The sequence below is a fragment of the Gopherus evgoodei genome, chromosome 6, assembly GCF_007399415.2.
Source record: "Gopherus evgoodei ecotype Sinaloan lineage chromosome 6, rGopEvg1_v1.p, whole genome shotgun sequence".
Lineage (NCBI taxonomy): Eukaryota > Metazoa > Chordata > Testudines > Testudinidae > Gopherus > Gopherus evgoodei.
In genome coordinates this window covers 38,869,436-38,984,187 of record NC_044327.1, presented here as the reverse complement: position 1 = coordinate 38,984,187, position 114,752 = coordinate 38,869,436, and the positions used below count along the sequence as shown (strand labels likewise).

Below are 114,752 nucleotides of genomic sequence, written 5' to 3'. Positions count from 1 at the left end.
TTGTTTTAACCCTGTTATCATTTTGCTGAACATCCAATAATAAAGGCATGACAGCTAGTAAACAGAGGCAGTTGGGAAAGACTGTTCTCTCCTAGACCTAATTCTCTCATTCCTTCAAACTTCACATCCTTTTAAATAGCACACCAAGGGCCATATTTTCATATGTGGCCTCTAATTCTCTTCAGGAATATATCTATTTTAAACTAAAGAAGTATAAATATATACTGCAGTTTTCTTGCCCATAAGCTGTACTTATTTTTCCTAGTTAAATCTTGTCCTTACATCCCCTGTTGGCTTTTTTCCACCTTTAACACTCTCCTTAAATCCTCTCCCACTCCTCTCTTCTCCTTTTGCCAAGAACTTGCTGATTTGTTCAGGAGAAAATTGATACAACCTAGATTCCACACCATTTACATCAAGTCAGACACACAAGGTGGATTCCGTGAAGGGACTTAGGCATTGCAACACTGCAGAGAGATGGGTATCTAAGAGTGTGATCCACAAAAGCCAGTGCACACTAGGTGTGGAGCCCCCTAAGCTAGCAAACGGGAGATGCCCATGTGCTAAGACCCCCTTCACCTCCCTTTAGAATCATAGAATATCAGGATTGGAAGGGACCTCAGGATAAGCGCCTCAAAGTTAAGTGCCTAAGTCCAGACTGCAGGGAGGTACCTAGTTCTGCTAGCAATCAATGAACAGGAACCCCTTTCCTGGCTTAGCTGTCTATGTAGTTTCTTTTAGGAATGAGTTAAGCACCTTACTTCAAATAAATGACTGGAGGAGGAGGAGGAGGAGGAGGAACTCACCGTATAACTTTTAGATCTGGCCCCCTGGGCTAGTTAGGTGGCTAAACTCCTGTCTCTCCCATTGACATGTTTCAGTGCCTACCGGGTTAGGCGGGAGTTTCGTGATCACAGTGGAGGATTAAGGTGCCTCTGTAGCTTTGTGAATCAAGCCTTATGGCTTAATCCAGCAAAGCATGTAAACATGTGCTTCACTGTAAAGAATGGGTAGTTCCACTGATTTCAATGAGACTATATATGTGTTTAAAGTAAAGCACATACTAACATATTTTGCTGAAATTGCCTATGCACACCTATGCTAGCCTATGACCATGTATGTTTTTATTAGTTACCCTTTTCTTCTCTCTCTCTCTCTCCTGCTACTGTTTGTTAAACTCACTGATTACATCTTGTCTTAAACTAGATTGTAAACTCTTTGAAGCATGGTGTGATGGTTTGAGAATCTAGCTGTACAATTTATGAATTCTTTGTAAGATTGTGAACTTCCTTTGTATCTTTACCAAGCTGAAAACTCCCTTTTGAATGTGTGGGCTAGTTACCCTCTCCGTGATCTCCTTGCTTCCATGCTGGACTGAAATTCCAAGGTGTAGTGATACAGAGCTGACAAGATCCTTTTGTTAAGTACTGTCAACACCTGCATAGGCCTTATCTGGGGAGAATGAAAAAGAGTAATTGCATCCTAGGGGTAATCAGCTTTCTCCATCCTCCCTCACCAGGGGATTAAGGGCAAACATTCTTCAAGCAGGACAAAGAGACAGGGACCAAAGCAAGAAGATATAAAAGGACTCCAAAGCGGAAGACTCAGAGAACCACACAGGAAGTTTATTTGGGAGAGGGGTGGGGGATGGACCTGCCAAGGTACAGGAGGTGAGCTGGAGGGAGGAAAGCCCCATGTTTCAAAACCCAAGCCAAACACTGTGAATAATAATAAAATAAAAGACTAATAAACAGGCAATTTAAAGTTAACACTAGTGAATGAATACTTAGCTATTACTTATATTCTGATAGCATGTCATCAAGCATGGGTGAAAAATACATCAGTCTGACAACTAAATCCACAGGAGAAAGCACTGGGAGAAAATATATGTTGGAGAGAAGTACAGCAGAAATCCTTGTATTTTTTCCTTTTATATTTGCTGATTAAAAAAAAACCAAACATCTGGCTCAGAGTGAAAATACATGTGCATTGGTGCTTTTGCCAGCAGAGGTCACAACAACACAACACATTACAGTAGTCATAACATAGAAGCTATGATATTAAAAATTAAAACCAGTGTGATTTGTTTACTTGAAACCTGGCCATTTAAAAATAATTTATGTTCAATACCTTGTCTTTGTTTTATGAGGGGTTATTTAAATAATGTTTTTGTTAACCAGAACAAATAATTAATTAACAGAAACGTGAGGGTTTTGTTGACAGTGTTCAGTGTAATACCAGCACACTAATACTGTTGTTCTGTGGCTATATAAAAAGAAACTGAGGAATAAGGAACTGAAAAGGTCATGTGACAAATCTAATGACTAGAACTGGGCAAATTCTACAGCAATTTCCTGCTAACATTTGTTTGAATTTTGAATGAAATTATTTCAGATGTGTTCACCAGGGAATGAGTTTACTGGCTGTAGGGAACCGCGGAAGATTGTGTTACGGCCTAGGTAGGGTATTTCAGCTTTCTCGGCGGCCGGTCACTGTAGGACACAGCACGCCAGTTATAACCAGCTTTTAACTGGATAGAACTGCTTTGTATGGCCTCTGGCCAAGGGGCGGACACGGCCTTTGGAAAGTCCCTATTTACTTATGTATGAGTTGTTTTCTGGTTTTGTATATATAGCTGCATGGTTCTGGTCCCGCCTTTGGACTCCATACAAGGCCGAGCTTCGGTGCGTGGGGTTCCCCGCCTCCATGACAGCAACACCAGGAGTGCCCATTGCGGGTGTGTCACTTTACCTTCATTAAAGCCAATAACTCACAGTGTGTGTGGGCCTCGTTCTTGCAGAGCACCCTGGGTAGGACTATAGCCTCCCAAGAACCTTACACTGGCCTCAATGTTTCATAAATTCACAGGGGTCAGACCAACCATTAGGTCATCTAGTCTGACCTGTGAAACACAGGCCATTGACTTTCATCTAGTTACTCCTATACTGATCCCAGTAATGTGTAATGTTAATAAAAACAGCAAACCTTAATCAAATATTGGCAAATATTCACAGAAAGCAAACTTTCAAACTCATAAACATGAGCTTTTTCACTCACAACCTGATTCTAAGAGTTACACTCATACAGTCAGGGAAGACGCCACTTGACCAATGTCCAAACTAACCAATCAGTTCAGCCTGAATTTTACATTTTGCCTGATCAGTACTCATCTCCAACCAGCTACAGACTAAGAATCATTCCCAGAAACGATATCAGTTTCCGGTAACAAATAAACAAACTAAGCCGCTTTCAGAAAATTCACAACCAGAAAAAGATGAAATTCATCGTTTAGGCTCATCCTTATGACTTATGCACCAAGTTCTACAAAGAACACAGCAGTGTTCTAGTTCCAGTTAAGTGTTCCCAGTGGCCCAAACAAATACCACCCAAGGAGATTGATTAAAATGAAGGTTGAAACTTCTATTACATATGATGTAACAAAGCTAGGAGAAGAACAGTCAGGTGGCTCCCCCCTCAAACTACCCAGCAAGACAAGTCCAGTCCAGTTTCCAAACAAACCATCCACCATCAAGGCAATGAAATCCTAAAGAGGAAGTAGCTGCCAGCCCCTTCCTATGAAATCTATCCAGGGATCAGAACCAAGACCCCGCAGATTCCACCTTACCCTTCCCTCATGCAAGGGATAAGTATTGAAATGTGAAATGCCTCTTTTTGCAGTTGAACATTGAAGCCCTTGCCTTGTCATGCAATACACAGCAAGGGTCCCGCTATATGCCACCCAAACAGGGACTGCCAGGCAATTCTGATTCCCTGCTAACTCAGGAAATCTATACTAGACACCTGCCAAAGAGTTGCAAAACACAAACATCCCTCCCATCCCCTCTAGCCAAACTTCCTGTGTGCTGTAAGGAAGACTAATAACCCCCCACAGCTAGCTGTCATTCTGCAATGTGGAAAAGGTCCTTCTTAGCCCCTTGAAAGGGCATTGGCTGAAATCCAGAGCAGAGTGGGAAATCTGGCTGTAAGAAACAGGAAAAACAAAAACAAACCCCAGAGAAGGGTGGATGGGACAAAGAAAGCAGGTATGAATGGCAGCCCAGACCCAGCAGGAGGAATATAGGTTGCCTGATTGTTAACAGATGAAGTAGTGAACTCTGAGATATTAAGATAACTGTTTTATTATTATTGTCTCCATTTTAGTATTTACATGGGGCTGTAATTTTAGTATTTTATGACAGGCCAGAGATATATCGCAAAATCCCATCACCCTGTTTTTTACATCTCTGCCTAAGCAGTGGCCATTTCTACCATGTTTACAGTACAGGCTAACATTTTTGAAGCAATCCTCCATTGTTTGAAGGTATCTTTGCATTTTTGTTCCTCGTTCCAAGGCCCCTACATAGCCTTCCTGTTGGTATCCTCAGTGCATGGCCCAAGATGCAGTGCACACACTTCTCCCTTCCCCACATCTGCCCCACCCGAGGGGTACAGCTCAATGAGAGATGGAATGTAAGGTGGGCCGGGCCAGTGCAACCATTTAGGCGAACTAGGCAGTTGCCTAGGGCGCCGAGATTTGGGGGCGCCAAAAAGTGCCCCCCAATTTTTTTTTTAAATGGTTGACCGGCCGCTGCTGCTGGGACATAGAGGGAGTCTGAGCTGCCGGCGGCAGCCAACAGCCCAGGATGTCACCCGGGTTAGCGCGCCGCCGCGGCAGCCCGGAGCCCAGGGGTTCCCTGGGTCAGTGCGCCGCTGCGGCAGCCGGCAGCCCAGGGTTTCCCTGGGCCAGGGGATCCCCTAGGCTGCCAGCTGCCGCGGCGGCATGCTGACCCGGGGGATCCCCTGGGCTCTATCCCATTTAAGTTTGTATATTACTTGGCAATTATTGTTATGAATATTATTACTTATGTATTCTGTGTCCAAAAATGTTCTAGGATCTCTGCAGACAAATAAAAGAGACTCACTAGCCCAAAGAGCCTGTGATCTAAATTAAAAATGACACCAAGTGATAGTGATAAACAATGGGAGCAAAATAAGGAAATGGGAAGAGGAGGATACAAAAATCAGGCGACATAGTTACTTGTTAAGTTCACATCATGTTCTGCAAAATCTGTACAGTTTTTTATATTCCCTTTCCTGTTTGTATCTAAATTCTTCCCACATTTTCTAAACTTGAAGTGATTTTCTGTTTCATTACTAAACAGACTCCTTACAAACAATCCATACACCCTTGTGTGTTGTTTTAAACTATTGCATGTGTTAAAACCTACTAAGCCCCCACTTCTTAGCTTAAGAGCTCGTTTACACATATTTCCTATCTTACTTCACCACCAACCACCCTTAGCCCATATCCCCAACCCAGGTGACTGTAAGCCTCTCATCATCTGATATCTCCACATCTCTTCCATCCCCAGCAATCATGTCCTTATTTCAGTAAGTAAGCACTTTCATTGCCCAGAAATGAGAAGTTTACAAAAGTTACTCTTGTTATCAGAGGCCTTGATCCACCTTCATAGAATCATAGAATATCAGGGTTGGAAGGGACCTCAGGAAGTCATCTAGTCCAACCCCCGCTCAAAGCAGGACCAATCCCCAGACCTTGAAGTCAGTGGAAAAATTCCCACTGATTTCAATGGGTTTTAGATCAGGCCCAGAGGCTCCAAGAGTCACTTCTTCCTCTTCCTCCACAGAAGCCCTTCAACATCATATTGCCTCCTGTTCCAGCATTCAGCTCAGGCTCTCTGTTAAATAATAAAGAACTTCTGGGGCTATTACCTCAGAAAAGCAGAAAGTTTGTTACTCCTGTTTTATTGTCCCATTTGAAATAATTCTTTAAAATGTAGGTTTCTCTTGTGTAAGGTAACAAGTGACTCAGGATCACCATCTAGCCACAACATGCATGATGCTGAGAAATAAGTAGGTGTGGTGGTTGTTTGCTGACAGATAAAGTCCTGATTTGATATGAAATACTGGAACAGACATGAACTATTAATATCTCTAGAGCTCCCAGGCCTCTCCCATTGATGGCCTCCTCTTTCAATCAAGCAAATGGGATTTGCATGTGAATTCTTTCAATGTAACATTTAAGGATTAGCTGGACAGCTCAGAGCACCTTGGAGTTGTACCTTCTGTGAACTTTAAACTTTTATCATTCTTTCTAGCAGAGCAGCACAATAGTGAGATCCTAGGTTGTTTTAGCCAGATATTTTCTTTACTAACTTGGAAGGTTGCTCTCCTATTATTTTGTCAGATGCTTGAATTGCACCTATTTCAAGTGAGGTAAAGTAGAACAAGGCAAAATATCTTAACAGATACCTCCTGCATAAGTGATTGCAGGATAGGGGTCTATTTCTTTAAAACAAACCTAGACCACAATGCCTCTGAGAAACTTGACAACCCCTAATATGGAACAACTTTTTGATCCTATCCAGAGCAGTTGCTGTTACACCAGTAGGATAAGATCTGCCTACATCTGTGCTTTTGTTTAGTGTAATGGTTGCAACATAAACCTAACAAGGCTTGAATACTCAGGCTTAAGCTTGAAAGTCATCTTGATCTCTTAATCAATATTTACGTCAAACAGTCGATGAAATTCAAATAGTTAATTATAGTAAGTGACATGCATTCTCTGTCCTTTACTTTTAATAGTAAACAAGAAAAAGGACTGATAGGAATAAAATTTCATTTTTTTTCGTTTACAGTTGATGCAGCCTCATGGCAGATTAAAAAAAAAAAAAGGTCTGGGGCACAATTTCATGACCGTATATTGTGTATAATGTATGTGATTTTTTTTGGGGGGGGGAGGGGTGCAAGATGGAAGTTTTGCCTAGGGCGTAAAATATCCTTGCACCGGCCCTGAAGGTGGGGGGTCACATATCCAGAAATGTGAGTTTGGGGACAGGGGAGGGAAAGGGGAAAATTGCATATGATGATTTCCTGTTAATTGGCGTAGCGTGGCTCTGCGCTGTGCTCTAAAACAGTGGTCCTCAACCAAGGGTCCGGGGTCCCCTGGGGGACTGTGAGCAGGTTTCAGGGGGTGCTCCAAGCATGGCTAGACTCACTGGGGTCAGGACAGAAAGCCAAAGCCCTGAGCCCCGCCACCCAGGGCTGAAGCCAAAGCCTGAGCAATGTAACTTCGTAGGCCCCCTGTGGCACAGAGCCCCAGGCAATTGTCATGCTTGCTACCCCCTAATGTAGGCCCTGGCTTTTATATGCAGAAGAACAGATGTGACACAGATGGGTGGGGATGGGGGGCTCAGATAGAAAAAGGTTGAGAACTCTTGCTCTAAAGCATCATAAACTTGCCCCCAGTTTAGATAAGTGGATTAAATATATTTGTATTTTATATAGGGAAAGTCCTCCCCTGCCTCCAAAAGTAATGATATCCCCATTTCCAATGCATGGCATTTCCCTCCTGAGCTGACAAACCACACAAGTTAAAGTAATGCCACACAATCCCCTGCTGGAAGGCTAAGATCTCCTTTTATATAAATCCTTCTGCAAATATTCCTCTAGTCTACTGATCTGTCTCTAACTATTGCTGCATTTTTGTTGAGCAATGTATTTCTATTGAATTATGTCAAAGTCGAGAATATATAGAGTAAATGGTAAATAAAATCAGCTTGTCCTGGATTTGGAATCAAATTTCAGCTGGATAAGTCATTGCTCTGCTGATTTCCCCTTTGAAAGCCTCATTGCTATGTAGTGCTGTGTGCCCTGAACATTGTGTCTCATGCAACCTGGCCACAGTATTAGCTTCATTTTAGTGGCAGATGAATTGATCTCTTGTGTAATGAAGGTATTTCTCCTGTACTGACAGCCAGAGAAAGACATATGCAAAATGTGAATGTGTCTTTAAAATTCAGTTTAATCTTATCTGGCACCACACACTAGAAAATGCTGTTCTCATATGGCTATTGCAGGATGCCACTTTAAGGCAGTTAAGAGTGGTTAGGTGCCTTATCTGGGTGCATTTCCATAATTTAACATGTCAGGATTTCTTTTAAATTTAACCTTAATTCTGAATTTCCCAAATTTGTTTTGAAGATTACTACAACATCCCTGTAATCTCTCTCCTCGCTACCCCAGTTTACTGATATATATGCTCAATTTGTACTTTCATTTAATGTAGGTTTTCTCTGGGATTATAGAGAGACAATTTATAAATCTTGAGGCCTTGAGCTTTTGGATGAAGGTGGTTGATACATGTGAAGTATTATTATAGATTGGATAGGTGAATCTTGTGATTTAGTGACACATCTGAACTATGCCACCACTAACAATGCAGGTTAAGCGAGCGAGCGAGAGAGAGAATGTGTGTGAGTTTGCATGTGTAAAAAGACCACCATTGGCCTCTGTTTTTGCCCCTTTACACAATCTATTGATGTGTAAATCTTCTCTGCTGCATCTTCTACCTTCTGGAACAGCTTTTGTGCATCTTTCTGCCTTATCAATTCCCCACTGAATTTGAAAGCTTATCTGAAAACATATCTTCTCCCTTGCCAGTAGGGAGTCTTGATTTCTTTCAACCACTCCTGTTTATTATTTTTTACTTTACAACTTTATTATTTAAGCCAGTAAAACAGTTAAAATATTAACAAGATTTCTTTCTCCCTGTGTATCTTATCCACATGAGAAATCCAGTTGACTTCAGCCAGTTATTTGCATGCAGAAGGTGAGCAGGATTTGGCCCTCGTTCTGGCCATTTTATGCATGTGCACATTCTCTCTCTCATGGGGTGATGGCCTTAATGCATTGGTTTTTCAGCAGCAAGTGATTTCACAACTGCTGTGATGAGTAAAATTTAAACAGATATTTTCTGTTTAATCATGTAATGGCTTATTTATACAATGAGAATTTTAGTTTTAAATATTTAACTTGTTTCTGGATTCACTCAGCTCTTGTGCCCTTTGTTCTGCCCTCACATTTGTTATACATTTCCCTGGTTGGATGCTATTATTAAAAGTCTCACCTTCAAAATAATTTATTTTACACAACATTCAAAAAGAAAGGTTTGTTTTAAAGATGACCAGTTGGTTTGTTTAACAAAAAGAGAACTAATTGTAATCTTGTTGGTTCACATTTCAACTTATTCCAAGCCTTTCAGATGAAATATGCTTCTTAAAATGTAAAACAACAACATTCCAGAGTCAACGAAGCAACAGAACTCGGTGGACAGTTCATTCTTCTGCCTAGAGCTTAGCCAGATTCAAAGGGGATTGGATATTCATATGATATGAATATCCAGAATTATTACAGTTTAATTCTAACAAACAGTTTGGGAAGGGAAGAAAACATCATGTGTCAGGGCTTAAACCAATTCTAATTATTAAGGATTAAGATGAGATCTTCTTATAGAGCAGATTACCACACATCTACCTATGATAGAGTTTGTTGCAGCTTCCTCTGGAGCATCTGGATCTGGCAACTTTTGGAGACAGATGGACCATGGGTTGGTTTCAGTATGGTACTTCCCATGTTCCTATATCAGCCCAACTCATGTGCCTAGTCAGGAATGGTGCCCAATTCAATACTCACTGATGTCACTGGCAGTATTTCCATTGATTTCTCTTGGTGTAGAATGGGGCATTTGCTGAAATGGCTGCTTTAAACAACTTTGGGAACTTCTAGCATTCAACACAGTACACTGCCTGAGAGCATTCTTAATGATCTGTAATAGTTTTTATGCAAGTGTTCCAATGCAAAAAGAGTAATTTAAATTTCTGGGTCAAATCCAGTCACCCAGCTCTCCTTCCAAGCAGCTGATCTGGATGCTAGGGAAGTGGAAAGGGGAAGGAAAGACAATTTGAGGTTGCAGTAAATGTCATGGCCTTAATAGGTACCCTGAGGTGGGAGGCGAAGGGTAGATCTGTCCCCCCCTCACCATTTGTCCATCATTACAAACACTTCCTTTTTTCCAGAGCCACATTATCAGGATAAATTACACATCATCCCATTCTGTTTTGATAAATAGATTCCACTGTATCAATAACATACCATATAATAGGATAGGATTATTGATACATAAATTATGTATATATGGGTCACAGGCAATCGGTACTTATTCTACATTTCATCTATGTGCACCCTTTACAAGATAGTACAACAAATACATTAATTAAAAATAAAAACCTTTCAGCTAAAGAAGGGAATATCTTAAAAAAAGAGTCACCTCAGACATCTGTGGTGCTACATGAACTAATAGTACTATCCCTAGCCACAAAGTAACCACCTGGAAACCACAATAGAGGGATCAATGCCCAGTCATTCCAGGATTGGTATTTAACAAGGCATGGGGAAGTGACAGATAAAACATCAAGGGTTAAAAAGGGTTCTACTTGATTAGTTATAGTGAGTACAGCATCCATGCAACAGAAAGCAACATCATGCAATTATTGAGACAGGAGCATATGATCAGACATGATCAGTCTTACATCAGTGTGAGATGTAGCTTACACTTATCTATACCACTGTTACTGAACCTGTTACCCAAACTTTCCTGTGTTTTACTGTGCACCTGGGATCAGAAAAACCTTAGTCTGAACATATGTATGACTAGTGTGAAGTTAACAGGAGCTACTGAGTGATCAGTAATTTTGAATTTCAGGTGTTTTATTTAAGTGTCAGAATATAGATTTAGGAGCTTAAATTTAAGCTTTTGTAAAAATCATGTGTTAATCTGTAGTGCAGAGACAAAATCGCTCACCTGTCTCTCACTAAAACTCCTGCCAAAAGGGAAATGATAGAGTGATATGATAGAGAATATAAAATATTAGTGTATTAGAACTGAACAAGTAATTTGCAGCGAGTAATTTGCTCTATGAATTTAGAACCCTTCTCTTCATGAGGAATGTCTGCAAACTGATCATGATTTCCTTTAATTTATTCATCATTCAAATGTATTCATTAAATTATTTTTATGCTGTGGATTAAACATGTTGTGCATGTCTGGTACCCAATACTGAAAAGCTGGGCTCTGTTGGTTAGTAATGATTGGTTGCACAAGACAACTAGCATTGTTTCTGTTCCCTTGTTTCTATTCCCTGATTTGATGACCCGGTGCACTTGAAGAAGCTAGTGAGGCCTCCAAGGGGAGGCAGACATTCAGGGAAAAGTATCAGATAAACAGGATTAACGATTCCTTTCTGTGCCAATCAGGCCATCCCTGAGGCATCATTCTTAGAAAAATCAGATTAGCATAAGTATTGTCTGGGTGCAGTGTTCAAATCTAGTTTTCTAGCTTCAGTCAGTAATTCCATGTACCTGCACAGTCCTAGCTGTAAAGGACACAGTCAGATCTTTGCCTGACTCAGATGACTGTCTCCATTCCATGAAATCCTGTCCAGTTCCCCTTGACGCAACCAATCTCATAAATTGGACCACACCCAGTGTGACTACTCTCATGCTTGAGTTTACCTTGCCTGGTTAAAGTACTCAAGTGCATGACCTTAACATACACTTCCATGCCTTTTATTGTGAGGAAAACTGATCTTTCACAGAAAAAGAAAAAGGGGATGTGACTGTGGCTCCATAGGATTCATTTTTCAGTCTTATTGAATATTTGTAGGCAATTATTGTGGAATTCTCTAAACTCTACAATTTATCAAGTCTCCCTCTATGGTAGTTTCTCAGAAATCCATTTCTTATTTTGATTTATATATACAATGGCTCAAATTCTGTTGTTAATGTGGAGTAATTCCATTGATTTCAATGAGATAATGAACCTTATGCTTAAAGGTTTAAGGTAGTTTCTAACTATTAGGCATACTTTGCATGGTAAGTTATTCCACATCTGCCTCCTATGGAGTTCTTGAACCTTCCTCTGAAACATCTGTACGAGCCACTCTCAGAGACAGATACTGAACTAAATGGACCATGGATCTGATCCAGTCTGGTACTTCATAGACTTTAAGGTCAGAAGAGACAATCATGATCATCTAGTCTGACTTCCTGCACATTGCAGGCCACAGAACCTCACCCACCCACCCACCCACTCCTATAATAAACCCCTAACTTCTGGCTGAGTTACTGAAGTCCTCAAATCATAATTTGAAGACTTCAAGTTACAGAGAATTCATCATTTGCACTAGTTTAAACCTGCAAATGACCCATGATGCAGAGGAAGATGAAAAATCCCCAGGGTCTCTGCCAATCTGCCCAGTGGGAAAATTCCTTCTTGACCTTATATACGGCAGTCGACCCTGAGCATGTGGGCAAGACCCACCAGCCAGACACCTGGGAAAGAATACTCTGTAGTAACTCAGAGCCCTTCCCATCTAGAGTCCCATCACCCACCCTCAGAGATATTTGCTGCTTGCAGTTGTGGATCAGCAACATGCCATTGTAGGAAGTTTCATCATACCATCCCCTCCATAAATGTATCAAGCTCAGACCTGAAGCTAGTTAGGTTTTTTGCCTCCACTTCTCCCCTTGGAAGGCTATTTCAGACCTTCATTCCTCTGATAGTTAAAAATCTCTCTCTAATGTCAGCCTAACTTGTTGATGGCCAGTTTATATCCCTTTGTTCTTGTCTCCTATGTTTAACGGAGACACTCCAATTTACACTGGTGCAAATGAGAAGAATTTGGCTCAAAGCTTTGTTTACTCAGTCCCATCCAACTATATTCCATCTATCTATGCAACTTGTCCTTTGGACCTGCTCAAATTTCTGATTTCCCTCTATATGGATTCAAAATATTTGTTCATTTCACTTCCCATTATGTCTACAAACAAGCAACGCTGCAGATGAAAATTTTGGTTGAAGTCTCTCCTCTATATATTAAATTGTTAAATCACTTTGTGAGATCTTACATACACATCTTGAAAGTACAAGTCTAGAAAAAGTAATGTATTTTCTTTCCATTCTGACTCTGAGGTCACATGAGAACCCCGGAGTGATGTCAGAAATGGCAAAAAATCATTACTATGTTGGATAATGGAGGGTTATTAATAATTTTCCCTCTTGATGCCAGATGACTGTAGTGCTATTAACTCAGATATTAGATTGGGCTTGTGCATTTATCTTTGAAAAAAATAATCAATACATGGATCTGAACCTATGTTCAAGTGAAAAAAGGTCACTAGCTCAATAAATTTTCATGCTCATTCATCTGACTTAGAAATCCAATCAAACAGGTATTTTAGCTATGCTATCTAGTGGCACTTAGAGCTAAGAAAAGTTAGATCTCAAGCCCATTTTCTGTCAGGAGTAGTCTATATTTAATCCTCCTCTTCCTCACATGCCCCATAAGAATCTAAGGATGTTTATCAATTGATAAGATTTCTTTGTGGATCAAGAGAGGCAAATTTTGATAAATAAAACCCCTATTAAATAACTTCTTTTCACCACTCCACTTTTCCTGATTGAAAATAAGAGGAAAATAATCCAATTATTTCTCCTATTTGTTTCTAAAAGCTTTAAGTTAGCTGGTTAAGAATGTTCCATCTAAGTTTTTTCAGTGGAAAATGTAGTTTCTGAAAAGTCAAAATTTTCTGCAGGAAAATTTCATATTGAAACAAATTAATTCAGTTCAGCATTAATCTGTGTCTGAGCTACTGTAGTGCCTCATGGGAGTTTTAGTTTGAGAGACTCATGCCCCCCGTTCTCCTCTGTGGACAGTGCCCTGTCTGGACTACTTCTTCCATGATGCACTGCAGTCTCTCCTGTGGTAGAAATTCCATGGTGCTTCATTGAAGTCACATGGCCAGTATGCATCATGGGAGATGTAGTCCAGTCAGGGAGCCCCCAAGCTGGAACCAAGCCAGAACAAAATGTTTTAATTCAAAAATGTCTAAATGTTTCATTTTGATTGAAAACATCAAAATTAAAAAAAAAGATTTTCCAAAAAAATCTTGATTCAGAACTTTCTGTTCAATGAAAAATTTCAATATTTCAAATGAATCCCAATTTGAGATGAAAATAAATTCTAGAATATCAGAAATTCTGATATTTTACCAGCTCTATTATAAGTACATTATTTGCTTTTATACAATTTGGAGAAGCCTGAGTGCAGGATGATCTCCAAATAATGAGTGCAATCTTAGGACATGAACAGAGGTCAGGGCTATTTTTAAGTGCATCATTAATCTTGATTTTCTTTTTTTGCAGTTGTGGACTGATATATTTTATGAACTGAATATTTATATTAGATTCAAAGTTTTTGGAACTTACCTAAAGGGATTACATTTGCTTTGTTGTTGTAGCCATGTTGGTCCCAGGATATAAAAGAGACAAGATGGATGAGGTAACAGCTTTTATTGGACCATCTTCTGTTGGTGAAAGAGACAAGCTTTCAAGCTACACAGAACTCTTCTTCAGGTGACCTTGGGCAAATCATTTCACCTCTTTGTGCTTGTGTTTCCCCACAACCTCATTTTTTGCATCTCTTATCTATTTAGACTGTAAACTCTTCAGGTCACAGACTGTCTCTTACTACTTCATTGTAAAGTATTTCACATAATGGGGCCCTGATCTTGGTTGAGGCCTCAAGTGCTAAAAATAAACAATAGAGAGGTATTGGTTTCACTACTAGACCTCAATCTTGCAATGAGCTGTGAACATAGACCCCCTTCCTCATACTCAGCCTCATTAACTACACTGGATCTCTGGGCAAGTGCAAGGACTGGATCCACCTGCATGGACCTCACAGCAGGATTGTGATGTAACAGGTCTTAATACAAATTTAGATTTCCAGCATCAGCTGCTTTATTATAACTAGTGATTTATTATTGATCAATTATACAGCTCCTCAGAGTGTGACGCAGCTTTGCAGATGCATAGGACAATGGATAGATCCTTGCCCCAGAGAGCTTACAAGCTATGGGTTTGATCTTTCAAAGAGATCCTCATGAATGGACCCCGATTTCCCACACAGGGTCTCACTAGAGCCAAGGGGACTGTGAATTGAATCTGGGTCTGAATGTGCAGATCTTTTGCAGGACTGGGCAAACACTGAGAAAAAGGAATGAAAAAGAAGTGGGAAGGGATGCAGAATGAGCCCTTTCCCCCTTTTTCTGGTAGCATTTTATGGCCACTGTGACAAATAATTGGAGCAAGGAACAATGAGTCACCTTTGTAGTGGGCCCTGCTCCTTCTTAAATGGGCCGGTCACCCAGTGACAAGCTGGGAGAGATAGAGATGCAGCAAACAGCAGCCAGTTATATCATGTCTGTGTTAAAGCTGCAGTTGTGTCTCTCTGCCAGTTTTAAAGCAACCACTGCTGGGAAAATTTACACATTGTCTTACACGTTCTTTTGGTTAAATGCATGAGCACTCTTCAGTCTTTGAAAAAAATGCGGTAATGTTGGATTTTATGGGGAGTGTGGTGGAAAGCAGCAAGAGAATTTGCTCCCTACCTTAATCTCTCTAAGCCAATTTGGGGTCTGAGTTGCTCTCTTGGAACTTGAAATTGGCATTTGGGCTGAGGTCTGTGAAAGAGAAAACAGCCTGCATGCTGTTTGTGACATCTCTGTTCCAAAAACAAGCTGCACTGAGAACATCGCTGATATAATCTGAAGTGGGAAGCAACCTTGCAAGGCCCTGACATCTGATATCATTTGGCAAGGGGAGTTCTTATCAATTAGGGAGTCATCAAGGAAGTTGCCCAGTTTCAACAGTTTGTTTCAAAATATGTAATGCTTAGCTAAAATCACCAGATTATTCTGAGTGGCTGGACACTTCTTTTGATCAATGTGCATCAAGCATTCAGTCATAACTGTCAAGGAGTTTATTATTTAGTCATAATAATAATAGCCTATATTGAATAAACGCGGTGCATCAGGAAGCAATACATTCAAATATTTACTCTTGTTCAGTCTTATCGTAATGGTGGCTGTTTGTGTGTCCTGTCTATGAGTGATGTTTGTTTCTGATGAAACATGAAAGAGAGCACGCAACACATTCAAACCCATTTCTGGTAGGTAAGTCTCACTGAAATCAACTCCATACCAACATGTCCAAGGGGTTTGTCTCCTCTGGTTTGCCTGTTTCCAAAGCTCTCTCTTTGGAAAGTTTTGCTACTTTAGTAGTGTTCTGTCCTCTACCCCCAAAACCCCTGTTGTATTTTGGCTCGCACTTCTCTTAAACCTCCCTGTTCGCTATATGAGCTCTGGTAATAATGTGCAAAAGCAGCTGTGGTCTCTTCTGCTTTCTAGGACAGTTTATTATACTGTGGGTGAATCATCATTGTCACTGCCCTTTGAGGACTGTTTCATTAGCTGGAATATCAACAATCAACCCATTCTATTCCCAGGTCTGTTTATTGGACCTGTACGCCTGTCCAATATTTCATACACCAAGTGATTTATGTCTTTCCTACAAGACTGTGTAACACTTTGACTGAATCCATTTGTGTTGGGCTTCCAGCTCTTTAATTTTTTGTTTCCAGAGCAGTTTTTTCGTCAAGTCCCAGTTTCTCTCTCTGCCAGGGAAAGAAAGGCTATAATTCAGCCTCTGAAAATGTTCTTTAGGGCCTCCCACTAAGTTCCCAGAGAACTATCATTCCCAATTTTCAGAGAGCCTGCTTTCACTCTGACAGTGACTTTAAAGTGGGCTTTTCCTTAAAAGGAATGATTTTAAATGTCAGGTTTCAGTAAATGGGTATTAGGCAGCCTTCAAGCCAGCAGACCTGGCATATGCCTTGAATGAAAAGAGGGGACATTGCAACAATCATGCAGGTCCAACTGGTGGATTTTTCAGGGGGAACCTCTCCTAGAATGGATACTAGGGACTGCTGATAAGCAAATTTTGTGGCTTCATCTTTCACAGCATTAAATTCAAGCTTCTCATCCTCCCCTGAAAAATCCTATATAATCTCACCCTAATCCTTAGCTCTGTTCTCATTTGGTCTTGTTTCTTACATTCCTGCAATTTCTCTCACCTTCTTTTTCTCCCATGTGGCTTTTATGCAGCCCTCTAAACCTGGATCAGTTTCCCCTTCCATCCCCTTTTTAGCTGCCAAGTTCTTGTGTTTCAAATCTCTCCATAAACTCTGCTTCATCAGGGAATTATCTTTTTAGCCATACCCAGCAACCCCTGCACCCTCAGTGTTTGGTGTGGTTTTTCCCCCCCTCTTGCCGTGTATCTTAGAATCTGAACCTCCCACAGCTTGGGTGCTAGGTAACCAGGGGATTCTAACAGCTACATTTATTTGGCCCTAATTGGCTTGCCTCTCTTGCCATGTTATACTGCCACAGGTGTGGTCAGCAGCAGCCAGGCTAGATCCTCCTCATTATAAAAAAAGAGGGGGCAGCTGGCAAGGTGTTCTCTGGCAGGGCTGCAGGGTCTCTCTCTCCCACTTGGTCTGAAATAATCAGAATTTGGTGATGTTCCAGGCATACTACAAAAGATAGCTATTTGAGAGGGCTGAGGGTATGCTTCCTATAATGAAAGAGGAGTGGAAAGGAGCTTTGAAGGTAGCTGGCTGGCTACATTCTTGTTTACATGATTACCTGAATGTTGCTGCAACTGAATTGCATTAATAATGGTGTAACATGGCAGGGCTTCTTGCCAGCCCAAGCATACACTGCCATGCCCAGTCTCCTTTAACAATGTTTATTGTCCAGACATAAGCAAATAAAAACATTCCCTTAACTCACCAACTGTCTGAAGTGTTCACAGATGTCACACCCAGGGTCTCTGGTGATCCTGCTTTGAGTCTCACAACTTCCCAGTAGCAGCTAGCTCTGCTACCTTCCTAGCTCCAGTGACCCACCCTAGGTATTAACTCCACATCTCTGTGATTTCTACTTCCCAGGCACAGCCTGTCCCACTTACTCCGCCCTTTCCTGCCCTCTGACAGGTCTCTATAGCCCCAGGGGTAGCCCTTCCCCCTTAAATTAGCTCAGTTGGGCTACCAGCTGTGACAGGAGCAATGTCTGGTCTACTCAGAGAGACTAGCTGTTCTGTGACAGTTCAATGGGTGTCTTTTCATTATTTAAATCTAATATATAAAATAAATTTGGCAGGGGCTTCAGGAGCAATCAGTTTTCAGCTTTGAAAACAGGCAGCTAGACCACCTCTCCTATGAACCTTACTCTAAAATGGTGGACACAACTTCATAAACCTGCTAAATAACAGATGCCAGTGAGAGGCCTGATCAGCCATTGCCCTTCTCCTGTTGTATACCATTGACTTGAGTGGCCTTGCCCTGGCAAAAACCAAGAATAACACAGTAGTGAAGAAGGGCCAGAAAGAAAGGGTTTCTTTAATTGCCTCCGCTATACTTGTAAGCATAAGACCTCATTTATGCATGCACAAACTAAGTAAATACAAGCCATTATATTTGTTTGAACATGCCATTGACAAAGGTGCATGTGGATGGATGGAGTCCTTAATATTGTGGCATAGTTAAGGAGACCCTTTGAACATTTCATTGAAAGTGCTATGCCCTCATGTAGCCCCCAATTCCCCCCACCACTCCCAGGCTCCTGAGGACAGACAGGTTGTAACCACTGCAGTTCTGCTGCATGGGTGGGGAGGGACAGAATACCAGGAGTTGACTCAGGAGATGTGCCCCTTATGTGCTCACAGAGCGAAGCCTTGCCCAGGGCTTCTAGTCTGACTGCAGTTAGGATCTCTTTAGAGGCAGGGTGGGTTGTGGCTGCAGGATCTACTGCTCTGAACATCCTCCAGTTTAAACCCCTCTCTCTGCTGTGGAGAGTGCAGGTACAAGGGCCAGGGAAGTTGTAGTAATGTCACAAAGTGGCTCTGCTCCTGCTCTGTACTCTGGAGAGGACTCCTCCAGTACCCAGCTGAGTTACTCAAACTGCATATTGGGGCAGGATTTGGACCTTTATGGATAAGACCTTCCATATATTCTAAAACTCTTCTGAGTTGAATGTTTTTGTCAGACAATTAGACCTGACGAACCTTATGTTACCTGGGCTACAGTATCTTGGTTTGCCTCATTCAGACATATCTCAAATACTTTGGACAAACACAAACATGTTTAGTCTTTTTAGTCTTACTTAATTGCCAAAAGGTGTATTTCTTTACATTGGCAGTCCTTGAGAACAACTTCAGCACGGTATCAGATTAACCCAGTATTAGACATGGCTCCACTGGAAAATGTTGTGTATTCCTCTTTGGCTGAATGGCAGAGTTTGTCTTTACATAAACACACACACTCATCTGACCCAAGATATTTGCAAAGACAGGAGCATAAAGCCTGTGTGAGATGCCAGCTAGCTGTGTATGTCCAATTTTCAAATGATATTTAGTGATTGAAAGAGGGCAGTTTTCGTCTGCAAAATTGGAAACATGTTCAGATTTCTTTTGTGTTAGAAAATGCCAAACCACAAAACCAGATTCAAAATACTGCATAAAGCTCTAACATAATTTTTAAAAACTGAAGGCCAGGAGAGAAGCATGCATATATCTGAGGGCAGATTTCAGCCTCTCCAATAGCCATCTGTTTCTATGCATTCTTTTCTTTTTCTCTTTCTAGTGTGAAATTTCAGAAAGGTGGTCACCGATGGCTTCATTTTGATCCAGTGGGCCTTTTGCCACTGACTTCAGTGGGAGCAAAGAACCATAGCTTTATAAAATCTCACCTCTAGACTCCACTTTGCCTTGTATCTTGCCAAGTCTTTAATTCTTTTTAGTATATATGTTTCCACTGACTATTTTTTCTACATTTTATTCATCTTTATATGTTTTGCTTCATTTCCCCTTCCTGAACCCCTCCTTCCTTCTTTCTTTCTTTCAAGGTTTTCTTTTCTGATTTGGCCTCTATTTTACCATCACTGTTTTCTCTCTTGCTTTTTCCCCCCCTGTACAATCTCCCTCCACCACTATCACCTTGCATTTCTATTACTGTTGATTCCCTCTCTACTTTTCTCTCTGCTCAATTTCTTCTACAGCCCCTTAGTCTTCTGCTGATGGGAGCTGGAATATGGATCCTGCTTATTCTCCAAATGTGGGTGGTGATGAGACTGTTCCGGAGCATGAGTGAGTTGATTTGGGGGTATCATCTTCCAGAAAAGGATAATATAGAATCCTGTGTAGAGATAGGTCTGGTCACCAAGACAGGATCCTGATCTTTTCTTCCTCATAGTCCAGGGGAGTTTGTTAGTATCTGGTGAAGGGGCCAGATGTGAAGTTCCAGTCTGGGTTTTGGTTGCACTGACAAATGTATCACAAGCTATGTCTAACCTGTAACGTAAGCCCAAGTCAAGTTAGCAGACTCTGGGTTCTATAACGCAGGGCTTCAGTGTCTACACTCATCTGTAACCCCAGGTTAGGAACTGGTGAACCCTGGGTCCCAACCTGGGCTCCAGAATCTACATTGCATTATGCAGGCCTGAGTCCAACCACCCATTTCTCAGATGTCCTAGTGCCTTCCCAAAATATGGCTGCTCTAGCCCTTTGTTTATGGTGCAGTGTGGGAAAACTTGACAGTCCACCAAACTTGACTGTGTAAAGGACAAAGAAAATTGACCTGTGGGATACTTTTGGCAGACTCTCAGAGCAAGAGTCCAGTAGCGCTGAGTCTACAGTGCAAAGCAATAGGGCTCAAACCCACGGTCTTGGCTTGACTCAAGCTCAGACCATCCACACCATTGGAATCCTGGTCTGAGCCCTGGGTTAGCATGATTTGTGTGTAGACAGAAGGGGAGTTACACCCCTAATAAATAAAATCCTCTTCCATTCTGTACTGTGCAACAGCCTCTGTATTGTACATATTTTCTGTTTTCTAATGTACCATATCCTGGCTAATGGACAGACTACACTTGTAGGGCTGTCAATGGGGAGGGAGAGCCAGTGCAACTGCTCTGGGTCTTGACTTCAGCAGGGTTTAGGACCACTAAGCATCTCTGATAGTGGGTCTGTGCTGTTGCAGCACTCTCTGTGCCTCACGTGCAACTCTAGGTTTAGCTAGTGGCTGCTGATGTTGCTGCAGGCAGCCTGCAGTGGGAGGGTGTGGGCAGAGGTGCTGTATGATAATATCAACAAACGGTGCCTCCACCACATAGTACGAGGAGCCCTATTGCGTGAGAGTAAAAATAGGGGCGAGAGAGGATGAGAGAAGGAGATGAAGAACAACAAGAGGGATCAGGAAGAAGAGGAGGGGAAAATAATGGAGAAATGAGGTTACAGAGAACAGTTGGAGAAAAACATTGAGGGTGTGTGTGTGTGTACACAAAGTGGAGAAGAGAAACAGGACAGAGAGAGAGAATGCAGGTGTACCACCCCAAAGGAACCCTGCTTCTACTTCTTGTCTGTCTTTCTAGGGGTTATACCATGTTCATGACTGCAGTCCTTATTTGGAGCAGCTAGCCCCTCCCACTGCATTGCCACACTCTATCTTTAGCATGGCAGCTCAATTAGAGCTAGTTTGAGTATGTCACCTTATGTTGCAATTTACACCTCCACTTCTAAGTGTAGACATACCCTAAATGCTGGACTCCGATTATCCTGGTCTCTGTACACCTATGTATTTGTTACAGTTTTCTTCTATAAGCAACATTGTCAAAGAATTAGGCAGTTTAGCTTTCCTAGAGCCAACTTAATATACTTATAATGACTTAAGCACATTTAGTTGAGAGTACTGCCTATTCTGTAGCATCCAAAGTGTACTGTACAGTGCTCAGTGAAAACTATTGCCATTTGAAAGGTCAGTAAAAGAAACAATATTAGATTTGAAGGTAGATTTTAATAAGGTTTACATCCAGATTACATGTGTGGAGTACTTAACATGATGAACAGATTCAGCATTCTTAGAAATGAATCCAGAACAAATCTATGATTTTCCAAAGCGACAGAGAAGAGTATTGATTTGATAGTAATTTGTAAGTGCTTTTGCTAAGGTCCTGAAATGTAAAGCCAGCTTGCCATCTAATATTTAGAATAGCACATTAAATCAAACTGCACTAGCTGTACGTATTGGAAAAAAAGACATTTTCATAGCACTACAGATATCTCCCACTGAAAAAATAGTCCTTTCTCAGTTAATTACATGTAAAGCTTCTACATTAATCTTGATCATGTTAATGTAAGCAAATTCCTTGTTTGCAAGTTAATGAATAATTTGGGATGTAAAAATTTTCACAACACAATTAACCTTTGCAGATTTGCTTAGCATTTTGAAGATGCTAAATTCCGTCCTGAAGCAACATTATGAATTCTTCTGTGGAATTTTGATTGTGACAGTCTTAACTTCTATATATTCGTGAATGCCATATTCTCCCCTAGATAAACGAGAAACAACAATAGCACTCGCTGCAATGCTGATCATATTAGTGGTGTCTCAGAATGGATCTGTTATAGTACAGTGCAATTGGCCACATTTTCTTGGCCTCCTTGGAAGTTTTCAGTATAGCTAGGCTTCTGCTGGATGCTATTTTCAACACAAAAGCAATTGCTTCCCAGGAAAAAATGTGTCAAAGGACTTCCACTTTGGTATGAAACAATGTTACTAAATAAATTTAGCACATCAATAAACTGCATTTCTGAGCCCCAAATCAGAAACTTGTCACAACATATACCCACATGCTTACAGAGTTACCTGGCAGGGCCTTCCTCAGCTGTCTGAATTTTCCTAAGATTCTTATTCTTGGGTTAATGAAACACATAATTAAACCATTATGGGAACTTTTAGTCAGTGAAGAAATTGTATATAACATTATGTTTAAATATTGTTCAGGCTTTGACATAAACCAACAGAAGTCAGGAAACAAAGTTAAATCAGCCTGACCCTTAACCTATCATGGTGGCCCTTTACATTTCACATTGTGAAATCAGGATGGCCTGTATATGCTTTAATTTTGAGTTTTCTAGATGTTTTACATTTTATGCCACACTGTCTAGATTTAATTGATTGTTTGTACAGCATATTAAGCTAGGCCTTGCTACAATCTAATTATATCTTGGCTCCTATAATCATACTATTAAGTAAGCATATGAGAAAAGCTGAGATTTATCAACTATCAGGACCCTACACTGAGAAATCCTTTATTGAGATTACTTTCACAAGGCATCTTGGCCATTCATAGCATTCATTTATTTACTTTAACAGCAAAATTGTATAACCTTCACTGTAATGGTTACCAACTAAGTTTTCTTTTAGCTTTAGTTCTAGATATAGCCTGATACATTCACTTTTTTGTTCTCTGTGTTATTTATCACACATTTGCTTGTTTGTGTGTCTTCTCCTTGAAAATGGTTTTGCCAAATGTTGTGTATAGAAATATAACATAAAATTGTATTCCTTTCCATATGACTTTTCTCCATAAATTCTCATTCTCTCTCTCTCTCTCTCTCTCTCGTTTGGTTTACTTATGACTCTGATTCCTACGTTAGACACCCTAGCCAATGGAAATGTTGCCTCCTGATTATCCTTTTATGTCTCTCTATTAATTTTCATGATGAACTCCTACACAACATGAGGGAGGAGATTTTCAAAGGCACTAATGGGAATTAGGTGCTCAACTTCCTTAAAAACCCTTACTATAGAGAATACCAGTGTTTACATTATTTTTGTACAATTTCCAGTAGTGAAATCTTTCTCTAATAACTATATGTATCTCCTGATTTCTGGAAGGGAAAAAAAGAGTGGTTTCTAAAGACAGTGGTTCAGAAATGGCTGCCTCAGGTATTTGACACATACCAAATTTAAAACAGTCTTTAAGCAATAGCTTAAATCACCATTTGTCCACTTTGGGTGGGATTTTCAAAAGGACCTAGCTTTGGCCTAGCTGTTCCATTCAAAATTAATGAGAGTTTTGCCAAAAGAAGCAGATTGACACCAATACTGAGTGCTTTTGAAAAATCCTACTCATTATCTCCAGAACGAGAGCATTAACTCACATGCAGTACACCTGTACATATGTTGTTATCAAATTAATTCTGTTATTGAATGCAGTATCTATCATGAGACTTAATGAAAGGGGAAATATTTATTGTTTTGGCTTTACCCTTCAATTAACAAATTAATACAGATGGAACATTGATGCTGTGGTATATTGGTGTTCTTTAGAAACTTGCAAATGGCTGCTCTCAATGTATGTTCTGAAAATCAGAAGGCATAATGCTATTTAATGCCACAGGCTTACATGATATCAGGTGTTTCATGATATTATTCATTACATGACTCATCACATCTGCTAATATTACAAGTAGGGATGAGTGAGCTGGCTCAGATAAACCAACAAGAGATCCAAAAGGAATATGAACCAAACTTCAGAGATTCAAAAGAGTTTGGTTTGCTTTTCATTTGTATGTACCTCTCCACTTTGTGGTTTGGGTCAAAAACAGAGGTAGAAGGACTGAAAGACTGTGAAACGTTATTTCTGTGGCTACTTTTGAGTAAAGTGGAACTGGGAAGCAATTTAAAAATGTTGCCACAAGCCTGCAAACCTGGAAATGTTCATTTAAACTAAAATGAACTTCCAAAACTTTTGAAATGTGTGCCTCACTAGTTACAATATGCAGGATGGGTTGAATTTTCAAAAACTGAGCACCCAAAGTGGAATCCACAAATTATACATGAGCATTCAGGTAACTGTATGAAAGCATTCCTGTGTGCACACAAAATGGAAAACTGCACCCACAAATACTAATATTGCATGTACATGTGAGCCCTTATAGCTCACCACAAGTGCCCATTCTTTGAGACACTGGCTACAGTGTCAATAATTTAATTACTGACATTTATGAAATGATTTGCCTGATGCTATACGTAATAACAGGAAAGCTCTGAACTATATGACACTACAGATCCTAGGTAAAGCATTCTAGTGAGAAATGGTAAAAGTGGTCCCCCAAAGTTGAGTTTTGGAATTCCTGTGAATGTCACGCAGCTAAACCCTGGTGTACAGATCTGAAGCATTACTTACATTTCTCGTCCATTTCCTGACATTTTAAATCCTCCAAAAGGACAGTGAGCAGACACTGCACTATAGCAGTTAACCCTGAAAAAGAAAGATTTTACACATCATGGGCCACATTCTCAGCTGTGAACATCAGTATAGTGCCTTTGATTTCAGTAGAGCTATAGTGATTTCTATCAGCTGAAGATCTTAAATATATTTACCAGGTATGTCGTTCATAGTTCAGTGAAACAGTAATACTTGCACTTACAGTAGTAGACGTTGGATTTGTACTACAAATTTAGGGTCTTCAAGGGATAATGATGATTTTATATTTGTAACTGACAACTATAACAAATCTCCCTCCTATTGAAAATCTGTGAAGTTCTGGCACCATTTTTCAGAGCCCAAGGAACAGTCAGGTTTATTCTCAGAAACAAAATCTAGGGTCATTTCACTGTTCACTCAGGATATTCTGTTAGATTCTGCATGACAGCTATATAATTTGCTGTTGAGGACAAGAAGCCTCAGTAGAAGTGTAATTACCTATGGCAAAAATTGTTAATAGGGTTGAAAACTAGCAGAATTAATAGTGTGGGCAGAGGCAGCCTTCTACTGGTTCAATTGATTAGTTGACTCAGTTCTCCAGGATTTTCAGCTGAGAGATTCTTCATTTCTACTTCGTTTAATTCCCTTCTCTTTCACTGCCAGGTCCCACTGACTTCAACACTGGCAAGTGAGGATTAGGAAGAAAACAGAGATTTCAACAGAGAACAACATTTATTTGAGACAAAAAATATTTTTTTTAAATTAGTCTCTTTAAATGTTTTTCGTTATTGACTACTGGGATGCTTCACATTGGTTCTCTCTCTAAAGGGTTTATACAATTTTAAATAATCTAAAGAAAAATACTTACTCTTGAATCAAAACCCTACAATTACATTTGCAAGAAGGTGCATTTGTTTGGGTTACCAGTAACCATACATTAGTCAAAAAAAATACAAATCTAATTGGACAGGGGACTGGTGCTAATTGTATGGTGTTTAAGATCTAACACAAAATAAGGCCAAGCTTTGGGTCCTTGAAAAATCTGTCTACCCCTTTCACTATCATGTGCCACTTTACTTGTGCATCAGGGCCACTCTCAGTGTGGAGAACTGCATTATTTGAGTCTCTCTCTCCATTCAGCTCATCCCCAGGGTGCCACTCCACCAAGGTTGATGTCTGAAGCATTTTACGTGAATGGGCTTTTTAAGGTAATGTGGGAAACTGAGTTTTATGAACTGAGTTTATATTGTGCTATCACACTATTGTGTATGGAGAGTTCATCTAGTCACCTGGACTTTCTAACTGGCAGATTCATGAGAAATACTACATAATAGCAAATGAAGTACTGGAGGGCAAGGGGATGGAATCTGCCTCCCTAGAGATCAGAAAGATTTAGAAGAAAAACATATAGTAAGTCACTCAATAAAGTGTTGTTGAAATGGCCTCCTATTTCAGCATAGGCTACTTATAAATATTATCAATGAGGGATAATTAAATCATTGTTACATACCATACTGTTCCAGCCTGAAGAGCAGTTGCAAATGTCAATGCTTTATCAAGGTCTTTGGTAAAAACTGCTGCTGCTAACCCATAATGAGTATTGTTTGCCCTCTTGATAACTTCATCTACAGTTTTAAACTTCATGATTTGCTGCACTGGTCCAAAAATCTATTTCAGATCCAAAAATAAATAACAGTGGTTAAAATCTGTGGAAACATCAGCATGGTTTACTGTTTGACATAATTTATTTCAAAAGTATTTATTTCTGTCAGATGAGTCTTATTCCTATGTTATTAATCAAATCAAGAAAATAGACTTTAGGGCATGATAACTAAATGTTCAGTACTATCCTAAGTGTAAGTGAAGTTAGAATAATATGGAGTCTACAATTAATTAAAGTAAGATGACTGTAAACAAGAAAATAATTAAAGAGAAACAGAAGATCATTTAATACCTAACATGAAGTTACAAGATGTTACCAGATCTGTTCAGCGTTCCAGTGATTTCTTAAATTACTTATTTTTTTGTCAACTCCATTTTTTAAATTGAAAAAGACATTCAACTTTTCCTCTCATAAACCTTGTATTAGAGTTTTATCTCCGCAAGTGCCTGTGCAACTAAACAGGCAAGCCAAGTAAAATAATTAATTATATTCTCCTTCTGGGTGTTACCTATTACACTGGAAAATATTTCATTAGACTCAGCTCTTCTTCTGTTATTGGGCAATTCATTTAGCTCTGTGTTCTCAGCCAGAAATTGCAGTGCTGCACCATTCAGTACTTCTGTAACTAGGGATAGGAGAATAGTACCACATAGGCTCAGTCTTGCTCCCACTGAAATTAATGGGAGATTTGTGCATAACTTTACTAGAAGCAGCATCTAGTCCTAATTTTGCAACTAAGGCTATATGAATTGGTTTGGATAAAAGAAGCAGCCACCTGAACATCCCCCCCCCCAAATTAAAATTGAAAGTCAACCTCTGAGGTTCAAAATTGTAAATTAAACTTCAACATTTTAAAATTGTCTCTGCCCATCCTGGTTTCGTCTAGATCAGTGCAGATAACAGAGAGGCTATTCTTGCGGGAGTGATGCCCTAACGGAAACCAGTAAAACTGGTGAGGAAGTATATTTTTGTGAAACTTCCCACCTGACTTCTAGACAAAACAAACAAACAAAGTTACCAAAACAGCTTTCAAATCTATTTGACTGAGAGGTGATTTTTAAACCACTCTCTTGTTGCTCCTGGCCCCTCAGGATTCATTCTAGAGGCACCAGGGCTTTTTTATTCCCTTTAAGTTAATCTGTTGACAGCCAGTTTTTGAACCCATGGAGGAGCAGCTACTTAACAGAATAGTTCCACGGAAGTCAGTGGGATTACTGCAGCAAATAGCTGCTCCTCAAGGTGTTCACAAGCTGTCCCTGAAAGATTTGTTTTCTCTGTTATGTGTTACCCTAGCTCTGGCAGTATAGGGTGATGCAACTAACAATTCCGACCACTGTACCTGTTGTCTCATATAGACTCTAACTGGAACCTTTTTTAGCCAGGCAGATTATTCTCCTTTTCCAGCACATTTCATTGAGTTGACTAAGTTAACATAAGTAACTAAGAGAAAGATTCTAAACTGAACCAACCTAGAATGAAAAGATTTATTGTGAAAAATTTTATCTACCAAATTGACCTTTTAAATGGATATTTTGTACAGACATTTAAGCAGAGAACTGAATGTGAAAGTACAGACTGTCATGAATTTATTTACCTCTTCTTTGGCGATGCGCATATCATCTGTAACATTAGAGAAAACCGTGGGCTGGATGAAGTAACCTTTGTCTCCCCATGGACCTCCTCCACATTCCAGTTTGGCTCCTTCTTTTTTCCCACTCTCAATTAGGTCAAGGATTTTATGAAACTGCTGCTTATTAATCTAAATGAAAATATATTGCAGGAGGGATAAAAGTAGCATGTACTGATAGCAATCCCTTCCCAACTCATTAATCGCTCCTTAACAATGCTGTAGCTTCATTAAATCTTACATGTTGAAATGAAACAGCTGGCAAGCCCTATAATTTTTTTTTTGTCTTTAATATCTCAAAACTTTACAGGCTTTTTCCATATACCGGTATATGTGCCGAGTACTTAACATGATGAACAAATTCAGCATTCTTAGACATGTATCCAGAACATATACCGGTATATCAGTGATTAGAAATATAAGCACAGTACAAATGGTTAAATGTTCTAAATGAGCTGATATTCTAGTTGCATAAAAAAATTAAGATTCCTCTATAAAATACATTATTTGCAGACTTCTTTCTGTACTCTGAAATCTGTGGTATTACTATTGGCCCATGCAAGTGGGCATCACTGAGATTGATCCTGCAGTCCTAATACAGGGCCTGATCTAGCAGCCACTGACGTCTGCGAGATTGTTTGGGATCAAGCCTTCCCAAGAACTGCTGGATTGGTCACACTCTTCTACTAACACTAGTAGAAGGGGAAAACACAGCAGAATTTGAATTCCATACTATTTCATTTTGTTCTATCACTGGAAGTTGCTGGAATACATTACTGTTGGCATTGAGCTTGAATGGCAGTTTATCTTGTTACACCAAACTCAAAAAACAAATGCAAGCAACGCCAAGCATATATCAGCTTGGCAGGTCCATCAGAACGAGATGTGGAAGGAGCAGGTATTTACAATGGGAATGCAACTGAGACAAGCCATTCCCAACAAAAGGGCAAAGTTGATAGAAAATAGAGTTGTACCATGTTAGAAAGTTATTATTGTAGCAGCAGAATAAACACACTATTGTTCAAAATTTCCCTAAAGACAGGAATGGACAAGTAACTCTGTATAAGTTTCAAAATATAAGACTAACAACACAACTTGTTTCTTATAGGTTGAGAACCTTCCTATCTTGTCCATTTTCTCTGAGATTTTTTTTCTGTGTGTTTTTGAGGTTCAGCCCTACATGAAGACAATGAGAGACTACTCCCATGAGTACAGTTACCCCTATCCATTAGTGTGGATAGGGTCCTTACTCTGGACAGCACAACACTCAAGGTGAAATCCTGGTCCCAATGAAGTTAGTGGCAAAAATCCCATTGATTAAGTTCAGTTAGGCACACTATGTTTACTTTTGCCCAGCATTTATCAGCATTCTTATTGAGCAGTTTTGTCCATTATTATATCATTTGCTGGGGAGGGAGGCGGAAAGAGTTCTATCTTCTTGCTTAAGTTGACACACACACTACTTTAGAGAGACAAGGTGAAAATTAAACTCTTGCTACAGAATTTGACTTCAAGCCAAATCTCATTGTAATACTCACATGATTTCTCCAGTTCTTAAACTTGTCAACTGCTCAAACCATTGTTTACAGTTGTCAGGGTTGTGTTTTAAAAACTTACTGGTAGAGTTTCTAAGTAAACTCTTACTTAGTTGAGTAATAAGTAAACCCTTTAGCTAACAAAGTATACACAGAAAGCTTTATCTGGGAAGCAGTTTTTCTTCTTTTTTCATTCTTTGCGGTCTGGTATCACCATGGATGTTTTGCACCTCATCCCTTTTCCACACAGTAGAGAAGGGGACCTGAGAGTTGACTAAGCAAACAGAAGGACAAAGCAGGAAGCCAAACACTTTAGCTTAATCAGCTCTAGTATTATCACACTCATTCCCATAAAACAGTATTTTTAAAAGGCTTTGGAGAACCCTGGGTCATTTCAGTCTATTTTGTAAGGTTCCAACCTACCCAATGGTTCAGCAAAAGCTACAAGAAAAGCTGGAAGATATTTATGAGGATTGAAGTCTAACAGTTTTCCCACCTTGGCCACCCACTACACTTTTAAGCAATTGCCTTATTGTACACAATAGAGGTTACTGTTATCCTCATGGGCAAAATATCTTTGATATGTGCAACATCATGAAGAATAGAAAATATTGAATTGAAATAGCTGGCAGTTGTGTCCACTTTCCAAATTAACTCTTTGGTACTTCAGTTATAATGTAAACTAGATTGTAAGCTGTTCAGGACAGACTCTGTTTCATACTATTTGTTTGGACAGCACCCAGCACAATGGAGCCTTAATCTGATGGAGACCTCTGGGCCCTATTGTAATACCCAAATAAAAATAAGTGATGATAATGTGTGAGTCAATGTGCATGTATGAATGAATATGTGATGATATAGTGTGCTCCCATGAATACCACTGTGCAGGACCTCTCAAAATAACATTAAGTGTCACAATAGAAATAAAAGTGTCATGATCAGGTCCTTCCAGTGTAAGAGACAGGTTTCACTGAGAAGCTGGGAAGCTCCGCTTCCCCATAGAATAAAGCTCTCATGCTTAGCTTTACATGGCTGTTTAATAACACTCTTGGAAATGATAAGACTTTTGTATACAGTATCTCAGATAGCAATCTTGCCAATCCTGGGAATTGGGCTAAAGATGGAACATTTCTCTAGCAGGTCAATTAAAAAAAATAAAATAAAATGAACCTGTGTATCCTACATGTTAGAGTTCGGCTGGAGACACCGATTGTCTACATTCTGATTGGGTCCTTTTAATGACATCACACCTGTACACAAATCTCCAGTGGAGTACACTGGGACCAAGATTTTCCAAACTGGGCCCCTCATACACCAAAATAAGTGGCCTATATGGGAGCTGCTGGGGTGCTCAGAACTTCTCAAAGTTAGGCCTCTTAGGGTATCTAAAAATGGACTTACAAACCTTAAAGCACCCCACACTTTGCAAAGTCTTGGTCCTGGTACCTCAATAATGTAAAGAATAAAACACACACATCCCATGCTCATTATATTTAATGGATATCGGGGACGAGAAACAAGAAAAATAAAAGCAGCATGAGAGGATGAAGAGAGGAAGCTGGAGTAGGAGGGAAATGGGCAGAACTAAAAGTGAGAATTTTAACCTACCATCACCCCCAAAATGCACAGCTACTCTTTCAACTCTAGGGTCTGGCCCACCTGTCACTTTTAACTCACTTTCCAATACAAAAAATGTCACTATTTCAATTGGAGCTCTTGATGAGTTGAAAGAAGCAGCTGCGTCACAAACTGCTGTTGCCTTTTGGACTGCGAAGAGGTCTAAAATAGTTCAAGGAACTTACAGAAAAAAGGGAAGGGCTTGAACTAATTACTAAACAATACCGTTGTTACTGTTTTGAATGTATGTAACTGTTGTTCACCATGTTCAGCTGAATCCAGTCCATCCCTTTTTCAGTTCAGTTTTGGAAAACAGTGTAAGCAATAGTATAGTGTACTGATTCTGGGGATAAAAACTCTGCTGGCCTGGGAGGAAGATAAGGGGTGCTGGTGAGCTAAGAATGTAAATGAGGGCAAGAAAGGGATATGGTGGGAGTGGGAAGAAAAGGGTTTTTTATCTTCCCTTTAAACCTCTTCAGAAATGTACCTTTCGGCAGTTTGACCAGTCCTTTAGATTGTCGTAGGTTTGTTTTCCTCTTTCATATCAAGCAGGAGTACTTCATTTTAAACTCAGTACAGCAACAATAACATGACGGTGGCTTCATGTTAGCTCAGTATTAATCACACACTAGACTAAGAAACACACACACACACCTTAATTCTCTGAAGTTCATTGTTATGAACACCACATTCCTTGGCCTTGGTGTTTATTCAGCCCAGGATATGGTTATTACTTCACTAACAGGACACACCTTTCAAACTCCCCAGTTAGGATGGTTTTGGATGTATTTATCCATCTTTTGTGATGTCTTTGATTATTCCAAGTGTCAGTACAGTTGCCAGGAAGAGGAACATTTTATAACTATTAATTTTGGGGAATTTTCTTTGCTCAGCTCTAGCTCTAAGAAGATACTTTTATTCTATAAATAACCTAAAAAGAATCCTTATCAGTTGCATAATGTTGTATTTTAAAATATGCTTAATTGGATATTTATGTAACAGGTTAAGGTTCTGCAGAGCAAAATGGGTCACCAACAAATTGTGATACAATGTGTTTAAAATTTGCAATATTTTGGAGAGCAGAACTGGAAGCACAAGAGTCTTGGAGGAGTGGGAAAAAATCAGTAACTTTGATTTCTGCACAGCTGTTCACTTATAATACAGTGGTAGTACTTGAATATATTATTGTTAGAGGTCTCTGATTAGTATATATAAGTAATAATAATTTGAACTTCTACAATGGCCTTCATCTGAGTTTTCTCAGAGCACTTTAGGGGGTGGGTAGGTATTATAGTATTATCCCTAATCTATAGAAGAGGGAACTGAGGCAAGGAGGTGAAGTATGTTGCCCAAGAACTTTTAGTTAAAGATAGTAAGGCATAAAATGCTGGTCTCCTGGTATGTAATCCTCTCCAGGACTCTAATAAGTGATGTTGCACCCCATAATGCTTTATGGAAATATGCTTATGGATGTAAATAAAACATAACTGGAATATGAATTATGCTACATATGCCAAGTAACATATCTCTCCAAAGGTTATGATCTACTGAATATATTCATCCTATTTGTATGCATGTATCATTTTTGTATTCAAAGTTATGAATATTGGCTGTGTACTTGCTTGATTTTCAGTAGCCTTAGTAAGGTATTTGGTCAACTTCTTTAGAAAGGAATTTGCAAGTTAAGTGCCCAATCAAGAAACACTTAATGGACAATAGATGTTGTAAGACTCCAATCCACATAAAAAGTCTACCTGGGGACTTTCAAGGTAGCATGTAAGCAATGGCTGCCACCTGTAAAGTTCTGAGTCATGCACGGACATGTGACTTGCCCATGTGACTCCAAAATGCCACCTTGCAGCTGGATTCTGCATAGGAGAGAGGAAGGGGTCTCCATCCATCTCCATCTCTATTTAAGCCCCTGGGAGACCCTTCCATTTTGTCTTCAGCTGGATCAAGAGAGAGAGAGCCTCTCCATCCCCAAAGGATACCTGAAAGAAACTGGAACAAAGGACAGTAACCACAGGGGTGTGACTGATTGCTGGACCCAGACTAGAAAGAGGCTAGTCTGAAGAAGAAACTTATTGGAACATCTTTGAGGGTATGATTTCATCGGTAATTACTTTCTTACTGTATTAGGTTTAGACTTGTGTGTTTTATTTTATTTTGTTTGGTAATTTACTTAGTTCTGTCTGTTGTTATTTGGAACAACTTAAATCCTATTTTTTGTATTTAATAAAATCACTTTTTACTTATTAATTAACCCAGAGTGTGTATTAATACCTGGGGGTGGGTTGGATATCTCTCTATCAGTGTTATAGAGGGTGAACAATTTATGAGTTTACCCTGCATATGCTTTATAGAGGGTAAAACAGATTTGTTTGGGGTTTGGACCCTATTGGGAGTTGGGTATCTGAGTGCTGGAGACAGGAGCACTTCTTAAGCTGTTTTCAGTTAAGCCTGCAGCTTGTGGAAGACGTTGTTCAGACCTGGGTCTTGGTTTGTAGCAGGCTAGCATGTCTGGCTCAAACTAGGCAGAGCACTGAAGTCCCAAGCTGCCAAGGAAAATGGGCTTAGAGGTAATCTCAGCACATCGGTTGGCAGTCTCAAGGAGGTTTCTGTGATCCAACCCATCACAGTAATTAACAATAGAATATATTTTACAGTGTGGTGCCTGTCACAGAGGCCCACTCACTCCAGGAACCACAGCCTCCTCTTTATGACTCAGTCCTCCAGTCAGGTCACTATGAGTGTTTCCCCTTCCGGGGCAGGGTGGAAGGGTGAAACAAAGACTTTCCAGAAGAAATTGTCCCAGGCAGTCCACTGGCCTCTGCCACATCCACAATGGCTGGTAGGGGAAACTGGGCTCACTCTCTACTCCGGGTTCCAGCGCAGGGCCCATCTAAACAGCAGCCAAGGTCTACACTCCTGTTCTTTGCTGCTTTTCCTCTAAGCCTTCTTCTATCTTCCTGGCTTCCCCCCTCTTTGGGTTTCCAGCCTCCCAACACTCCTCCCAGGGAATAACTGTGGATTATCCTCTATAGTCCTAACATACCTCTATTCTCCCAAGGAGTGACTGCAGCCTACTTCCCTACAGCCTTCTTCTGTTGCCAACTACCCGGCTTTATACAGGTCCCTCCTGTTCCTATCCAGTTGAGCATCACAGCTGATTAATCACTCCCTGCTCCCTGGCTGCCCTTCCAGGTGCTGCCTATAGGTTACTTGGGCCTAATATACCTTCTCAGGGCCAGTGTGGGGAGTACACCCTATCCCAGTACTTCTTCGCCATTGCATTACAAGACCATAAAATGTCAGATAAGTATAACCTACCTGGGGACCTTGATTTACACCACAAGACAGAGGATCACCAAGGGTAATTTTCTTAGCTCGCTCAACGCTCCTACGGACAAATTCTTCATAAATAGGTTCTTCCACAAAAATCCTAGAGCCTGCTATGCAGCATTGACCCTGATGGTAGAACAGACCAACGTGCGCAAGTTCCACAGCATTGTCCACTGCAATGGAATGAATATTTAATCAAGTCTCATTTCTTTACCATCTCTACATATACTGGTTTTGAATGCTCAGAACATGTGGAAAAGCTGCCTTGTCTCCTTTTGTCATGCCACCTCATTTGTAAAACTTTCCATTATGTGGTCTTTTAAGGCACAGATGATCACCTGCTTACATGTATCCAACACTACTATTCAAAAGACAGCTAAATACGATATACTTAGATAAGTGCACCTTTGAGTACATGGTATAGAATTTTCATTCCACATTTTCTCATGATGCTGGGTCAACAGTGCCAAAAGGAGCATTCATTTGTGGTAGCTGAAATGATCAGCTTTCAGATATCCATCTGCCTGAATTAGCAGCACTCTTGCCATTGGTCCAGAATCTCATGGATTCATGTCCCACAACAGAAGTTAGTTTTGTACCCATAGCTGATACTACCACACAGTACTAAAGGCTGACACATTGACAAAAGTTCTGTCCTTCCATGAATGTCAGACCAAGGTCCTTTTTTCCAATTTTTATGTGAAAATTAAGTTAAAGGTCCTGAGGCATGACTAGAAAAGAATGAAAGATCCCACACGGGTACTAGACAAATGCAAAATGTGGTATGCATAGAAAAGAAATAAAACAAAAGTGATTTGGATACATTATCTAAGACCAAGAAGCAAAACAGTAAGGTAGCTATAACAGGAAAAAAGATAAATAGAACTACTAACAATCTGCATCTGCGAATATGATATTAGGACTTTTCCCTCCAAGTTCCAATGTAACCCTCTTCAGATTACTCTTTCCAGCAGCTTCTTTGATCAGTTTGCCAACCTAAAATGTAGCACAAAAGAGAATTTCATCTAAACATTTTCATAACAAAACCCATAAACTTAAAAGTGTTGTTCCATCCCTAGCTCTCAATTTCCCAAAAAAGTGAAGGTTGGGTTAGTAACTGTCCAATACGAGAATCATTAAAAAAATATTTTGGGGGGATCAGATGGTGGGAGGGGTCCCTGAGTTTCACGCCCCCAGGAATTCCCCCATCCTCAAAGCAGAGATAAGCCCAGCTCCCACTAATGCATCTGTGAATAGTTATTCACGTGGACACGGCACCTCCCTCACCAATCATGTGCCTGTCTTGGAGCAGCACTGAGCACTAACATCACCCCTACCTCTGTAACACAGGCATTCTGAGGTAGGGGGCAGGAAAAGCTGCAGCCACAGGGCACCAGGGCTTTGATCTCCCACTTTCTCCCATTCAAGCACCCTTCCTCTACTCCAGGCAGAGGGAAAGACTTTTGAAGCACCATATGTGGGAGGGAAGCCATGGATAGGATAACGAGCCTTGTGGATAAGGGAGAAGCGGTGGATGTGATATACCTAGACTTTAGTAAGGCATTTGATACGGTCTCGCATGATATTCTTATAGATAAACTAGGAAAGTACAATTTAGATGGGGCTACTATAAGGTGGGTGCATAACTGGCTGGATAACCGTACTCAGAGAGTAGTTGTTAATGGCTCCCAATCCTGCTGGAAAGGTATAACAAGTGGGGTTCCACAGGGGTCTGTTTTGGGACCGGTTCTGTTCAATATCTTCATCAACGATTTAGATGTTGGCATAGAAAGTACGCTTATTAAGTTTGCGGATGATACCAAACTGGGAGGGATTGCAACTGCTTTGGAGGACAGGGTCAAAATTCAAAATGATCTGGACAAATTGGAGAAATGGTCTGAGGTAAACAGGATGAAGTTCAATAAAGATAAATGCAAAGTGCTCCACCTAGGAAGGAACAATCAGTTTCACACATACAGAATGGGAAGAGACTGTCTAGGAAGGAGTATGGCAGAAAGAGATCTAGGGGTCATAGTGGACCACAAGCTTAATATGAGTCAACAGTGTGATACTGTTACAAAAAAAGCAAACGTGATTCTGGGATGCATTAACAGGTGTGTTGTAAACAAGACACGAGAAGTCATTCTTCCGCTTTACTGTGCGCTGGTTAGGCCTCAACTGGAGTATTGTGTCCAGTTCTGGGGACCGCATTTCAAGAAAGATGTGGAGAAATTGGAGAGGGTCCAGAGAAGAGCAACAAGAATGATTAAATGTCTTGAGAACATGACCTATGAAGGAAGGCTGAAGGAATTGGGTTTGTTTAGTTTGGAAAAGAGAAGACTGAGAGGGGACATGATAGCAGTTTTCAGGTATCTAAAAGGGTGTCATCAGGAGGAGGGAGAAAACTTATTCACCTTAGCCTCCAATGATAGAACAAGAAGCAATGGGCTTAAACTGCAGCAAGGGAGATTTAGGTTGGACATTAGGAAAAAGTTCCTAACTGTCAGGGTAGTTAAAGACTGGAATAGATTGCCTAGGGAAGTTGTGGAATCTCCATCTCTGGAGATATTTAAGAGTAGGTTAGATAAATGTCTATTAGGGATGGTCTAGACAGTATTTGGTCCTGCCATGAGGGCAGGGGACTGGACTCGATGACCTCTCGAGGTCCCTTCCAGTCCTAGAGTCTATGAGTCTATGAGAGGAGAGCTCTGTCTGCACAGGCCATCCTTCCCTCATCCAACTTCTACCTCTTCAGCAGGATGAGGTAAGGAGGACTAGAGGGGACTAGAGAATATGGGAAGGGCAGAAACAGCCCATGGCACCATTCTGTTTCCCCTCCACCTGTTGTATTATTAAGGGGACTCCCTTGCATATTGGACTGGAGAAGGTAGGGTGGCGATGCCAGTTTCAGTGTGAGGGATAGAGTGGGTAGAGTCCGGTTGGCTTTTGTTGCAGCTGGATAATTTGGGGGGATTGATAGTGCCTAGATCTTCCTGCTTCCAGGAACAGCTGCTCTTTCTTGCTGATAAGTTACTCTGTGAGGGAAGGAATTGTCATTGATTCCTGGCCTGGCCTCTCATAACTGCAGGGTTTGGGGGTTTCCTCCTCTCCACCTGCACCAGCCAGCTGTAAGAAGCTCTGGAGAAGCTCCACCTGCTGCAAACTAGCAGCTAATGGGAAGAGTTATGTTCCCAACCCCTTACTGATCTCCATTAGGAAGCTCTGTGGGCGTTCTTCTCAGACCTAGAGATTCCTGGAAGGAAAAGCAGCTATTGCAGTCAGTGGATATGGACCCTTGTCATATAACAGGCGTGTTAACCTTTGGATGCTACACCCATGATAGAGAAGTATATTCAGTCTCTTACTCACACTTCTGTGTGGCACACTGTTATAACATTGGCGTTCTTAAGCCTCCCACAGAAAACACATACAGTATAATTAAATAATGTCCTTACTGGGCAACTATTAGCTCAGACCCTTGCTTTTTTGTAAAGTGAAGAGTGGGGAAATTATCTGCAACTCCTCTTTAAATAATGAATGGAAACATTATCAAATGCACTTTTCTTCTCAAAGAAAATTTCCTTTGATATATGAGTTATTGATGCCATCATTCATGTCATGGTAAAGGCCTAAGCAGGGGCAGGCAACCTATGGCACGCATGCCGAAGGCGGCACTTGAGCTGATTTCCAGTGGTACTCACACTGCCCAGGTCCTGACCACCAGTTTGGGGGGCTCTGCATTTTAATTTAATTTTAAATTAAGCTTCTTAAACATTTTAAAAACCTTATTTACTTTACATTACAACAATAGTTTAGTTATATATTATAGACTTATAGAAAGAGACCTTCTAAAAACGTTAAAATGTATTACTGGCACACGAAACCTTAAATTAGAGTGAATAAATGAAGATTCGGCACACCACTTCTGAAAGGTTGCCAACCCCTGGCCTATGGTATTAGTGATCATCTACACTAGTGGTTCTCAAACTTTTGTACTGGTGACCACTTTCACAAAGCAAGCCTCTGTGTGCCACCCCCCTATAAATTAAAAACATTTTTTTTATATTTAACACTACATGCTGGAGGTGAAGCAGGGTTTGGGGTAGAGGCTGACAGCTCATGACCCCCCATGTAATAACTTCACAACCCTCTGAGGAGTCATGACCCCCAGTTTGAGAACCCCTGATTTAAGCAGAGGCCCATCCTGTAAAGACTTATGCATAAGTTTGACTTTACACATGTGAACAGTCCAATTGACTGTAATAGGATCACTTATGTGCATACATATGCATAAATCTTTGCAAGAGTTGGGCCTAGATTTCAGGTGGTTTTCCCTATCAAAATGTCATTGTTGAAATTAAATAGTAGAAAGTTCCATTTGTTGCATTTTCAAATTTATAAGACAGCCTCACCCCCCAAAAAAGATATGAGAATAATATTTTTTAAAAGAAGCCTTAAAATAGTACTGCTAAGTTAGAACTAATTGTATCTCATTGGATTCCTTTGTCTGAAGAGGCCTTCCTACAGTACAAACATTGTTTAGATATGTTTGAAGTTTTCAGTAACTAACAAATCATTACACAGACTTTATTTAACAAAACAGCAGCCAAAAAAGAAAAAAAGTTAAAATAATTACATAAAGCAAACTAGACACTAAATCATTACAGAGAATCAGAAGAGCCGAGCGTTCCAGTTTATAGTTACTTGCATTCAGAATAATACCTGTGTAGAGCCTGTGAAAGCCACTTTATCTATGTCCATGTGGTGAGAAATTGCTGCTCCAGCCGTCGGTCCAAAACCTGGCACAATATTCACTACCCCCGGTGGAAATCCAGCCTAAATGGTATAAACCACCAGAACTATGAGTTAATGATAAAGAATGGACGAGCACTTCTGTTACTCTGATTAAATTGTTTCTGTTCTACAGCTCCCCAGTAATTTTTCCCCAACCACCCAATAAGTCATTCCCACCCCAACTCAAATATTTTTCTATTTGACAGTTCTGTCTTTTTTGCTTTTCTTGCAGACTAGGTATCTTGCTCCAATCCACTGCAGACATTCTTTTGGAAAAGCAGACTCATTTTCTGTCAGTATTTCAGTGTTTTTGTCAAATGGTGAAACAGCATTAATTCAATATGCCCCTCCCCAAGTCAGAAAATGTTTAATGACATGAAGATTGGTTAATATCTTTTTCAGGTTCATTAAGGCAATTCCATTCATTTGATTGCTAATGTAGAGTGAGATTCTGCTCTGGAAAGTGACTGTAAAAATGTAATTGAGGTGTACCACACGGAATGGCTTCCTTCTTTCCATTAGCACAACCTGAGCTGTATGTCTTTGGCGGTAGATGGCTAGCAAGGAACTTTCCAATACAAAGTGGGTGGATCTGGCTTGTGAGGAGCCATGTCCTGTGTACCTAGGAAATGTGCTGTTTAGCCTCCCTTTAAAAGCTTCTGTTCAGTGCTGTTCTCCTTCCTGGTATACAAATTTTGGCTTGACTCAAACCCATTGTCTCTCAGTGACTCCAGATGAAATTTGCTCAGTTTACAAACAGAATATGTCTCTCTCTCCTCCCTCCCACCCCAACTGCCCCCCCCAGCAAACTCCCACTAGGGTCTGAAAATCAAGTTGGGTTCCTTTCCTGCCCTTGAATCCTCACTGCTAACTTAGACCCAACTGAGGTGCAAGGTAAGTATAGTTAAGGTGGGCCTCAATTTCATAGAATGGGTCTGCAGGGCTGGCAGTTAGCAGAAGATTGTTTTACTTTACATGAATCAAATGTGGCATGGAATCACTGAAGGTAATAAACCTGGATCCCTTGGTTTGTCACTTTAACAGAGTCCCTTTTTAGAGTAGAACTGGGACTTTGAAATAAGAAGCCTTTGAGGCACTTAATAGTGCAATCTAACTCTCAGACAGACATGTTTAATTAAGAATACCACATAACTGAGACTCATAAACATATGGTATATATTTTTTAAAAGTTTTTTCATATTCCCTAACATAATAGTACCCTGACCCTAGTTAGCTTCTAGGCCCTACTACAATATACATGTTAAATTATAATATGAAATATAATATAATAAAATAACATATATAATATAAGCAGGGTTTTTTTATCATTTTTTTTAAACTCGGTCTTTTAAAGTGCTCATTAAAGGTTCCAGATTGACGTCAGTGGCAACCGAAGTTCTCTGTTTAGCCACAGAATGGGTCTGCAATAATGAAATCTTCTCCATGCTTCCTTAGCTATGTTTCATCCCTAACCTAAAAGGACCACCGTTGAGCGGGGGCGGGGGGTATGACAGTGTAGGGTTTATAAATCTATTCTGTCACTGGTCTCCATAATGAGACTGCCAATGAGGGCATCAGTTAGTGCCAGCTGTGACTATGTTGTATTCTGAGGTGAACACTTATCCATGAAGACATGAATTAGGATCACCAATTGGTTTCACATAAAGCAGCTATAAGAGTAACAACTTTTTGCCACTACTGCTAGGCTCAGATTTCAATAGGTGATTCAGATGCAAAAGCAGAGCTGCAATGAATTTTGGGTCACAAATTTGGACTCAGAAACAATTTGACAACTTTGATAAGAATTTGCACATTTTAATGCCCTATAACCTATCTAGGAGCATCCATCAAAAATATTCAATCCGGATATGTTCAAACTTTAGATATAACTGAGCTTTCAACAGGTGAAATTTGGATAAAGAAAACAGAAACAAAATGAAAAATGATAAAACTTTAATTTTTTAAAATGAAAAAAGTAATTCTACTCCTTTCTACATAAAAGTGCCATAGTATTATATCAGTTATACTCTGTTGAACAACCACACTGAGATTTTGAATACAGTTGACTCCTTATTGCAGGAATGTTAATCTTACATTTAGAGAGAGATGGCACTTCATCAAGGTCAGGATAGAACTAAGTTAATTTCTCTTTTATATTGCTTTTCAATGGAGCCATCATCTTTATTTTTGCTGTTTAAAATGAACAGATGGAATACTCTGAGCAGTAAAAGCAATTCCCCCAAATTGTATTTTCTAGTAAAGTTTTCCTATGTGACTCATTATGAGCAGCATTTGGCCCTTTTGTGATTCAATTCCACTTCAACATATTTTTGTGTTTGTCCTAAATGTACTATGGACTGTATTTGTGATGAATCATTGTTATGAGGCAGAACACTACAAAATGCTGAGTCAGGGCTGCTAGTACTTGGGGAAGTTACTGACCTAGTGATTATTGACCATGGTGGCAGTAATCGCATCTAGATAAAGTTTTTAGTTTGTTTTATTGACCCTAACGAGAGGCATTTCACCACCCTTCTCTGCTTGGTGACACCCAGTAACATTACTTTGAAACCAATGGAATGTTAAGGACTACTGTACCTGGGAATTCAGAAGCACAGGAGGTGTATTATACTTGGACATATTGTACATGAAGATTGGCAGCAGTCAAGCATTTTAATGTTATCCTCATTAATCATAAACCCAGCTGAACAAAATATGTGTACCGTAAAATCACCCATACTAACAGATTTGTTACTAGGATAAACTTGATGATAAACTAATCACCACTCATTTCCAAACGCTTCTTGTTTGCTTTGAATTTTGAAAGGTATGATGCTGTTATAACACAGTCATTTGCCAAGAAATTTAGTTTACTAGATTGCTAATGTGATGGGATTTCTTTTTCAATAGGCTAGATTGTAAAATATGTAAGCTTTTTACCCTTCAATTGCTTCAGTGGTTTGCAGTAAATTCCATAGTACAAGGCTAGATATGCTATTGCTCTTTTGGCACAGTGCAAACCAGTTCTTACTACTGTGCTGGCCTCTTTGAAAAGTGTAGTAGTCTGCTGTGGCAAACGTACCTCTTTAATTAAAGATCCCATGTAAATAGCAGTCAGTGGAGTTTCTTCTGCTGGTTTGACGACCACTGTGTTTCCACAACAAAGGGCAGGAGCAATCTTCCAGACAAACATAACCAAAGGGAAGTTCCACTAAAAGACAGACGAGAAGATGTATCCTATTTCTAATACAACATTGTATTGCATTTGCTTTCCCTTCAACAGAAGCATGAACTGTCACATAGGCTGTGCAAACCCCCCTAATTTGGGTTTATGTGATTTCAGTGCACTCAAACTGGCAGTTGGAGATCAGATGAGGCTGAAAATACCTAATGCAACTCAAGCAAAGCATAACAAAAGTTGCTAGTTTAGTGATGAAACTGGTGAATCTTGCCATCACCTTCTCTCTCTAATTCCTCACCTGAATTGGCCTACTAAAGTGGATGGGGTTGTAACTTGCAACCTCTCACCTCCACATGGCTTTGGTGAGTGGCTGATTGGTTCTCTCATTCTCAGGAGTCTTCAAGGAGCAGCTGGTTGGCTTGCTCTCCTTGCTGTGCATCTCCGGAGAGTCAACTGATTGGTTTATTGTCTCACAATCAACACGAAATAGCTTCAGTATCATTAACAGTCTGTCTCTCCACCCCACAACTTGCTGAAGCTGGTGTTTGAAAAGGTTTACTTTCTACTAGCATTGGTATGTACTGATATCATAGGGAATGAACATCATGGGGTACATAAAGAGTCATTAAATCATCCACACAGCACTGGAGAAACATCTCCTGGTCATGCTGCTGCAGACGATGTAGCTGGGGCAAGGTGGGCCAACTGTCTGTTCTTTTGAAAATACTTCATGCAGGCAGGAGGCAGTGAGTCTCTCTGCCTGCAGCCAGGGACAGAGGAGGGTACAATGTGCCAACTGACCATCTCTGAAGATCTGTGAGAGGTGAAGTGGCCAGTGAATACACTAAAAGGTACAACTTACTATAAGAGATAATGCAGATTGTTTTGTTTACGCCTTGTCTGCTTGTATCCATCTGTTATTTCTTGTCTCATACTTAGATTGGAAGCTCTTTGAGGGCAGGGACTGTCTTTTTGTTCTGTGTTTGTACAATACCTAGCCCAATGGGTCCTTGTCCATGACTAAGACTCCTAGGGAAATAATTTATTTCACCTTCTAAACTGTACATATTTTAAACAGTGCTATACTTTGTGATGGGTTTACCCTTCATGTGCCAAACACCTTCTGATTTTAGCACAGCTTCTCTCAGGATCAGGTCCAGAAAGAGTCTGGCCTGAGAAGGAAGGTTCTGATGGTTAAAGATCCATTCATTCATTTGTGTAGAGATAATTTTGAAAGCAACTCCTTTTAAATAAAAAACTCACAGGAATAATTTGGCCACACACACCAATGGGTTCATGTCTCGTAAATGTGAAAAAGTTTCCATCTAAATAAGAGGGGAAAAAAAGAGTACTGTCAGACAAAAACTTTTGTGAGAAACAGCTCGAGTATAAAGGAGATAAACTTAGTTACCAAACACAGCTACATACTCTTGTACTTATAAATGATATTTTCAAAATCTTAAGTATGCCACAAAAAATACATCTGGATTCAATCTGGACCTTCCCTACATGCCTCAGTGAAGCAGGCCCATTCAGCATTTTTAATTCCTTCTCCCCTCCCCCTGCTTTTTTTTGAAAGTGTTTTTTAAAAAAAGCTACTCACAATCCTAGGTACTTATCAGACATTTTTTAATATTAAATTTTAGCTGACATGAAATCCATTAAGTATAAAATCCCTTTGGTTTCAAATAAACATGTGCTCCAGTAAGCCTAGTATAGAGGTCTGTGTGATGCAAAAATCTCTGAAGTTTGAAATATTTGTCACTCTAGTTTTTCCTAATTCCTCCTTCATTACAAATCTTTCTTAGAGAGAAAGCAGGGCAGTCAAATTCCTTAGAGTTGATCAATGGAAGGGACAACAGAATGGGCTTTGAGCTAAATAAAGTGAATTTCTTCCCTTCCCTTCTTCCAGTCAGACTCTTCCTCATCCACCCTCAAAGAATGGAATCAAAGAATAGTAGGGAACCTCACTTTCTTCTGGCCCGGGTTTTAGTCTTTATTGAGCCAAAGTCCCTTCTTAACATCTGGTTTCCAATATTGTTACACTGTTATGTGTAACCTCTACCACTAATATTGCCCAATTAAAAAAAAAACCTCTTCATATTTACTTTCACATGTAGAACTTAATAGTTCTCTAGTAAATAATTAATATTGTTTTGTTGAATAAATACCAAAAATGTAAATAAGTAAGTTATGTTAACTGTGCCAAATGTGTAAAAAGAGGCATCTGATAAGGCTTAACCAACCCATATTAATGTTTGTCTGAAATCTTTCCCAAGGCAAGATATTTTTCCACATTACAGAATTTTTAGCAGTTCAAAGGCACACCACACTCATCAGTTCTGGCTTGAAAAGTCTCTCTCAGAACTACTCACCCATTGGAATGGTACGACCTTGAACTTTATCAGCCCAGCCTGCACAGTAGCGTACACTTCTAATGCAGGCTCCTAAATCCATTAAGTAGGCAGTGGAAAAAAGTTTTCCACCATCAATGGCTTCCATTGTCTAGAAGAAAACATATCAGCCATGTATTAATAGTGGCAGTTACTTTTTATATCTATCACTTGTTATTGGCTACCCAAATTATAGATTTGCAACTCTGGTATATTTACTTTCTAGAAGGCAAATCACTTTCTGAAGGAAGCAGAGCCACTGAAAAATCAATTTGGAAACTTGCAAACGAGACATTTCCCTAGGGCTTTACCCTCAGTGATTTATGCAGATAATTTGATAATGGTGCATTTTAAATGATGCAGGTTCTGGGGAAAAAAACACATTTCTGTTAGCTGAGTAAGTGAAGCTGCTCTACTTTAGACTGAGTATTCTACTGGTATGTATAAAAAGAGCTACAATCAGAAGCTCCTGGCTCAGATGATACGAATGGATCCATAAATACTGAGCCAGTGGGCGTTCTCAGTCTGCACACTCTGCACCAGCTTATTCAGAGCTGGTTAACCCTTCTCAATGATGTTCAAGGAATGCAGAGACTCCCGGCAATGGCAACATCACTCAGGTGTCATTGCACTAGGATACTGTGGTTCTTCAATATTGTGGGAGACCTTCCATGGACCCTCAATGAAAGAGTGAATAATCTGCAAATAATATGAGCGGGGTTCCATTGTGGAGGGCTCCCAGGGCAGAATGGCATCCAAAACCAAACCAAAGTCTCCCAGTCTGTGTATGAGAGGCCTGTACACATGAGGAGCCTTTGATGGAGGGCATTTCAGTATGGGAAGATTAACACCTCCTAAACAACGGATTGTCTTTTATTGGGTAGCTACATAGTGGTAAATGAATGAACAAAATCCTCTAACTTGGTTTCCACGCTCAAGCCCTCCCTCCACTCCTGGCAAATAGCCATCCAAAACATTAACTCTCAGAGTCACAAGTTAGTGATTCCAAATCTGTAATTTCCCCCTTGATCATGGATGCCCACTTCTGTCAGTACTCCAGCCCAAGAGGTAATATTAAAAAAATCCCATGTTCCACCAGGTTTTGATTTCATTTCACTAAAACTTTTCAGAATAGCAAAAATGTTGTTATAGAAAAAATAGACAGTTAAAATGAGTGTTGGAAAGTAGGTTAACATAAATTAAGAATGGACCTGAACATTTGTCCATAGCTTAAAATAAATCAGAACTGAACTTTTAAAATATTGTTGATTTGTATTTTTCATATTCATCCAGCTGTACACTTACTGCTTTTTGAGATTTCTCACCTAACTGGACCCAGAATGTACAAGCAATCTCACAGAAACACGTATGGCTAGTAAGGCAGATTCCCAGGCTGAGATACAGATCATGGAGCTTTGAGTTAAACCTCTAAAGGTTGGGATGTTTCACTAAGCAATCAAAGGTGTACATGTTCATCCAGAACTAAGCTGAAGATTAAGCAAACTACTCAGAAACCTTTTGGAGACTGAAATATTGTTAGAACACTTTTTCTCATATCCTCCTATGAACAAGGATACCAGGGGTCTTAAATTGAGGCTCTTGTGAGGATCATCAGTAAGAGAAGCACCTAGTATTTCCTGCTCCTAGTTAGGCCAGAAATACCAAAAAATTCCTATGTACTGTATCGGAGTTTCAGCATTTATGCTTTTGGTCCTGGCCAGATGTGCAAACTCATGCAAAAAAATAAAATTAAAAATGAATTGAACTAAAAACGAAACAAACCAAAAAAACCTTTGGATTCACCTTAAGTTTTGATCAATGGTGTTTGCAGGGGTGTTCTAAGTTTATCCAACTTGGTTCAGCTTTGGGTAGGGAAAAATCTCAGAAACTATTGTTGATGAGGTCTGGAAGGTTCTGCATTCAATAATAATGATGCAGAAAAGGCAGACTTGTTCAATAAATATTTTTGTTTTATATTTGTGTATGTAGGGGGAGAACAGATCATGTAGGCATATCATATGATGCTGACATTCTTTCCATTTCACTAGTATCTCAGGAGGATGTTAAACAGGAGCTACTAAAGTTGTACATTTTTAAATCAGCAAGTGCAGATAACTTGCATCCGAAAGTTTTAAAAGAGCTGGCTGATCTTGCTCGACTGTTAATGATGATTTTCAGCAAGTCTTGGAACACTGGAAGTTCCAGAAAATTGGTAGAAAGTGAATGTACCAACATTTAAAAAAGGTAAACAAGACCTGGTAATTATAGACCTGTCAATGTGACATCAATCCCAGGCAATGTAATGGAGTGTCCGACAGAGGACTTCAATAATAAAAAATAATTAATGCCAATCAATATGGATTTATGGAAAATAAATCCTGTCAAACTGACTTGATTTTTTTATGAGATTATAAATTTGGTTTATAAAGGTAATAGTGTTGATGTAATAGACATCTTTTGTAAGGCATTTGACATGGTACCACACAACATTTTGATTAAAAAACTTGACTATAAAATTAACACGGCACATATTAAAGAGATTAAAAGGTGCTAACTGATAGGTCGCAGAATATAATTGTAAATAGGGAATCATCATCAAACAGACATGTTTCTAGTGTAGTACTGCAGGGATTGGTTCTTGGCCCTACATTATTTTGCATTTTTATCAATGTTTATGAAGAAACATAAAATCATAATTAAGTTTGCTGATGACACAAAAATTGGGGGAGCAGTAAATAATGAAGAGGATAGGTCACAGATACAGAGTGACCTGGATGGCTTGGTAAATTGGGATCAAGCAAACAATCTGTGTTTTTAATATGGATAAATATAAATGTATACATCCTAGAACAAAGAATGTAGGCTATGCCTACGGGATGGGGGAAACTCTACCTAGGGTAACAGTGACTCTGAACAAGTTTTGAGAGTCATGGTTTATAATCAGCTCGATATGAGCTGACAGTGCAACACTGTGACCAAAAGGGCTAATGCATAAACGGGAATTCTGAGTAGGAGTATAGAGGTTATTTTGCTTATGTATTTGGGATTGGTGCAATTTCTCTTGGACTACTGTGTCCAGCTCCGGTGTCCACCGTTCAAGAAGTATGTTGATAAATTGGAGAGGGTTCAAAGAAGATCCATAAGAATAAATAAATGATTAAAAATCATGCCTTACAGTGATAGACTCAAGGAGCTCGATTTATTTAGCTTAACAAAGAGAATGTTAAGGGATGACTAGATCACAGTGTTTAAGTACCTACAAGGAAAACAAATATTTAGTAATGGTCTCCTCAGTCTAGCAGAGGAAAGTATAACATGATCCAATGGCTGGAACTTGAAGCTAGACAAATTCAGATAGGAAATAAGGTGTAAATGTTCAGTGTGGGCAATTAGCCATTAGAATAATTTACTAAGGGTCATGGTGAATTCTCCATCATTGATAACTTTTAAATCAAAATCGGATTATTTTTTTAAAAAAGATATGCTCTCGGAATTACTTTTCAGAAGTTCTATAGTTTTTGTTAAACAGAAGGTCAGCCCAGAGGTCTTGGAATCTATGTATTTATGAACACTTCCTATCTAAAGTGAAAGAGGGATCCAATATCATGGGGAAGGTGTGGGAAATAAAAACAAATTAAGGAAAACAGAGATGTAAAAGAGGTTTTGGTAGGGGAGGGAAGGAGTAATTAGATATTATAGGATCGGCAAGTAAGAAAAAAACAAATCTGACTGCTTCAGCTGTCTTGTAGAAGTAGCTTATTTTCCTTCTCTCTTCAAAGAATCATAGAACTGGAAGGGACTTCAAGAGGTGACCTAGTCCAGTCCCCTGGACTGAAGGCAGGACTAAGTATTATCTAGACCATCTCTGACAGGTGTTTGTCCAACCTGTTCTTAAAAAACCCCAATGATGGAGATTCCTCGCTAGGCAATTTATTCCAGTGCTTAACCAAACTGACAGGAAGTTTTTCCTTATGTCCAACCTAGACCACCCTTGATGCAATTTAAGCCCATTGCTTCTTGTTCTACCCTCAGAGGTTAAGAACAACGTTTTTTTCTTCCTCCTCCTTGTAACAACCTTTTATGTACTTGAAAACTGTTATCATGTCCCCTCTGAGTCTTCTCTTCACCAGACTAAACAAACCTAATTTTTTCAATCTTTCCTCACAGGGCATGTTTTCTAGATCTTTAATCATTTTTGTTGCTCTTTTCTGAACTTTTTCCAATTTGTCCACATCTTTCCTGAAATGTGGCTCCCAGAACTGGACACAATACTCCAGTTGAGGCCTAACCAGCACAGAGTAGAGCAGAAGAATTACTTCTTGTGTCTTGCCTACAACACTCCTGCAAATACATCCCAGAATGATGTTTGCTTTTTTTGCAACAGTGTTACACTGTTGACTCTTACACCTCTATAGGCTGTCCTGTATGGCAAAGATACAAATATCAGTATATGTCATCATTAACATTTGTATATAAAATCCAAATCAAAAGTAAGACTCTTTTAAAATGGGTAAACCACTAGTTCTAATAGTGGAAGGCTCAAAATGTAGCTGCCTCAGTGTTTCCCAAGACGTGTGACAGCTAGTTCTTCTGTTAGGTCTGACAGGACTAATTCAGAGTGGGCACTTTGTTGAAGAAAAGTATATGTTCAGATCTGATTTTTGAAAAAGAAACTACCCAAGACACTAGCAGTTGTCAACTCTCAAGTGTGAGCAAGTGACCACAATCCCTATAAATCTTCATTTTTGGGTTTAAAAGCCTTTCGGAATGTAGGCAAGTGTCATTTAAGAAGACTCTATAGCCAGAAAGAAAGGGAAGGGCAAATGGATATTTCTTTGCAGATATTTATGTATTTTTGTAGGCTAAGTATGCTGGTTCTGTTACATTAAATTGTTGGTGCCATCTGCAGCTGCTGGCTGTATAGTTTGAATGCTGTGGTTAAATTACTCTGGGTGATGTGGCTGAATCATTGTGTCGTCTTGGATGTTAGCTACACTGGATGCTGTGACTAAATTTCTGGCACCTTTGGCAGCAAAACACTGTCCCGGTTCAGGATTTTGTGAACAATTACAATATCTGCTGGTTATTTTTTATGTAGCTAACTACTATAAGACCCTATCTCTAACACTGCTTGCAACAGCAAAGTGAATGTCTCATTGACAACAACAAAACTGGGCTATAGAAAAAGGTGTAGGTAAATATTTTGGACTGGGTACACAGCTATTTGCAGTACTGATGTAAAGTTTTAAAATGCATTAATGCAAGCTGTCAGCCATCTGATTGTTAAAATGGTCCTGTAAGGAGCACTCTGCTAAATATTCAGAGTTAGTGGTCCTCTATTTGCTCACCTTCTCACTGTCAACAGCAAATATTTTGCTGACTTTGATCTTTGATTCAAAATTTGTTGGATACACAGGAGAGGGAGTAGGAGGAAGTGGCAGCGATGAAAACGATGCGTTAATGAAATCCAAAATTCCTTTCATCTTTAAATAGTATCTACTGTAATTCTCGAAGAGTGGAGCTTCGCTTTTAGGACCTGATTTAGCAATTTTGAGCATGTGCTTAAATACCATTGAAGTTACACTGATGTTAGTGGGAAATGAGTATGACTTAAAGCTGAGCATGTGCTTAAGTGCTTTGCTGAATGAGGGTACAAAAGTGCAGGTCATTTAAACATGCCAATTAGCAGTACAAAACAAACCAGTCAGAGACTTGGCTGAAAACAAGCACTGACATCGCCTGATTTTCAGAAGGGCTGAGCCCCAACTTCTCCCACATATTCTGAGTCCTTTGAAAATCATGGCATCAGTACAAGACCACCCTTTTCCTTCTCTCTGTAAATGCTTTATACTTACAGCTAAGAGTAGACGATCTCTTTCAATTAAGTCAGCTAGTTTATTTAAGAGCCTTCCCCGTTCTGAAGCATCCATTGTACGCCATGGTGACCCAAGCTGAAAAGCTTCTCTTGCTGCTTTAACAGCTTTGTCTATGTCCTCCTGTGTGTGAAGAATATGGAGACTTATTTGATTGATATTTGATTCTGTCATATAATCCTGTTTTTTTTCTATTTGTACAGCACCTAAAGTGTGCTAGACATTTTGCAGAATAAATACAAGAAATCAACCTTGCTGCAAGCAGCTTACAGTCTAATTAGAAGAGAACAATTATTTTACATCTCTTTTTTTCAAACATGCTCACTATCACTTGAAAACTTTCCCAGTTATATGAAGGAAACAGCTGAAGTCTCAAAGCCCATACATATGAGTACATTAAGGAACTCCACTTTTAAGTCTAGATTTTCAAAAATGTACCCCCCATTTTAGCACCCACAGTTATTTGCAGTTATATTTCAATGTCCAGGTAATTGCCACAAATCAGGCATCCAAACATCTAATGTAGCCTAACGTCTGGACATAACCGCCCCCACAAGGCTTGGGTAAGGCCAGATTCAAAATATGTCTCTTAAAATATTTCCTATGATGACCACAGCTGTATTCTTTGGAAAGCAAATCATCTTTGTTTTTTTAATTGTAAGTGTAGGACCTAAGTACTCTAAATCATGGAAGTGTCTGATTAATTGACCAGGTTATAATTGTCAACCCTAAGCACTCCACAATGCTGGCACTGTCTTTACATTAAGCATGTTAACTTGTCAGCCTATGGCAGTTTTTATAATACTGTTTATTATTAATCTTTTGGCTTTCACAACGATGGAGCAATGTATATTTCACTGTGTGGGATTGTATTTTCATGGAGGGTGATCTAGGATGCAAAAGAAGCAATTAAAGGCCTACTTAGAAATGATTTGTATTTGGGAGTTTGTCGTACTTCACACATCCTGCTGCTTCTTTTCCAAGTAAAATAAAAATGGAGATTCAGTTCAGCCATTTGGTTTTTTTTTGAAAGTGTATTTCTAGAAAAAGTAGGAATCTATCTGTAGCACAATTTTTTGTGCAATTTGCATGTTCAATTTAAGCAGCAACTTCTGAAAATTTGTCCCATGCTGTAATTTGCCGATTCTCCTCTCACACTGGTGTAAATCAGGAGTAACTCCACTGAATTCAGCACTATGGTAAAATTGTTGTGAAAGGAGAATCAGGCCCAATATTTTAAATCAATATTGATAACTGAAATTGAATTATCTTTGTATGACTTAATGAGGGACAAATCATGTCATGGAGAGCACAGAAAGCAAAATAACCAGTGCAGACTTGCTATGCAGGCAGGGTCTTCCTACAGTGGGTACTTACCATCAAAGCACAGACAGCTCCCCAGTGGCTCTCTGTGTCCAAGTCAGCATGAGGTTTGAGGGCAGGATGAAGGAAAGGAGTGTGTGGAGCAAATGGATTCATGACCATGTAGCTCTGCTGACCAATCCCAGCTACATGGGAAGGCACGGTAGCTGTGGGGAATATTGAGGCTACAATAAAGCTAAGAGGTAGTTTCACTAATATTTTGTAGCCTGATGGAGATGGAGAGGATTCCTTCCCCAAGGTACCAGTGGAGCTACCACATGCATAGCCCATGTATTTGATCCCAAATTGAACATTTATACTTTATCTGTCACAGATGAAAAAACTATATACGCTGTATGATGGAATGTAATCCACATACTGATTTAGATGTAATGTTTTCCTACAAGTGTAAAAATATCAAAGGTACACAATGTCTCTACAGTATTATGCCCCATCCCTTCACTCAGCATGAATAGCAGGGGAAATGCATAGCAGAATGAGGGAACATCCACCCCACAAGCCCATGGAGTGGCCTTGCAATCTCAGCTCAATGGCTGAAGTAGCCCCCATGTACCCTTAATGTGGCCTTGCTTTGAGAGATAGGATTGAATGGTCTGCACAGTGGCAGAACCTCTTCCTCACTCCCACAAATTCACGACCCATCTTATCCACACATAAGCCAATAGTGAGTTATGGGTGCTCAGCACCTCTGACAATTAGGTCACTTATTTAAGTGCTTAGTTTAAGGCACCTAAGGGTGAAAATCTTGGAATGTGCAGATATGGTTGTAAAAAATGCAAATATGTTCAAGACATTTTCCATCATACTTGTTGAAATTTCAGAATTCTTCCATGCACTCTATCAGATATTAATGACCCAAAACAACTGTATAAAATAATAATTAATGCCATTTAATTTTATGGTGCCTATCAGCCTAAGGATAATAGATACTGTCATAAACAGATAAGTAAGAGTTAATAGTGCTTCATATCTCTTTGCCTGGAAAGGGTTAACAAGAACAGTGAGCCTGGCTGTCACCTGATCAGAGGACCAATCAGGGGACAGGATACTTTCAAATCTTGAGGGACGGTAGTTTTGTGTGTGCTGTTAGTTTTTTGGTTGTTGTTCACTCTGGGGGCTCAGAGGGATCAGACGTGCAAGCAGGTTTCTCTCCAATCTCTCCAATACAGGCTCTTATAAGTTCAGAATAGTGAGTACTAGGTAGATAAAGCGAGTTAGGCTTATGGTTGTTTTCTTTATTTGCAAATGTGTATTTGGCTGGAAGGAGTTCAAATTGGTATTTTGCTGAAAAGATTTTTAATTTGTACTTGTATACTTAGGCTGGGAGGGTATTCCCAGTGTCTATAGCTGAAAGACCCTGTACCTATTCCATTTTTTAAAATTTAAAAAGATAATTTTTACTGTTTTTTCTTTCTTTAATTAAAAGCTTTTCTTGTTTAAAAACCTGATTGTTTTTTTATTCTGGTGAGATCCCAGGGGACTGGGTCTGGATCCACCAGGGAATTGGTGGGGAGAAAGGAGGGAAGGGGGAGAGAAAGGTTAATTTCTCTCTGTGTTAGGATTACTTTCTCTCTCAGGGAGAGTCTGGGAGGGGAAGAGGGAAGGAGGGCGAAAGATGCATTTTTCTCTCTGTTTAAGATTCAAGGAGTCTGAATCACAGTGATCTTCCAGGGTAACCCAGGGAGGGGAATCCTGGGAGAGGCAACGGTGAGGGAAAAGGTTTTCTTTCCTTGTGTTAAGATCCAGAGGGTCTGGGTCTTGGGGTTCCCCGGGCAAGGTTTTGGGGGACCAGAGTGTATCAGGCACTGGAATTCCTGGTTGATGGCAGCGCTACAGGTCCTAAGCTGGTAATCAAGCTTAGAGGAATTCATGCTGGTACCCCATCTCTTGGACGCTAAGGTTCAGAGTGGGGATTTATATCATGACAGATGCTTATAGTCTATATATGATCAAATGCTTATTTTTGTAAGGATCTTTTCAACTATACAATCAAAAATAGCTAGTTAGAATCCATAAAACCAGAAAGCTAAACTTAAATTCAACTAATTAAGTCCTGTGAGCAAAAAATACAAAAGCCTGCTCTGTGAGTTGTATGAAGACTAAATTTAATATAGAAATCTACACCAAGAGACAGAGACAGATAATTATGCACAGGGCCAGGCTTACTAGGTTTTTGTTTTGTTTTTACTCTTATTATAAATGTGCATTTACTTTACATCTCACTGACCATTTGTTAAATAAATGTAGTCATGCTTTATTATTACTAGGGGCCTTCAGGATTAGTGAACTTAGCCTGAAAGAGCTATCTAACTGAAAAGAAAACAGCTCCCAAACATGTGTGTCTGTGCTTTGTAATCGTCACTTTAAAAAAAAAAACACCACTGAAAGACAGTGTACAGCTCTTTGTTAACTCTATTGTACACACAAATTAAATTCCTAAAATCTCTTGGCTCATTATCTAAAGACTAGACTCTAGAATATTAGGTTTACAATGACTGTGTAAATTACTAGATTTGTACATTTCACTAGACAATTTAGTTAATAGCAGTTTTTCATTACACATTAGTTTACAAAATTACTGTACATGAAGCAAACCTGTATGCTGAACAGCATTATTTCTTTATTTAAGGAGTTAGATTGCTTGTAAAGAATGAAAGTTACAAGAGTTTCAAATGCTAAGTGAACAGTTTCCGGTCACAAATGATTTAATTTGAGGATGATCGAATATCAGGTCAACCTGATTTGCAATGTAACTTGATTTTTAAACATTAAAAAGAGAAGTAGTTGAAGGGTAGCACTTTACATGAAAGGTACCTACAATGCTAGTGACATACAATCAATCAAGAGTGGTTATGAAATTCTTTGGATAAGGACAAAAGGAATGAAAAATGAAGATGAAGCCACGCTGAGCATCAGCTACAGACCACCTGGACTGGAGAAGGACAAGAATGAAAAATTCCAAGACCAGATTTCATAGGGCCAGATTTACTACTGTTTTTTTTAATGAACACTTGTTATAGATGTGCATTTGCTTTACATCATACTGAGCATTTGTTCAATAAATGCAGTCATGCTTCCTACATCATGAGTCTTCCTGAGGTATTTGAAACCATGGGAAACCATTCTCATGAGAGACTTTATCTAGCCATCTGTTTTATAAGAAATAGATCCAAACTTGCATAGCAAAGATGTTCCAAACATTGCCAGGTATCTTACAATCAGCTCTTGTGCTTGGACACCTATCAGACAAATCATACTTGGACCTGAATCCTGTCATCAAATCCACGGTGTAGGTATCTGGTAAAGTCCTGAAACCTGTAACTTAGAATCCACAGAATTATGCTTCAGACAAAATATTTTATGTTGGATCTGGATCTGTATCATATTAGGGCCAAATGATTACTGGAAGGGGATGGGAAGCTGAGCAACAGAGGCACTGAATTGTGCTCCTATGTATTCAAAGGCTGAACACATAATAAAGTAAACAAATTATTTGGTCTAGTAAAAACCAATAAAACTGGCAGAAATCAGAAAAAAATTAAAACGAGGACAGTTAGGGTAAATATGAAGGGGTTTTGGTGACAGTGAAACTATGGGTATGACTCTGCAATTTAAGTCTGGGCGCAGATTCAGGCTTGAGCCCAAACCCTCTTCTGTCTACAGACAAATCTCTCGGGCTCAGACTTAGGTCCTAGGATCCTGCAGGGGTGGAGAGGTTAAGCCCAAGTCAAGCTTGGACCCAGGATTTAAGCTCCATGCTTTACCGTGTAGACACAGCCTCCTCTGACTTGGTCCTGGGAGTCTGCCAAAAGTATCTCACAGTTCCATGGGATAATTTCCTTTGTCCTCTCTGTCCTTAGCATCTCCAATCCACTCAAGGGAAACAGACACAATCCCCATTGGTGTAATGCAGCAGCTTGGTAAGCCAGTGTTTAACACTTCCATTGTCTTCCCAATGACAAGCTACTAACACACCATGAGAGAGCCTTCTGGGTTTCCAATGAAAGCTGAACAGAAGCAGTCTTTTGCAAAGCATGCTGCTCCATGGTCATGAGAGCACAGCCAGATTTGGGTAAAACTCTGGTACAAAGCCAGCAAAACAGTGGACCTTAGTCAGAGTACTTGGAATGACCATGCAGACCAGCAAATAGCAAAGAAACTGGCAGCATTGCAAATGTACTGGCTCCGTGACCAGTGCAGGGAGCGGATTAATCATTTCAAACCAAGGACCAGAACTGCACCTTGGGCAACTCACTGTCATCATGCCCATTTTATGAGGAGTTTGACTGGAAACAGCTCCATTCAGGAGGAAATGACTCGCCTCTGGCTTTGCAAAGACTGTGAAGAGCACAGAAAGCCACAGTACAGCACTGGCGTCTGACGAAGTGGGTATTCACCCACGAAAGCTCATGCTCCAATACGTCTGTTAGTCTATTAGGTGCCACAGGACTCTTTGTTGCTTTTTATAGATCCAGACTAACACAGCTACTCCTCTGATACAACACAGACACTGGAATCCAAATGGGTCATAAACATCTCCAATGGGATTTCAGTCTGTTAAAAGCACTTTCAACAACCATTCTACACCAGCTGATAGTGTAATTAAACCATCTTTTGCCAGGGCTTCTGAAAGCAGGGTACAGTTTCATAAGCCAAGGCAAAAGGGGTTACATGCAGTCCTTCAGAATAATGGAGGGGGCAGTGACTCTGTTGATGTCAGTGTCATTTGGTGGGAGTAGTGTCCAAGCTTGTTCATTCTCTAAGTCACAAAAGGGACTAACCTAGCTTGGCCATGTCACGGTTTTAGGGTAATTGTGAGCTTCAGCCCAATAAGCATTTCTTTATGGCTGTTGACTTAGTGGGAATTATGTATATATAATGAAAGCAGGACTGGATACTTAGTATTAAAACAGGTGCAAAATAATTTTAATTAAATTAAAAAACCCTGAAAAATTGTGTTTTCTGTATTTTGTTATTAATTTCACCATGGACCCGTTTATATTCATAAAAATCATTATTTGTGTGCAAACTTCTTGAAGCAAAAATGGGCCAATTTTGAGGCCAAAAATGATGTCACAAATGAGAAAACTTTATAGAAACAGAAAAAACGTGTGCCTGTATGTGCTTGTGTATACGTGCATACTAGGAATGAACATACACAAAGGCAAATATTTGCATGAATGAAAACATTAACAGATAAAATGAGTAATTTTTTCCACAGGTCTAGTTAAAAGTTTTTCTACACTTGTCAGCTAGAAATAGAACACTCGCATATCAGGCTTCCTTTTAGAGAGTTCATCCAAAAAATGTCTCTGGTCATCAGTTCTAAAACAATGGAAACAAAAGAGCCTTCTATATTTAAACATATCACCCTGTACTTGATAATGTGCACTGAAACTAGATAGTATTCTTAAGCGAAGTTTTTTTCAATCAGAAAATTATACAAAATTATGAAAACATAGGAAATTTGCTCTTGAGTTCTTAGGGTTCCATTTCAGATTTTTGAAGTTACTGTATATAAGTGTATCTTTTTTCCCCCCAAGTGGTCTTATACATGGCAAAATAAGTACATTTCTCTTCAGCTGTTACCAACTTTTGCAGTCCTCCCATCAAATCTTAACAATTAAGCATGTATGAGCCAGCTCTGTTTTGCAGGAACTGGTGCTGGTGATTCAGCAGGCAGCATTCATCACTGCAAATCTGTATTAAATCAATGACCAGCTGTGCTGTAAGGAAGCACTATCTTACTGGAAGTGTCGTCATTCATAAAAGACATACATACAGAGTTGTGTCCACTTGTTAGCAAAGATTCCCTGGCATTTTATATAAGAGTTAAGGGGTTAGCGTGGCCAAATAGCAGTGTGGCTGACTATTGTAACTGTACTTACACAGCACATGCGCTTAGTGTGAGTAGAACTATTAAGAAAGGCTTTCACAGTAAGCAAAACTTTGAAATAAATCAGTCAGTGATGAATAGGTAGTATCCCAGTTATTTTCATGGCATCAGGTATATCATTATATCTTGACTGAAGGAACAATCAGAACAAGGAGCTGGGCAGTATGGCAGGAAAGAATTCAGACATAAATAGTCAGTATAATAGTAAGATGAATTGAGAAAGCAATTAGCCAAACACAGGGCTTTGTTTCTAAAATGTTCTCTTTTTTTCAAGTTTACTTAGGTGACTAAATCCTTCTCCAGTGTACAGTAGTTTGTGAATCTGGTGTAGTGCCCAATACAAAGATCTTGATCCTGGTCTCAGCATAATCAATAGCGGCGCTGTTATGGAGCCAAATGCTCTGCTGGTGGAAGCTGGTATAGCTCCACTGAAGTTGTGGAACTGTGCCAATTGGAACCAGCACAGCATATGTCCCATTGCCTTGCAAATGCTGGATTGGATACAAAGAAAGCTGTGAGATGGCAAAGCTTTAACAACCTACCTTGTCTCCTTCTTCTACCTCACAAATTTTATCTCCAGTTGCAGGGTTATAGACTGCAAATTTTTTGCCATTAGTTGCATCATGCCATTCATTATTTATAAATATCTGCAAGGAAATAAGGAAACAAAGAGTGGAACATCATCAATAACACAGATATAGTTTATTACCTGTTTTCAATGAAAAATCAACATGGTATCATCCAGTAGCTGAGAGCTATCCAATGATCCTTTTTTGTTTTAGGTCCCTATGCATCAATGGGATATAGGTCCCTTCGATTTCTGCAGAGTAAATATGGATAAATAAATGTGGAATTTTAAAGATTTTGAAAATTTCAATAACATTCACTTATCTGCTTTGAGTCACCATTGACTTAAAAATGCAGCCATTCTCTCATGGTTTTCATCTCATATAATAAAATAATTGCTTCTTTAAGATGATTGGCACTCAGGAAAATAGCACAAGTGAATAGAAGGCCTATTCTATTCTATATGACCTATAGAGTCTTCTATCCACTTTCACAACTACTGCAGCTCCTCTACTATTAATATACCCCTTTAACATGGGTAGGGATGACAGATGGAACTATGTAGCTGTATATTCTCCTGTTCTACTCCACTGGCATACAAGGATCTCCTTGGGGGAACTGAGCTCTGTGCTGCACAGGGAATGTAAACTCCCTTGTAGCCCTCTTAAAATCCTGTCTCCTCTTTGCCCAGCAGAACCACACAGGTTTTGCTGCCAGGGGAGCCTTTTTGCCTCAGAGGCAGACAATTTGTCACCTAACAGAAGATGACAAACAACTAGGTCAGAGTAGTCGTAGATATTTTAGAGGGATCAATTTTATTTAACCATTTATCTAACTTTTCTTTCATTTCCTTTCAAACAACATGTGTCTCTGAAATGAAAGACAACACTAAAGAGCTGCAGCCAGTTTAATGAATCTATAACAAAGAAGGAACCATTGAGGCATAGTGCAAGAGCCAGAAAATGCGGTTTGTATACTCCTTTATTTCCATATCACAGGAGAAAAATAAAAAGGAACACTAATCTATGTGATTTTATTTCCAAATCTGGCCTGCGAATTGGTGCTTACTTAAGTATGATCCTAATAAAAGCTTATTTAAAAGCAGAAATGTAGTGCTATTAATGTTTTACAGGAACTAATGGATCTACTTCATTTCATGGAGGAGTATCCGCACATCTAAAATGACACCGCTTATTTAGCAAAATCATGGATTGTCTTTGTAACTATTAGATGGATCTTAAAGACACATTGCACAGATATTTCAAAATGCATGCGACAATGCTGGAAACTTATTAAAGCTGTTATAAAACTATAAATTGTTGTATTATTTAAGTGAAAACATTGTGCAATGTGATATATTTTATAGCCTAGGAAGTTTCACACAAACACAAGGTGAAGCTCTTAAAAGTCTGGCAATGCAAAAGTGAAGGCTGTATATGTGCATTACAATAGTATGGGCCTATTCTTCTGCTGGTGTTGAGATCCACCAAATTTACACCAACAAGGAACTTTGTGCATAGTCTTAAATTACATAACCACATAGTATTTTTAGACAAGATGGCTACCAACTTTAGTTCCCAGGAGAGCTCCACATTGCAACCTTCATGTTCTTTTAATTTGGGGTGGAAGGGCTGTATGAATTTTAAAATATAGCTACGTATCTGCTATAGTGTTATATATTTTGTGAAAAGAGGATTTCCAATCATAGGAAATGAGAAAAAAAATAAAGGTTTTCTGATGTAGAGTAGTTTTTTTTGTGATTACATCACCACCCACTTTGAGAGTCTTTACTGGATCCCCGTAATCCACCACATCAGATTAGCATTTCTTGCCCTCACATTCAAGGCCTTATGCAACTTCTTTCCACCCTATATCTCTGATTTAATCATTTATCATGTCTGTCTCACCATTTTCCCTCTACAAATGACACCAGACTTGATGCTCCATGTATCTCCTTCTCTCACACATTTCTCTGTGACTTATTCCATGCTTTTGCCTTTGCCTGGAATACCTTCCTCATCCCAGGTAACCAAACCAGCAACTGGTTCTCATTCCAATGATTTCTAATGACTAACTTCTTGCACAGTCTGCACTAGAAGTGGGCTAGTAACATTTAAAAACAAACAATCCAAACCAATAAGCTATTCTTACCCCTAGGTATTGTGACAGGGTCAGGCCAGAGGGATATAGGAGAGTGTTTTTATTGGTAGCCAGGAGGTGGGCGGGCAAAGTCTGCCCACTGTCAAAGGAACTCCCTTCAGTCTAAGGGGAGGATCCAAAGGTCTGTGATACCAAACAAATATGGGGGACAACTAATGAAAAAAACAGGATTGGGAGTGAGGTCATAGGGCTAAACGAAGGGAATCTGATGGGGATACCGAGCAGAGAACCCCAGACAATGCCCACTGCTCCTCGAAACTGTCAAGGAAGCCAGTGGACGCCGCCCAGAGGAACTCTGCCCGGATGTGTGAATGGACAGAGGAGCGGAAATAGGCCCCACAGTCGCAGGAAATCCCGTCGGCCAACCTCCTCTCCCTGGTTCTGTAGATGGCCAGTTTGGCCAGAGCCAAGAGGAGGTTGACAAGGAGGTAATACAGGACAGTGTTCCTATTGGTATCCACTTCTAAAGGACCTCCCCCGAGCCTAAGGGAAGAATCCACAGGTCTGTGATACCAACTAATTCCGTGGGACAACTAATGAAAAAACAGGATCAGGAGTGAGGTCACAGGGCTAAACGAAGGGAACCTGATGGGGACATCAAGCAGAGAACCCTGGACAATGCCCACTGCTCCTCAAAGGCATCAAAGGAGCCAGCGGACGCCGCCCAGAGGAATTCTGCCCTGATGCATGAACGGACGGAGGAGCAGAAATAGGCCCCACAGTTGCAGGAAATCCCGTCAGCCAACCTCCTCTCCCTGGTTTTGTAGATGGCCAGTTTGGCCAGGGCCAAGAGGAGGCTGACAAGGAGGTAATACAGGAGAGTGTTAGAAGGCAGATATATTAGTCCCAGATTAAGTAGATCCCTTTTCCCTGGATCAGGTAACATGGGTGGTTCCAGAACAATCTGGAACTTGCTGGAACCAATTAAGGCAGGCTGGCTAATTAGGTCACCTGAAGCCAATTGAGAAGAAACTGCTAGAATCAATTAGGACAGGCTGGCTAAGCAGGGCTCCTGAGTTTAAAAAGGACCTCACTTCAGTTTGTGGCGTGCATGTAAGGAGCTGGGAGCAAGAAGCACTAGAAGCTGAGAGTGGGAAGGTGTATTGCTGGAGGATTGAAGAGTACAAGCATTATCAGACACCAGGAGAAAGGTCCTGTGGTGAGGATAAAGGAGGATAAGGAAGAGTCCATGGGGAAGTAGCCCAGGTTGTTGTAGCTGAAGCGCAGCTGTTCCAGGAGGCACTCTAGACAGCTGCAGTCCACAGGGCCCTGGGCTGGAACCTGGAGTAGAGGGCGGGCCTGGGTTCCCCCCAAACCCCGCAACTCCTGATCAGACACAGGAGGAACTGACCTGGATTGTCGGTTCTACCAGAGGGGAAGGTCTCTGGGCTGTTCCCTGATCCACATGGTGAATCTCTGAGGCAAACAAATCTGCCACTAAGTGCAAGACCCACCAAGATAGAGGAGGAAATTTGTCACAGTATCCTGTCATATTGATTTCTGTCTTTTTTATTTTAAGCTCTTATATAGTACTGAGCATATTGTTGGGAATTCACAAACATAATGAATAACAAAAAATGTTCTGTGGCCAGTATAAACCAAAGATAATCAAACTACTTTATACCGCAGCCTTAAAACTGCTGAGATCACTATCCAAAGATTATTTCATATTTGCCAGGAACTGCATTACATATGCAGATTTAACCTTTATGCAGGCAGAAAGAGCAGCGTGTGCCAATTTCCCTTTTTATAGCTGGAACAATCACCCTCTTGCACAGATAAGAACATTGAGATATCCTGGTGCACAGGCACACTTTAATAAAGCTAGATGGAATGGATATCGTTATCCATTATCAGTATCATTAAAATCAAGTCACTCACACAGGAAATGATTTTATTATCTTATTAGCAAATTCACTCTTACTCTGGAATAATCCCCTCCAAGAAGAATTCCTTAGACTGTCTGGATGACAACAGAATCAAATGTGAGCACTTTCTTCAAAGACAGCAGAGAAGTTTCAGGATTGGCAGGGATAAAATTGCCACTCAATCTTATCTGCTTTTTACTCTGAATTTTGTAGTCTGTTCCATATGGCACTTTCCTTCCCTTTGGTATTAAGCCACACCGATTATCCTGAAGCGGACTGCATATGTTCTAAAACTACACAAAATGAGGATTTCATACATGCATAATTCTGTCTCTCTTCTTGATGTTTAGTTACTTGTAAATCCTGCTTGAAGGTTATTATGAGTGCCTGTACAGTCGATATAAACAATGTTTCCCTATAAAATGCTGTGAAAGAAACCACAGCAGTTGCTATCAAAAAGTCTTTCTTTTCTTTCTATGTGTCGTTTAAATAATATTGCAATGTGCAAAATGTTTGTGTAGTGCTGTTACTAAGGGCTCTATTGTCCGTAAAAACCCACAATATTTCTCCCTCCAGCTTAATCACAAATTGCGTAACGGGCCTGATAATTTGAATTATCAGGCCCAAAGTGGGGACTGTGACAGTCAGCAGTGACCCTCTAACAGCTAGTAGCCTTATAATAGCTGGCAACCATTAGGCGAAAATTGGATATCTCACGGACACAGTAGCCTGAACTTTTGAACTGTCTTTTCTTATCAGTCTTGAGGCAGTTGAAGCTGGTCCTAAGCCGGTTTTTGCTGAGCAGATTGCAGAAGCGCAGGGTTTGCTAACCACCAATCAAATGCTAACATGACCAAAGCCTGTGTGTGAGTGTGTATAAAAAATTCTTGGTTTCTGTATAGAGTAAAGTTTTTTTGTACCAATGGTAAAGGTGGATATTTTGATAGGGAAACCTCAAGTCCACAAAAATATTTCCTAAACTGGGATGCCTGCTATCCTACAGTTGTATTTTTGTCTACAATTTAGTTTATTTGTATAGGTATCCAAAGAGATATATGCACAGCCACATTGATATCTTCAGCCAACAGTGCCTGAATCTCAGGTTTGTCAAAAGTTGTAAAGATAATAAGGTACTATATGATTTCCTAGCAATTTCACATGGTTGATCCTAAGGAGTCCATATGAAATTGTGGATGCTGTGAGGGGGCACAGATGCACAGCAGTCAGGTGGCTAATAAGAAAAAATCCTATGTAGTCACTAGCTATGCTGCCAAGAAAAGAGACAAAGTAAAAGGTAAATATTAACGTAACAGTGCTGTGTGATGCTATAGTATGCCAACTTCATATCTATCTGTGAAAGGAGTAATAGTGAAACATACCCTTCTTGGAAGTTGTGCAAATATTGGTTTAAGTACTGCATTTAGAGTACTGACACAATGGTATTATTTTAGAGTCCCTTACTTATTATTGTTCCTAATGTCATTTCCTCCTAATCCCAACCTTTCAGGATGTACAAACCTGTACAATGCACAAGAGCAGTGAAAATTGCAGTATCCAGACATCTCCATTAGGATAAATTATGATTTTGCTTATACAGGTATGAACTAAAGAAAATGGTGTAAAAAGTCAAAATCCTACCTATACACAATGTCACATATGTTGTAACACTGGGTATACTCCAGAGTATGTTGGCAGCTATGCTCCTTTGCAGTGTGCACCGCATAGACACATGGGTTGCGGTGTAGTGAAAACAGAAACAGCTAGTGCACAAGCCAACGTGAACAGACACTGCCACAAAGATCAGCCTCTGGCTTGCTTGAATTGCGGTACACTCATTGTCCATGCTTATGAAAACAGTAGCAGTTATCTTGCATCATGGTGTGGTAGTTTGCTGTCAGATATCCAGGTCTTCCATAGTAAGGTGTTTCTTTTGCCAGATGTTCATCCACTGTTGCACATGCTGCATGGGCATTTACCTGTAAGGACTGGACATGACTCATTGGGTTTAAGAGTTTTTGACAAGTCAAATCTTTGCTGCAAGTAATTTTTTACTTAGAAATGTTATGGTGTGCACTGTATAGCTATTGTTTTCACTGAGATCTTCAGGTAAGATGGTAAGTCTCATAATGACCGTATGAAGAGCTGTCCTTCACACTCCTGTTCTTTCCACTAGAACTAGAAATCAACATTTGTTATAGATGGATTCTGACATGGTTCTACGGTTCTGAAGCTTTATAATTTAAAAATACAGACCCAGATGGTAGCTCTATGGCGGCTGCAAACAAAATCTCATCTGATTGGCATTCATCTTCAGTGATAAAAGTATAGTACAATCCTGAGTCTCCAAACTGTTTGGGTTACAGGAATTTATTCCAGATCATCAGAAATGTGGGAAATTGGCAGCTCTGCAAGGGTTTAGCTTCAGCCTTGTAAGGTTTAGGCAAGATTGAAGTCTCAAGTTTCTTGTCTGGGGATTTTATTCTACGGCTTTGGGCCCCCTTGCCCTTATCATGGCTCAGTTTCACAATCTGGAAAATATAGATAATATTTCTCCTTCCCACAGGTGTATTGTGAAAATTGATTAGTGTTTGCAAGGCACTCTTAAGACAAAGAGGGCTGTATTTTACTATTGTTATTTATCACACACAGACAGCATTTGACCCACAGAGGGCTTGGTGTGAAGTGGAACCTACTGCAGCTCTGCAGAAAGAGAGAAGGTTTCACAGGGTTGCACAGTGTGCGTGTCTACTGTATGCTGTGGAGCACAGTTCTGCAGGACTTCTTTATGCGTGTGACCAAAGGTCTCTTCTCGGGTGGCATAAGGCAGGATTATCTGCTGCGTGAATCCTCTGGCAGTTGGTCCCCAACTGGCAGCTGGCTACTCTGCAAAGGCTTCAAGCCCTGAAGGCTTCAGTAGCAACTGAGGAGTGATTCCTAAACTACTCTATGGCTTCGGTGAATGAAATTCCTCATCCCCAGCTCTGCAGCAATCCTCAGTGTGTACCATGTTACTCAAGTGAGCCTCTACAAATTGGACTTACCCCATGTTTATCCTTTAGCAAGAAAGATTTCCATCTAACTAGATATAATTGTTGCCCATTCTAAAATAGTGGGCAGATATGCCAGCTAAGGAAGGTAAAATTACACTTCCCCTCCCCAAATAAATAAACCAGTTCAATCCAAGGTTATTTTCTCAAGAATGGCTTCTATCATTACAAAAAGACTCAAAACAACAGCAAAACAAGTTAAAACACTTGAACCTGGCCAGCAAGTCTCAGTAAGTTGGGAAGGGAAGAACACACTCTTCCCTACAGGTTACCTTTTCTAGGTATCCTATAATTCCTGTCATGGAAAGACTTTCTCTCTAAGAGCCATCATATTCCCCCACAGTGAGCTAACTGCTCCGGCTACCCATTGTATTGTTCCAAAGATGGTCACCTGACTTCCTGGTCATGTGCTCTCTAGACTTGCAGTCCCTCCCAGGAAATTATATTTCCCAGAATGCCTGCTCTTAAGAGACCCAAGGGCTGTAATAGGAGCACTGTGCCCAGTAATACTAACATTAAATCAAAAATTTGAAACACAATATTGAAAAATATCTGGCATCCACTCATGTACACTTACCAACTGTGATAATTGCTCCAAGTTTATAGTCCTGTCCTAGGGTTGCCAACTTTCTACTCACGCAAAACTGAACACCCTTGCCCAACCTCCTGCCCTGCCCCTCCTCTGAGGCCCCGCCCAGCCCCTTCTCTGAGGCCACACCTCCAATCACTTCATCTCCCTCCCTCTGTAGCTCACTTTTCCCACTCTCACTTATGCACTTATTTTCACCGGGCTGGCTCAGGGGATTGGGGTGCGGGAGGAGGTGATGGCTTTAGCTACAGGCTCTGGGGTTGGGCCAGGGATGAGGGGTTTGGGGTACAGGAGGGGGTTCTGGGCTGGGAGGTGGAGCAAGGGGTTTGGACTATGGTAGGGGGCTCCGGGATGATGAAGGGGTTGTGGGAGGGGGTACGGGCTCTGGGCTAGGGTTGCAGGTTCCAGGGTGGGGCCAGAAATGAGGGGTTCAGAGTGTGGGAAGGGGCTCCAGGCTGGGGCAGGGGGTGCAGGCTCTAGCGTGGGGCCAGGGATGAGGGATTTGGGAGGTAGGATGGTGCCCATTCCCAGCTTCTGGCAATTGACTCTTCAGTGTGTTAAGTATCTCTTTAGAATGCTTAGTTCAATCTTTATGAGAAAGGTACAGACTATGATCTGCGAGTATTTATATCATCATAGAAATGCCTTTGGATTAAATGAATCTAATTATTTAGGGCCACATTGCTCCCTGTTGCAGAAAAACCTGTGAAAGGGGCCCGTGGTGTGAGGAGAAGTCCACAAAGGTCCCCTGGAGAGTTTTCCCTAGATCATTCTATTAAGGGTAGAGGGGCGCACTTATCCCATGTTGAATAGGAAGATGGTCCAGTCCCTGGAATCTACAAATATTTGAAGATCTGCTGGAGTCCAAGGAGAGTGAAGGTTGAAAAGTCTGTACAGCTGCATCAGTTCTGGGCCCCCCAGACCTTTCTGTGAATCTGTGAAGCTTAACTGCAATGATGCCACACTACTAGGGCTTTACCTGCAGCTGGTTCTTCAGGAAGCCCCATAAGGGGCCTGGGAGGCTCTAGGAAAGTCAGTACAGTCTTAGGCAATATTAGCTTGTGAGAGAATTAGTCATGGGTTGGTAGTGTGGTATTAGGATGATGCATTTGTAACCTATGCTTCCCACCCTCTGTCCTATCGTGGTCCCCTAATCCCAGCCCACCATGTCATTTTATGCAATCTCCTGACCCACAGACAGTTCTCAGTGAGATTTTGGAAAAGGGGGAAAGTGTTATGAAGAGCAGAGGTGAATCTGGTTCCCTCTACATGTACAGCTGTGACTCATGAGTGGAACCATAATTATTTACATATTCATGATTTTTCGTATGCTGGCTTTGACCCTTTGTTCAAACCTGAGTACACGATAATGCACATGAAACTCTGAATTAGTTGAAAGCTGTACACCTTCACATACAGGGAAACACCTTCCTTGTGGCAAAGTATCTGACAAAGCCATTGTGCATTAGTTATTTCAGCAAAAAGATGTAACACTCAAGAAATATATTCCTGTGTATGCCCTTTTTAGATGGTAATGTAAAAACATCTGATAGGATGACTAGTCTGTGATTACCTACGGAATCTGTCCTATTAGTGAAAGCTTTTCTAAGTGATCTTATGCTGGCTAAATATTGTGGAAAGAAAGCAGTAGGGAGTGGGGAGGACTATTTCAATTTATACTTTTTCAGATCTTCAGTAACTTGGGGCATCACCCTATTCTCATTACTTTTTGTCTGTAGGATAATTCAGAAGTTGAAAATGCATAATTGCAGTTCCTAAAATATCTTTCCTGGATTAAGCCCTTTACACTCTGAGAGAGGAATAGCTGAAGTGAGCTATCACATAGCAGAACTATACTTCACTTGCAGTTTTAACAGCTTGTTAAATATTTCCAAAATGAGGTCCCAACCCCGAAGTCTTTATTCATGAAAAATAGACACCAAAATCAATTTGAAGTTTCCCTGAAAATGGGGTGCAGGGTTAGGTCCAAAAGAGCTGACCCTGAGTGGTGATGAGCTCTCCAGATTATACCCTATTGTTTGAAAATAAGTCAAGTTTTGACTCTCGTGAGAAGTTAAAATTCAATTCCATGCATATTTGTATTTTGGAAAAATTAAAGGTTAGCTCAAGAAGTCACAACAAGAACACTTTCTTCATTGTTTTACTTGTGAACTTTTCTGTACAGCAGTAACATACTATGTGGCATTTTGCTTTGTGTCCAGAAGTTGAGATAGCCATGGCCAGCAAAAGCAACAATTTTTATAGAAGTTTCTCAGTTTCTGTTTATGGCTGCATTTCTCTTTGCTCTACCAAACATTCTACCTGAAAGTCTGAGATTGCAGAAACTACCAATGACTTTGTTGTTTGCTCAAAGTTCAGAGACTCTTGCAACTCTCTGTGTACTGTGGTACGAAACACATGAAGTGCTCTTTAAGTCAGGAATACAAGTCTGGTTTTAGGGTTAGCCCAGAGGATCCATTTTATGCTTACCTTATCTGGGTGTTTTTAAATGAGCATGGAAAGAATTTGCTATTGTACAATGTTCCTGATAATACTGACTAATTAGCAACGGTGGACTTTAGCTGTTTTATTGATAGTTACTTGCTTAGCAAGACAAACAGGTTTATTATCTGTAGGAAAATATGTCAAATGCAGGAGGACCTTTGCTTTAGTTTTATTTTATTTAAAAATAATAATAATAAAAAAATTCCTCCAGACCAACATTATTGGCATAATTCTTAAAATCTGTTTGTAAATATCCCAGTTTATTTAAAAATTAGACTAATTGTGAACACATTCTACAATTAACTTTTATTTTCTTCCTGGTCATTGAAATGATGTAAATGTTTCCTTCTCTGGGTCATTTACATTTTCCAGGATACTTATGACCACAAGTCTTAGCTTCTGAAAAAATATGGACAGCACACCAAAAAATAGTAGTATAAAACTTACCAACTCTTTAGAAGAGTTTCTCAGGACAGAAGAGATCACAGAATGTTTCCAGAAATTACAATATAAGAATTAAATCTAGGTAAACATTTGTAAATACACAATTGAGTTAGTGAGACAAGGTGGGTGAGGTAATATCTTTTATGGGACCAACTTCTGTTGGTGAGAGAGACAAGCTTTCAAACTTACACAGAGCTCTTCAGAAAAGATATTATCTCATCCACCTTGTCTCTCTAATATCCTGGGACCGACATGGCTACAACAACACTGCAAACAATAATTGAGTTAGTGTTATTTCGATGGTTTGAACAAAACTATTTAAGTACATATATAGTCTTATATGAATGCCTAAGGCAAGTTAATAAACATGCATAATACTACTAACCTTAGTATATTTAATTTTCAGATCTCTGAGTGGTGCAGGCAGAGCTGGAGCAGAATTGCTATCTGGGATTTGTTTTTTCGTATTTTCAGTTGACATGTTTAGTTCGTTCCTGAAACACAGGTGAAATGAGGAATCAGAGAAGCTGAGTGATTTTGTCCTGACTGCGCATTTAGCTTTATTTATGCTATTTTGTCTGAACTGGCTATGGTATATTTGCATACAAGACTATGATTGGATGAAAGATTTCACTGCAAAAAGAAAATGACACTACTTATTTCTAACACCAAGGGCAGCAGTGTTTTCACTTAGGTTGAAATCTGTATGATACAAATTCTTCAGAAATAAATTGTATTGAAAGACATTATGAAAGTTTGCAAATATTAGAGCATTTCTTGTTCTTACCTGCAAAATATCTTTCTTAGATCAGGCAGGTCTAGAAATTCAAACCTTGGCTCTTCAGCTTTGGAGGTAGAGACAAATGTGTTAGTTCTGGGTGCAGGCAAAGCCTTTCCCACTAAAGAGCCAGGCAGAATAACTTCCAGAGCTGTAAAGTACTCAGTTGTGATTTAAATACACTTGGAACAAATCATCTTTCCTGTTGATTATCAGAGGGGTAGCCGTGTTAGTCTGGGTCTTTAAAAGCAGGAAAGAATCCTGTGGCACCTTATAGACTAACAGACGTTTTGGAGCATGAGCTTTCGTGGGTGAATACCCACTTCGTCGGATGCAAAATGTCTGTTAGTCTATAAGGTGCCACAGGATTGTTTGCTGCTTTCCTGTTGATAACACTTATTGTTGTAGAGCATGTAGAATGAGGACAAATGTATTAATATAAGGTCCTCATACCCTTACCCAATACCAAGAAATTTAAGGGAGGGACAAAACGATGGACCTGCCTGATCAAAGAAAGAAAATTTGCAGATAAAAACAAAAAAAATGCCTATTCTTTTTCCGAGGCAGCTCCACAGATTGTAAGTAGCATTTTTTCAGCAGTACCCGCTAGAAAGGGTATCTGAATTTATTGAAATAACAATGTGTAATTCATTATGAAAAGTGGACTGCTGAAGTACTATTTCACCCAGTGCCCCTCTGCTGAAGGAGGTGCCCACTGATGCTTGTATATGTCTAGTTTCTATTACTTAGTGTGGAGCAAAGGTGTTTACTCCACACATCTCTTCACAGAAAGCATGAAACTTCTGTGCCCGTGAGGTTGTTATCAGTCTTGAAGAATGAGCATTGAGTTTTTGTGGAGACACTATTCTAAGCTTCCAATATGCCTCCTGGGCCTGATCCAAGCATACTGAAGTCAATGGAAAGTCTCACTGATTTCAGCAAGCTGTGGATCAGGCCTCATCTGAGCTGCCTTGCAATGGAGAATGAAGAGGCTTTGTTGCCTCTCACTGATGGATGATACAGGCCATATAATTAAGCTGATCTTCTGATCCATTTGGTTCTTTCTGTATATATCTTAGCAGCCCTCCTGACTTCTAATATGTGCCACAATTTCTCCTTGTGGAGCTTTGGCTTTGGACAAAAGATGGGGTGCGGAAGTAGAGGAACACTCCTCAGATAATTTGAATAAGTGGCTAGCGAGGGCATTCAAAACTAAGTTAAGGTCCCAGAGGAGGGATTATTAAAGCATCTGCTATTTAAAAAGTCTCTTTACATAGGGGGAGAAAATTGTCTCTGTTTATCTGATGTAGCCAGGAGAGTGGTTGCTTCTCCTTGGTTATTGCTCCTGGCAAAGAATGGGCTCTTGTTGTGTTTGTATGTGAATAAGTCTATTGCTGGTTTACTCCACATTTCTGTTATGCCAATTAAGTTTACTGGGGTGGAGCTAAAACGAGGCATCATTGGCAAATGCCAACCAGCCATGTACCCATATGAACAAAGTGCTTCAATTCTCACAGCTACAGCACTATGATTTTTTATACCACCAATCTGGGTTCTCCCCAGCTGTATGGCAACTCTGGCCCCTCCACCTCCCTGGAGAAAGTGAACCCTCCCCATTCAAGATCTACAAGGCAAAGATTAGCCATTAGGAAGCACTGTACACTAGTTTGCGTTGAAGCCCTGGTATATGCAACCTGTTTCCCTTTATTGTGTCTCTTCATGTCTTGATATGCACTTGAATTAGAGACACTTCAGGCCTTTTACTGCTTGTCTTCACTTTCACTTGGGAAACATGGTTTTCAATAGCACAACAAATATTGACTTTGCAAAGTCAAGTCCATACTTTGCAATAATTTTGCTGTGATTTGGTTATCAGTTTTCCTAAAAAATAATTCAGTCTCTAGTTAGCCAATCTATTAAGTGTTCAAATTCACATGATTTAGCTTTATCATTCAGGTCTGCAACATAATGATGAATGGCCTCACTTGTGTTTTTATGAAAAAATGTGCCTTTTCCAAATGATATTTTCCTGAATCACATTCTCATTTTCATGTATCACAGTATTCTTGAAATTTTTGAGTTAAAATAAGATACTCTGAAAACAATGGCACATATCCCACCTCTCTATATGTTACGAGAGTGCAAAATCTCATCAGACGTTATTTAGAGATCTGGAAAGACTCTGGAAATCCTTGCTTTCTTTTCCATGCTATTCATTCTCTTTCCCACACACAGTTTACTCTACCTTCCCAACTGTTCCGTAACCAGATGCAAGGAATTTGTTTTTTTTTTCTTTCAATCTTGGATTGACTTAAGCTACCTTCACTACAAAACGTGCATTGACTCCTTCCTTCCCCTCATCCTTGGACCTTTTTGACAAAGTGCAGTCCATTAAAAAGCTTACCTGCTATCTTGATTCTCGAGCTTCTCATATTATCTGATCCTGGCTGCTGAAACTTTTTGCCTTACATTACTATTATTGTCAATAATACCTTTACTTTTCCCAACTTTCTACTTTCTATGACTGCCTGCCTCTTTAAAATTTCTGCTTTCTACCTGAAATTCTAACTATAGCCCTTTCTGAACAAAATACCTGATTAGGTAGATTTCTGTGAGCTATCTAGTCACCTATCATTCAGCAATATCCTTGACCATTTTAACGTATGGGGTTCACTCAGGCCTTAGCACAGAAATTGCCTCTTTTTGTGCTCTCCTCCTGCTTCTTTTTGCCATAATCAATTTTTTTCCCCTCCTCATTCTTTATTAAGTCTGTGAAGCCTTTGACACAGCAGATCACAAAATCATTCTGGACCTCCTCCATAACTGAGTAGGCAAATCTCAACACATACACATTTGTCAAGAGGTTCTTTCCTTGTATCAGGTGACGATTCCTTCTGTGTGGAAAGATTGCTCTTCGATACCAATGCGCAATGTTCAATCCTTAACCAATTTCTCTCTTTCATTTACCTTCTCCATCTCAATCATCATCTTATCTTTACCTTAAATCTCAATTAAAATATAACATCTGGACATATTGCTTGACATCGTTAGTGACTCTGATGGAGCAGTCAAGTAAACTTGAAAGTTCAGGACAACTTTCTTCTGCAAAATATTTTGAAGATGAAAGCAAGTTTATCATCCTCAAATCTAGTTCTATCTCCCTTCTTGATTCAGACATCCAATCTGACCTCCTGGTCTGTATCTTTGGTATCTTCCTGGGATCTCACCCATAACTCCAAGGTATGGAAATCTTCCTCTTCCTATCGCATCAGTATTGCCCATGTGCCTCTCTACTTCATCTAACACTGTTATCTCACCACTGCTGGCGTGAGAGGCAGATCCTATAACTAGATTCTCCATCTATTTTCAAATGCTATCTGATAGTACAACTTTTCTCCCTGGTCTAAGCCTGTTGATTTCTTTTTTTCTTCTAGCACTATCTTTTAAAAAAAAACCTTTTCAATTTTCTTATAAAACTTTTTAATGTGTTTTGGGATGCTGCTTATGTGCAAGGAGCTGTACAACATCAATTGTATTGTAATGCACCAGATTCGTTTCCTCACAAAAATTAAAAACTAGAAAAAACAATCAAACAAACAGAGAGCCACCAACAGGGCATTTCACAGCACCCAGTTACATACCTCAGATATAGTAACATTGGGAGATATCACCAAGGTTGTAAGCACTTGGTCTTTAGTCATATGTATTGCAACATAGGCTTGGCATTGAGCTGTTTGTCAACAGTCTCATGCCTCACAGAATCATCAGTAAAATTAATCACTTGATATATCTCATTGCATAACAAGCAGGCCAGAGTCTGATATCAAGTTTTTTTAGTAAACCTGCTTTGTGATTTTCTACTTGATGCAATTATTGTGCTGTGGGTGTAGACTGAAATACACCTTTCACCAACTAAGATTAAGAGCTCTACTTGGTTTTTTTTTTATGTTGGTTTCCTTCAGTGCTCCTCAGAGGTTACATATAATTTGGAAGCTAAAAAATCGACACAGTATTTCCCCTTCAGTTATCAATAATACAGCAGCATGAGCCTTCCAACTACTTCATGAATGGAGAAAAAGAAATACCCATTCTGAACCTTTCATGGAAGTATACATGAATTCCACATTTTTGAGAAAACATTCAAATTCAAGTTGTTTGTTCTTGTCTGACTCTCTCCAGCCCCATCCATTCAAGTTGCCAAAACTTTCCTCCAACCCAAACACCTCCATCCTGATCCCTTCCAAGCTTTCTCCTCCCACCCTGGGTAAAATGTTCCAGAAAAACTACTTCTAGCAGCCAAAGTCCTCTTGCTTCTATCTCCCTCCTCCTTGACAAACTATTGGATCAACTAGAAATAGGTCTTTCACAGTTGGAGTTGCATCTTTCCACAACTAAACCAAGTTTGTTCTACTACTGTATATGTCAGTATTCAGTGAAATTTTATCTTACAACTTATAAACTTATAAGTTTTAAGGATCAAATTTTTAAAGATTAAAAAAACCCATTTGAATCATATGACTCATTATTTACTAAAGTTCTAAGCTGTAAAGCCATCCAAAGTCAGGTTTAGTTTATTATGGATATCAAAATGTGATCAGATTACAAATGCACTTGAAAATGACAGTAGTATGTGAAGAAATTCAGTTCTAGTAATTTTATTCAAGGTACAATCAAGGCAAAGATATAATCCTTTATGGAGATCCACAATCTCAAATGTGGATAATGTAAATCAGAAGATGAGTGTATTTTTGAAGATGGTATAAAGGGGGAAGTGAACATAAAGGATATGGCCAGAAATTCATATAGTGAATCTGATACCTCTGGGGACAGTATGTAAAATACATATCTTATTTTGTAGGGTTACATTACACCATTATCACAAATTTGGTTATATGGAAAGGAGAGGTGCCCCCAGTCTGGTACAAGAACATCTCGCTCTTTGGGGTGTCCTGAGACACTGCATAATATCTAAATATTTTACTTTGCATTACCTCTGCCACCAGGTCAGAAAGGGGAATGCTTACATCATCAGGAAGTGCTCTTCCTATCCTTTTCATAACGTGATAGTCACATGCTAATTATGAACAGCACCTTCTTATAGGAGTGGAGATTTTACAAAAAATAGCAAACAAAGTGACAAAAATATTCCTAGACAACTATTGTGTGTGTCTGTGTGTTCGTTCTTTTTTGGTTTAATGCCCTCTACCAGGCCATTTTGCTTCAAAGCTTACACCAAATCATCTTTATGATGTTAAAATATACCTGGCTATGTATTTTCATTGTGATTTTTACTATTCTTTTTACCCCAACTGGCCTGAAATGATAAAAGAACAGAGGTAAATCAGGTCTATCTGGGTTGCTATCTACAAGGGATAGATGGCAGGACTGACTATTAAATTCTAAATGTGGTAGTTTCCATTTCTCTGGCAAATCTAAGGTGACACTGTGATTGGGATACAAATCACTTTTATCCAAGCAACACATATCCTAGACACAGTTGCCTTCTACATCTAAAAGGACTGTGTAGGCCATCTCATATATCACCTGTGATTAAATATATCATATTTCACCTGTGATTAAATAAAATGACATAAACTACTACCACTACTACAAACTAACGAGGGAAACTACTTAAAAAAGCTATTTCTATTGATACTTCACTCAAACTTTTCCACAGACAGGAATAATCCTCATATAAAGTTTTGTCTTTAGTGGTAAGGATGACTATAATTCTGGACCATTGTCCAGTATGTATGATCCTGATGGGTAGAGAGGAGGATCAGAGCAAGCGGGGAGGTCAGAAATGTCATAATCTTCCATTATTGGTCCTGATAGTCTAATACCACATCATCACTAAACTCGAATTGCAAATAAACAACACTATATTTCAGGTCCATATGAACAGAGATAATGATCCACTATGCACCAAACCAAACCAGCAACAAAATAAGAGGGACAAGAAGAATGAAGGAAGACAAAGGAAAATGACATATAAGACAATATCCATTTGACCATAGGGATATCACACTGCTCCCTTATATAAGAACTCTCAGTAATTAGGACCATACTGAATGTTCTTATTTTCCAGAAATAGCACATTTCCAATCCACTGATCCTTAAACTATCATTGCTGGCATCAATCAAAAGGCACAGTTGCTCTGATCGTGGAAGGCCCTGCTTGCTTAAATACTTTATTTACTATGTACGCCCTGCCTTTTTTTACTTTGTTTGTAAGGGACATAAATTGAAGGTTGCCTTTAACCAAGTATGTCACAAACTTCAAATATGACTTTTTTTCTTAACTCTTAAAAGAACTTAATTCTTAAAATAACAATTATTTTATATTTATAAGTAACTTATTTTATGCCCAAAATAAAATTAATCATTTGTTATGCTACAAGGTGAAATACATCTGAAGATTAACTGCCAGAGCCAGAAATACTTCTCCCAAAACACACAGGGCTTGATTTCATTCCATAGAAATCAATGGGAGCTTCTATGAGTATAGGATCAGGTCAATTAAGTTCCTGAACACTATATTAATACTATGGCATTGTTGGAAAAATGCAAGGTGCCCTGGATTTGCCCCACTATATAAAGGAGGGACTATATAAAGAGAGGAGTAAACTTCTTCCCTGACTATTTAATCAGAGTTGTCTTTCCACAAGGAAGTTCAGGATTTCAGGAAGGATTTTTTTTTTGGTTCATATATATATATATAAATACACACAATGTAGCATAAACATCACCAAATAAGGAAAAAAATCTGGCACCATATCCATATCAAATGTAAAGAAGAGTTATGTGCTAAAAGAGAAGATGAAGTTATATGAAGAGAAGGAGATGCCCTTTAAAAGAGTCAATGGGTTTTGGGAAAACCAGATAGTTTATGTTAAGAGTGAGACTGGTCACAGTTTTCATTGCAGGAGTCAAGCTAGCGTCCTTTACATGTGCTCTCCAAATTATTATTTATATAGCACTTATAAGATGATCCATAGTTCACTCAAAGTGCCCTATATGTAAGAAAATACAGGGTTTCTATTGTTATGGCAGGAAAATGGAGAGTAGGTGCTCCCCATCTTTAACTGTTGCAATTCAGCTGTTCTGGGGGAAGGGATACCTGAGTGGATTGTGCATTGGTCTACTAAACCTAGGGTTGTGAGTTCAATCCTTGAGGGGGCCAGCTGGGGCAAAAATCAGTACTTGGTCCTGCTAGTGAAGGCAAAGGGGTTGGACTCCATGACCTTTCAAGGTCCTTTCATGTTCTAGGAGGTAGGTATATCTCCAATTATTTAATTTCTGAGAATGCTCCAAATGACACATTTTTTTGGCAGCTGTTGACCAGCTGAATGAATTCCTCTTGATCCTCACAATTATTACAAGTCTCCTAAAAAGTGTGATAAAGAAAAATATATATACCCCTCTACCTCAATATAACGCTGTCCTCGAGAACCAAAAAATCTTACTGTGTTATAGGTGAAACCGTGTTATATTGAACTCACTCTTATCCAGCAGAGTGCACAGTCCCCACCCCCAGGAGTGCTGCTTTACCACGTTATATCCGAATTTGTGTTATATTGGGTCACATTATATTGAGGTAGAGGTATATTTGAAAGTTGTTAAAATTTCTTTCAGCCTCATTGTAACCCATCACCAGGTCCACAAGATAAGCAGAATCAGTCACCAGTTTTATTAATAAGTCTGTATCATGTATGCTGAAGTTAGACAAGAGACCAATATGTTGAAGCACACATTTAAATTATGAAAAATATTACCATGCAAAAAATGTCTTAATAGTGTCAAAACTGCAACAAATGGAGATGTTTCTTCAGAGTCTGGATGGCCAGGAAATAAAGGGAGACTTTCAGTGGTTCAGACCTATCCCATGTTGGTACTGACAGAAAGTTATGTTAATCTGGAGGGAGAGTTTTCAAAATGCGAAAGGGGTTTAGAAGCATCACTGAAAATCTAGGACATCTAATAAATGTCCTATGCAAAATGAGTTAATGGTCTTTATCCAGTTCCCAGAGGACAGGAATACACACTAGAAAACCATCATTAGGGCACTAATTTGCACCAATATTAGCAGTCTGAGCAGAGAAGCCAAGGACGTGAAGGAACATGAAAAATGAATTACCGCTTTGCTAACACCCGAGCCAATAAGAATTCACAATGGATTTGAAGTGAACATAAAAAGGTCTATTAACAGTCATTTTAAGAGTTATGAATTCAGGTCAAAGTGGCCTGATTTGCAGAGATGTTGAGCAGTTTCTTCTTTAACAGGAATTTTAGGTGCTCTACCCTTCTGAAAATCAGCACACTTACCTAAGTGCCTAAATATAAGTAGGGGAGTAGGCAGGTTTAGGTACCCAGCTTTGCAGTTTGTTCTCATTTTATTTATTCTACCTTTACTACACAAAATGTAACAGCATATAAGGCAGTGTCACAAGAAATACTTCTTGAAAACATCTCCGTCACTAACAAGTCTAAGCAAATACTATAATAACGGCTATTTTCTGTTCTATTCATACAAAAGAATTTGCAGTAGTCTTGGTTCATTTAGTCTGTATTGCTATGTATGCATTACAATGAATGGTACAGGAAATGGGATAGATTGCAAAGGCAAGGCTGAAACTTTTGGAGTACTGATCACATTATATAACACCTTAATTGATTTCCAGCTAACTTACTCAGCAGGGTGCTGATGCCAATATTTTTTAGATATTAATCCTGCTGAAACTCCTCCGGAATGTAGTAATTTCACATTGAGTCTAACACACAAAACAAGTGCGTCTTCTGCCCTATTACCTGTACTTGTTCCAAACTTGATCCACTGCAGAATACCATGTCTTCCATCTAGATGAACAATATTAGTCCTTCTGATACGACATTATTTTAATTCTCCCAACTGTGTGCACAGTTTTAGAAGATGAATCTCCCACTCCACTTCCTATATCCTATGTGCATTGGCAAGAACTACGAGCAAAGTTGTAAGAAATACAGCAATAACTAGTCATTACAATTATTGCCATAAATCCTTAAAAATAGACACTTATCTATAGGAAAGGACAAAATGGAGCCAAACACAGTGGAGGCTGGGGGACTCCCAGCCTCCTAAATACCATATTCTAAACATGAATGGCAGTAGAAGGAATCTTCAGCTACAAGCCCAGGAAGGAAAAGGGGCTGCATGCACCTGAGTGACCTTACAAATAGTCAAGGTGGCTGAAGAGAACCAGTTTGGAAGCTATCTTTGCCCAGTTAGTCATGACTCCCCAACACCTCAGCCCAACTGGGCTGATATGACATGACTGGATGGTCCATCAAGATCAGGCCCTTGAGGGCTGCCCCAGGAAACTAGTTTCCTGTTTAAGATTTAGGAATTCTTATATTTCTGTGGTAGATGTAATATTTTGTGATTACAGTTTAATAATGCTAGGGTGTTTCCCAGGGGGATACAAAACCTGTCAGTGGTTAGCAGGTCCAAGAGAGAGGATTAACATTTCTTGAGTGCAGAGAGAGTCTTTGCTCATTACAGAGATTGGCTTGGCATCCAGGCATTTTATGTAAAAACTAGCTGTGCTCAGCTGGAGCAAACTGCTTCATTAGAAGCATGTGCACCAGTCTAAGCAACCTTGTGTTCTTATGACATTTATCCCTCTTTCTATTACCCTGACAATTACTATGTTTTGTCTCCTTTGTTTTATCTAGTTTTTGATTGTGTGTTGTTTGGGGCAGGGACCATGTTTTCTCTGTGCCTAGCAAAATGTGGACACTAAATAATTATTTAATGACAGCAATATCAGTGCCAATAGTAATTAATGTAAGAAGAGAGAACTTTACAAGTCAATAAGGACCCAGGTTCAGCTTTTTAAGGGTATTTAGGTGCTGCTGCACTCAGGGTTGCAATACCTCACTGATTAAAGAATTGAAATCTCATTTTCAAAAGGAATCTAGGCAACCCCCTTCACCTTTAACCTCTGCATTCCCCTTCTGTGCTCCTAACCCTGCCCCCTCTCCTGCTCCTTTAACCCCTGCACTCCCCTCCTGCACCCCAACCCCTTCCCCCCTTCTGTGCCCATGTGGGGAAAGTGACTTGGATGCACAGAGCAGCTGGCATTGCGTCTTGCTTCCCAGCTCAAACGCTGCTCCTCTGCAGACCCCTGGGTTTTTTTTTTGGGGGGGGGAGCGAGATCACTTTCCCCAGTGGGGTACGTAAAGGGAGGGCAGGAGAGCAGCAGCTCCTGATGCCTCACAGCAGAGCCTGGGTGGGGAAAGTGACCTGGATACAGGAAGCCCTGGTGTTGCTCCTTGATTCCTCTCTCACAAAACCCCTAGGGGGACACAGAGGAATGTTGGGGTGGAGAGAACAGTATATGTGCATCACCTTTTGGCCCCCACCCATGTTCCTCCACCAGGAGGAAGCAGTGAGAAATCAGGGTGTCCCTCTCCCTCCACACAACCACTTCCCTGCCAGCCAGGAGCAGTTTCTGATTCTACACCAGCAGTGCACACCTCTGTGCTGCCGCATGGCACCCCCTTGACCATGGCACCCCTGGGTGGTTATCTAGGTGACTCACCCCTAAGGCTGGCCCTGATCCCAAATAGGAGTGCAAGTATGAATCTTGAATTAGGGCCTGATCCTGCATACACTTATCACAAGGTATACATCACATAATCCCAAGTAACCCCATTTATTTCAATGGGATTTCTCACTCTCTGATATTGAGTGTTTGCAGGGTCAAGCACACACAAACGAAAAGAAATTAGCAGATTTATAATTAATAATCAATACAACTGTGGCATTTACTCAAGCAAATTTATTGTTGCTGTCAATGGGATTACATCATTTAATAGAACAGTATAAGCTTTCTAGTTTTCTTTGGTTATCCACTGGAATTAATAGAGAAATGGGTCCCGTTATAAATGTCTCGATGCTTCAAGAAACTTATAGAAAATATGTTATAATTATAGGATAATAAATAGGGGATAATGTAATATAAATAAAATAGTATTCTCTATGAAACTTATTGAGGCAAATTCTATGCTAGTGTAACTCCACTGACTTTAGTGCACTCATGGCAGCCGAATTTAACCTTATAAGGATTTAGATTAATTTCTATAGAACACTATTGATTTCATCCTTACTAAATTCTATAGGACAGTTGAATTATATAAGCAAGTTTTACTTGAAGAAGGAACTCATTTTTTCCCATTTTTTTGCTGTTAAAAGAGTTTAAGATATGTAATTCTGTTCATCTCCCAACTTGCTAGTAATGCTAGAGTAATAATTAGCTAAATGGTTCAAAGTTTTCTCAAATAATTGTGTCTGAATAAACAGATGGGTCTATGCCACAGGTTGCAGATAAATGACCTTAACCTGATCTCACACTGAAGTAAATCAGGAGTGATTCAGCTGAAGTCAGTGAAGTAAAAATGGTTTGCGTGAGACCAGAATCAAGGCCAAAGTTGTTAGTTATTAACCCGCATTGTTAGTAACAATTGCTGCCAAGTAGTTTTCCGCATTCCCTACATGAACATTTGTTTCAAAGCCAAGATTTAGACAGCCTCAATTGATTTTACATAATTGCTTTGTGTGCTTTATAAGCCTGTGTGTCTGTGGAAGATTATGTCCTTTATTATGAAAGTCTTGTATGTAAAAATAACCCTTTCTCCTTTTTTTTGAGAGTTTGAGGGAGTATTTAATAAATACTTAAATGAAGTACAGTTAAAAATTGTTGATAATATGGGATCGGTAATGGAGAGTCATTTGTTCTCCTACTTACCTTCACATTTAGCTTTTGATTATGTACCCAAATGTACTTTCCAAGATAGCCCGTACCCACTTTTTAATTGGCATTGTTAGAGGCGAAATTAGTGTAAGTTGCAGTGCCATTTGTTGGATTTGTTTTCATTTGATTTACACGATTTCAGAATCGTCAGATTAGAAATTTACATTACAAATCACATACAGTCTGAGATCAGTACTCACTTGCCACACAGTACAGGAGTAAACATGCAGGGTATGATTCTGATCTCACCTGCACTGCAGTAATTCAGGAGTAATCCTGCTGAACTACATAGAGTTAAACTGTTGTAAAACCAGTGTGGGATCAGTATTAGACCTTTTGTCTATTCTTGAGTCTGGCCTCACTGCCATTATTCACACAAGTGTTTCCATTGACTTCAGTAGGAACTACCAGTCTGAGTGAGGAATTACAGGATCAGGACCCCAATTTGTAAAATCTGAAGTGGAATGAGCAGGGTCAGGAAAATTCCATCTAAATCATAAGAATCTTTGTTATAAAAAATGATTGCCCATAGGGCTTCATCAGGCAACATTTTCAGATTAACTTGCTGTACAACTCAAAATATTATCCAAGCCATGTAATGAAAGTGTGTGGGGGAGGGGTACAAAAGAAAAGAAAAGAAAACATTATTCTATTTACATTTTGTAAAGCATAGCTGAGCATTTCATCATGTCCAGAGCAGTTGTTTAAAGATGGGCCTGAATCAAAACAGTGGATCTGAACACACTCAAACTTTGGATTTCGGATTTTGAATCCAAACCCAGATCTGAATTTGTAAAATCTAAATTTCACTACTGACTGCTAACTTTATCATGGACCAAATAAACCCCCCACACCTGGATTTTGAGAGATACTTTATTTTTAAGGTAATTAGTAGAATTTACATTATCCCATTGTTCTGTAGTACACCTCTAATCCTCAAATTTAAATACAGTGTAACTAACTTCATTAATTAATCATCTGACATACCTGTTTCTCATGTATTTGGTTGTTTTGTGATCACATGTATACTGTTTGCTGAACCAGTGATATACAGGTTCCAAGTCATCTGCATCACTGATAAGCAAAAATTAATAAACAAAGGCAGAACACTTTATTGTAATTTTTGGAAATACAGTTTAATTTAGGTGCTAGTCCTGCTCTGCATGAAGTTAATCAGAGTTTTGCTATTGTCTTCAGTGGGAGTAGGATGGTCTCATTTAATTAAATAAATATTTTTAAAAATTAATATATTTTGTGGCAAATAATATGAACATACGTTTAATATATATTTGAGCCCAGTTATAAAACTCAGTGAAGGAATGGCATTCCTATAACACTCACTTATACAGAAATGGAAAACAATCCTAAAGCAAAAATCAAACCTATCAATTAAAAAACTAGGAATTAATTTGCTAGTTTGTTGGAGGAATGCTGTTAGTCAGAAGAAGTATAAAGCAAACCCAATTAAAGTACACAGTAAATCCTAGAGATAGCCTAGCTTGCATTAAGAACCCCAATGTGTTTTAATTTTCTGCATGTATTATAGTGACACTATTAACTATATCATCCAAAATTAGAGTTAGCACAAAACAAATCCCTTTCCTGTTTTAAAATTCTGTTTTTAATTGCAAGAATATTTCACAAACTCAGAATAGTAGCATCACCGCATGCAGCTGTGATTTCACATTCATTTAATACATGTGTTTCATCTTACTATTAGGGAAGTAGACAGACAAAGAAAATTTAAAAAAGCCCCTTCTCTAGGTATTGGCTTAGAAATGTGTATATTTTAACGCATATATTGGTCTTACAAAAGGTAATACGTTATCTACCTAGTCCACTCATTCACAAGAAAAGTGTGGTACAGACATTTTCCAAATGTTAAGACAGCTGTTTATTTGCAACATAAATATTTTCTCCCCTTTACTTTTTATTTTTATATATATTTTTAAAAATATATAATTGTTTTTTCTCTATAAAATGCATGGTTATATAATGAGCGTACCTTTTAATCTCACACTGTATATTTCATTCTGTTCTATTTAAATTGTACATAATATTGGCTAGAATAATGCTCTGAGGCAAGTTTTGGTCACTAATGGATTCAGGCCACTCGTAATCTATATAATCAAGAATGTAAATTAAATCCTTTTATTGCCACTTGTGTGTAACATTATCTGGTTGGGGGCTGCCCAAATATCTTAAGAGGAGAAACAAACCCTGATCCTAAAACAAATCCTTTAAGAACTTACTATACTTCAAAATGTTTGAACTGAAAAGAGAGATATTTTTGTTTGATTATTAAATTTATCAGCTAACAAAGTAGTTAATGCCTCCTTGTTTTCCATCATTGTACACGAGAGAGAATATGATGGCTGTGCACTGGAAACGTCAATGTTTCATTTAATATTTGGTTCATGTATCCCAAGAAAAATCAGTGTATGCTTATAAAGTTTCAGTGCATATGATTTTTTTTTCTAAGTTCCTGACAACAGTGTCTATTGTAGAATCCACACTATCTCCTACTACCAACTTTATGGTTTGAGTGTGTGTAACAGACAATGTCATACTGTACGTACAATAACTATGGTTATACTAAACATAATTATAAAAAATATAAAGAATTATACATTAACTGAATTAGAACCCAAAGTCATAGCCCCTGATCATGATGATGATAATAATCAAAAAGTAATTTACCTGCAGAATTAGCAAATTGTAGAGCAAACAGAGAGGCAAAAGTGAGCCAGAGGTTGTTACAGAGCGCTCTCCAGAAAACTAAGTTTCTTTTGATTCCCAACAATTTGGGATGCTTCCCTGAAAACAAGTGGCACATAGTCTAGGTGATGTGTCAGGGTAAAAAGTGATGATAAAGATTAAAGCTGCATGAACCTTCCATGTCGTATCCATCTTGGTGAACTCCCAGTAACTGCAGTGGGAATTTTGCAAGAGTAAGGTGAGCAGAATTTGGCCTTTCATATCCAACCTGAAGTTCAGCCTAGGTTTGCAGTGGCTCATAAACCACTGTTTCTTACAAACTTGGAAATGGGTTTTGCACAAAATTTTTTTCCTCACATAGATGATAAGAAAGACTTCATCTCAAAACCAAGTTAGACATTGCAGATACAGCAGAGGTTCGCTTGGAGTTTTGGAGTTGATTAATACCTGAAAATTCCCAGCAAAATAGAAATGAAAAAGGTGTGTGTGGTGGGAGGTTTATCAAGCTCCATGCAAACTGAAACTGCTGAGGCTAATAAAGACAAAGAAGGGCCTGAGGAGATACAGAAGATATGCTATATAGTGGATTGAAATATACTTTAGACTGAACATTGGTTGTATATGTCCTAAGCTATAAATAGAAACAAAAATGTTAAAAACAGATTGCAATAGGCAATATGGGATTCTTACTTTTAGCTCTGAATATTTGTCTATTATATTTAAGTATGTTTCAATATTAATGAACAGGATTAATCCTTCACCCACTGACTTCAATGAGAGCATAATCAGATCCTTTTATCACCTTTGTGTCATTCAGTACACATATATCTGGAACATCCAGGTTGTGCCAATAAAAGTAAAATATGCTAATATTTCCAAAGCTAATTAAATCACTGTAAGGCTTAATATTTGCTGGGAGTTGGAAGACAACTGTGAGCATATTTTACATATTTCTAAAATTATTTTCCTTGTTTTTTGTTCCAACCACATCATATCCATTGTTGGGTCTCTGCATCGGCTCCCAATCTCCTTTTGCATCAGTTTCAAACTTCTTCCCCTTAGCATAAGGCCCTCAATAAATCTTCCCACAGCTATATCTTGTCTCATATCACTTCCCTGCTCATGACTTACTAGCTGTGATTTCCCCCTCTCCCACACAAGTAGCTCTGTACCTCCTGTGCAGTCTCCATTGGGACTGGAATATCATGCCTGATGCCCATTTTCCATACTACTTCATTGTGCACCTTATAATCTCTCCACAAGACTCTCTTCTTTTGGCACCCTTTCTTTGCTACCATCTCACTTGGCTTGCACCATCCACCAAGTCAAATATGTGTATTCATTTATTTTCAAACATGAGAAGTGAAGCTAACAAAATAGATTCACAACACTAAGCACATCTGACCTTACACTGTCACTCTCATAATCGTTTTCCACTTATCCACTCCACAATTTGTTAACTTTTATTGCGTAAAATCTCATCTCAGGAGCAGAAACCTCTCAGTTTATGTGTCTGTAAGGGGCTCTATCTACTTACAGAGCTGTAGAAATAATAACAATAATAATACTTTTACACAGATATGACTGCATGATGCAGTTAATCACATAGAGAAATCAAAATTCTCTGCACTGAATACTTTTTTCCCTCTATACAATTTGTTGTTTATTCATTAGGATTGTCGATCCTACTGATGGTATTAATGGAATACCAGCACATCTATGCAATAAGTCATGGAATTCCTTGCTGTTCCCTCCTACCCACTCAAGATTGTACTTAGTAAAACTACGAAATGCCCATTCTTTCAGAGGAAATTACAACATTCAAGTGCCGTAATGTGCAATGAAGAGTAAGAACAATTGTAAAACTAGGCGGTAGTGCTGCTTTGTGACTAGGCAAATTTATAGCTGCATATAGTATTCATAGTTCAAGAGCATTCAGTCTTTTGAGAATTGTATCATGTACTTTCGGTTCACCTAATGCAATTAGACGTGTTTCATCAGAGACCACAGATTTTGGGTGGAAGGATAATCAACATAAGACGCTTGGAAAAGCAAAGTGTATATGGTATTTAATAACATTAATTGTATGACTGACTCCCTCTGTAAATCTGTTTGTGATACCACATATAAAAGGATATTATGTGAAAATTATATTAGATTGGATTGTAATAAGTATATCATGCATTTTCAGGGCAGCCATGGCTGTAAAAATAATTAATTTAAATGAAAGTCAATGATGCATCTTTTTTAAAATATTCATTTGTGTATGGAGATAGAAGGATCGATCTTGCTCTCATTGAAGTCAATGGGAGTTTTGTCCTTAACTTAGAGAATGAGAACCATAATAGTGAACTTAATGCAATAAAGTTTTAATAACAAGTTTCAAACTCATTTGGTCAAATTAATACTCAGTGCTGCATTTTATACTGAATTAAGAAGTAAAGATAGTTGAATGATACACATAGATGACTCATTCAGTGACATCTTATTTTTATGTACAATATCAAATTGTTTTGACTTTCTGAGTTGTGGTTAGAACTAGGAGAATAATAATTAAAATTATTCACAGATATTTTGTTTGGAAAATGTGAAATTCTTAAGTATCTGAGAAATATTTTTCATAAATACATGTTTATTTCACATTTGCCAAATGCAATCTTTGTGAATAATTTTAATAATTTCCCCCAATCTAACCACACATCAGAAAATCAAATAGTTTACTGTAGTATTTTCTCCAATGTGAAAAGAAAAAAGTTTTCAGATCACTAAACTTTACTTAGTAATTTGAAACATATTAGTAATGATAGTGCATGTTAAAAAACAGGAAAGAATAGATCCTCATGCCCAAGAATGGACTTAAATATCATCATAGTAATTGATTAAAGATATTTATTGTGTACTGAAATGTTATTTAGTGTGTACCTGGAGTCGGAGTGCCAGCGAGGAACTTCAGCATGAGCAATCATGGTAGTAGGTGCTATGCCTTGTAGTAAACATTTGTCGTAATGGGATCTTATGTTACATAACATGTATCTGTTTGGCATTTGTTAATATGTGGTGGACCAAGCTAAAGAAAGGAAAGTACATTGGCGAGTGTGGAAATCCATTATGGGCACAGAAACTCTTTGCTTTGTTGTCCTACAAATTAATTAATTGTCAGATATCTGTCTGCACCATCAACACATAGTAGTCAAATTTCCCTCTGATAAAATACTTTATAGTGGTTTTCTCTTTACTGCATCTCTACTGTACCATTAGGAAAACTCCCCTTTTCACTGAAGTATCATTAAAAAAATTGATTTATCTTTTTAAATAGAAAGTGGTGAAAAGACTACTGGTAATAATCACATTATGCTAAATAGGGCTTAAAATTAGAAATACGTCAGACCCGTTTAACACAGATTTCCCATAAAGAAGTCCTAAAAACTAAAATTTCATTAGGTATTGGTTTGTTTTAAGAAAGTCGCATGCATTGCAGAAGTTACCCACCATGTGATGAAACTGTTATTATAAAATATGGATATTAGCCTGAACTGCACACTTTGTCAGTACAGTGGAGCTACAATTGCCTAGGGTGTGGTTATCCCCTGTACGTGCACATACCTTGCAGCCAGTTTTTCATATTTTCAACCACTGTTTTATTTGTTAGACCATGAAATACCATTCGTGTGTCCAAGTCTGTAATCCCCCTCCAGATATGAAGAAAACACCACTCAACTGCAAGGAGAAAACAGATTCAAAGACTAACAAGAGGCCTACTTCATGTTGAAAAGTGCGTAGCCAATGCTGTTTTCTAAGAAAACACACTGGACTTGTGGGGAAATGATCTGACGATCCCTGGGCCTGATTATCCACTCTTTTACAATGCTTTTATGCTGGTGCAATAAAGTGGACAATCAGGCTCTTTGCATTTAAACTTACAATGGTATTTCCCTCATTAGATCCTTGCCAAAGACAATAGGTTGCAAGATAAAATATACACTGCTGAAGATAAAACACTCCAAATCAGTGTAAAATATTCCAGTTTGTAGGAAATGGTTTATGGAAAACTTTGAATTTTCAAGCCCCTTGACAGCATACTTGTTAATATTAAAAAGTTGGAGAAGTCATTAAGATCACCGACTATATCTCTGACCTTTGAAGAAACTGACAAAGTGGTAAATATACTGTACATGCTTGAAATGGTGCATAAAATGGAATCTGTTAATTATTGTTGATGTACTACACAACTAACACAAAATATTCATTTTAGTTAAGAAATATGGTGCTACAACTTGAACATTGGACTCTGTTGTTACTGTGCTTTCAATACCTTTCCCCTGACTTCTTAGACTTGCAAAATTCTATGGGTGTTAACACTGTATATGTATGTTATGTTTTAACATTCAGGCTACACACACACACACACACAGTTCAGTAAAAGCAAAATAAATATTGTCTTCTACTCACTAATCACTATTTTAGTTCTCCAATGGTTAACTTGTAGCATAACACTATGTACAAAAAATACCATTGTTTTGAACTTTATCGAATGTTACAGAAACTAACAATGTAAAGTCCACTGCAATACACTCATCAGCTTCAGGGTCATAGGGGGTAACCTACCAGCACAACTGAATCATTTGAAGCAGCTTCTACTAGCAAATCTGTTTATCCACTAGACATACGGGTGTTGTTTTTTTGGTACAAAGCAGTGTAAATAGGATAATGGGATGTGAAGGACAAATTATAAAGAACAGGGAGCTGTAAGTGTTCTAGGTTTTGCTGCTAGACAGACAACACCACAAAGCTGCCGATACTGTTGATTTTTCTGACATACAAAAAAAACATATCTCTAATCAAATGCAAACATTATTCTGAAATTAGTATGGTATATGTTTATTACAAATAAAAGGGTACGATCCTGCATTCTGTATGTCTTGAACAATCCCAGACTTAGTTCAGCTGGAGTTGTAAGTGTGCAGAGAAACCAAAATCAGGCCTAAATTTTATAGTAGATAAATTACATAATCTTTTAGATTGTCATTTCTCTCTCTTAAATAACAACACTTTTCTACAGCAGCTCCATTTAACTGACTAGAAACAAACATTTGTGCTAGCTAATTATGTTCTAAAGTTGTTCTCCAACTGCAATGCTGTCTCTATACCCCTCCCTCAGTGACTGTTGTTGGGAGCCAAGGATTCTGTATGTTATACTGAGATGTATGCTATGCTTTGAATGGTACATTTTCAGGTGCCTTGCATGGCAGTCTGACATGGGCAAAGGCAATGAACAGTAATGGGACTTGTGGGTCTAATCTGCTGCACATAGTGCCAGATATCTACTCCAGTAAAAGTCAATTTTGAGGGATCCACAGCATATTAATCTTACACAAGAAGTAAACTCCATAAAGAACAATGTTACAAAAGGGGAAACCTTGATTGCTTTTCCAGAGATTTGGAGTTGGTAAATGGACATTAATATTTTAATACTTATTGTACTTTTTGAGTAAACCAACAAAGTATACATCCATATATCTGTATGTTATGGCTATTCTTACAAACTCTCCAGCATACTGACATTTCATTGAAATTGACAAGACATCAAATAGCAATAATGTGTACAATTCTTAATCTTACCTACTCTGTTGTTTCAAATCTCTTTGATTTTTAAATTAAGCCAACATGTAATTTCTAATATTTCAATTAATTGTTTAAAAACATTTCACACTGTGATCTAAGACACTTATAGTAAGAAAAGAGCAACTGGAAATACAAGACAATACCATCTGCCACTAGTTACTAATATTGAGTCAAGAGCCATTACTTGAAGTATTTTCTTTTAATAATAATTTTATAGAATTATTAATAGAAAATATTTCAAGCAATAGATATAAAATATTTTACACAAAAAAAGGATTTGAAGATGAACTTTGAATTACTGTATAAAGCACAAAAACATCAGGTAAATTTAAAGGGCAAACTCTTTAATAAGGTGAGCACACTTTGGCCCTAAATTAACTTTTGTAAGAAAACATGATTTTATTTGAAAATCTAGTAAAAGCAAACTTCCAGTAAAGCCTTTCAAAAGAGATATTAGATTTCCCTATTTTTCATGCCCTTATTTGGTCTGATTATGAATCTTGCACTTTGTTCCTCATTACAAATTCCCTTTCTTCCTCTTCATTCTGGTGCTGTGTTTCATTTAAAAATCATGTTTGGGGGGGTGGGGGAGGAAGCAAAATATTTTCCTAAACAATTAAGGTCTCTCTCTCTTTTTCTCAGCAAATGTCCCTGATTTTTCAGTCTGTGTCCTGCATATCATATGTCAAAGATTATTGACATGTTTTTAAATTTCAAAGATACTTGCATCTGCATTAAGCATTTTAGTACTTCACAAATAAATTTTAACACTAATTACAATCTTAAATTTTGCACACCTTCACACAAAGCTGTCAGTTTTATTTAACCATTGCTATAAACTTAAATATTGGTAGCTCATATAATATGGCATAACATTTCTTGGAGGGCTAAAGCACTATAAACATTCTACTTTGTATGTGTACTACTATGCTTTTCTTCTTGGAACATGCATCTTATCAAATTCAAAATGTACCATACTCAGATAATCAAGAGTCCAAGGCCTTACCTTTACAACCAGAGCTTGATTTCCCAGATCTGCTAAACTTCACTTCCACAGCACACTCTGCCTTCAGGTCTGTGATCAACACTACAGTCACAACACCAGGCATGACCCCTATATATACACAAAGCAGTAACAGCAACAAGTGAATACTTAGATTCCTACTTCAATCCCACATTTATCAAGTGATATTACTCATAGAAAGAGATCCTTCAAGCAAACATTTAATCTGCGTTGAATTGGGAGGGATCTTGATGATACACTTGGGAGAAAAAGCAGCTTATTATACAACAGAGCAGATGAAAATACCCACAGCTTTTGCACGTACCACTCATTCTGTTAACCATGTAATATACATTGTCATTTTGACGTGTAGACCATTTCTCTTCCTCCATCACCTCCACGTCAATCCAATTCACTCATTCTTGCCTATGATGAAATGGAAAAAAAGGAAATATGGAAAGATTGTTATCCTAGATCTGCATTTGTGGGACATTTTAAAGCCAGTTAGATTAACCATTGGGAAGATGTTAGTCTTGATAAGAGAAGCCCCACTGGCTTTCTGTCTCCCGTAGACAATGAAATCACATAGTTGTGTCTGTGCCTCTCTGTTTGGATTGTTCTATTTTAACACATAACAGATTGAGGGCTGCCTTCTCTTCCTAATTAACTCAAGTTAAACTAATGAGAGAGAGGGGGGTGGGGGGAAGCTAGGAAGAGAAGAGAGATCATGAGTTGGAAGGGATTGAATTACAATTTAAAGGGGATGGAGAAAGGGGAAAAACAGATTGATACAGTTAGGCTGCATTTTTGGAGGTGGCATGTTTGCATGGTTTCCAAGAAAAGACAAAGACATTCTGTAAAATTACTAAATAAATATATCAAATCCAATGTTGTGTTAGATTCCTGCTTCTTGTTAGGAAGTATTTAAGCACCTACAGGGGAACAGCTCAGATTCCAAAATCTGGATATTGCTATCCCATCAGCAGCTGTTCCTACCTTGCACCCATCTCTAAAAAATACATGATTTATTGCCACATTTATTTTTGCCAACCAAAATACTACTTATAGTTGCTAAATGTTCATGGAAGGAAGTGGTATCTGACCATTTTTTATTTTTTTTTAAACTTCTTCTAAACTGCCAGCAAAATGGCAGGTTTGTATTATTCTAACCAAAAATTAAAGCCACCTTTCCTTATGATACCAGTTAAAAATATACAACATAACAAAAAGTCAGGATGGAAGGATCTAATTGCAGTGCTCACACACAATGCTTTTTAAGATGTAAGTGGGCATAATTTGCGGCTTACAAGAATGTGTGTATGTGTGTATGTGTACGCACACATTTGTGGAAAAGAAAGAAATCTTAATCTTCAACTTTCATTACTATAATTACATCTCTATGCACTGATAGTTTTGTATAAGATATAAAACAGTTATATGAAAGCATATATTTTTGATGCCACTTCTTTGGAAGACTTCCTAGGTCTAGGCATGAATTTAAGCTTCTGGTGATCTTAAACATAAACACAGTAGCCCTGATTTTAAACTCAGTTATACCAGTTCTACACTGCTGTTACTTCATTGACTAGAGGGACTACTCCTGATTTATACTGGTGTGAGACAAGAATCAGGACCAATATGTGTGTGTACACATGTGTGTGTGCTGTGGGTGTTAACAGGAACATGTTCCGTGCCTAGCCTCTACTTTAGTGGAGGCATCAAATTAACTAACACACTTTTCTGGCTGGGCCTTCCGGTATCTCCTTTCTCTTCTTTCCAGTGCCAGAAATGCAAGCCTCATGGCAAGCAGAAGAGGAGCCAGTAATGTTTCTACTGCAGTTGTAACACAGGCAATAACACATACCAGAGAGGAGAGCTTCCCCCTTAAAATACACCACAGACTGACTGTTCAAAGGAGAAATCAGACAGAGTGAGAAGATGTTCAGACTGGGAAAGCAGAGGCTGAGGAAAGACAGGGAGTGTCAAGCCAAGAAAGGGGGAATAAGTGTGCTGGGTGACAAGAGGGCCATGTCAAGCTTGGAAAGGGGAGGTAACGGTGCAGGAGGAAATGTCAGGCTATGAGAGTATGGTGAAGATGGTTTCAGGCTGGAGAGGGTGAAGAAGGACAAGTGAGAAGGGAGAGTTAAGCTGTAAAAGGGTGAGGTAAAGAGTAGTGTGAGGCTGAAGAAGGGAAGAAGGGGATGGGGATTCAAGGCACCAGGTCAAGCTCGGAGAGTGGGGGAAAATATTGCAAAGCAACTATTCAGAGGCACAGGAGAGGGGTCAAATCTGAGCTGTTGGAAAGGGGCTGGGTAAGCAGAGGGAGGAGTTTCAGTAGGAGTGGAGAGTGGAGGGGTGAGTTGTCAGGACAGAAAAGGGGAGAAAGGGAGGGTAGATGAGGAAAGATTTATCAGGATGGGTATGAGGCTGGAGCGAGGAGAAGACCAGATTTGGGGTTCCTCTGCTTTCAAGTCATTATCATCTTGAAAGTAGGAGTTCTTGTCCAAAGCTCTGTTGTCTGTGTCTGTCTCTCTGCCAGGGCTCTGACTGAGGTTAATAAAAGCATTGGCTGGTTTAGCAAAAGCCGAGGGGATGTGACAGGTAACTGAGAGGGAAACTGCCCTCTGCCTTTGGCTCACTGTGGTTATTTGTGTCTAACGAGGCCAGCTCGTCGCCAGCCTCTTTGCAGATGAAATGAAGCGATGGGCTGAAGCAGGGCAAAGGAGGCGCCGTGTCCTGACAGGCTGAGGTGTGACCTGATGAATCCTAACCATCCCGGACATCTTCAGAAGAGCAAGTGGAAAGACAGGAGGGGGCTGGAGGGGTGCAAAACCAGAGACCAGACTTTGGGTAGGGGAGAAGGGGTTGGGGAAGGAAAAAGGAAAGTGAGATTATAGATCACCTCCTTTCAGATTTAATACAAAGCACACTTACACCACAGCCACTGGCTCTGGGATCTGGAACTTCCCAAGAGGAAATATTTTGCTGAAAATATGTAATCATTCTCCCTTCATGTAGTTAAAAATATCTCTGGATAGATGTCTCTCATCCAGGTACAATTTTCAACAGGTTTTTTGCATGTAGTATTGTGAGGGGAAAAAAAGGTTTTCTTTCTAAATGCGCTCAATAAATCTGCCCCCAAAGACATGCCTGGGAGGACATATAGCTTGATTTTCAGCTCCTGTAAGTACACACTGGTGTGCACTTGTATATCTGTAACTCTGTACTTACTTTGCACATCCAGAGGTGTGTGCTGCTAATGAGTAAGTGCAAATACTCATTGCACACACGAAAACATCTTTACATCTGAACACATCCATAGTCATCAGCATTTGAGCATTCACAGAAACTGTGTGTGAGTTAAAATATACACAATTAATAAAGCTGCTCATTTGACATGGTAAAGAGATAGAACTAATAATTTTAGTTTAAAACCTGAAAGTTATTGGCACAGAATATTTTAATTATTATTATATTATTAAATTATTCTCCATTTGAAAAGTGCTAAATAGCTGCCATTAGTAATTTAAAAATAAATAAAGATAGTCTAGTTAGATCTGATAAAGCATGTTATACATTCTTAAATTACAACTACATTAGAGATCTCCTATCATCGTTAAATAAACCTGTATAGCAAAAAAAAAAAAAGTGTGACAAACACTATGGTCCTGATTCTCCACTGCCATGTATCTTATGTGGTCATTTACATATGTGGAAAAGAGGTGTAAAATGTTACCATTCTGATTTGGTTTTACATTCATTTTACATTCACTTTTTACAGGTGTAAAAAACTAAACAAGTACAGGGCTGTGTATATTAAGGCCCCAGGATTTTTCTATGAAAACTCCTAATTGTCACTGGTTTGGTACAGAAATCATGGCCAGGACAACTATACAGCTTTAGGGCCTGATCCAATGCTCACTAAAATCAGTGAGAGTCAGTGGTCATTGGTTCAGCCCAGAACGAAACTAACCAAACTCTTTCACCACTTTCTTATACCAAGACATTTAGAACCCTGTGCAGCAATCATAGGACTGGTAGGGACCTCGAGAGGTCATCCTGCACTCATGGCAAGGCCTAAGTATTATCTAGACCATGTTATACCAATATTCTTATTCTCCATATAGTCACACATATTAAAAATACATTCTCACTTACTGATAATTATCCAAGACACTCAGTGATTTTTAAGGCAAGATAGACACTGGCCTCCACATTTGCCAATGTAAATAACGGAGGTCTAATTGAGGCAGGATTGTTGGCATTTTCATTGTTTTTCCCCTCACAAGAAAAAGGTTTCAAAAATTGATCAGGCTAGTTCATACAGAAATGCGGGGGGATCAGGCCTGAGCCCTTTGGAAAAACCATCTGTAATATTGTGACTTTATAGCTGGGAAATGACTCTTTTAAAATATGAGGGGGAAATGCATAAAATAAATGTTACAGTATTATACTTGATAGTTCTGGATTATGAAAATGAACTAAAGTTAACTGTATGATCACTGGCTGGAGTTATTTCTCACCTCACAGTCTCATTGCCCAACAGAGGATTGTTCACGTCAATGTTTAAATCTAAATATGTTTGAAAAAATGAGTGGAAAATCTTTCCCTTTTGCTAGTGAACTATTATCAAAATAAATAGGAAGGAAAGGTGTGTGCGTGTGCACGTGCATGTGGATATGGTATGGGGGTGAGAGGGAGGCTAGATTTATGAACCAAAATCTATAACATTTTTTCAATGAAAATTATGTTTTTCACAATGCATAATTTCTCACAATTTTACTGAGCAAACTGTTCTTTCTACCGGGACATAAAAAACATTACTTGAATGGATGTGTTCATGAAAAAAGGAAAACAAAATGATGGACAAAAATGACTATTGCCCCACCATGACTACATTAGTGTAATGTGAGACCATTCTGTGCAAAATGTCAGGGGAGCTCTAACGTGCTCCTATGTTCTATGTACATATGATATCCTTGCAGTATAGCTTACACAGATACAATAATCAGATATGCAACTATTTAATTTAGAGCTACATTGTCCTCCTGTTTTATTTAGCTAAGTAGGGACGTTTGTTCCTCATCCACCCCCTTGCTTGACCTATCAAGACCTGAGGGCTGGTTGGAGCGCAGCCCCTACTCTTAGGATATTCTCCTCTGTGAGAGGGGCAAAAATGGGTGAGCCCTCGGCTATGACCCCTCCCCCTTCTTGCTGGCCAGCGTAGACATACATGGTAGCCTAGGCACAAAAGAGAGATTAAGAAGTTCCCAACCCAAAACCAAACCAAACAAAACAACACAAGAAATGAAAAATGTTATTTTTTCCCATAGATTTTCACTAAAAACTGAAAACTAAGAACTTTTTGATTTTTTTAAAACTGATTTTTTTTCATCCAAACCCCAGAAACTTCAAAAACTATGCAAAAATTCTACAATTTTTTTAAAACAGTGTTCTTTTTGACAAAAGAAAAACTATAAATGGAAAAAAAATATGACCACCTCCGTAAAATGCCTCCTGGGTTACTCTTGCATGGTGCAATTTATGTACAATCCAATGCTCAGGGCTGTGCCTCTAGTCATGATCTTGTGCTAATGTAGACAGAATGAAGGGCCTGAGTCTCCTTTAATGTCAAACAACTTAAATCAAAATAAGGAGCAACTGCATTCACATTATATGGAATTATGCCAGCATGAGAACCGAATCCAATGGTAGCCACTTAGCACAAATACATTTTGTTTAACAGTTAAATACAATTTGCTTTGCTTTCACTTTCTCCATTTCTGTTAGCCTCCTATGACAAACAAATAAGTAGAGAACAGTTTGTTTTACTCAGCAAGTTCCCCTGCATACTCCTGGCTAAGGTGATCAGATGTCCCGATTTTATAGGGATAGTTCCAATGTTTGGGGGTTTTTCTTATGTAGACTCCTACTGCCCCCCACCCCCGTCCTGATTTTTCACACTTGCTGTCTGGTTACCCTACTCCTGGCACTTATTCACCTCTCTCCTGCAGAACAGGTGGAGTTTATAGGCTCTCAGACTGTAATTATCACTGTTCAAGCCTGCTTCTTGAAAAGAAGTTAAGTGACACTGTCAAGCCATTAATAATCTTTCCCATGTATAAATTAGTCATATACTTATCAGACAGATCATAATTTAAGATGCAAGTTTTGCTTTCAAATGACATTTGACATTCTTTAACATCAAGCCTCTCAAGAAGCTATTATCTAAAAGACTAATCATAACAAAAAAAAATTCTGTCTTGCAAGCCACTACTCTATACCCGAAGGCCTACGAATCTAGTAACTAGTCAGTCACCAACTTTATACTGTGTTTCACCCCATGTTGCAGAATTATGCGTGAGTAACTCAGCTTTCATTTAAATAACATGTTGTTATCCCTTTTGATTGTGCAACATCCTTAAAACTGTGAACTAAGTGTATAGGATGCAGTGATGACTGCCTGAGGCTATGTCTACACTAGCACTTTTGTCAGTATGTGAAAAACACCCCTCTGAGCAACATAATTTACAGCGACAGAAGTGCTGGTGTGGACAGCGCTATGTCAGCGGGAGATGCTCTCCTGCTGACATACCTACTGCTGCTTGTTGGGGGTGGGTTAATTATGTCAATGGGAGAGCTCTCTCCTGTCAGCATAAAGCGGATAGTCAGGAAATCTTACTGCAGCGTAGCTGCTTCTGTACAGCTGTATCACTGTAAGGTCTCTAATGTAGACATGGTCTGAGCCTGCAGAGAGCTAAGACAATCACAGTGAGATAGGTGAACTGTCCCACCTCATTTAGGGCCCCATGATTCAGTTGCTGTAGAATCTGGTATTTTTTCAAGATGCCACAGAATACAATATTTTACCATGAAATTTTTTATTTTGCTGCTCCCAAGCAACTGACATTTTGTTTTCTGGCTCCCTGACCTGGCAGAACCTGCCTGAGGCTGCCTCTTGCTCTCCAGCTTTCCTCATGAGAGGGAATTAATTGGCACACGTGCAAAAGGAGTTTTTTTGGTAGATGCCTGAACAACACTGAGGGGCCAACAGCAAGGGACTGGCGCTGAGACATCTGGTAAAAAAAAAATACTGTTGAAAATAATTATTGATGAATTTTATGTCAATGAGGATTTCCAGCTATGAGCCACAATTGTGTGTGATTTGTGGGAAGGGGATAAGGGCATTTTCTGCTAACATCCTCACCGAATCCTGCCACAAAATGTAAAGGTTGTGCCATAGAGTACAAGGGCCCTGTCTATACCTTTCTTCTTCAAGCTTTGGGGCACAGAGGGCTGTGAAAAAGTTCTAAGCAGTTAGCACAGATTTGGGTCTGTTGCTTATCTCAGACCAGTTTTGCATCAGTGTAACTACACTGATTTCAAATCAAGATTTAGACCAGCGTTAGATCAAAATTAGGCCTGAAGAGTCCAAAATGATGAAATGTTATACTCTTTTTTGGTGTTTGGATTGCACTCATTTTAGTAATTTGCACATATTTTAATACCTTTTATATTCCTGGTATTTTTAGGTTCCCCAGTTGGAATGTGAGAAAAATAAACATGATCTAAGATTATATTTACTAAAGAAGATTTCCCTGTGGATGGTAATACACTATGCAGTGGGGAAATTATTTTGATTTAATTAGGTTTGCTGACATATGGTGAAATGGTCATATTACATATCACCCTTTCACTCAGTCATTTTCAGACCAGTGGAGGATGAAGGACTGTTTAACATGTGTCCATCAATTTCCATCCTCATTCTTCTGAAGGTCTTGGAGCCAAAAGCTCACAAGAAGTAGCCAAATCAGGCTAGTGAGAACATAGACAAGACCATCCTCTGAACCATGTGTCTGGCATGATTGTACTTATCATTTATGAAGGTTTGTTCATTTTGGTCACATACATGGCAGTGACAATGAAGTAAATGTCTCTAACTTTCAGATGAGCGGCTAAAATTGTATCTAGTGTTAAAATGGCTATAGCAGGAAATAACCTCACAAGATGAATCACATCCTGTCTTTCAGAGGTTAAGTAGTTCATTTGAGTCTAAGCAAAACAATTGGAAATTAAGGTCCATTTGCTATGTAACTAGATGGTATTTATTACAGTTGTTTCTGTACTGTTGATATTAAATACTCATTTTATAGTAACCTGGTACATGTTGCAAATCTTGTTGGTTATCTTATTACTTGGAACAAAAATCTTAAGCAAGCTGAAAAACAACTAGTTGCTGCTGCTACTCTTATAGGGGAACCAGATAATGTGAATAAGTAGAATAACACATTTTTCAGGTTAATTATAAGGCAAGATTTCATTAAACCAGAGAGTATACACAAACTTAGAATTTTCTGTGAATCCCTCATGTATCTGAATTCAAGGAATAAATTAAGTTGAGGCTCTCCAGGATGATTCTAGTCAGCATACTGCTAAACTTGTTGCCAAGCAACAAATCTCTAGCTCTAGCTTATAATTACATAGTACTGTAAAAAATGCTGTTTGAAAAATTGTGCCCCAAAACAACAAGGAACTGATGAGTCACTGTCAGCTGCTGGCAAATAACACAAGAGACAATCTAGCAGAAAGTGAGTTATTCTCAGTCACTGAACTGCTTCCTACAATGTATACCCTCACAGTTAATAAGCCAGCTCCAGAAATTAGACTCACAAAAGGATGTGTAGTTTATGAAATCCCAGGTATAGAAGAAATTCAAGATGAAAGTGTTGGAATGTACAGTTATTCAGATCAGAGAGAGCTGTGGAGTGAACTGACCAGCTCTCAGGTGGATTACCCACCAGGGGACCCAGAACTGGATGATCAAGATGACCAAGGCCAAGTGTGCATGTGTGCTTGCACCTGGAAGTGTTCTGTTTGATCGCATTACTTGAGTTTCCCCACATCTTTGGTTCCAGCATCTTGGGGTTTTTTTTAATTCAGAATAGAAGCTGGTTGTGAGAGGCTGTGTTGCAACTTTTCATGATGAACTTGGCTGAAGTGAAGGTAGCTTGAACTGGCTGTGAAAGAGACCTGTCACATGAAGGCCTGTTCTCTGCTTTTCCATATAATGAAGCTTGTTTCTGTCAAGGACTGCCTTTTTCATACTGGATTTATTTGAAGTTAACAGGGTCACTCAGTAGAAAAAAAAACTGGCTATGAGAAAGGCCTAATGTTTTCTCCTGTTAGTCACAGAAGATTGGATGGAATAGAACTGGAGCTGATCTTTTCCGGGCAATCCCATGTCAGTGAATTTGCTGTTTGTTTATTTTTTCTGTTGCATGTGTGACCCTGCCCTTGTTGCAGTGGAACTAGGATTGTTCTTGGAATAAATGCTTTATTAAAAAAGCTTTGCTGGAGTTGGACTCCTCATATCAGCTACTTTGCCTGATGAAGGAACCCCTGCACTGAAAGCTGTTTTACGGCTGCCAGGTAGGCAAATGAATTGAATTAGTTTCTACTAATACTGAATAAGTCCAAAGGATTTATTGGGTATATCTACTTGATAATGCAAGTTGAGTTATACTTAAATAGGTTGCTTTCTGTACTTAACTGTCATTGTAAATAATAAGACTTTTTAAATGATTGAAATGTGTTGTTTCATTGATAATTTATACATCAGCAGATGGAAATGTAATGATGCTGTGGGATATTTGGTATGCCATGACACTTATAAATGACTATTCAACTAATCTTTTTACTGAAACTCAGTTTTCTTTTAAGTGATATGAAATAAATACATTAGCAGCTAGTTATTGAATTGTTAAAATAGGTTACGTTGCAGTCCTTGTTTTAATCTTAGAACCTCATTGCAGGTTATTCCTGAAAACATGTTATATCGTTAATATTATAGAAGCCAGTCTTGCATTTCTTACTGATAAAAAAACTTTCATTGATTAAAAACTGCTGGAGTTGACACTTAACTTGCACAGTTTCATTCCATTAAATCTACTCAGTGTACGCAGAGAAGTGGGTTTGTGATAAATATTATACTGCTAATTATTGTTTGTACAGTACACTGATCACATAAAATGCTCTGGAAATGCTCATTATTAGTCATGATATTATGTGTAACTCCTCCATCTGAACTAAGGAGACCACACTACTTTAGGGTCTGATTCTGATTAGAGTTGTGTGAATAACTGAATTTTAGGTTTGTTTGCCAAAATAAAATAAAAAATAGTTTCAGGTCAACCTGAAATGAACATTTTTCAAATATTTTGCAAACAGAAAATTAAAAAACTAAAATTGTTTTGGGTCAACTGATATGTTTTGCTTAACCTAAACAAGTTTCATTTTGTTTTTGACTTTTTACATCTTTACATTTTTTAATTAAATTGAAGAAATATTTGAAATGAAATATTTTGAATCAAAAACATCAAAATGTTTTATTTCAAAACTGTCAAAATGAAATATTTCATTTTTTTCAGAATTTTTTGTGTTTGTTTTCAACTGAAACACTTCGGTGAATTTGACATGAACTTGGAAATGTTTCAGTTGACCCAAATCTGATTTTTTTCAGGAAAAAAAACTGTCTGAAATATTTTGCCCAGTTGTAATTTTGATTTCATTTACACCAGTACTTAGAAAATCAGTAATAGCCCCACTAAAGTCAACGGAATGATACCACTTTATAGCTGATGTAAGTAGATCAGAATCAAGAACTTAGGCTGTTAGATAGTGAAAGCAGAGATTGCTGGGAGTTTATACTATATTATTAAAATGCCAGTATGTAAAAATTGGAGTAAGATTTTCAAATCTAAAAGTTTCACTAGATTCTTGCCATGACTTGGGAAACATATTATATCCCAGTTTTGTTTTCAAATAATACTTATGGGCCTCCATTGTTAAGAGGGGATTTGAAGCAAAGACCTAATTCCTCCCAGGTATAGATCACTATGTATTTTACAAAGAACTATGATTAGTAATTGCAGCTCTTTTTCTTTAAGGGATGCTTTTATTTCTTCTGAAAGCTTGAATTATTTTCCTATTAAGAAGAAAGCCAATAAGCAAATATGATCCTTTTATTAAAATTCCTGATATACTAGTAGAATCTCAAGCTTTACTTATCTTTTTTTTTTTTTTGCATTCAAAATTATTCCTCTAGTTATCTGCTGATATATCTAAGAGAAAAAGATATGTTGGAAGTAGTGGAGGACAGGAAGTTAATTATGGCCCTGATTCCCCTCTCAAGTCTAAATCTGGCATAACTACACGGGTGCAAAATTGGTGAAAGTGAGAAGAGAATCAGTACCAGAATGATGATCTTTTACTGTGTGGTCCTGATCTGCACTGGGATCTGAGCTGAGTTACACCTAATGATGAAAAAGCCAGATTACAATTCTGGATGCATGATGGACAATATTATTGACCAAGAGAAACCCTCTCAGCCTGTGTTGTCTGTGCCAGACTTCTACCTAGATTTTGTAAATTGTAAAATGTTTGATTAGGATGTTTCCCATCACTTGCATTTCTTTCTTTCTAATGGAAATGCTTTTAAAAGATCTGATGTTCTTACAAGTGTTGTTCATTAAAGCAGCTATTCAAGCAGTCATGCTTAGAAATACTAACATAAATCGGATATAAAAACACAACAATATTTACATGAGGCAATCAATGTTTATAGCCCATAATCACAGACGATCTCCTTCCCTTTTATAAACATTAACCAAACTGACAAGTCAGTTTAAAATTATATTGTGTACATTTTATATTAATAATTTATTCCAAAAAAGTTAGGAAAAATCTCTGAATAGATTACTGAATATACGTTTCAATAATTTACTATTTTATTATTATTATAATATGTTATATATATAATTAATATGAGACTAATCTTCAGCATAAGCATGGAATTTATATGCACAGCAAACATTTTTTAAGCAAGGTTTTCATGTTCCTGCTTTTGTTGTTAGGAGATGGGAGCAATCTGGTAAAAAAAAATCTTTTAAAAATATTTCAGAATTAATTTGTGATTAATAAAATGTGGTACAAATTTTTAAGAAAAATATATCGTGATTTGTTTTTCTGTCTGGTTTTCTTCTTGCTCACATCCTGCTTGCTCACATCCATACGGCTGGAATCGGTTCCGGGAAATACTGTTTCTTTAGAAATTTAATAAATACCATAACTATTATTAAGTTAATGAATGGACAGTTTGGGATTTATATAGCACTGCTTGGATTTTATTCCCTTTTTTCCCCTTCCCAACAATAGCACACCTATATAACTGTGCATTTTTCAGATGTAATTGTTTCAGCAGGAAATATTTATTTCCAGCACACTAATTTTGAAACGTACTCATTTCCAGTTTAATAATCATTTCTTTCTTGTACATTGTTTGTTTTTATCAAACAATTCTCTGTGAATGACAATTCTCTTCCCATTTGTCAAAGTTGAATGTACAGGTTTGATCATGCATCCACACAACCCATTCTTAAATACAATGTGATATATGCCATCATGTGCCAGCAATGCCCCTCTGCCATGTACATTGGCCAAACCGTACAGTCTCTACGTAAAAAAATAAATGGACACAAATCAGACGTCAAGAATTATAACATTCAAAAACCAGTCGGAGAACACTTCAATCTCCCTGGCCACTTGATTGCAGACCTGAAACTTCAAAAACAGACTCCAAGGAGAAACTGCTGAATTGGAATTAATTTGCAAATTGGACACCATCAAACTAGGCTTGAATAAAGACTGGGAGGGGATAGGCCGTTATACAAAGTAAAACTATTTCCCCATGTTTATTCCCCCCCCCCCAGTTCCTTACATCTCCTTGTCAATTGCTGGAAATGGGCTATTTTCATTACCACTACAAACAGTTCTTTTTCTCTCCTGCTAATAGCTCACCTTATCTGATCACTCTCCTTATACTGTGTATGGTAACACTCATTGTTTCATGTTCTCTGTGTATGTATATATATAAAAGCTTTCTACTGTATTTTCCACTACATGCATCCGATGAAGTGGGCTGCAGCCCACAAAAGCTTATGCTCAAATAAATTTGTTAGTCTCTAAGGTGCCACAACTACTCCTGTTCTCTTAAATACAGGTTTCTATTTCATTGTGGAGATTGAGATTAATGAGATCAATGTGTTTTACTCCTATTTTTCTCTTTCGAATTAGGTGTTTTCTATAGAACTTTAAAGTTAATACCAAAATGCTTATTTAAATATCTCCTCCCTCTTTCCTACATATGCTGAACATTAGTTTCTTCAGTACAACTGAAGCCTTGATAGACTGGACATTTGAAATAAAAATATCCTTTACTGTTTGTAAGTTGCTGAAAGAGGCTTTGAGCCAAAACATTCATATCTTCCTCCTCCCACTTTTGAATTATCTACTTTTTTGACATTTTTAGCACTTAAAAAAATGAATGGCTTAATTCCTGCTCTTTTTCATACCAAGGCACATCACTTAACTCAATGGCATTACTGCTGATTAATCCTGGTGTGACTGAGAGTAGACTTTGGCTTATTAAATGGTTTAATGCATCCTATCAATAAATCTGTCTGAGTTCATTGTCCCAAAGACCAAAGAAAAAAGCCACTGATTGTTTAGAGATGTGTTGTTGTTTATGTGAGAGTTCACAGAGTTATCACAATAATATTTGTCTTTTGAGAGTTTTACTCTATACCTTTCTGTTTACTGAAGTCTTTAAAAAACTTTCATTTCATAGACTTTGTTAATATTCATTAATGAAAATGACATTATTAAATGGATGTAATATTAAATTGATTTTGGATGTGGGTTTGTTATTTTTAATGATTTTCTTCAGTCACACCAGAGCTAAATGAACACAGTAGTGAGCGCTGCTAACGCATAGAGTTTGACAGTACTTTACAAAAGATTATAACACAAAGCCAGGAGCTGAAGAATCTTAGTTCAAAAATTGGGCTGATAAAATTGGACTTTTGCATATGATTTCAAGCACATAATAGCTCATAATGGGTAAATACAAAGCATCAAAATATTTAAATAAGAATAGGTAACACATGATTTTTTACATTTGAACAGAAGATCTCGAAACACACAAGGGAAAATAAAAGACTTATGATACAGCTGTGGCTGGCCCAAGTCAGCCGAGTCAGGCTCACACTGGGGGCTGTAAAATTGCAGTGTAGACATTTGGGCTCAGCTGGAGCCTGGGCTTTGAGGCCTTCCTTCTTCCCCCTGGACTTACACTGCAGTGTACACATACCCATTGTAGATTTGTTTCACAAACAAAAATCCACACACATTTCAGTATTTTCTTCAAGAAATTTCAAATTTTTCAATGAAAAAACACTTTTCCAAAACATGTATGTGTTTGGATTTTTGTTCTGTACCCATTCTCTCTCTTCCTTTTTCCTTTTTTGACCCCTCCCTCAGAACATTTCAAAAGAAAAAAACCTTCTGGGAAAATGTTCATTTTAGAAAAGAGGTCATTTTTCATCAAAAAAGTGTTAAACAGAAAATTTCAACCAACAGCAATCGTAACCTCCATTTCAATTCCATTAATGTTATCCTTTGACCTCTCTAATATTCTTTCTTAATCCTTAGGGCCCCTACAAGGATCAAGTAAAATAATGTCACCAAATCAATCATAAAACATTTAGCCCTGGAAGAGACGTTTGAGATAATTGAGTGTATCTACTGGTATAATACCGTATATCCTGCGTATATTCTACAGTATTCCTTCTATGCTCTGTGCTACTGTACATAACCCAGCCATCAACTGTGGAGTATACCTAGATGTCCATTTGTACATTTAGTAACATCTAAATAAAGGAGATGTGAAAACTTGTCCTCACTCCCCTTTGGGAACTTTATTTGAGGCAAAGATTAAAAGAGCACAATTTGCTGGTTTTGTTGGTACCTTTTCCTGGTTTTCACATCTGCTTTTTCTTACCCTAATATGTCAACTTGTCTCTCTCTCTCTGTGACATTCTCCCCCTCATTTCTGGAAAGCCATTTGGTTTTTCCCATTCTCCCCCAACAGGCTTCTCTCATTTCTTCCCATGGGGATCTCCATTCCTGTGCTGTGTGGTGCATCTCTTCCTACTTCATCCCCAGCCCTTCTGCCACTTCAAACTGAATCCCACCTCTGCTCTTCCATAGCCCTTCTGCCACCTCAAACTGCATCCAACTGCTCATCATCACCTCTGCTCTTCCACGGCCCTTCTGCACTCACAGAACCCCAGCACTCCTGCATCCTCAGAGCCCTTCAGACTACCCCAGCCATCCCAGTAACCTCACAGCCATTGAGCTGTTTGGGACCACGGAATGGTACCTAAAGCTGAGCTCACCTTCACCCAGCAAGCCCAGCTGAAGTTGTTCAACCATATCAAAGCCTATAACCTTCAGAAAGTAATGAGGAGCCTCAGGGAGCTGCTGGAGTCCATGCCCTCCTCCTGCGGTCTTCTGCCACAATGACGTCTAGGAAGGGAACATCCCGCTCTCACCCCTGACAAGCTGATGCTGACTGACTTTGAGTACAGCAGCTAAAACTGCAGGGGTTTCGACATTGGCAGTCACTTCTGTGAGTGGGTTTATGACTACACTCAGGACACATGGCCCTTGTACAAGACCTCCATGGAGACTCTACCCTCCTTGCCAGCAGCAGCTGCACTTCATTCGGCACTACCTCTGGGAGGACCTGGAGAGGCCCAAGGATATTATGCACGAGGAGCAGGCCTGCACTGAGGAGGAGATACTCACTGAGATCAGCTGGTTCGCTCTGGCCTCTCACTTCTTTGGGGGTATCTAGTCTCATCCTGCAAGCAAAGATCTCCACTACTGAGTTTAAGTACCTGGACTATGCGCCGTGCCACTTCGAGGCCTACTTCTAGCAGGGGGCGTGGTGCACGTGACCGGGCTGGCCCACAGCATCCCCCAGCCTGACTCTGCCTGCTCCATTCTCAGACTCTGCCTCCTGCAGTGTGGCCCTGACCTCAGGTTACTGCAGACTGCAGACACGTGGGGTCTGGCAGTCATTACTGAACGGCCCCTTCCTGGCCAGGAGATCCATTTGCCCTGTGCTACCACGGGACAGCAGCTGGTAAGGACAACAAGGGGACATTGTATATATCCCTCCTCCAGCCTCTGGTACCTGGAAGGACCTGTCCTTTCCATCTGCAGTGAAGGAGGAGTAGGCAGTCAGCTGTGACAGACTGATGATGGCAGCAATCAGCTCCACCTGCTGGCAGGGACTGGAAGATGCAGGATTATTCAATGGAGCGAGAAAAGCCTGGGGAAGCTGCAGGAAAGCTTTGGAGAGGCATCTCCACCTAGTGGCTTCCCAAGGCATTGGGTCTGGTCTCATAGGAGAGGTTTATTTCTACTGTGTTATGAACAAACTTGCATTCAATAAATTTACTGTTTATGTGACAATTTTAGAGGGAGGCATATGAATAGACAGAGGTCAGAGACCTCTCAGCTGTAGTTCAAAACACATTCCCAGTGAGGGTCTCTTTTAGTCCAGATATAAAAGACGTATCAGTCCTAAATGCATATTTCAGAGGATATTAAGGGAATAAAGTGGGTGAGGTAATATCTTTTATTGGGCCAACTTCTGTTTGTGACAGAGACAAGCTTTCAAGCTGCACAGAGCTCTTCTTCAGGTCTGCATATTTCAAAGGATTGCAGGATCTAGTGGAACTCCATTTGAGAGCCTTTATGCTCTGATTATTCTGCTTTGGTTCATATAACTTGCAGCTCTGAGCTCAGGACAAGGCTATTAGTGCTTGAATCTACATAGAAAACTGGAGTTGCCATACTGAATTAGACCTGTGGTCAATCTATTCAGTATCCTGTCTCTGACAATCCCTAGCACCCAATGATTCAGTTATGGGATAATCTGCTCCCTATGCACATCTCATCATAAATAGTTAGCTTGTCTTAAACTTCAAATGAGAGGTTTCATATTCCTTCCAAAACTTTTTTTTGTTCAAAATAGTTAATGCTAATCTAGATAGTTTTGTTATCCATATCAATATCCAGTCCTCTTTGTATCTTGATAAGTTTTTGGCCTCAATGACATCATGTGACATTGATTTTAATTATGTATTATGGGAAAAGGTATTTTCTTTTATCGGTTTTAAATTTTCCAACTTTGAGTTTCATTGACTATCTCCTTGAGTTATGAGACAGGAAGAAAGTTACTTATGTACTTCCTCTAAACCATTCATTATTTTATATACTTTTATCACACCCCTCAGAGAATTCCACACCAGCTGCCACAGGTCCTGCCGCCACTCCACCACTTCCACTCCCTCTCCTGAGCCTGCCATGCCTCTTTTCTCCCCACTTCCCTCCAGCCTCCTGAACAACACAAAACAGCTGATCGGGAGGTGCGGGGAGGAGAGAGGCACTGATCGGCAGGACTGCTGGTGGGCGGAAGGTGCTGGGGAACAGAGGTGTGGGGGAACTACTTGGGGGATGCTGACGTATTACTGTGGCTCTTTGGCAATGTACATTGATAAATTCTGGCTCCTTCTCAGACTCAGGCTGGCCACCCCTGCCCTAAGTCTTCTCTTTCTAAAGAGACACTTCCAATTCCCTTATATTTGGATAAGCTATATAACAGGCTACCTGCTTCAGTGATTGAACAGAAGTTACTTATTATTCCCCAGCAGGATCAATACCTGCTATCAGGGTGGGATATTTCACACAATACTGACAACCTTTCTATCGGAATGGGGCAGGGAGGCTATGGAGGGGGATGGGGGAGAGGGAAGAGGCGTTTGGAGAGGTGTGTTCATGTATATGAACATCCCCTGTGTGGAGTGGATCTTTACTCTGTGTCAGCCCCTGCAGTCAGAATACTGGAAAAAGGAGGAAGTCGGGCATGGAGAAGGTTCCAGGGTGGGGTCAGATGATCTGTTGCTGCTGCATAGGCCCTGCTATACTCTACACTATAAAAGACCTACACAAAGTCCTATGCAGGCCTCTCCAGTCATGGGGTTGGAGTGCCCATTGTGCAGTGGCTCTGTGAGAGGGTGTCCGTTTGTGTCTCTGACTTTATTTTTGTTTAAAATTACCATTTTTTTCAGTGGGCCAACTGCCAAATTATCATTTAGGACAGTGGTTCCCAAACTTTAACAACCTCTGAACCCCTTTCACTAAAATGTCAAGTCTCGCGAACGCCCTCCTAAAAATGAATATTTCCAGTGATTTTCGCCTTTTCCTGAGTATAAATTATAAAAGGAGTGATCTTGGAAATATAAAATTTATTTTTATGATATCCTTATTACACACTATGTATTATTAATTATTATTTATTGTTACAGTATTTTTATTACATTATGAAAATGGCAACACTCTTCCAGGATCTCACTTTCATAGCTTGTATCACTTTGAATAAGCCAGTTATAAGACAAGGCCCCTATGTTTCATCAAGGAGTGTCAGATGTGAAACAGCATGAAGGTATTTAAGAAGCCAACTCAAAGAGTTCTTCCTACACAAGCATTCAGGTCTTGAGCAGTTCAGGCAAACAACATATGGTACAACAAAGCTTAAACTTGTTCTTCAAAATAATTTAAAAAACAATACTAGCTGCCTATTTAATTTTAAAAACAGCAAAAAATATCCACCTCCCTTTCCATTTCTCATAAGGAGTCTTGAAGTTTAAATCTCCTCAGTGTGATCAGGGCCGTCCTTAGGCATAGGCAGAATAGGCAACGACGGGACGTAAGGCCTCACACTGCCTGGGGGCACCACTTTCCAGGCAGCCCAGGCAGTGTAGAAGCAGGGCTGCTGGGTCCTAGAGAGAGCTGAATGCAGCACAGTCTGAGGAATGGGATTGGCTGCTGGGGTCTCCGGGAAGGGGAGGGGGAGGGGGTGGGGATTGGGAAAGGAGCTCACCTGTGAGTGTGATTCTTTCCCCCCGGCTGAGGTCAGGTGAGGCTGTGGCTCTGGAACCAGTATCCTTTGTTGTCTCCCATAACATCCATTCTTCTCCCCCCTGCCCCACGGAGCACCCCCTCCTTTCTCCCTCCTCCCCAGGAGCACCCCTCTCTTTCTCCTCCCTCCCCTCCGTCAGGGCGAGGTTGGGTGAAGTGCTGGGAGGGAGGGAGACTGGCTGGCTGCTTGCTGAGGAATGAAAGTGAAAGTAACTCACTTCCTGGGCAGGCAGCCAGAATTGGAATGTCACACTGCCTATATAAGACAAAGCCCCAAATATCGGGACTGGCCCTCTAAAATCAGGACATCTGGATCTGGCCACCCTAGCTGGGGAGCGCCTCTCCCCCAGGCTGGCAGCTGCCAGCAATCCATCTCATTCGGGGGGTGCTGCACAGGGCAGGATGAGCTGCTGTGGCTCCATGGGTGCCCTGTCCCTGAGATCAGATGCTGTGCTAACCTCACCATGGTCCTTAAGGCTGGTGGTGGTGCCCATTGGCGTGTGATTGGACCTGAGGGTTTGCTGCTGCTCTTGCCACTCTGCACCCCAAGAGATGGATTTTGGGGTCCTGTAGTTTTCCACCTATCTCCTCCTCTACTGCAGCTGTTGGACCAGCGGGCTGGGGGGTGAGCCAAGCATGAAAGCCGTACTGTGTTGCCATTTAGATTGTCATTCAACAACTTTGTTTGTCAAAAATTCTTGCTAACAATCCTGAATCCAATTTCAATATTTTTTTAAAAAAAATCAATATCTTAGCCAAAAACAGAAAATTAAGTTGTTGACAATTATTAGTGACAGGTTTGGTTTGAGGCAGGGAGTGGTCCAGTTTTCATCAGAGGAACAAAAAATGTTGACTGATTTTCCTATAGCCTGTTACTCCTGATAAGAGCCCTCCAACAACTGTAATATGCTCATCTCCTTACTAGTGTATAAAGCAGGGGTTGGCAACCTACGGCACACGTGTCAAAGGTGGCAGGTGAGCTGATTTTTGATGGTATGCAGCAGCAGGCTGAGCAGCTCAGCCCATCACTGCTCTGGGGTTCCGGCTGCTGCCCTATTGCCAGCTGGGATACCAGCCATCAGCCCCACTCAGCACCTGCTGCTGGCCTGGGGACCCCAAGGAACCCCAGGCTAGCAGTGGGCTTAGCAGGCCAGCTGAACCACTCAACCTGCTGTCAGCCTGGGGTTCCATTCACTCAGCCGGCAGCGGGCTGAGTGGGCTGGTGGCGGGCTGAGTGGGCTGGTGGCGGGCTGAGCAGGGCCGGTGGGGGGTTGAGTGGCTCAGTCTGCTGCCAGTCTGGGGTGCCAGCAGCACTCAGCCTACTGCTACTCCGGGATTCCGGCTGCCGGCCCCTTGCCAGTCAGGAGCTCAGCCGCCAGCCCCACTCTGCCTCCTGCCAGCCTGGGTGAGCAGAATCCCAGGCTGGTAGCGGGCTGAGGGGGGGGTGGCGGCCGGGATCCTAGCTGGCAGGAGTTGGTGGTCAGAACCCCAGACCAGCAGCGGGCTGAGCAGGGCCTGGGATCCTTGTCTAGGGTTCCAGCCACCAGCCCACTGCCGGTTTGGGGTTTCATTTACTCAGCTGGCAGTGGCCTGAGCAGGACCGGTGGTCAAGACCTCAGATAATAACAATAGTTTATTTATATAATATAGACATAGAGAGAAACTTTCTACAAACATTAAAATGTATTACTGGCACGAGAAACCTTAAATTACAGTGAACTTGGCACACCACTTCTGAAAGGTTGCCGACCCCTGGTATAGAGTGACCATATGTTGTACTAAGATTCTCCTGCTTTTTTTTTCCCTTGTGAGTCTGTATAACTTTTGCCAGCCCAGAAGTTGGGCAGCCAATGTTTTATGTTTTCACAATGTTTTCTCCAACATTCATAAAGTAAATACATAGTTAATATGAGTTAAAAAGGACAGAGACACTTCTTTGTGAAGAATCTGTACAGCAGATCATGCCCATAGATGATCCAGAAAAGAAATTTGAGGTTGAATTTTTTAATGTTGTGATGGATAAAGCAGTATCTGCTGTTGATGAAAGGTTTAATACCTTGCAAGTACACAATGAACAGTTTGGATTTTTGTATGACATAACTAAATTCAACGAAATAGGAAAACAAGAGCAACTAATGACAAAGTGCAAGAATCTAGAGAGCCTCCTGAAGCATGGTGATAGTTTTGATTTAAATGGACTTGAACTGTACGAAGAATTGAGTACACTGTCATTAATGTTGCCACATGCAAAGTTGGCGATGGACATTGTACAGTTTATTTATACCCGCAAACCTGTTGACATATATCCTAAAGTGTACATTGCCACTCGTATTCTACTGACAATTCCTGTAACAGTAGCATCAGGAGAACTGAGTTTCTCAAAACTAAAGCTCATTAAAAACTATCTCCGCTCTACAATGAGTCAGGAACACTTGACTGGTCTTGCTGTTCTTGCGATCGAACAAGACATGACTTTGTCTTTGTCATATGATGACATTATTACTGATTTTGCAGCCAAAAAAGCCAGAAAGATTGCTTTTAATTAAAAACAAATCTTTGTTTCAATACCTCTTCATATAAATTTCCAATAAAATTTTGATAAATTAAAAAAAAATATTATTTGCATCATTCTGTCATATCAGAATTTTTTTCTATAGTGCTGCTTCTTTAGTGCTAGTCCATCAGCATTACAGTGTGCTTAATTAAGTTAAACTGGTTTTAATAATGTGAATGTGGCAAGTTTTCCAATACTATAAGCTTATGTTTGTGTTGCTAAGAGCAGATCAGGCACAGGGGCACCAGTTTAATAATCTCGCCTAGGGCACCATAAATCCTAAGGCCGGCCCTGAGTGTGATAGATATGCTTGCTTTGATCTACTTAGCTCTTGGAAGTCCAGGGACTCTGGGCTGCTGGCCCCATGCTGCCCAGGGTCCCTAGGGACAGCTCTTCACCATTAGGGGATTTTTTTCCTGAGAACCCCCTCTAACATTTTGTGAACCCACAAGGGGTTCACAAACCCCAGTCTGGGAACCACTGATTTAGGACATTATACAATATCTTATTCCATGTAGAGAAGATGGTGATGAAGAGCCACAGGCTGAATATCATTTCCATGGAGTGTCCCAGTCCAAATACCCAGCTCTTCGCCTTAGAACTAAGTGTTTGTGTTCAGTCCATTATAAAGTAACAAGGCTAGCAGATGAGTTTTTTCATCAAAATTAAAACAAGTTGTCAAGTCCTGTTAAGTATGTTATTGCATCACTGGGCTATATTTGATTTTTGCTTCCAGGAACAGAAGATGTAAAATGTGACAACTATCACCAGTATTTTATTTCTATCTGTATGTTGAAATTTCAACTGAAGATTGTTCTTCACATATTCACAGTTACTTACTATGCTGGTCTTTGTTATGTCTGGTTGAGAAATTACTAAAACTCCCTTTAGTAAAGCCACCTACACATGTTGATGTGTAGGTTAAACACTTACTATATTTAGCAGAAATAAGTATCTGGAAAGCCTGCTCTCAGCCACATCTGCACATGAATAACAGATCAGTATTCACCCATGAAAGCTTATGCTCCAATAAGTCTGTTAGTTTATAAGGTACCACAGGACTTTTTGTCACTTTTTACAGATCCAGATTAACACAGCTAACCCTCTGATACCAGATCAGTGTCATTATGCTAATGAAGTGTTATTTCAGTTATTTTAATGACAATTTAAGTGGATCATAATATACATAGAAATGAATGTTGTTATTTATCTGAAAAGAATAAAACTGTATCCATGTTTCATCTGTCTGATGCTGTCTGGGAGTTCCTCAAACTTACAAAGTAGTTTCAAGTTCATGAAATGTTAATAATTTGCTTTCTCTTGCTAGGCTTGCTAAAATTTCCTCTGCATCTGCTTTTCATTATACCATTAAGCATTACAAAGTTATTGAACTGATTTCGACTCACAGCATGGCTCATTGTGATATAATGATTACAGAGCTGAATGTGTAAGTCTTGTCTGTGTATTTTTATTATATTTGTTAAATGGCATTCACTGTGTGATATTATTCAAACTTTTGGATTTAAAATGGTATAAAAAAAACTTTTTAGGCCCTGATTCACCACTGTATTACTCTAGTTTTTTGCCAGTATAGCCATGGAATTACACCAGCATAAAACAGGAGTAATATAGTTGTGACTGAAGCCCTTAATGGACAGCTGTGAAAGGACAGGGTAAATAAGAAACCAATATAAGAACATACCAGGAGGTCAGTAGAAATTAGGGCTCCTGAAACAGAGACTTTTAAAGAGAATGTCTTAGTTGTAAAGTAATCTGATTTTAAATGATAACGTTAAATTTCCACTGACAGTCATGCAACCTTGGGCTGTGGTCTTGTAAGATCAAACACAAGCTCAGCAAGGTCATGGATAATCAGTCCTTGGATGGAAGATTTCAAAGCAAAACCCTAGGCAGCTGGGCTGCAATTCTATCCCCTCTCAGCCCACGTCCAGACTAACCCCCGGCATCGGCGGGTTAAAATCGATTGCTCGGGGATCGATATATCGCGTCTAGTCTGGACGCGATGTATCGATCCCCGAGCGCGCTTACATTGATTCCGGAACTCCATCAACCCCAACAGAGTTCCGGAATCGACAGGGA

At 39.3% G+C, this 114,752-nt stretch overlaps 1 protein-coding gene and 1 pseudogene across 3 annotated transcripts; one reads left to right on the top strand and one right to left on the bottom strand.

Moving 5' to 3' along the window:
* Positions 1 to 21,591: 21,591 nt before the first annotated feature.
* ALDH1A1 (aldehyde dehydrogenase 1 family member A1) lies at positions 21,592 to 110,081 on the bottom strand. Of its 3 annotated transcripts, XM_030565836.1 has the most exons (17): positions 110,061 to 110,081; positions 91,536 to 91,636; positions 91,214 to 91,321; positions 88,189 to 88,302; positions 69,683 to 69,791; positions 58,660 to 58,764; positions 50,821 to 50,961; positions 44,948 to 45,077; positions 43,836 to 43,897; positions 42,474 to 42,602; positions 39,320 to 39,433; positions 35,491 to 35,593; positions 34,586 to 34,770; positions 28,071 to 28,235; positions 26,324 to 26,481; positions 24,793 to 24,867; positions 21,592 to 22,146 (listed from the first exon to the last, which is right to left on the bottom strand). In XM_030565836.1, the coding sequence occupies exons 5-17, from the start codon at positions 69,776 to 69,778 to the stop codon at positions 22,074 to 22,076; spliced, it is 1,536 nt and encodes a 511-aa protein (XP_030421696.1). In that variant the 5' UTR covers positions 69,779 to 69,791; positions 88,189 to 88,302; positions 91,214 to 91,321; positions 91,536 to 91,636; positions 110,061 to 110,081; the 3' UTR covers positions 21,592 to 22,073. The 3 variants fall into 3 exon arrangements, with proteins under 3 accessions (XP_030421696.1, XP_030421697.1, XP_030421695.1); XM_030565837.1 differs by lacking the exon at positions 88,189 to 88,302; XM_030565835.1 differs by lacking the exons at positions 88,189 to 88,302; positions 91,214 to 91,321; positions 91,536 to 91,636; positions 110,061 to 110,081 and adding an exon at positions 87,508 to 87,566.
* Positions 99,757 to 107,068, top strand: LOC115653102 (annotated as a pseudogene).
* Positions 110,082 to 114,752: the final 4,671 nt, after the last annotated feature.

Coding starts and splice junctions, on each gene's coding strand:
- ALDH1A1 (XM_030565835.1), bottom strand. CDS start 87,551: ATGATTGCTCATGCTGAAGTTCCTCGCTGGCACTCCGACTCCAG. Junction 50,962..58,659: donor AGGTAGAAGAAGGAGACAAG/GTAGGTTGTTAA, acceptor CTTCACACACAG/GAGGACATAGACAAAGCTGT. Junction 42,603..43,835: donor TGTGTGGCCAAATTATTCCT/GTGAGTTTTTTA, acceptor TCTGTCTTTTAG/TGGAACTTCCCTTTGGTTAT.